General features: G+C 43.8%; 1 protein-coding gene across 1 annotated transcript; it reads right to left on the reverse strand.

Moving 5' to 3' along the window:
* Positions 1–41,555: 41,555 nt before the first annotated feature.
* Positions 41,556–118,686, reverse strand: MAL2 (mal, T cell differentiation protein 2). Its single transcript, XM_077271150.1, has 4 exons — positions 118,428–118,686; positions 66,478–66,648; positions 54,957–55,109; positions 41,556–41,901 (listed from the first exon to the last, which is right to left on the reverse strand). The coding sequence occupies exons 1-4, from the start codon at positions 118,554–118,556 to the stop codon at positions 41,830–41,832; spliced, it is 525 nt and encodes a 174-aa protein (XP_077127265.1). The 5' UTR covers positions 118,557–118,686; the 3' UTR covers positions 41,556–41,829.
* Between the last annotated feature and the right edge of the window lie 3,210 nt (positions 118,687–121,896).

The raw sequence follows: 121,896 nt of genomic DNA on the forward strand, positions 1-121,896 counted from the left end.
TGGACCCTTGTAGTTTGTCTTTTTGTAGAACACTAAGGTGATGAATAGTTTTCCAATTGTTGCATCAGCATGATAACATTATTGAATATAAGGGGTGACACTTGATATCCCTCTAGTATCTTGGACCTCGGATGTGCTCGGCACTCGGCGAGCAGTAGCCGGTGCTCGATTTAAACTTGAATCCCTGCCCCGCATGTTTGGTGCCTGTAAAACAGCGAATAAGCCTGCAGATATTGAAAGCTAATCACTGTAATTCCATATCCATCTTGGTAGTGGCATTACCGTACTGTGATTGGCTGGCCGTATGACATCATCGGGGTTATAAAAGGACAGGCGCCACCAGGCTCAGCACACTGACGCCATTGCACAACTCTGTTGCAGTTCTTAATGTTGGGCTAGAGAGTGCTTGTTCTGGAATTTGTGTGCACAGCTTAATGAATCCTGTAGTGTTGATACTGGTGCTGAAGCAGAACCTTCATACTAATAGTCTTTGTAAGGGCTAATTTTGTGCTTTGCAGGTTGTATCAGATAAATTCTGCATTTAGCCTAGGGGGGAGAGAGAGTTGTAGGAGCAGGGAGAGTGGCTGAATACAGTCTCTAGGCAGGGACTAGGGCTTTGCAGTCCGTTGATACATACTGTATATATCTGTGACAGTTGACCACATTTTTTTTTTTTTTTTTTTTGGGGGGGGGGGGGTGAAAAAAATGACTATATTATCATCCATGGAGTATTACATGCTTTTTGGCACATTTCTGTGTTATGTAACAGTCCAAAAAAGTGTTGAAAAACTTTTCTGTATTCAATTGCGCATCCATATACTATAACATGCCCTGTGGTACATTTCGGTGGCATATCACACTCCAAAAAAGCGTTGAAACATTTTTCTGGCTTCAATTACTCACCAATAGAGTATTATGTGCTTTGTGGTACATTTCGGTGTTATATAACACTCTCAAAAAGAGTTGAATTTTTGTCTTCTGGATTCAATTACTCACGCGTAGAGCATTACTTGCTCTGTGGTGCATTTTGTTGTTATATAACAGTCCATAAAAGCATTGAAAAATGTTCCTGTATTCAATTACTCATCCATATACTTTTACATGCTCTGCGGTCCATTTTGGTGTTATATAGCATTCCCAAAAAGCATTGAAACATTTTTCTGAATTAAATTACTCACCCATAGAGTATTACGTGCTTTCTGTTACTTTTTGGTGTTATATAACGCTCAAAAAAAGCATTCAAAAATCTTGCAGTATTCAATTACTCATTCATAGAGTATTGCGTGCTTTGGGGAACATTTTGGTGGTATACAACACTCCAAAAAAAGCGTGCAAACATTTTTCTGGATTCAATTACTAATCCATACAGTTTAACATGCTTAGTGGATGACAATGCAACAAAGATAGCAGAATCCTGCGAGACTCCTGAGGGAGCGACCAGAGTAATATTGGAGCCAGACCAAGCTGGCGCGACAGCGGAGGTGGCAGTTGAGCATTAGCAGTGCACCCACCCTTACATGTGGCCAAGTGATGGAAGGCATTGATTATCTTCCAACTGACAGGGTCACTTGCTGAGGGCATGTGAGCAGTTGGCACTTCATTCTTCTTTAGAACCTGCAAGAGGGAGACGGGAATACTTGCCAATTGGTGCTCTAAACCAGGGTTACAAAGAAGGCAGCCTTCATGGAAGAACTTGATCTTGCCGTGGAGAAAGAGTGGAAGCTAGGGAAAAGAGTCAGTGTGATGCAGAGTGAACAATGAGGTGAAGGAGCCGAATGAACTGCCCCAAAATGGCAGCAAAGCAGGACCTTGAGAAAGTAAATGGTAACCACAAAACGAAGTAAAGCCCCCAAGAGTGTGACAGATAACCACACACAAGAGGGACTAGAGCAGGGATCTCAAACTCAGCAGGGTAAATTGGTCAAAGAAAAAAAATGAAAATGATGGGCCATTTCAGTGATAGTATTATTTTTTTACTTGTTGATTACTTTTTTAATTTTTGGCTTGTTTATCATATGAGTTATGGTACCATTTTTTTCTTACTTCAGTTTAAACATAAAATATATATTTTTACATAATTTTTCTTACTTTAATTTGAATTAGCTTTTAATTTATTTTTTAGTTCCCTAATCGGCTCCACACCGAGATATTATTCAACAATCAGCCCCTTATAGTAATTCTGGCCCCCATCTTGTAATAATGTCCCCCATCGTGGTCCCCACCCTGCGGGGGAGTGACGCACACCGAGGTCAGCTGACGGCCTCTATTTGGCCGGTGGCTGGTATAGATGCTGCAATGCAGAGAGCCGGTCTCTATGACGCGATACTGCTCAACTGGATGTGTGGATGAAAAAAGTATTGGCGGCCCCCAGACTTCCTGGATGTGATCCTCTCGAGAGTTCAGGGGTCCAAGGGCTGCACAATGGAGCCTTGGGGGCTGTATGCAGCCTGTGGGCCAGGTGTTTGAGACCCCTGGCCTAGTGTAATGTGTCTGTGAATTGTGCGTAAGGGCATTGCCACTAATGTAATGAGGATGCCATTGTGATCTAAGCCTTCAGAGTGTAAGTGACAAGTATCCTGGAAAGTTGACTTCTTTGTTCATGAGTTTTCATACTTCTTCCACTTGGGGGCAGCACAGACAAACATTACAACTAAGCTACACCTTTGTCTCCTAATGATTGTGTATAGTAATTAACCAAAGTTACTCCTAATAATATAGTGTAAGGAATGTTCCCCAGGCTGAACACAGACAGCTGCTATAATGTTAATTATTATGAATCTTATTATACAATTATGTTAGTTAATGTTATTTATTATTTAGTTTTAACTAGTGATATCGTAAAGTATGGATAATGAAGAAACGGTGGTGTTCCTTTACATTATAATTTACATAGTTGACACTAGGGTTAAGTTTTAATCCTGTATTTGTGTATAAACGGGAGTAATTTGAAGCTCCTTGCTGTGCACAGTTTTGCACTGATTTTTTTTTATTGTTTCTTTGCTTCCTAAATGCAAAGTTAAACAAATTTCAAAATAGCATTCACTATTGTACCGTTTTGCTTGTGCAAGTCTCTGTATATCCTTTATCTGCTGAGCACTTTTGCATAAATGTTACAAATCCCTCAGAGCTCCTGCTCCTGCTCTGGCTCTATTCATGTTCCCCTTCTCTTCTTTCAGAGTTAGGATAGTAGGAGGAAGGGTGTTGTAGTGGATCTGCAGTGGAGAGGGGAGAAAGTGTCTCAGAGGGCACAGAAAATAGGCTATAGACAGAGAGAAAAGATCATTTTTAGAAAAAATTTTTGGATATGTGCTGCCGATACAGAAAAGCAAGTGAATAAATATACAGACTGTATTACTGTAAGAGACACAAAGCTCATATCCAGCCTATATTACTGGGAGAGCCACAGAGCTCACATCCAGCCTATATTACTGGGAGAGACACAGAGCTCACATCCAGCCTATATTACTGAGAGAGACACAGAGCTCACATCCAGCCTATATTACTGGGAAACACAGAGCTCACATCCAGCCTATATTACTGGGAGAGACACAGAGCTCACATCCAGCCTATATTACTGGGAGAGACACAGAGCTCACATCCAGCCTATATTACTGGGAAACACAGAGCTCACATCCAGCCTATATTACTGGGAGAGACACAGAGCTCACATCCGGCCTATATTACAGGGAGACACAGAGCTGACATCCAGCCTATATTACTGAGAGAGACACAGAGCTCACATCCAGCCTATATTACTGGGAGACACACAGAACTCACATCCAGCCTATATTACTGGGAGAGACACAGAGCTCACATCCAGCCTATATTACTAGGAGGGACAATGAAGATAGAAAAGTTCCATCAGCTCACCACAGCTTGTGTATGGCAAGTTTTCTCCCTCAGCTGCCTCAATATCGATCCAAAAGCCAGGACAACATTGCACAAAATCACATTGGTCTTTATTTTTTAATTTCACAACACATTCAAACTCAAGCAGTGCAGATGGAGAAAACACCTATCTGTATGATGCTTTTCTGACCCTATGGTTCTTAGTCATAGCCAGTGTCTCAGCAAGTGGACTCACAATTGTTTATACCATTATAGTGCACAATGACACAACCATCACTTGCCGTGGGTAACTTCTGTGTTGCACTTGTATTTAAAGGGAACCTGTCAGCAGGATTGTGCTCAGCAACTTAACAGTGTCAGGTCGGCGCTGTTATACTGATTAAAATTATGCCTGGATTGATGAAATCTGTCTTGTGGTTGTTGTTAAATCTTTATTTTCAGTTTTAACTTTTAACGGCGGCCGCTAAGGGTACTTAAACCACAGCGCCGTTAATTAACGGCGCTGTGGAAAAAGTGAATAGCGCCCCCCAGAGTCGGATTTTCTCTGGGGTCTCGGTTGCCGAGGGTAGCCGAGACCCCAGAGAACATGATTCGGGGGGTTTTTACCGACCCCCGAGTTGCGATCGCCGGTAATTAACCGTTTACCGGCGGTCGCAACTAAAAAAAAAACGCGATTTGTCATTTAATTTCTCTGTCCTCCGATGTGATCACACATCGGAGGACAGAGAAATAGGGTCCCCGATAGCCCCCGATAGCCCCCCAATACTCACCTATCTCCCCCGGTGCTCCTCGTGGCTCCCGATGGGCGCCGCCATCTTCTTCCGGGGAAAAAATGGCGGGTGCATGCGCAGTGCGCCTGCCGCCCGGCACCCGGAAGATCTTTGGGGTCTCGGCTGCCCGGGGGCAGCCGAGACCCCAAAGAACATGATCGGGGTCGGTTTTTACCGACCCGTTTTGCGATTGCCGGTAATTACCTGTTTACCGGCGACCGCAAAAAAAAAAAAAAAAAAAAGCGATCTGTAATTCCCTGTCCTCTGATTTGATCGCACATCAGGGGAGAGAGAAATAGGGGGATTCGGGGACCCTATCATACTTACCGGTGTCCCTGGGTCCTCCTGCGTCTCCTACTGCCGGCCGGCTTCTTCCTCGGGAAAGAAAATGGCGGGCGCATGCTTAGTGCGCCCGCCATCTGCTGCCATCTGCCGGCCAGCAGGAGAGACGAGTTGGGGCTAAAATTAGGGTTAGGGTTAGAGTTGGGGCTAAATTTAGGGTTAGGGTTGGGGCTAAATTTAGGGTTAGGGCTAGGGTTAGGGTTAGGCTACTTTCACACTAGCGTTTTTTGGCTTCCGTCGCAATGCGTCGTTTTGGAGAAAAAATGCATCCTGCAAAAGTGCTTGCAGGATGCGTTTTTTCTCCATTGACTTGCATTAGCGACGCATTGCGATGGATTGCCACACGTCGCATCCGTCGTGTGATGGATGCGTCGTGCTTTGGCGGACCGTCGGCACAAAAAAACGCTACATGTAACTTTTTTGTGCGACATGTCCGCCATTTCCGACTCCCGCCTCCCCGCACCTCACAATGGGGCAGCGGATGCGTTGAAAAACAGCATCCGCTGCACCCGTTGTGCGGCTCTTACAACGCTAGCATCGGTACGTCGGCCCGACACACTGCGATGGGCCGAGTACGACGCTAGTGTGAAAGTAGCCTTAGGCTTCTTTCACAATTGCGTCGGTACGGGGCGGTCACAATGCGTCGGCCCGACGTACCGACGCACGTTGTGAAAATTGTGCACAGCGTGGGCAGCGGATGCAGTTTTTCAACGCATCCGCTGCCCAGTCTATGTCCTGGGGAGGAGGGGGCAGAGTTACGGCCACGCATGCGCGGAAATGGCGGACGCGACGTACAAAAAAAAAGGTTACATTGAACTTTTTTTGTGACGACGGTCCGCCAAAACACAACGGATCCAGTGCACGATGGACACGACGTGTGGCCATCCGTCGGCAATACAAATCTATGGGCAAAAAAGGCATCCTGTGGGCACATTTGCAGGATCCGTTTTTTGTCCAAAACGACGGATTGCAACGGATGCCACACGACGCAAGTGTGAAAGTAGACTTAGGGCTAGGGTTAGGGTTGGGGCTAAATTTAGGGTTAGGGTTAGGGCTAAAGTTAGGGTTAGGGCTAGGGTTGGGGCTAAAATTAGGGTTAGGGTTAGCGTTGGGGCTAAAGTTAGGGTTAGGGTTGGGGCTAAAGTTAGGGTTGGGATTAGGGTTGGGATTAGGGTTAAGGTTAGGGTTGGGATTAGGGTTAGGGTTGTATTGGGATTAGGGTTATGTTTGAGGTTAGGGTTGAGATTAGGATTAGGGGTGTGTTGGATTTAGGGTTTTGATTAGGGTTATGGTTAGGGTTGAGATGAGGGCTGTTTTGGGGTTAGGGTTGTGATTATCGTTAGGGTTGTGATTAGGATTATGGATCGGGTTGAGATTAGGGTTAGGGGTGTGTTGGGGTTAGGGTTGGAGTTAGAATTGCGGGGTTTCCTGTTTAGGTACATCAGGGGGTCTCCAAACACGACAGCCAATTTTGCGCTAAAAAAGTCAAATGGTGCTCCCTCCCTTCTGAGCTCTGCCGTGCGCCCAAACAGTGGTTTACCCCCACATATGGGCTACCAGCATACTCAGGACAAATTGGAGAACAAATATTGGCATCCAATTTCTCTTGTTACCCTTGTGAAAATAAAAACTTGGGGGATAAAAAATCTTTTGTGGAAAAAAAAAATATTTTCTATTTTCACTACTCTGCATTATAAACTTCTGTGAAGCACGTGGGCATTCAAAGTTCTCACCACATATCTAGATAAGTTCCTTGGGGGGTCTAGTTTCCAAAATGGGGTCACTTGTGGGGGGTTTCTACTGTTTAGGTACATCAGTGGCTCTGCAAACGCAACATAACGCCCGCAGACCATTCTATCAAAGCCTGCATTCCAAAATGGCGCTCATTCCGAGCTCTGCTGTTATGACCCCAGTGGACAGGGTCTCAGAGGAACGTGTAAGTCTGCGAGATTCAAAAATCCAGCTCATAGGGCTGTGGCAACTGGGTTGACCAAATAGCTACTCCTAACGCCAACACTAGAAGTAGCCGGGGATCATGCCTACGGATCGCTAGATGACTCGCGCCAGCCGGAGAATCTAACTACCCCTAGGAGAAGAAAACAAAGACCTCTCTTGCCTCCAGAGAAAGGGACCCCAAAGCAAGATACAAGCCCCCCACAAATAATAACGGTGAGGTAAGAGGAAATGACAAACACAGAAATGAACCAGGTTCAGCAAAGAGAGGCCAGCTTACTAATAGCAGAATATAGCAAGATAACTTATCTGGTCAACAAAAACCCTATAAAAATCCACGCTGGAGATTCAAGAACCCCCGAACCGTCTAACGGTCCGGGGGGAGAACACCAGCCCCCTAGAGCTTCCAGCAAAGGTCAGGATACAGATTGGAACAAGCTGGACAAAAATACCAAACAAAACAAAAGCAAAAAGCAATGAAGCAGACTTAGCTTGAAATACAGGAACCAGGATCATAGGACAAGAGCACAACAGATTAGCTCTGATTTCAACGATGCCAGGCATTGAACTGAAGGTCCAGGGAGCTTATATAGCAACGCCCCTGAACTAACGGCCCAGGTGAGGATATAGGAAAAGACAGAAGCTCCAGAGTCAAATCACTAATGACCACTAGAGGGAGCAAAAAGCAAAATCACAACAGTACCCCCCCCCCCCTTAGTGAGGGGTCACCGAACCCTCACCACGACCACCAGGGCGATCAGGACGAGCGGCGTGAAAGGCACGAACTAAATCGGCCGCATGAACATCAGAGGCGACCACCCAGGAATTATCTTCCTGACCATAGCCCTTCCACTTGACCAGGTACTGAAGCCTCCGCCTGGAGAGACGAGAATCCAAGATCTTCTCCACCACGTACTCCAACTCGCCCTCGACCAACACCGGAGCAGGAGGCTCAGCAGAAGGAACCACAGGCACAACGTACCGCCGCAACAAGGACCTATGAAACACGTTGTGGATAGCAAACGACACAGGAAGATCCAGGCAAAAGGATACAGGATTAAGGATTTCCAATATCTTGTAAGGACCAATAAAACGAGGTTTAAATTTGGGAGAGGAAACCTTCATAGGAACAAAGCGGGAAGAAAGCCACACCAAATCCCCAACACGTAGTCGGGGACCCACACCGCGGCGGCGGTTAGCAAAGCGCTGAGCCCTCTCCTGTGACAACTTCAAGTTGTCCACCACAAGATTCCAGATCCGCTGCAACCTATCCACCACAGAATCCACCCCAGGGCAGTCAGAAGGTTCCACATGACCCGAAGAAAAACGAGGGTGGAAACCAGAGTTGCAGAAAAACGGCGAAACCAAGGTGGCGGAACTAGCCCGATTATTAAGGGCAAACTCAGCCAACGGCAAGAAGGTCACCCAATCGTCCTGATCAGCAGAGACAAAACACCTCAAATAAGCCTCCAAAGTCTGATTAGTTCGCTCCGTCTGTCCATTAGTCTGAGGATGGAAAGCAGACGAAAACGACAAGTCAATGCCCATCCTACTACAAAAGGATCGCCAGAATCTGGAAACGAACTGGGATCCTCTGTCTGACACAATATTCTCAGGGATGCCGTGCAAACGAACCACTTTCTGGAAAAACACAGGAACCAGATCGGAAGAGGAAGGCAGCTTAGGCAAAGGAACCAAATGGACCATCTTGGAGAAGCGATCACATATCACCCAGATAACAGACATGCCTTGAGACACCGGAAGATCAGAAATGAAATCCATGGAGATATGTGTCCAAGGTCTCTTAGGGACAGGCAAGGGCAAGAGCAACCCGCTGGCACGAGAACAGCAAGGCTTAGCTCGAGCACAAGTCCCACAGGACTGTACAAATGACCGCACATCCCTAGACAAGGAAGGCCACCAAAAGGATCTGGCCACCAGATCTCTGGTGCCAAAAATTCCTGGGTGACCTGCCAACACCGAGGAATGAACCTCGGAAATGACTCTGCTGGTCCACTTATCAGGCACAAACAGTCTGTCAGGTGGACAAGAATTAGGCCTATCAGCCTGAAATCTCTGCAACACACGTCGCAGATCTGGAGAAATAGCTGACAAGATAATACCATCCTTAAGAATACCAACAGGTTCAGCGACTCCAGGAGCATCAGGCACAAAGCTCCTGGAAAGAGCATCGGCCTTCACATTTTTTGAACCTGGTAAATACGAGACAACAAAGTCAAAACGGGAGAAAAACAATGACCAGCGGGCCTGTCTAGGATTCAGGCGTTTAGCAGACTCGAGATACATCAGATTTTTGTGATCAGTCAAGACCACCACACGATGCTTAGCACCCTCGAGCCAATGACGCCACTCCTCAAATGCCCATTTCATGGCCAACAACTCCCGATTGCCCACATCATAATTTCGCTCCGCAGGCGAAAACTTCCTAGAGAAAAAGGCGCAAGGTCTCATAACAGAGCAACCAGGGCCTCTCTGCGACAAAACGGCCCCTGCTCCAATCTCTGAAGCATCCACCTCAACCTGAAAGGGAAGCGAGACATCAGGCTGGCACAAAACAGGCGCCGAAGTAAACCGACGTTTCAACTCCTGGAAAGCCTCCACGGCAGCAGGAGCCCAATTAACCACATCGGAGCCCTTCTTGGTCATATCCGTCAAAGGTTTCACAATGCTAGAAAAGTTAGCGATAAAACGACGGTAGAAGTTAGCGAAACCCAAGAACTTCTGAAGACTCTTAACTGACGAGGGCTGAGTCCAATCAAGAATAGCTCGGACCTTGACTGGGTCCATCTCCACAGCAGAAGGGGAAAAAATGAACCCCAAAAAGGGAACCTTCTGTACACCAAAAAGACACTTTGAGCCCTTGACAAACAAAGAATTTTCACGCAAAATTTTAAAGACCATCCTGACCTGCTCCACATGCGAGTCCCAATTATCAGAAAAAACCAGAATATCATCCAGATAAACGATCAAAAATTTATCCAGATAGTTCCGGAAAATGTCATGCATAAAGGACTGAAAAACTGAAGGGGCATTAGAGAGCCCAAAAGGCATCACCAAGTACTCAAAATGACCTTCGGGCGTATTGAATGCGGTTTTCCATTCATCCCCTTGCTTAATGCGCACAAGGTTGTACGCACCACGAAGGTCTATCTTGGTAAACCACTTGGCACCTTTAATCCGGGCAAACAAGTCAGACAACAGCGGCAAAGGATACTGAAATTTGACAGTGATCTTATTTAAAAGCCGATAGTCAATACAAGGCCTCAAAGATCCGTCCTTTTTAGCCACAAAAAAGAATCCCGCACCAAGAGGGGAAGAAGACGGACGGATGTGTCCTTTCTCCAGAGACTCCTTGATATATGAACGCATCGCGGTATGTTCAGGTATCGACAGGTTAAACAGTCTTCCCTTAGGAAATTTACTGCCTGGAATCAAATCTATTGCACAGTCACATTCCCTATGAGGAGGCAATGCACTGGACCTGGACTCGCTAAAGACATCCTGATAGTCAGACAAATACTCCGGAACTTCCGAAGGCGTAGAAGAAGCAATAGACACAGGCAGGGAATCCTCATGAATACCACGACAGCCCCAACTAGACACTGACATAGCCTTCCAGTCAAGGACTGGATTATGGGTCTGTAACCATGGCAGCCCCAAAACAACCAAATCATGCATTTTATGTAGAACGAGAAAACGTATCACCTCGCGGTGTTCAGGAGTCATGCACATGGTAACCTGTGTCCAATACTGCGGTTTATTTTCTGCTAATGGCGTAGCATCAATACCCCTAAGAGGGATAGGATTTTCTAATGGTTCAAGAATAAAACCACAGCGCTTAGCAAATGAGAGATCCATAAGACTCAGGGCAGCACCTGAATCTACAAACGCCATGACAGGATAAGATGACAGTGAGCAAATCAAAGTTACAGACAGAATAAACTTAGGATGCAAATTACCAACGGTGACAGGACTAACAACCTTAGATATACGTTTAGAGCATGCTGAGATAACATGTGTAGAATCACCACAGTAGTAGCACAAGCCATTCCGGCGTCTATGAATTTTCCTCTCATTTCTAGTCAGGATTCTATCACATTGCATCAAATCAGGTGTCCGTTCAGACAACACCATGAGGGAATTTGCGGTTTTTCTATCACATTGCATCACATCAGGTGTCTGTTCAGACAACAACATGAGGGAATTTGCGGTTTTGCGCTCCCGCAACCGCCGGTCAATTTGAATAGCCAGGGACATGGTATCATTCAGACCTGTGGGAATGGGAAAACCCACCATAACATTCTTAATGGCCTCAGAAAGGCCATTTCTAAAATTAGCGGCCAGTGCACACTCGTTCCAATGTGTCAGCACGGACCATTTCCGAAATTTTTGGCAATACACCTCAGCCTCGTCCTAGCCCTGAGACAAAGCCAGCAAGGCTTTCTCTGCCTGAATCTCAAGATTGGGTTCCTCATAAAGTAAACCGAGCGCCAGAAAAAACGCATCAATATCAGCCAATGCCGGATCTCCTGGCGCCAACGAAAAAGCCCAGTCTTGAGGGTCACCCCGTAAGAATGAAATAACAATTTTTACTTGTTGAGCAGAGTCTCCAGACGAACAAGGTTTCAGGGACAAAAACAATTTACAATTATTCCTGAAATTCCTAAACTTAAATCGGTCTCCTGAAAACAGTTCAGGAATCGGAATCTTGGGTTCAGACCTAGGATTTCTGGTAACATAATCTTGTATACCCTGCACACGAGCGGCAAGCTGGTCCACACTTGTAATCAAGGTCTGGACATTCATGTCTGCAGCAAGCTTAAGCCACTCTGAGGTAAAGGGGAAAAAAGAAAAAAAAAAAAAAAAAAAAAAAAAAATGAGAGAGGGAAAAAAAAACCTCAAAATTTTCTTTCTTATAATCCCACTTCTGCAATGCATTAAACATTTAATACTGGCCTGGCATACTGTTATGACCCCAGTGGACAGGGTCTCAGAGGAACGTGTAAGTCTGCGAGATTCAAAAATCCAGCTCATAGGGCTGTGGCAACTGGGTTGACCAAATAGCTACTCCTAACGCCAACACTAGAAGTAGCCGGGGATCATGCCTACGGATCGCTAGATGACTCGTGCCAGCCGGAGAATCTAACTACCCCTAGGAGAAGAAAACAAAGACCTCTCTTGCCTCCAGAGAAAGGGACCCCAAAGCAAGATACAAGCCCCCCACAAATAATAACGGTGAGGTAAGAGGAAATGACAAACACAGAAATGAACCAGGTTCAGCAAAGAGAGGCCAGCTTACTAATAGCAGAATATAGCAAGATAACTTATCTGGTCAACAAAAACCCTATAAAAATCCACGCTGGAGATTCAAGAACCCCCGAACCGTCTAACGGTCCGGGGGGAGAACACCAGCCCCCTAGAGCTTCCAGCAAAGGTCAGGATACAGATTGGAACAAGCTGGACAAAAATACCAAACAAAACAAAAGCAAAAAGCAATGAAGCAGACTTAGCTTGAAATACAGGAACCAGGATCATAGGACAAGAGCACAACAGATTAGCTCTGATTTCAACGATGCCAGGCATTGAACTGAAGGTCCAGGGAGCTTATATAGCAACGCCCCTGAACTAACGGCCCAGGTGAGGATATAGGAAAAGACAGAAGCTCCAGAGTCAAATCACTAATGACCACTAGAGGGAGCAAAAAGCAAAATCACAACACTCTGCCATGCGCCGAAACAGTGGTTTACCCCCACATATGGGGTACCAGCATACTCTGGACAAATTGGACAACAACTTTTGGGGTCCAATTTCTTTTGTTACCCTTGTGAAAATAAAAATTTGGGGGCAAAAAAATCTTTTTTGTGGGAAAAAAACATTTTTTATTTTCACTACTCTGCATTATAAACTTCTGTGAAGCACTTGGGCATTCAAAGTTCTCACCACATTTCTAGATAAGTTCCTTGGGGGGTCTATTTTCCAAAATGGGGTCACTTCTGGGGGGTTTCTACTGTTTAGGTACATTAGGGGTCTGCAAACGCAACATAACGCCCGCATACAATTCTATCAAAGTCTGCATTCCAAAACGGCGCTCCTTCCCTTCCGAGCTCAGCCATGCGCCCAAACAGTGGTTTACCCCCACATATGGGGTACCAGCATACTCAGGACAAATTGGACAAAAACTTTTGGGGTCCAATTTCTCTTGTTACCCTTGTGAAAATAAAAACTTGGGGGCTAAAAAATCTTTTTTGTTAAAAAAAAATATTTTTTATTTTCACGACTCTGCATTATAAACTTCTGTGAAGCACTTGGGCATTCAAAGTTCTCACCACACATCTAGATAAGTTCCATGGGGGGTCTAGTTTCCAAAATGGGGTCACTTGTGGGGGGTTTCTACTGTTTAGGCACATCAGGGGCTCTCCAAACGCGACATGGCGTCCGATCTCAATTCCAGTCAATTTTGCATTGAAAAGTCAAATGGCGCTCCTTTGCTTCTGAGCTCAGCCATGCGCCCAAACAGTGGTTTACCCCCACATATGGGGTGTCGGCGTACTCAGGACAAATTGTACAACAACTTCTGGGGTCCATTTTCTCCTGTTACCCTTGGTAAAATAAAAATTTGGAGGCAAAAAATCATTTTTGTAGAAAAAATGCGATTTTTTATTTTCACAGCTGTACGTTATAAACTTCTGTGAAGCACCTGGGGGCTTAAAGTGCTCACCACACATCTAGATAAGTTCCTTAAGGGGTCTAGTTTCCAAAATGGTGTCACTTGTGGGGAGTTTCCACTGTTTAGGCACATCAGGGGCTCTCCAAACGCGACACGGCGTCCGATCTCAATTCCAGCCAATTCTGCATTAAAAAAGTCAAACGGTGCTCCTTCACTTCCAAGCTCTGCGGTGCGCCCAAACAGTGGTTTACCTCCACATATGGGGTATCGGCGTACTCAGGAGAAATTGCACAACAAAATTTGTGGTTAAATTTCTGTTTTTACACTTGTGAAAATTAAAAAAAATGGTTCTGAAGTAAAATGTTTGCAAAAAAAAAAGTTAAATGTTCATTTTTTTCTTCCACATTGTTTCAGTTCCTGTGAAGCACGTAAAGGGTTAATAAACTTCTTGAATGTGGTTTTGAGCAGCTTGAGGGGTGCAGTTTTTAGAATGGTGTCACACTTGGTTAGTTTCTATCATATAGACCCCTCAAAATGACTTCAAATGTGATGTGGTCCCTAAAAAAAAATGGTGTTGTAAAAATGAGAAATTGCTGGTCAACTTTTAACCCTTATAACTCCCTAACGAAAAAAAATTTTGTTTCCAAAGTTGTGCTGATGTAAAGTAGACATGTGGGAAATGTTATTTATTAACTATTTTTCTTGACATATGTCTCTGATTTAAGGGCATAAAAATACAAAGTTTGAAAATTGCTAAATTTTAAAAATTTTCGCCATATTTCCGTTTTTTTCATAAATAATCGCAAGTAATATCGAAGAAATGTTACCACTAACTTGAAGTACAATATGTCTCATATGGGAAGCAGACGGCGAGGGACCTGACGGACACTGGAATGTAAGTATGTAGTGTTTTGGGTTTTTTTACATTTACAATGGTAACCAGGGTAAACATCGGGTTACTAAGCGGGGCCCTGCGCTTAGTAACTCGATGTTTACCCTGGTTACAAGCGAACACATCGCTGGATCGGTGTCACACACACCGATCCAGCGATGACAGCGGGTGATCCAGCGACGAAAGAAAGTTTCAAACGATCTGCTACGACGTACGATTCTCAGCGGGGTCCCTGATCGCAGTAGCGTGTCAGACACAGCGATATCGTATGTATATCGCTGGAACATCACGGATCGTGCCGTCGTAGCGACCAAAGTGCCACTGTGAGACGGTACCCTAACAGTCATTGTAAGGCCATGTGCACACGTTCAGTATTTTTCGCGTTTTTTTCGCGTTTTTTCGCTATAAAAACGTGATAAAAACGCGAAAAAAACGCGAAAAAAACGCCTACATATGCCTCCCATTATTTTCAGTGTATTCTGCATTTTTTGTGCAAATGTAGCCTTTTTTTCTGCGAAAAAATCGCATCGTGGAAAAAAAAGCAACATGTTCATTAAAATGCGGAATTGCAGGGGATTCCGCACACCTGGGAGTCCATTGATCTGCTTACTTCCCGCACGGGGCTGTGCACACCATGCGGGAAGTAAGCAGATTATGTGCGGTTGGTACCCAAGGTGGAGGAGAGGAGACTCTCCTCCACGGACTGGGCATCATATAATTGGTCAAAAAAAAAGAATTAAAATAAAAAATAGTCCTATACTCACCTTCGATGTCTTCCCGCCTCTCCACTGCACGCTGTCGCTTCGGTTCCTGTAGCTGGTGTGCGGTGAAGGACCTGCCGATGACGTCGCCGTCTTGTGATTGGTCGAGACCGGTCATGTGACCGCTCACGTGACCGCGACGTCATGGAAGGTCCTGCGCGCACACACCATCTATACAGAACGGACGCCGGTGAGGAGATCAGCTGTCTGCGGGTGAGTATAAGCATTTTTTTTATTTTTTTTATTATTTTTAAACATTCTATCTTTTACTATAGATGCTGCAAAAGCAGCATCTATAGTAAAAAGTTGGTCACACTTGTCAAACGCTATGTTTGACAAGTGTGACCAACCTGTCAGTCAGTTTTCCAAGCGATGCTACAGATCGCTTGGAAAACTTTAGCATTCTGCAAGCTAATTACGCTTGCAGAATGCTAAAAAAAACATGAAAAAAACGGAAAAAAAACGCAAAAAAAAATGCGGATTTCTTGCAGAAAATTTCCGGTTTTCTTCAGGAAATTTCTGCAAGAAATCCGGACGTGTGCACATACCCTAAGGGCTAATTTTGTGCTTTACTGTTTGTATAAGATACAATCTGCAATTAGCTAAGGGAGGGAGATAGAGTTGCTGGAGCAGAGAGAGTGGCTGAATACAATATCTAGGAAGGTATTAGGGCTTTGCAGTTCATTGCTAAATATATAGCAGCGGCAGTTGAACACATTTTTATTTTTGAAAAATTGACTATATTGCCATCCACAGAGTATTAGGTTCTTTGTGGAACATTTCTGTGTTATATAACACTCCAAAAAAGTCTTGAAACATTTTTCTGTATGCAATTACTCATTCATATATATTATTACGTGGTCTGTGGTACATTTTGGTGTTACATAACAGTCCAAAAAAGGGTAGAAGCATTTTTAAGTATTCTATTACTCATCCATATACTATTATGTGGTCTGTGGTACTTTTCAATGGCATATAACACTCCACAAAAGCATTGAAACATTATTCTGTACGCAATTACTCATCCATTGAGTTGCGTGATTTGCAGTACATAACGGTGGTATTAAACTCCAAAAAATGCTTTGACTGTTGCAGGTGACCAATTTTTTTTTTTTTTTTATTAAAAATAAATTTAGTTTCAGTAGACCTAGCAATTAAAGAGTACATAAGGTGTGCTGTAAGGGACAAGGAAGTGGAAGTGATGATGATGGTGCACGCAGACGCAGAGGATGTGGGGCAGGTGCGACTACGCCTTTTGCTGGATCACAAGAAACACACCCATCCACGACACACAGGTTCCTGTCCCACTTTGTAGGAAGGCATGGTACATCACTTTTGAAGTCACAGCAGTGCGAACAGGTGGTTAGTTGGATAGCAGATCATGCTTACAGCATGCTTGGCAGCACCACTCAGTCTTCTTCACAGTCCAGTCTCACCAGCCAACAGTCTGGATCACTTAATCATCACCCTGATCCTCCATCCTCCCACCATGTTGAGTCTCAGGAGAATGGTGATCTCACACTAGCACACTCTGAGGAGCCCTTTACAACATCACTTCTTGATTGTTGCCTCACACTTAATTTTCCAAGAGGGACAGGAGGAGATGCTGTATGGGGATTCACCAAAGAGCAGCCACGGCCCCAAAAATTGACTGTGGGGAGCAGCAACACACTACCCGTACGACAGGTAGCTCTAGCCTTTTTACAGGGTCTCTATCATGACCCGGGCTCTATGTGCTACTGTGTCCTCCGGTTTCTATGGCAGACAGGTGACTTGTAATCCAGCTGTCCTGCCGGTTTCTGCTATGAGACATAGAGTCCGTCACAACCTCGGTGTTCCGGCTACCGGTATCTGAGCTCCGTAGGGAGGTAGCTCAGTCGCGGCTATCCCCCCTAGCTCTTTATTCTCCTGCAATTCACTTCCCCTTCATGCTCTCTACAGCTTGTTCTGCTTTCGCTTTTCTCTTTCCTTTCAGGAGCTGCAGCACCCTCGTGGCTGCACGGCCCCTCTCTCAAACCCTCTGCCTCAGACTGCTCCAGTCTGCTGTCTGGGACTCTCTGACTGATTTTCCCTCCAGACCAAAATATATATAGGGGAGCCACCCACAAGTTGGATCAGAGCTCCTCCTTCTGGCCTGGAGTGTGAACATGTTGCATGCTTGGGAATACCTGATGAGAGATCCTTCCTCGCTTCCAAGTGTGACATCACTCTCCCCGTGAGGAAAGCAATGCCACTGTAACAACCAGGAACCTGGGGTGTTACACATGCCAGTGTCAGCTCACCGACTGGTGTGCGACTTCACCACGCGCTGGTACTCCACACTGCACATGATGGCAAGACTTTGTGAGCAGCAGAGGCCAGTTGTTGAATACCATCTCCAACAAGCCCGTCGGTATTCTAGTTAGTCTCCACACATAACAACTGAAGAGCGGGCATGAATGTCTGCAATTTGTCTGGTTCTCCAAGACTTTGAGGACTCCACAAAGTTGGTGATCATTAGCGCAACAATCCTGCTTCTGTGCCTACTTAGAGTCACTGCTGGCAATTAAACATGAAGCTTTGCATTACTGACAATTAAACATGAAGCTATGCATGTGGACCAGGTGGAGACAGAGGAAGACATGCCACAGTGAGATACTACCCTGCCCAGCCTCATTTCATCGGCTGGGGAAGAGGATGAAGAGGAGGATGTGTCAGCTTGGGTGGAAGAGGAAAGGGAAGAGTAACACAAAACTGATTTTTTATATCTTTTTTCTTTATTCATCATTTTTTAGATTTAGTTTTTTTATGTAACTCATTTAAAACAACATACAATTTACAAAACTAAAACTAGCTATCTAGAACCACGAGGCTTACATCCAAGTTGAGGTAAAAATGGATATAGCGATATAGGTGGAAGAGACAAGGGAGGAGTAATCTAACACTGTCATTTTGTTGAACTGACTTCAAAGAACATAGAATGAACCCCAAATAAACTAACATGCTACAACCAAGGGGCGAAGGTCCAACTGTAGGAGGAGGTAAATGTTGCGGTGTAGGTGGAAGAGGCGGACGAGATGGTAGCCAACACAGTTTTTTATTTGGGGAGGAGGCACCCAAATGAAATGAATAGCATATAGAGTTGAAGACTGGCTGGGTGCAGCTATTATAGTTGTCTAGTCGTCTACCCTCTGGGTTCTCTGGACCCCCAGAAGCGACGCAACAGTGATGCCCATGAGGTGATCTGAGTGCAAACCTCTGTGAACATGGTTGTTCCTCCTCACCTGCTTCCCCTCCTCATCATCCGCCCAAACTGTCCCATGGCTGTGCGGTTGGGTACCTGGCCACGAAGACAGAAACCCATCCCCGAGCCATGTATGGAAGACAGGCCTGATAACAGTGTGAATTGGCTCTGCTCCTCCTCCTGCTCCTCTTTCTCCTGTGCCACCACCTCATCCACCATCACCACCTCATCCATCGTTGCCTGAATTGTTTTTTCCAGCAGACATGAGAGGTATATAATGCTGATCATGGTGTCATCTGCGCTGGCCATATTGGTGGAATATTTGAAGCAGTGCAAAACAGCAGACACGTCTCACATGGAGGCCCAGTAATTGGTGGTAAAGTGGTGTTGTTCTGCAGAGCAACTGAGCCGTGCGTGCTGCAGCCGAAACTCCACTATTACCTGCTGATGCTCATATAGTCTCTCCAGCACATGCAAGGTGGAGTTCCACCTTGTTGGTACATTGCATATCAGCTGGTGAGCAGTAAGGCAGTAGTATCGCTGCAGTGCAGACAGGGTGAAAGTGACAAAAGTGTGCACACACTGCCCTCAATTTCAGCAGTAGCTCTGACATGGGTGAGTAGTTTTTCATGAAGCTGTGCATTACCACGTTTATCACATGTGCCAGTGCAGCGCCCCAGAGTCCTGGTCGTTGCAGTACTGATGCTCCGCCGCTAAGGGGAGTGTTGGTACGTCTTATGGCACTGAAGAAGTTCACCTGACCAGGTATCACAGACACCAATACACTTCACAGTCTGGCCTCCAGGTGGAGCTAAGGGCGCTATGTATTAGGCCACTCCTCACAATCTGGTAAAACTGGGGGATAGATAGGAAGTTAGACAGAAGCTGACTGGGTTGGAACCAGGCAACATCCTGTGGCAGAGGGTGTTGCAGGGGAAGATTCAGGGGGGTCCCTGTCAGGGGTGGGATCCTGACAGAGGCCTAGCGAACAGAAAGAACGTTACGGGACCGCACCTGCACTTCATTGCGGCGGTACCCCAAGAATGGACAAGAAGCGAGGTTTATTGTGAAGAGTGAGGAACGAGATCAACGCAACAAGGAGAAAACACCAGTAGGAGTCGTGCTGTAAGATCGAGGCAACATCCTACTGAGACGTGTAGCCGGTGGCCGGAAACGCCGAGGAAGTACTGGCTCCAAGCCTTACTTCAAACCAACGGCAGGACAGTCAGTTATAGGCGGGCTGTCTCACCTAAATCACCTAAGCAGACATAGGGGGCAACAGTGGGAGAGGGGCGACTCTAGGGTCCTGGAAGAACGCCAGGCCTACCCGTCATACGGGTGCGTCCTAGCCATATCATCTGGGGGACGGAGAAGAACATCAGAATCAGTTGTGAGGGAACATCAGAAACAGACACAACAGTTGTGAGGACTATCCCGTGGTGCTCAGCAGGGAAGGACTACAACACACAAGCGCTAGAAGGAAGGCACAGATTTCCACCTGCAAAGGGAGCTCTGGAGGTGCCATCGGACCGGCCGGTCTCAGACAGCCCTGTTAACCGAACTCCGGATTGAGGATCCTGAAGCCTTCAGTAAAGAGGTAAAGAGACTGCAACCTTGTGTCCTCGTTAATTATTCATCGCACCCTGCACCACACATCATCACTCAACTTTCAGTGGACGCCCCTCAGGAGGGTCACGGACCGGGTCTAGCCACCGTGACAATCCCAGAACCGAGACAGAGAGGCCCGGTACAGAGTATCCCTCGGCCCTGCGACAGTGGGGGCGCTCCACCAGCAAGGGATGTGCCTCAATCCGGCTAGGCTAAGAGCTGCTATGAGTTTTCTCCATTTATCGCAGACCACCAGGCCGGGCTTGAGGATTACCGGCACCAACCACTCATCTATCTGCTGTTTGATTCCAGTACACAGCTCCTGCACGTTGTGGGATTTGTGCCCCAAACAGAAGAGTTTAAGAGCAGCCTGGTGTTGTTTCTCCCTGGCTGTACTCAAGTCGGTGGTGCAGGTATTCCTGTGATCAAATGTGGAGACAGTGGAGGAAGCAGAGTAGGAGGAGGCAACCTGGACAGATAAACGTCCAGCAATCATCAGTGATGGTAGAATATGGGCTAGAACATCTTCCACCTCCGTCCTAGTCGCCACTACATTTAGCCAATGGGCAGTTAGCAATATGTAAAATCCCTGACTGTTCTTACTAGTCCACATATCGGTGGTAATGTGGACCTTGCCACTGATGGCGTTGCGCAGTGCACACCTGATTTGGTCCGCAACATGTTTGTACAAGGCAGGGATGGCCAGCCTGGAAAAGTGGTGGCAGTTGGTAGCAACATACTGCAGGACAGCCATTGCCATGAGTTTTTTAAAACTGTCCATCTCCACCAGTCGCAATGGCAGCATTTGAAAGGCCAGTAATTTGGAAATGCTGTCATTCAGGACCATGGCTCGTCGGAGAGTATCTCCTCTTTCTCTTGAGGATTTGGGGAATGGAAAGCTGAATACTCCCATGGGATGTTGTGGGAGATGCACGGTGGACTGGTGGTGGCCTCTTTGCAGGGTGGCGGGTGGCCCTGTTTATCATAAGCAGGAAGAAGAGTCCTTAGAGTAGGAGGAGTCTTAGATCTGTCATGCTTTTTAAGGTGTGTACACCACTACACCTTGTGCTCAGGTTCAGAACATTTATGTCTCTCTTCAATGTCTGATGGCACGGAGCGCAAAATGTTTATCTCTTGTCAGAAGCACATTGCCTAAAGAAATGCCATTAATTTATTATTTTTCTTGTTTTTTGTTTGCTGTCGATTGTAATTTTGCGATTTTAAAATTTCTCGTTAGTTTTAGATCACATGACTTTCTGGTGGGTGCGGTTTATTTGCCAGTGTATAAATTGCCGGGCAATTTTATGTGTTGCAGCTTTGACAAAGAACACAGTTTGTGTTCGAAATGCGTTGCTGCGTTATCTGGGTGCCATGTAATTTTTTTTACAATTTTGGAATAACGTAAAGCCTTTTTTATCAGCTGGACTCATTTTCCCAATTTTTTAATGTATTACTCAAGTGGTCCGCTTGGAGTCCGGGCTGTTACACACAGGTGGTAAGCTGGCATTCTTATTTCTTTTTTTCATTTTAGAAAGTCTTCAGCTGATCTTCAGCTCATACATTTCAAAATCAGAAATGAGCATGTTCCTGTATAAGATACATAACCAGTAGAGAAGAATCTATTTCATGCAAATTGAATGTGTAAAAACCTAAGAAATTTTACACAAATTTGCAATTTGTGAAAATGACGCAACAAATGGCTTCTGATCATTTTACACATTGCAGAAGATTGCTTCAGCCAGAGAAGGACTTTGCATGCAGCTAGATGGGCTTTCCTATAATTGCTTGCAGCTATCACCTCACATGGGGTATCAAAACCAATCAGGAGAAACTAGCACAGCTTGTATAAAAGCCGAGACAAGGAATGCAGCTGCCATTTTTAGCTAAATCTAATAGTGAGACGTCACAGCACACAGTTCAGCGATAGGGAGAGAAAGCCTGAAAACACTGAATAAACATTACAGAGTGTGTGTGACAGCACAGTAGTGAAGAACACTCACCATTTGTTTGATCGTAGCCATATATGTTGAGGTCACTTGTACACTTGAAAGGGTTCAATATAGTCATTGGAGACCTCAGAATGTTGCACAAGTCTTTCAGGGCTGCAAATCAATTCTCCGAAAATATAATTTTGGGGAAAAGTTAGGTGAGCCTACTGAATTCGAATGTCAAACAATTTGTGGTTCTCTAATAAACAGTGAATACATGCTGCTTTATTAATTCTGCTGTTATTTACCAGTCCTGTGTGGGATCTACTCAAAACTGTTCAGTTACATAACCCTCCCTGTTACAGAATACCAAGCTCTTGTTACATCACCATTTCTGAGGAATTTTCCATTTAATGAGACATTTAGAAATAAGGGCTTCCCCATATAACCAGTTTAACCACTTCCACCAGTGCTGTTTGAGACTCATGGATTGATGCACTTATTATTTTGCCAAAATGTTATTTTACTGAAAGTGTAAGTGAATGTGTAAACATGACCTTAGAATAAAATTGCAGAGTTTGTCTTATGCTTTCAGACCCTGATACATTTATTTGTACAAATGTATTCACCTTTTGTGTTTTTTATTAAATAAGTGCTCTCTTTTATGACTTGTTCTATTTCTTGCTGCTTTTTTTTTGCTTTTTTTTAATTTTTCATTATGGCACACGTATGGTTAATCAATTTTATGCCAATAGTTAAAGTTGAAAGTTGTTCATTTTTTTACGCCTTTTTTGGCGCAAAAGTAAAAAAAAAGACAGATTATACTCCACTTGTGTTCTGGAGTACAATGGTGCAAAAATCGAGACTTTTTTAATTAAAAGGGAAAAGTTAAAAAAATGGGCTAAAATATCGGGATAACCAAAGCCAGGCCCTTGATGCTGACCAAAGTGAAAAACAGACAAAGTCATCAATAATTAGCTTAAAATGATGATAATTAAATAATAAGACACAAACATAAAACAATTATTTTTACCCCAGAAAAAAAAAAATCAAAAGCAATGATGAACATGCACCAAAAAGTAAAAATGGTTTCTGTAAAAAAAAACAAAACAAAACTATCAACAAGCAGATTTTGGCTGTAGTTCCTGGGCCTCATGCGGTTTACCACTAGCGGGGGTCATCGGGTTTTCCCGCTAGGATGTAAGTCTTTCTGAAGTAATCTATTAGAGCACATTGAGCCTCCCTCGCACCAATCGGCCCCATCCCAACGAGTTGTCCTAATTCCCACTTTTCCCGGAACCGTTTGTGAGAGCCGGAGGTGACGGCCCTGCTCTCACTCACTCTTCCTCTTAAACCGCAGGCTTGCCTCTCTAGTTATCGCCTCCTTGTGGATCTTTGCGACTTGGCCGTCAATGGCAGCCTCTTGTGCCTAGGGCGGAAAGGACTGGGCCTCGGCTCTCAACGAGTGACGTCTGGTCTGCGAGTCTTGATCAGCGCAGGGCGCAGATCATGGACTTGAGCAACATAGTTAGAACTTTGGGTTTTCTCAGCTGTAGTCTTGACCCAGCTGGTCCGCCGAGGCCATCATGACAGGCCTCGGTGGACCACCTCTGGGCTGTGTCCGCTTCACTTTCCTTCTTGGCACCAAATCTTCTTGCGGTTTGGCGTGCAAACCTTTTATTCTCAGGAACTCCGGGTTTCCAGTTACATGATCGGGTTCAGCACCCTAAATCACTCCCCCTGCAAATCTTCCAGGCTAAATTGGTTCCATTTAATTCTGCCTGGCTAGCAGATGGTAGTCTTTCTCCACTAATGTGACCTTCTGAAAGAACTCTTGAGGGATATCTCTGCGTCCCCTTACACATTAAACGCCGTGTACGCTCAAGAGAAATTGACATGTTACAGATTTCAAATAACAGCACCGCAGGTCAGTTTAAGCAGCGTAAAAAAAAAATAAGCACAGTGGGCAGGAGATTTTCATTCATCCCATCTACTTTGCTGGAACTGTAAGACATGGTGTTTGCAAACTGAAAATACAAAGCAATAAAAGCTTACCAAAAACCCATTGTGAGAACTTTTTCTAACAGGTCCAACCGCTAACCATGTGCCATTTATAATACTAATGTCTTCTTATGTGGCAGAAGGACCTTTGTGCCCCCTTAGACACCAGAGACTAGGTATAACTGTTACCTCTGCACCTTGACTTTGAGGACCCTCGCCAATTATGATAATGAACAGGACAAGGTCCTTATGGCCACTCACTTCAACCATGGAGACAATCCCAGTTCCCATCTCAGCTTTCCAGTATGATACCTAATAGACCCATATCTCAGGAAAAATATGGCGGATTTAAAAAAATAAATAAATAAATAAAAAAGACACATACACAAAAACAGACATTTCAGGAGAACAGTGGGAATAGCAAAAAACTAGATACTTCTGGCCTGGTGACTGGTACTCTTTATTGTTGCCATCAGTATATGATGGCGAGCAGGAGGTTTGTGGCTTTGCATCAGAAATCACGTTCCAACTTCCATAAAGAAATACAGCCAGGCATTTCAGATAAAGTAATAATGATATTCAAGGGTGAATATGGCCTTTTTTACCCTATGAGGGTTTTGAGTACAGAACTACAAACTATGGACAGTGTCTAACAATGCCTTGAAAAAGTATTCATACTCCATGCCCTTTTCCACATTTTTTCACATTTCACCCACAAACAAATGTATTTTATTGGGCTTTACTGTTGTGAATTCCGTTCTCGGGCTCCCTCCTGTGGTCGTGAATGGTACTTTGGTGAGTTCTGTCCTTGGACACCCTCTGGTGGCTTTGAGTGGAACTGCTGATCTTTGAGGTTGGCTTTCTCAGCTGCCCTCGTTTATTGCTTCTGCTGGCTTCCCTATTTAACTCTGCCCAGGTCGTTAGTCCATGCCAGCTGTCAATGTCTCAGTACTGGTTCAGATCTCTCTTGGATTTCTCAGATGACCTGACTACTCCAGCAGAAGCTAAGTCTTTGCTAGTATTTGCTGTTCATTGGTTTTTGAATATATTTTTCAGTACATGCTATGTTTCAGTCCAGCCTGCTATTATGATATTTCCTTGCTAGCTGGAAGCTCTGGGGGTGCAGAGCTGCACCTCCACACCGTGAGTCGGTGTGGAGGTCTTTTTGCACACTCTGCGTGGTTTTTGTAGTTTTTTATACTGACCGCATATTTCCCTTTCCTATCCTCTGTCTTTCTAGAGAAGATTCGGCCTCCTTTGCTAAAATCTGTTTCATTCCTGTGTTTGTCACTTCCCTCTTAACTCACAGTTAATATTTGTGGGGGGCTACCTTTACTTTGGGGAATTTCTCTGAGGCAAGGTAGGCTGCTATTTCTATCTTTAGGGGTAGTTAGCTCTTAGGCTGTGAAGAGGCGTCTAGGGAGAGTTAGGTATGCTCCACGGCTATTTCTAGTGTGTGTGATAGGATTAGGGATTGCGGTCAGTAGAGTTACCACTTCCTCAGAGCTTGTCCCAGGTTTTCTGTTTTAACCATCAGGTCACTTCGGGTGCTCCTAACCACCAGGTCATAATAGTACAGCTGGCCCACAAAGTGTTAATGCATCTCAAAAGAGGGATAAGAGAAGTTCTGAGTCAATTTTTTTTTCTTTGCAGCTTGTTTTGTCTTTCTTTTCCCCTTAACCTCTGGGTGGTTCAGGACTCAGGTGTAGATATGGATATTCAAGGTTTGTCCTCTTCTGTGGATCAACTCACTGCTAGGGTACAGAGTATTCAAGATTATGTAGTTCAGAATCCTATGTTAGAGCCTAGAATTCCAATTCCTGATTTGTTTTCTGGGGATAGATCTAAATTTTTGAATTTCAAAAATAATTGCAGACTGTTTCTTGCTCTGAAACCCTGCTCCTCTGGTGATCCCATTCAGCAAGTAAAGATTGTTATTTCTTTGTTGCGTGGTGACCCGCAAGACTGGGCATTCTCCCTTGAGCCAGGAAATCCTGCATTGCTTAATGTGGATGCATTTTTTCTAGCGCTTGGATTGCTTTATGAAGAACCTAATTCTGTGGATCAGGCAGAAAAGATCTTGCTGACTATGTCAGGGTCAGGATGAGGCAGAAGTACACTCACCGGCCACTTTATTAGGTACACCTGTCCAACTTCTTGTTAACACTTAATTTCTAATCAGCCAATCACATGGCGGCAACTCAGTGCATTTAGGCATGTAGACATGGTCAAGACAATCTCCTGCAGTTCAAACCGAGCATCAGTATGGGGAAGAAAGGTGATTTGAGTGCCTTTGAACGTGGCATGGTTGTTGGTGCCAGAAGGGCTGGTCTGAGTATTTCAGAAACTGCTGATCTACTGGGATTTTCACGCACAACCATCTCTAGGGTTTACAGAGAATGGTCCGAAAAAGAAAAAAAATCCAGTGAGCGGCAGTTCTGTGGGCGGAAATGCCTTGTTGATGCCAGAGGTCAGAGGAGAATGGGCAGACTGGTTCGAGCTGATAGAAAGGCAACAGTGACTCAAATCGCCACCCGTTACAACCAAGGTAGGCCTAAGAGCATCTCTGAACGCACAGTGCGTCGAACTTTGAGGCAGATGGGCTACAGCAGCAGAAGACCACACCGGGTACCACTCCTTTCAGCTAAGAACAGGAAACTGAGGCTACAATTTGTACAAGCTCATCGAAATTGGACAGTAGAAGATTGGAAAAACGTTGCTTGGTCTGATGAGTCTCGATTTCTGCTGCGACATTCGGATGGTAGGGTCAGAATTTGGCGTAAACAACATGAAAGCATGGATCCATCCTGCCTTGTATGGAGCATCTTTGGGATGTGCAGCCGACAAATCTGCGGCAACTGTGTGATGCCATCATGTCAATATGGACCAAAATCTCTGAGGAATGCTTCCAGCACCTTGTTGAATCTATGCCACGAAGAATTGAGGCAGTTCTGAAGGCAAAAGGGGGTCCAACCCGTTACTAGCATGGTGTACCTAATAAAGTGGCCGGTGAGTGTATATTGCCAGAAGTTTAGAAAGTGGTCTGTGCTTACTCAATGGAATGAGTGTGCCCTGGCAGCAATTTTTAGAAAGGGTCTTTCTGAAGCCCTTAAGGATGTTATGGTGGGGTTCCCCACGCCTGCTGGTCTGAATGAGTCAATGTCTTTGGCCATTCAGATTGATCGGTGTTTGCGCGAGCGCAAAGTTGTGCACCATTTGGCGGTGTCCTCTGAGCGGAGGCCTGAGCCTATGCAATGTGATAGGACTTTGACCAGAGCTGAACGGCAAGAACACAGACGTCAGAATGGGCTGTGTTTTTACTGTGGTGACTCCTCTCATGCTATCTCTGATTGTCCTAAGCGCACTAAGAGGTTCGCTAGGTCTGTCACCATTAGTACTTTGCAGCCTAAATTTCTCTTATCTGTTACTCTGATTTGCTCACTGTCGTCCTACTCTGTTATGGCATTTGTGGATTCGGGCGCTGCCCTGAACTTGATGGACTTGGAGTTTGCCAGGCGCTGTGGTTTTTTCTTGGAGCCTTTGCAGAGTCCTATTCCCTTAAGGGGGATTGATGCTACGCCATTGGCCAAGAATAAACCTCAGTACTGGACTCAGCTGACCATGTACATGGCTCCCGCACATCAGGAAAATATTCGCTTTTTGGTGTTGCATAATTTGCATGATGTTGTTGTGTTGGGTTTGCCATGGTTACAGGTTCATAATCCAGTACTGGATTGGAAATCAATGTCTGTGTCTAGTTGGGGTTGTCAAGGGATACATGATGTTCCTTTGATGTCAATTTCTTCTTCCACTCCTTCTGAAGTCCCTGAGTTTTTGTCGCATTACCAGGATGTATTTGATGAGCCCAAGTCCAGTGCCCTACCTCCTCATAGGGACTGTGATTGCGCTATTAATTTGATTCCTGGTAGTAAGTTCCCTAAGGGCCGACTGTTCAATTTATCTGTGCCAGAACATGCCGCTATGCGGAGTTATGTAAAGGAGTCCTTGGAGAAAGGGCATATTCGCTCGTCTTCGGCGCCGTTTGGGAGCAGGGTTCTTTTTTGTGGCCAAGAAGGATGGCTCTCTGAGACCCTGTATAGATTATCGCCTTCTCAATAAAATCACGGTCAAATTTCAGTACCCTTTGCCTCTGTTGTCTGATTTGTTTGCTCGGATTAAGGGGGCTAGTTTGTTTACCAAGATTGACCTTCGAGGGGCGTATAATCTTGTGTGTATTAAACAGGGCGATGAATGGAAAACAGCATTTAATACGCCCGAGGGCCATTTTGAGTACCTGGTGATGCCATTCGGGCTTTCTAATGCTCCATCTGTGTTTCAGTCCTTTATGCACGACATCTTCCGGAAGTATCTGGATAGGTTCATGATCGTATATTTGGATGATATTTTGGTCTTTTCAGATGATTGGGAGTCTCATGTAAGGCAGGTCAGGATGGTGTTCCAGGTCCTTCGTGCTAATGCGTTGTTTGTGAAGGGCTCTAAATGCCTCTTTGGAGTTCAGAAGGTTTCCTTTTTGGGCTTCATTTTTTCCCCTTCTACTATCGAGATGGACCCTGTTAAAGTTCAGGCCATTTATGATTGGACTCTACCTACATCTGTGAAGAGTCTTCAGAAGTTCCTGGGCTTTGCTAATTTTTACCGTCGCTTCATCGCTAATTTTTCTAGTGTGGTTAAGCCTTTGACTGATTTGACGAATAAAGGCGCTGATGTGGTGAATTGGTCCCCTGCGGCCGTTGAGGCTTTTCAGGAGCTTAAATGTCGTTTTACTTCGGCCCCTGTGTTGCGTCAGCCAGATGTTTTGCTCCCTTTTCAGGTCGAGGTTGATGCTTCTGAGATTGGGGCAGGGGCTGTTTTGTCTCAGAGAAGTTCTGATGGCTCCTTGATGAAGCTGTGTGCTTTCTTTTCTAGAAAGTTTTCGCCTGCCGAGCGTAATTATGATGTCGGCAATCGGGAGTTGTTGGCTATGAAGTGGGCATTTGAGGAGTGGCGACATTGGCTTGAGGGAGCCAAACATCGCGTGGTGGTCTGACTTACCTCGAGTCCGCCAAGCGGTTGAACCCTAGACAGGCTCGATGGTCACTGTTTTTCTCCCGTTTCGATTTTGTGGTCTCATACCTTCCGGGATCTAAGAATGTGAAGGCTGATGCCCTTTCTAGGAGTTTTTGGCCTGATTCTCCGGGAGTCCCTGAGCCGGCTGGTATTCTTAAAGAGGGGGTGATTCTGTCTGCCATCTCCCCCTGATTTGCAGCGGGTGCTGCAGGAGTTTCAGGCTGATAGACCTGACCGCTGCCCAGTGGAGAAACTGTTTGTCCCTGATAGATGGACTAGTAGGGTTATTTCTGAGGTTCATTGTTCAGTGTTGGCTGGTCATCCTGGGATTTTTGGTACCAGAGATTTGGTTGCCAGGTCCTTTTGGTGGCCTTCCTTGTCACGGGATGTGCGTTCTTTTGTGCAGTCCTGTGGGACTTGTGCTCGGGCCAAACCTTGCTGTTCTCGTGCCAGTGGGTTGCTTTTGCCTTTGCCTGTCCCGAAGAGGCCCTGGACACATATTTCCATGGATTTTATTTCTGATCTTCCTGTCTCTCAAAGGATGTCTGTCATCTGGGTGGTTTGTGATCGGTTTTCTAAGATGGTCCATTTGGTACCCTTGCCTAAATTGCCTTCCTCCTCTGATTTGGTTCCATTATTTTTTCAGCATGTGGTTCGTTTGCATGGCATTCCGGAGGACATTGTGTCGGACAGAGGTTCCCAATTTGTTTCTAGGTTTTGGCGGTCCTTTTGTGCTAAGATGGGCATTGATTTGTCTTTTTCTTCAGCGTTCCATCCTCAGACAAATGGCCAAACCGAACGAACCAATCAGACCTTGGAAACCTGATCAGCAGAAACAAAGCATCTCAGATAGGATGATTGGGTGACCACCTTGCCATTGGCCGAGTTCGCCCTTAATAATCGGGCTAGTTCTGCTACTTTGGTTTTGCCTTTTTTTTGTAATTCTGGTTTTCATCTTCGTTTTTCTTCAGGGCAGGTTGAGCCTTCTGACTGTCCTGGTGTGGATTCTGTGGTGGACAGGTTGCAACAAATTTGGACTCACGTGGTGGACAATTTGACGTTGTCTCAGGAGAAGGCGCAACGTTTTGCTAACCGCCGTCGCTGTGTTGGTCCCCGACTTCGTGTTGGGGATTTGGTTTGGTTGTCTTCTCGTTATGTTCCTATGAAGGTTTCTTCTAAGTTCAAGCCTCGTTTCATTGGTCCTTAGAAGATTTCTGAAATTATCAATCCTGTGTCGTTTCGTTTGGCCCTTCCAGCTTCTTTTGCCATCCATAATGTGTTCCATAGGTCGTTGTTGCGGAGATATGTGGCGCCTATGGTTCCTTCCGTTGATCCTCCTGCTCCGGTGTTGGTTGAGAGGGAGTTGGAGTATGTGGTGGAGAAGATTTTAGATTCTCGTATTTCGAGACGGAAGCTTCAGTACCTGGTTAAATGGAAGGGCTATGGTCAGGAGGATAATTCCTGGGTTGTTGCCTCCGATGTCCATGCTGCCGATTTGGTTCGTGCCTTTCATTTGGCTCGTCCTGATCGGCCTGGGGGCTCTGGTGAGGGTTCGGTGACCCCTCCTCAAGGGGGGGTACTGTTGTGAATTCCGTTCTCGGGCTCCCTCCTGTGGTCGTGAATGGTACTTTGGTGAGTTCTGTCCTTGGACACCCTCTGGTGGCTTTGAGTGGAACTGCTGATCTTTGAGGTTGGCTTTCTCAGCTGCCCTCGTTTATTGCTGCTGCTGGCTTCCCTATTTAACTCTGCCCAGGTCGTTAGTCCATGCCAGCTGTCAATGTCTCAGTACTGGTTCAGATCTCTCTTGGATTTCTCAGATGACCTGACTACTCCAGCAGAAGCTAAGTCTTTGCTAGTATTTGCTGTTCATTGGTTTTTGAATATATTTTTCAGTACATGCTATGTTTCAGTCCAGCCTGCTATTATGATATTTCCTTGCTAGCTGGAAGCTCTGGGGGTGCAGAGCTGCACCTCCACACCGTGAGTCGGTGTGGAGGTCTTTTTGCACACTCTGCGTGGTTTTTGTAGTTTTTTTATACTGACCGCATAGTTCCCTTTCCTATCCTCTGTCTTTCTAGAGAAGATTCGGCCTCCTTTGCTAAAATCTGTTTCATTCCTGTGTTTGTCACTTCCCTCTTAACTCACAGTTAATATTTGTGGGGGGCTACCTTTACTTTGGGGAATTTCTCTGAGGCAAGGTAGGCTGCTATTTCTATCTTTATCTTTATCTCCATGGCTATTTCTAGTGTGTGTGATAGGATTAGGGATTGCGGTCAGTAGAGTTACCACTTCCTCAGAGCTTGTCCCAGGTTTTCTGTTTTAACCATCAGGTCACTTCAGGAGCTCCTAACCTCCAGGTCATAACACTTTACTATGATATACCAACACTAAGTAGCATGTAATTGTGAAGTGTAAGGGAAATGATACCAGTTTTCTAATTATTTTAAAAATATAAATCTGAAAATTGTGACGTGCATTTGTATTCAGCCCCCTGAAGCCCGATACCCTTAAATAAAATCCTGAGTAACCAATTGCCTCCAGAAGTCACGTAATTAGTAAATTGAGTCCACCTATGTGTAATTTATTCTCAGTATAACTACAGCTGTTCTGTGAAGGCCTCAGAGGTTTGTTGAGGACATTAGGGATCAAACAGCATCATGAAAACCAAGCAAGCTATTTGTCCAAGGCAGATTTAGGAAAACCTGTCATGGGCTTTTATTTTTTAAACGGATTACAGGAAAGTATTGGGGCGGTCCGTTTCCTCCCCGGCCCGGGTTTTCCCTGTGGCCTATGGCCACAGATTCTTTCGTTAACACCCCTGCAGGAGAGGGTTGGGTGTGTTGGTGTGGAGTTTTCATGGTGCAGAACCAAGCAGAGAGAACTCGTGGCACCCAGCAGCGTAATATGGTATTGCATTATTCCCTATGAGGGGGGCAGCATTATACCCTATGGGGGAGCAGCATTATTCCCTATGGGGGAGATACATTATACCCCTATGGGGCAGCAATATTCCTTATGGGGGAGCTACATTATACCCTATGAGGGGGGCAGCTTTATTCCCAATGGGGGAGCTACATTATACCCTATGGGGGCAAGATTATACCCTATGGGGGTGCTGCATTGTACCCTATGAGGGCGGCAGCAATATTCCCTATGGGGGAGCTACATTGTACCCTATGGGGGGCAGCAGTATTCCCTATGGGGGCGCTACATTATAATCTATGAGGGGGTAGCATTATTCCCTATGGGGGAACTACATTATACCCCCTATGGGGGCAGCATTGTACCCTATGAGGCGGCAGCATTATTCCCTATGGGGGAGCAGCATTATTCCCTAAGAGAGAGCTGCATTATACCTTATGGGGAGCTGCATTGTACCCTATGGGGGCAGCATTATTTCCTATGGGGGAGCTACATTATACCCTATGGGGAGCAGCATTATTCCCTATGGGGGGAGCAGCATTATTCCTTATGGGGGAAGCTGCATTATACCCTGTGGGGGAGCTGCATTATACCCTATGGGAGAGCTGCATTATACCATTTGAGGGGGGCAGCATTATACCCTAAGAGGGGTGGCAGCATGATGCCCTATGAGGGGACTGTGTTAGACTCTGAGGGGCTGCATTATACTATATGAGGGGGCTGCATTATATTCTATGGGGGCTACATTATATTATATGAGGGGGCTGCATTATATTCTATGGGGGCTACATTATATTCTATGAGGGGCTGCATTATATTCTATGAGGGGGCTGCATTATACTATATGAGGGGGCTACTTTATATACTATGAGGGGGCTGCATTGCACCCCATGAGGGGGCTACTTTATAGTCTATGAGGGGGACTACTTTATATTCTATGAGGGGGGGCTACCCCAACACCTGCTACATAATGAAGACGTGTACTACCTTATATTATACCCGGATATTAGAGCATTTTACCACACAATTGGTGGTCTTGTATTTATTTCTATGTAGTTACATAGTGGGCCCCAAAAATTATTTTCTCTGGTGGGCCCAAGGTGCTCCAGTCCGACGCTGGCACCCACTGACCCCTGTGTCTCCAAAAGACTGGAGACTGGGCAATAGGTTCACCTTCCAACAGGACAACGACTGTAAACATCCTGCCAGACCTACAATGGATGGTTTAGATCAAAGCATATTCATGTGTGTGAATGGCCCAGTCACAGTCCAGACCTAAATTCCATTAAGAATCTGTGGCAAAACTTGAAAACTGCTGTACACAGACATCTCTATCCAATCTCACGGAGATAATTCACAGCACTGTATGATACTTCCTTTATCCGCTCCATAGTTCGGAAACCCTGAAGTGGTTAAAAGAAATGATATGCTCATTTTTGGAGCAGGTTCCGTTCAGAAGCCACCCGCTCCCTGCAGTATAATTCACAGCATAGCCAGCACAAATACAATGGCTGAGCCACCTTAAGAAAAGGACTGCCGGTGTTCTCCTGAAACATCTTTGCCTGGGAAAGCACAACAGCTGCACCAACATGTGAAAGACGCTGTGTACACATAGCCAAAGGGTACGTGAACAACAAGTTTTATTTATCTGAATCTGAACTCATTATCTTTCCTCACTCTCGCATATCTTGCCTACCTGATCTATCTATCAAAATAAATGAAATCACACTTTCCCCTGTCCCCAAAATCCGCTGCCTCGGAGTAACCCTTGACTCTGCCCTGTCCTTCAAACCGCACATCCAAGCTCTCGCCACCTCCTGTCGCCTCCAGCTCAAAAATATTTCCAGAATCCGTCCTTTCCTCAACCCACACTCTACCAAAATGCTCGTGCATGCCCTAATCATCTCCCGCCTCGACTACTGCAACATACTCCTCTGTGGCCTACCTTCTAACACTCTCGCACCCCTCCAGTCCATCCTTAACTCTGCTGCCCGTCTAATTAATCTCTCTCCTCGCTACACTCCTGCTTCCCCTCTTTGCAAATCCCTTCACTGGCTCCCAATTTCTCAGCGTATCCAGTTTAAATTACTAACACTGACCTACAAAGCCATCCATAATCTTTCTCCTCCGTATATTTCCACACTAATCTCTCAATATCTTCCCTCACGTAATCTCCGGTCCTCCCAAGACCTCCTCCTTTCCTCCACGCTTATTCGCTCCTCACCCAATCGCATCCAAGACTTCTCCCGAATATCACCCATCCTCTGGAATTCAGTGCCCCAACACATCCGGTTATCCACTACTTTTGGATCCTTCAAAAGAAACCTGAAAACCCATCTCTTCAAAGAAGCTTACAGCCTGTAAAGACTACACGGCCACCTCAACACCACTGGAGCTACTGCAACCCTTGACCTACTGTGTCCTTCCCCACAATCCTGTAGATTGTAAGCCCGCAAGGGCAGGGTCCTCTTCCCGCTGTACCAGTCTGTCATTGTTAGTTTTGTTTACTGTAAGTGATATTTGTATTTTGATGTAACCCCTTCTCATGTACAGCACCATGGAATTAATGGTGCTATATAAATAAACAATAATAATAATAAATAATAATAAATTTATTTAATTTTTTAGGAGTTTTGCGAGCAGAAATTTTGTCCCCGATTCCGCATTGCCTTTTCTCCAGTTTTCTGGAGTAATGTTCTTCTTTTTAGTGGCTTTAGTATTTGCTCCTTATTTTTCATACATTTTGCAGCACTTTTTTGTGTGTGTGGTTTTTTTTTTTAAGTCCGTTTTATTTTAAAATCAAGAACTTTGCTTTTCCAGATGTTTAGACAGATTCATGATGAGTGGCAGGTACCAAATGTGACTTTCTTTTTTTTGGGCCTCATCCCACTCCGGTCTTTGCCTGGAGTAGGGTTTTCTGGAAGAGTTTTCAATTTGCCTAATTTTTGCAACTTTTTAAAGTATTTGAGACTGTTGGTGCTGAATAGTCTCAAAAACAAGACACAAAAATAAAGATCATTTTTGATTTTCCGTTAAATTCATGAGCTGTTTGTGCCATTTTTAGAATTTAGAGCAAAATATGTTAGCGAATATCACGAAACAAAAAAAAGGAAAAATTACATCACTAAATTGCAAATGAGGAGTTGGGCCCTTTGATTCCTACTCAGATTCACTTTCTCCTCCAAAAACTCAGCTAAAAGACTCATTGTACACACAGACAATCTAAATAAACCTTCATCCCGGGAACCACTGAGAAGTTGGATTATAGGAGATTTTGCTCTTTCTTCCCAATTTCATATTATTGTAGAAAAGTACAACTTCTTCACATTATGACCAGTAGATGGCATTATACCGTGCACTGTGGGACTACTGCTGCCAACTGATATGGATCATGGTTTGGCTTCACAAAGGAACGACCCCTGGATTACATTTTTGTGCCAAACTATCAGAGAAGTTCTGTGTAAGCGCATTACAGGTTCACTAATCTCCGGCACTGTTGTGTGAGTATTCTCTAAGGTACAGAGCATTATCCTCAGTGAGCGGATTTAGTTCTTCCCAGGTGAAATTAAATACAGCTCAGCTTACTATACGCAAGGAAGCGATATTAATTGAAGAAGTGACAGTGCTGGCCTTCGTAGAGTGCAATCCGCGACCATCACAAATCCCAGTAATAATTGTATGTAAGTTTTAGCTGAACGTAGTAATGAGTTGTTATGAGATTAACATGTACGGGGCTTCACACAGTGCAGTAAAAAGGCAGTGACCCAGGTTAGTCCAACTTAAAAAAATGTATTTTGGTAACTCACAACAAAAAGGAAAATGTTACCCTCCGGTTCGCAGCCGGATCGTCCATAATATTCCTTAACACTCCATTACCATGGGCGACTGCACCGTCGTTTCTACACTGAAAGTTTAAATGGAAATCGTAGACATGAGCCACTCCCAAAACCTAGAGTGGAGGGAGAGATCCATCCCACTACTAATCCTATAGGTCTCTCCAAAAATAAAAGCCCATGTCAGGTTTTTCCTAAATCTGACCTGGTCAAGTTGCTTGACCAAGTCTAAGCTTACTTTTATTTTGCATTGTAACCACAGCAGCGACTGTGATTACAACGCACTCAGGCGGGTTCAACATGCCTCTATGTGCATCGTAGGGGACACACAGCGGCCCTCGCATAGGATTCCCCTCACTGGCTCACAAGACACACACTGGCAATGCTGCATTTTTCCTTGGATGACGTGTTGCATTCATGAGCTCTGCAACAGGTCATCCAAGGAAAAATGCAGCATTGCCAGTCTGAGCCCTGTGCCCCACTGATCACCCAGTTAGACTACTACACACTTTAGCCCTGTAGCCTACAGGATGCACATACATAATAGGCATGATCATTTACAGCAGCACGCTGTCTCTGCTATCCAGCAGACTGCTCAAAGTACAGGCACCAATGTGTGAAATGTGGGATAAAGGTTTGTGAGAATTATTGGGTCGTTTTTTTAATACTTTCTGGTACACAGGGTTAGGGGCATCTCACCTAGATTGCATCAATCCGGGGCGGCACATAAGGGGTAACATCCCCGATGACGTTGCGAGAGCCAAAATCTCCATGTGCGAATGATGAATTAGGGAAAAATTATTTCCCGACTCTACATACAGCAATCAGAATCATAGACCTATCACAAAATCTAGTACCCATAACATGTAATATATTTAACAAGAAAGACATCCAGGTCTACTTGTACTGAATCAACCAATACAACATCTGGCAGAGAGTTCCATAGTCTCACTGCTCTTACAGTAAAGAATAGTCTCACTGCTCATACAGTAAAGAATCCATAGTCTCACTGCTCATACAGTAAAGAATCCATAGTCTCACTGCTCATACAGTAAAGGATCCATAGTCTCACTGCTCTAACAGTATATAATACACAGTCTCACTGCTCTTACAGTAAATAATCCATAGTATCACTACTCGTACGGTAAAGAATCCATAGTCTCGCTGCTCATACAGTAAAGGATCCATAGTCTCACTGCTCTTACAGAAAAGAATCCATAGTCTCACTGCTCGTACAGTAAAGAATCCATAGTCTCGCTGCTCATACAGTAAAGGATCCATAGTCTCACTGCTCTTACAGAAAAGAATCCATAGTCTTACTGTTCATACAGTAAAGAATCCATAGTCTCACTGCTCATACAGTAAAGAATCCATAGTCTCACTGCTCATACAGTAAAGAATCCATAGTCTCACTGCTCTTACAGTAAAGAATCCATAGTCTCACTGCTCATACAGTAAAGAATCCATAGTCTCACTGCCCGTACAGTAAAGAATCCATAGTCTCACTGCTCATACAGTAAACAATCCATAGTCTCACTGCTCTTACAGTCAAGAATCCATAGTCTCACTGCCCGTACAGTAAAGAATCCATAGTCTCACTGCTCGTACAGTAAAGAATCCATAGTCTCACTGCTCATACAGTAAACAATCCATAGTCTCACTGCTCTTACAGTAAAGAATCTCCATCTGTGATGATTAAACCTTTCTTCTAGATGTAGAGGATGTCCCCTTGTCACTGTAGCAGACCTAGGTTCAAAATTATCATTAGAAAGGTCTCTGTACTGTCCCTTTATATATTTATACATGATAATTGCAAACACTGCAGTGAGTTGCATGTTGTGTAAGAGAAACTATATTTAAGGCATCTGATGTAGTGAGTGTGAAAGCGCTGGAGAGTAATTTGTCTTAAGTGTGATTTGGTTAAAGTATTTGGAAATCCTGCACCGAATACCAGTGTGCATTGCCGAGTGCATTTCTACCTCATTAATGTAATTGTTCTGTCTTTCATGTCTCAGATGTGAATAGTCTTTTTTATTGTGGTCCTATAGAGTGGGTCTGACAATTGTTGCCCTTTAGCCACTACCCAGTGTCACATTAGACCACGATGGATAATATTAACCAGTTATTCCAACTTAGCGACTGATCACCTATCCTGTTCTGGCTGTTTGCTGGAGGTCTAACTCATGTTCCCCCCAACAATCCCAATAACGATCCCATCCCAACAGCGGTCATGTACTCTGCTATCACCAACAATCTTATAGACAATAAAAGGGGCCATGCGAGGCCGTCTATAGTCTAACAGGATCTTTCAGATGCTACTCATCACAATAAAGTAAAGGGTCCCCAGCAATCAGCAAACGATAACCTATCCTGTGGATAACTTTTTAATGACTTGATTACCATGCACCACCAAAAATACTAAACATTACCTTACAAACCATTCTAGGCCAACAGGAATACTATTCACTAAATAAACCACTCCACGTAAACATGCATGATGTAAAACCTGAAAAAAGTAGGTAAAGTGATTAAAATTTAGGGGAATTATGACAAGTTCCTTGTGAAAAGCAAAGCACTTGGAAACCCCTATCAAAAAAATAATAATAATATATCTATATATACAGAATATACAGTACAGACCAAAAGTTTGGACACACCTTCTCATTTTAAGATTTTTCTGTATTTTCATGACTATGGCCTCAGAAATCGCAGGTTAACAGCAGCTCAGATTAGAGACCAGGTCAATGCCACCAGAGTTCTAGCAGCAGACACATCTCTACAACAACTGTTAAGAGGAGACTTTGTGCAGCAGGCCTTCATGGTAAAATAGCTGCTAGGAAACCACTGCTAAGGACAGGCAACAAGCAGAAGAGACTTGTTTGGGCTAAAGAACACAAGGGATGGACATTAGACCAGTGGAAATCTGTGCTTTGGTCTGATGAGTCCAAATTTGAGATCTTTGGTTCCAACCACCGTGTCTTTGTGCGACGCAGAAAAGGTGAACGGATGGACTCTACATGCCTGGTTCCCACTGTGAAGCATGGAGGAGGTGTGATGGTGTGGGGGTGCTTTGTTGGTGACACTGTTGGGGATTTATTCAAAATTGAAGGCATACTGAACCAGCATGGCTACCACAGCATCTTGCAGCAGCATGCTATTCCATCAGGTTTGCGCTTGGTTGGACCATCATTTATTTTTCAACAGGACAATGACCCCAAACACACCTCCAGGCTGTGTAAGGGCTATTTGACCAAGAAGGAGAGTGATGGGGTGCTACACCAGATGACCTGGCCTCCACAGTCACCAGACCTGAACCCAATCGAGATGGTTTGGGGTGAGCTGGACCGCAGAGTGAAGGCAAAAGGGCCAACAAGTGCTAAGCATCTCTGGGAACTCCTTCAAGATTGTTGGAAGACCATTCCCGGTGACTACCTCTTGAAGCTCATCAAGAGAATGCCAAGAGTGTGCAAAGCAGTCATCAAAGCAAAAGGTGGCTACTTTGAAGAACCCAGAATATAAGACATGATTTCAGTTGTTTCACACTTTTTGTTAAGTATATAATTCCAGATGTGTTAATTCATAGCTTTGATGCCTTCAGTGTGAATGTACAATTTTCATAGTCATAAAAATACAGAAAAATCTTTAAATGAGAAGGTGAGTCCAAACGTTTGGTCTGTACTGTATATATATATATATATATATATATATATATATATATATATATATATATATATATATATTTGAGAAAGGCTCATTCAGAGCCGAAACGTTGCACAGAGGTGTGGGTTCAATAAATCCTGCATATTATCTACAAGTTTGTGGAGTGCTGCCTGTTTCTTTGAAATATATACAGTTAGGTCCATATATATTTGGACAGAGACAACATTTTTCTAATTTTGGTTATAGACTTTACCACAATGATTTTTAAACAAAACAATTCAGATGCAGTTGAAGTTCAGACTTTCAGCTTTCATTTGAGGGTATCCACATTAAAATTGGATGAAGGGTTTAGGAGTTTCAGCTCCTTAACATGTGCCACCCTCTTTTTAAAGGGACCAAAAGTAATTGGACAGATTCAATAATTTTAAATAAAATGTTAATTTTTAGTACTTGGTTGAAAACCCTTTGTTGGCAATGACTGCCTGAAGTCTTGAACTCATGGACATCACCAGACGCTGTGTTTCCTCCTTTTTGATGCTCTGCCAGGCCTTCACTGCGGTGGTTTTCAGTTGCTGTTTGTTTGTGGGCCTTTCTGTCTGAAGTTTAGTCTTTAACAAGTGAGATGCTGCTCAATTGGGTTGAGATCAGGTGACTGACTTGGCCATTCAAGAATATTACACTTCTTTGCTTTAATAAACTCCTGGGTTGCTTTGGCTTTATGTTTTGGGTCATTGTCCATCTGTAGTATGAAACGACGACCAATCAGTTTGGCTGCATTTGGCTGGATCTGAGCACACAGTATGGCGGCTCTGAATACCTCAGAATTCATTTGGCTGCTTCTGTCCTGTGTCACATCATCAATAAACACTAGTGACCCAGTGCCACTGGCAGCCATGCATGCCCAAGCCATCACACTGCCTCCACCATGTTTTACAGATGATGTGGTATGCTTTGGATCATGAGCTGTACCACGCCTTCGCCATACTTTTCTCTTTCCATCATTCTGGTAGAGGTTGATCTTGGTTTCATCTGTCCAAAGAATGTTCTTCCAGAACTGTGCTGGCTTTTTTAGCTGTTTTTAGCAAAGTCCAGTTTAGCCTTTTTATTCTTGATGCTTATGAGTGGCTTGCACCGTGCAGTGAACCCTCTGTATTTACTCTCATGCAGTCTTCTCTTTATGGTAGATTTGGATATTGATACGCCGACCTCCGGGAGAGTGTCGGTCACTTGCTTGGCTGTTGTGAAGGGGTTTCTCTTCACCATGGAGATTATTCTACGATCATCCACCACTGTTGTCTTCCGTGGGCACCCAGGTCTTTTTGCATTGTTGAGTTCACCAGTGCTTTCTTTCTTTCTCAGGATGTACCAAAGTGTAGATTTTGCCACTCCTAATATTGTAGCAATTTCTTGCATGGTTTTTTTCTGTTTTCGCAGCTTAAGGATGGCTTGTTTCACCTGCATGGAGAGCTCCTTTGACCGCATGTTTACTTCACAGCAAAACCTTCCAAATGCAAACACCACATCTCAAATCAACTCCAGGCCTTTTATCTGCTTAATTGAGAACGACATAACGAAGGGATTGCCCACATCTGTCCATGAAATAGCCTTGGAGTCAATTGTCCAATTACTTTTGGTCCCTTTAAAAACAGGGTGGCACATGTTAAGGAGCTGAAACTCCTAAACCAATTCATCCAATTTTAATGTGGAAACCCTCAAATGAAAGCTGAAAGTCTGAACTTCAACTGCATCTGAATTGTTTTGTTTAAAATTCATTGTGGTAATGTCTATAACCAAAATTAGAAAAATGTTGTCTCTGTCCAAATATATATGGACCTAACTGTATATATGCATCATGTTTGCTACTGAATTCCCCCTATAAAGCGATTCATAAAATGAAATGACGTCCAGCATTCTAAGAGGAACTGTACACTCCCATATGTGGATTTACCTTAATTGCCTTTTTAATAGAATCCCTTTAAATGGCACCATTTGGAAACGCTCTAAAACTAGGTGCATCATTCATAGAAGTGATTTTGGATTTAATTTTTCACTACCAAGGACCTTTCAATTTTTCTTTTATTGTAAAACTCCCATACAAACAATCAATATTATAAATGTACAAAATCCGCGGCTCCCCCCCGCTCTCTGCAGGGCGGTCGTGTGTAAGTGATAACCTATAAGTGCCTACAGGGAAATGTACATCAGTCTTTTCGGGCGGCAATGTCTCTGATGCCAGGATCATCCCCGGGTGACATTTGTAAGAAGCCGATTACACATTCTTGCTCTTTTCATCCATTGGCGTCTATCAGATTCCGGCGGGTCCATCTGGCTGTTATTGCCTCCATCTACGGAATCCCAAAACCGTGCTACATCCATAGCAAAGAGTGGCAGCGAAGGCAAAAATCTGGGGAGAAAGGAGAAAAAGAAGGAAAAAAAGATTGACTTACATGTGTTAGCTTTAGCTTTTGACCAAATGTAAGATTACATAGCGAGGATAAAGGAGATGTCCAGAAGCTCTGTGGATGTGTACACATCATGGAGAAGAAGAGATTGGGACAATTGTAACGTCCGCTGAAGAGGTTTATCAAGATTGAAATTTATTCCCAACTATTTGGTGGGCCTTGATTTGTAGGACGCAGTCCATCAGCCACGACGGTAGACGCTGTCCGTCGGACGGGAGCCGGAAGAGCCATCACTTACCTAATGGCATCCATGGCTCTACTTTTAATTAGCCAGCTGTGATGCACAGCTAATCAGAAGGAGAACCTCAGACACAGGGACTCTCAGGACTCCCAATCAGTGGCCAGAGATTATGGTCATGGTCGATGGACTGAGTTGTGTGAATTGATTAGCACCAAGTCTACCCACTCACAGGGTAGGGAAAAACTTACTGATCGATTGGGGTCCGACTACCAAGTCCGTGAATGGGGCTCAGTGTAGCCTCTGGATGGATTGGAGGTCAAGCGTGCACATGTACAACCTCCTCTCCATTCAGACGAGGCTTTGTAGACCCCCAGTAAACAATATGTTTTGCCCATGTAGAGGGGTAACATTAAATGTTTGAAGCATCCAACTAAAGAATTTTACTAAAATTGAAAGTTATCCTTTGGGTATAACATTGTGGGACCATCAGCATTCTGGAGATCAGAGCTCTGCACAACCTCATCTGAAGGGGGTCCCAATGGTCAGACCGCCAGCAGTAAGTTATCGCCCATCGTATGGGTATGGAATAAAGCTTTGTTGTAAAACCTCCTTAGAGGGATATTCCGAAATCAGCAACTTCAAATTATTTCTTTGCAGAAAAACAAAAAAACATCTTTTACCTATTTGCCAAATTATTCCTGTTTTCACGATCTCTGCTTTCTTTCATTCTTTTAGAAAACTTTAATTGGTTGAAAAATGTGTCATGTGATGGAGAAATACGGAAGATAGGGAACGACCCTGCCTGATTATCAGACAACCAGAACTGACTTTTAGCCGCTGGATGTTAAACACAACCGGTTTCAATCCAATGAACGACAGCAGAGATCTTCAACATAGTGAAGAAATTAGTCAAAAAGAATATTGGAAAAATGTAAGAAAAAAAATCTATTATTGAAAGAATCATGTTTATTTGCGGGGAGCAGAATGTAGTTGTAAATAGATGCTGGGAAATGCAATATTGTAAATGCACCAACACTTTTTTGCAGCAACAATTAATGCACTATTTGCTTTCTACACATGCCTGGCAGCGCAATACATTTAAAGACACGCCTCTTTCCCAACTAAATGTCGAATAAGTCAGAAAGTGTCTAAAACATGTGGCATTATGCCCAAAAGTTCCAAAAGCTTTGTTAGATATGCAAAAGCTTTAGGATATGGTCACATTTACATTGGCAGGTTGTAATTCCCATCACAACCACTGGGTGGCCACATATAGACAAAATAGCATTAAACATCTCCTGACAGAGCATCTGAAAAATCTTCTTTTTTTGTATGCATTGATAATACTACACCAACTCATCTTGAAAAATCCTGTTAGATTTATTTGAGATGTAAAACCCAAATCGAAAAGGAGTCCTGACAGGGAGGAGTTTGACACAGGAATTAAAAATATATATATATATGTAGATAGATAGATAGATAGATAGATAGATGGAAAAGAGACTACATCTTTGTGCAGTGCAAAAAATGGGGTACACACCTGGCAACACGTGTTTTAGACACTCTCTTGCACCTCATTAGACAAGTAGGCGTGGCTTTGCTGGAAATGGGCAGGGCTTAAAGTGAAACAATGTATACAAAAATGTAGCCTAAAAATATAGGTAGTGTACAGTTAGACAAAAGATTAACCAAATTTATCATCCACCATGAGCTGCAGTGATAAATTTGATGCATTTTTGTTTACTCTATGGGAGGGGGGGAATTAATAATGCACAGGATAAAGATGCACCAAATTTATTCAGCGGCCCAAACCTCTTAATAAATCTGTTACATCTCTCAAGAGTGCAAGTAAATTAAATCTGTCAGTATTGAGTGGTCAAAGGTTTGCACCCATTTCCAGTGTCTTCTTTTCTCATGTGGCAAGATAAAGAGCAAATCAGCAAAAAGCTACAAATTATTGCACGAATATTTTCGTCATAATTTGCAACTTATCCAATTTGTAGCATGCTGCAAAAGTGGCAAAAATTGTACAGAAAAAAAGTTAAAAATCAAACAACACGGTTATAAACTAACCAACAAGTGAATGAAGAATGAGGACCCTGCTCACAGGAGCTTACAATCTAATGTGAAAATAGGGAGACATTAGAAAAGCTTGTATTGTATGGTTCAACCAGCTTTTTTGACAAAAGTGTAAATTGCCAGATTCTCACCTTTTCTTTACCTTTGACGCTACAACAACAACTACTGTTGCTCTTATTTGTTCTCATCCGGACTCTTGCATCTTTACTAAAATCGGTCTCCTTCTTACTAAACCCCTTTCCTCTCCAATCTACACTGAATGCAGCAGCCAGGGTCAAATTTCTGCCCAGCACCTACACTGATGCCTCCACCCTGTGCCAGTTGTTGCACTGGTTTCCCATCCATTAGAGAGTGCAATATAAACTTCTCCCATTCACCCATAAAGTTCTGCACTGCCTTACCTCATCTCACCTCACCTCTTTTATCCCTGTCTATCATTCTACCTACGCTCCGTTCTACTAATGGCCTAAACCTAACATCTATAATCTGAACCCCACATTCCTGTCTCCTAGACTTCTCTCGTGGTGTGCCTGTTCTGTGGAATGCACTATCCCAGACAATCTGATTTTTTTTTATCCCCCATTCCCTGCCCCCTTTTTTTCTATCTACCCTCTACATTCTTGCTCTTGAACATATATTATTGCCTCCCTTATCAATTCCTTCCTGATTTGAAGTAGTATATAAACATATATATATATATATATATATACATATACACACACACACCAATACATAGGATCTGCTCCAGTCCCTGTATGCTTTATTACAGGTTGTGGAATATTATAGCATTAGACTGCCGTGTCCTTTTTGTTCTTTTTTTGTTTTCTTTACTGATTGATATTGTTTTATTGTTTGTACTGGGTTTTTTTTTGTTTTTTTTTTAATTATTACTAATATTAGGGTGAATATAATTTTATTTTTTCACCGTATTTATCTTGGATATTATCACATGTATGTGAACAGCACAATGACCTATGTGTATTCTTTTATAGCGATGTTTGAAAAAGGACCCAGGCTGGGTTGAAACGTAACCTATCGCTATACCCATCATCACTTGTTTTGATATTCAACGGTGTGTTGAATGAGGATTTCATGTTAAAATAGAACAAACACTATTGCAATCTTGTGAGAGTGCGGCTGATTATCTTCTACATGTTTATATTGACTACTCTCATCAGTACTGTGGTTCCTGTATGGTCCACAGTCTGATAAAGACTGATAGCTATTCCCAGCATCTCCTGCCGTTGTTAAGGACATACTGGGAATTGTAGGTTCATGAGATACAAATGCACAGGTGCTTCTCACAAAATTAGAATATCATCAAAAAGTAAATTTATTTCAGTTCTTCAATACAAAAAGTGAAACTCATTCTATAGAGTCATTACACACAGAGTGATCTATTTCACGTGTTTCTTTTAATGTTGATGATTATGGCTTACAGCCAATGAAAATCCAAAAGTCATTATCTCAGTAAATTAGAATAATTAACAAAAACACCTGCAAAGGCTTCCTAAGCGTTTAAAAAGATCCCTTAGTCTGTTTGAGTAGGCTCCACAATCATGGGGAAGACTGCTGACTTGACAGATGTTCAGAAGGCAGTGATTGACACACACCACAGGGGGGTAAGCCAGAAAAGGTCATTGCTAAAGAAGCTGGCTGTTCAGAGAGTGTTGTAACCAAGCGTATTAATGGAAAGTTGAGTGGAAGGAAAAAGTGTGGTAGAAAAAGGTGAACAGGCAACCAGGATAACCGCAGCCTTGAAAGGATTGTTAAAAAAGGCCATTCAAAAGCACTAAGCACTAACAGGCACATTAGTAAACAGGGCAGGACTACAGACGTAATTACGATTGACAGCCGGATTCATGCTGCCCAAATGTTAACAGAGCGGAGTAGAAAAGAATCCACCGCTTGATGGACATGACGTCAGCAGAGGCAGCTGAATCTCTGGCAGGAGTGGTCTGTGACTGCTGTGTGACGGTGATGAATGGCGCCGTGCACAACAGGCAGGTAAGTAGCAACTACCTGCCTGTCAGTGCTTAGACACATTTTTGGTTTTCCAGAAAGTCCCTGATATACTCTTTAGGCTGCACATTTCAAATACTGATGTAAAATACTCAACATGTGAATGTGGCCTTAAGAGGATAAACATTTTGATGGGAGCGCTTCTTTAAAAACAATCATATGTATCCATATCCCTTTATCTATAATGGGGTCTGTTTAGTTTCCATTAGGGCGTCTGCCAAATGCTGGACACTTTAATTTAAACCAAATGGCCCCCATTATAGTTAGGTCATATTGACCGTCCTTGGGTCTAACATATAAAATATAGTAGGTCAGGGATGGATATCGCTAATTATCCCTCGTATTGTGTAAATGGTCTGCAAGCAATGAATGATTCTGCAGCGCCCCAGAGTCCTGGTCGTTGCAGTACTGACGCTCCGCCACTAAGGGGAGTGATGGTACGTCTGATGGCACTTAAGGAGTTCACCTGACCAGGTATCACAGTCACACTTTACACTTCACACTCCGGCCACCAGGGGGAGCAAAAGGTTCTATGTATTAGGCCACTCCTCACACTCTGGGTAAAACTGGGGGCTGGATAGGAAGTTAGTCAGAAGCTGACTGGGTTGGAACCAGGCAACATCCTGTGGCAGAGGGTGTTGCAGAGGAAGATTCAAGGGGGTCTCTGTCAGGGGTGGGATCCTGACAGAGGCCTAGCGAACAAAACAGAACGTTACGGAGCCGCGCCTGCACTCGAATGCGGCGGCATCCTAAGAAAGGAAAAGAAGCGAGGTTTATGGTGGAGAAGTGAGAAACGAGATCGCAGCAAAAAAGAGATAAAGCCAGTAGGAGTCGTGCCATAAGATCGAGGCAACATCCTACTGAGGCGCATACCCGGTGGCCGGAACACCGAGGAAGTATTAGGCTCCAAGCAGTACTTCAAACAGCGGCAGGACAGTTAATTTTAGGTTGGCTGTCTCACCTAAATCACCTAAGCAGACATAGGGGACAATTGTGGGAGAGGGGCGACGCTAGGGTCCCGGAAGAACTCCAGGCCTACCCGTCATACGGGTGCGTCCTAGCCATATCATCTGGGGGACGGAGAAGAACATCAGAATAGATACGAGTTGTGAGAGAAGAACATCAGAAACAGACACAACAGTTGTGAGGACTATCCCGTGGTGCTCAGCAGGGAGGTACTACAACACACAGGCGCTAGAAGGTAGGCACAGATTATTTCCACATGCAGAGGGAACTCCGGATGTGCCTTCGGACCAGCCGGTCTCAGCCAGCCCTGTTAACAGTACTCTGGATTGCGGATCCTGAAGCCTTCAGTAAAGAGGTAAAGAGACTGCAACCTGGTGTCCTCGTTATTCATCGCGACCTGCATCACGTACCATCATCTCACCTTTCATTGGACGCCCCTTAGCAGGGTCACGGACCGGGTCTAGCCACCGTGACAACCCCAAGACAGAGACAGAGAGGCCCGGTACCGAGTACCCCGCGGCCCTGCGTCTGGGGGAGCTCCAACTCCATATCTGACTCTCTGTTGATCCTCATCCCTAAAGTACATCACTTTTGCAGGTATTTTACGGTGAAAAAGGTTGGAGGGGTACTTTAGGGGTCCTTTTACCTTAGTCTCCGACTCATTCCTTTACTTGGGTGCTGAGAGGTCATCAGGGTGGGGGAGTTGAGGCGCCGTCCGTTTCATCTACATAGGGCACCAAAATACCTTGTCCTGGCCCTGGAGATGGTACTGAAAATCAAATCTGCTGATGGTTTCTCCAATGGGGGCAGTATATAGAGATAAGAGGAGGTGACCCAAGACTGAACCAGGAGGAACCCTGACAGTAAGGGTATGTGCACACGTCAGGATTTCTTCAGGAATTTTAGTGGTTTTTTTGCGGATTTCCCCGATAAAAATGCTATAATTCTGTACAAAAAACACTTACATTATGCATCCTATCATTTAGAATGCATTCCGCATTTTTTGTGCAGATGTTGCGTTTTTTTCCGCAAAAAAAACGCAATCCACAAAAAGAATGAACTTGTTGATTTTGGAGTGTCAGGAGAAAAACGCAAAAAATCCGCAAAATCCGCAAATTTTCAGCAAAAAAAGTGTCAAAAACGCGCAAAAAAACGCATGCGGATTTCTGGCAGAAATTTCCGGATTTTTGTCAGGAAAATTTCTGCAAGAAATCCTGACGTGTGTACATACCCTAAGGGGAGGAAGAGCTGTCAGATGATACAGTGAAGGATAGGTCAGAGAGATAAGAGGAGAGCCAAAAGAGAATGGTGTCCTTAAGGCCGATAGAGTGGGTCATAGTGAGGAGTCGGTGGTCCAGTCTCGAACCTCAATATTGCAAAGGATTAATAACTCGGCCTTATTGTGGTCCAGTCTCAAACCTCAATATTGCAAAGGAATAATAACTCGGCCTTATTGTGTCAGTGCTCCTTTAAGATATTAACATAAAACACTCAACCACATTTCCATTTCAACATTTCCATCCTCAAGGAAAGAAACCTTTGAAGGTTGTATGCTGATATAACCCAGGCATCAAGTGTCCCATAATTGTACTACAAATACTCAAATGCCATGAAACCTTATCTGCAGAATTCCATCTCCGCATTCCAGGGCGGAGTGTAACACACTTACACAACAGTGCAGGACCTTGTACTTGGAGAGGGGAACGCAAGACGAGAAAAATGTACCCAGCATAAATCACAGGACCAGAAAATCAATACATCAATCCTACAAGAAAGGGCAGAATTTCTAGACACAGCAGGCCTTTGTTCAGATCACAATGTAGAGATGACTATACTCTGTTAGTAGCAGGATTTAATGAATGAGATTACCCACAATTCCATTTCTTTCATGTTTTCTGCACGGCAAACATAGCGCCATGTACAACCAACCTTCCATTTCCTATAAGTTCCATTAAAACTAAATTTGGCATTAATGGGCCGATTTGGTCCACAAACCCATTGCGTCACTGGTTTTTATATACAGTAGTAAATGATGATTCACTATATAAATTTCAAATTTTATCACTTTCTAATATACTGTGCTTTTCAAATTGTTTACCACATTTCAAAAAATTAGTTTGTTCAGTGCTATTTCCACAATCAAAATTGCTGTAAATGTTTATGGAGCTGCTGACTGGGCCACCAAATGAACGATGAGCGGTAGTGTAGCTGCCAGGGGGCGGTCACCCTAGGCCCCCCACTCTGAGAAGCCCACCCGTATCTACGCTATTGTAGCTATATCAGCATGTGAAGAGTAGTGCCCATACAGTTACACTGCCACTCGGCCGCTATGGGGCCCTTGAGCAGGAGGGGGGCTCGGTGCCACCATCATCGCAATTTCAACTGTATCGGCTGTTTGTTGATATATATGAAAGCAATGATAAGACAGGCAGCGACACGTTCCCTCTCCCATCACTCCCTCTCTGCGTCTGATGTCAATGACAGACACTGACAGCGGGCATGATGACATCAGTACATAGCGCTCGCTGTGCTGAGATGAATGGGCGCTCAGTGCAGCGGGGGAATGAGGTGGAGAGGTGATTGTTGATTATTGTATTTTTTAATGGGTATTGCATTATACTGTATGGAGGCATACAGGTACTGCATTATACAGTATAGAGTCTTATGGGGAGTGCATTATACAGTATAGAATCTTATAGGGAGTGCATTATACTATATAGAGGCCTATGGGGAGTGTATAATACTATATGGAAGACTATGGGGAGTGCATTATACTATATGTAATCCTTGACACTGATCTCTCCTTCAAACCGCATGTCCAAACCCTTTCCACTTCCTGCCGCCTTCAACTCAAAAATATTTCACGGATCCGTACATTCCTAAACCAAGAATCTGCAAAAACCCTAGTCCATGCCCTCATCATCTCCCGCCTCGACTACTGTAACCTCCTGCTCTGTGGCCTCCCCTCTAACACTCTCGCACCCCTCCAATCTATTCTAAACTCAGCTGCCCGACTAATCCCCCGCTATTCCCTGGCCTCTCCCCTCTGTCAACCCCTTCACTGGCTCCCCATTACCTAGAGACTCCACTACAAAAGCCTAACCATGACATACAAAGCCATCCACAACCTGTCTCCTCCATACATCTGTGACCTCGTCTCCCGGTACTTTCCTACACGCAACCTCCGATCCTCACAAGATCTCCTTCTCTACTCCCCTCTTATCTCCTCTTCCCACAATCGCATACAAGATTTCTCTCACGTATCACCCCTACTCTGGAACTCTCTAATACAACATATCAGACTTTCACCTAACATCGAAACCTTCAAAAAGAACCTGATGACCCACCTTTTCCAACAAGCCTACAACCTGCAGTAACCACCGATTGACCAAACCACTGCACGACCAGCTCTATCCTCACCTATTGTATCCTCACCAATCCCTTGTAGATTGTGAGCCCTCGTGGGCAGAGTCCTCTCTCCTCCTGTACCAGTTGTGACTTGTATTGTTCAAGATTATTGTACCTGTTTTTATTATGTATACCCCTCCTCACATGTAAAACTCCATGGAATAAATGGCGCTATAAATAATAATAATAATAATAATAATAATAATAATAATATGGTGACCTATGGGGAGCGCATTATACTATATGGAGGCCTATGGTGAATGCCATACTATATGGAGGCCTATGGGGAGTGCATTAAATTATATAGAGGCCTAGGGGAATGCATTATACTATATGGAGGCCTATGGGGAGTGCATTACACTAAATGGAGACCTATGGGGAGAACATTATACTATATAGAGGCCTATGATGAATGCAGTATACTATATGGAGGACTATGGGGAGTGCATTAAATTATATAGAGGCCTAGGGGAATGCATTATACTATATGGAGGCCTATGGGGAGTGCATTACACTAAATGGAGGCCTATGGGGAGAACATTATACTATATAGAGGCCTATGATAAATGCAGTATACAATATGGAGGACTATGAGGTGCATTATGCTATATTGAGGCTATTTAGGGAGCTATCATACAGTGTGGGAGTTAATGTGGGGTCATTGTACAGTGTTGGGGCCATCAAACAGTATGGTAGCTAAGGGGTGTGAGGGCATTATACTGTGTGGAGGGGAGCTGTACAGGGGGGGATACTTGGAACATTATTAAATGTTAAGTGGAAACTTATTGTTATAGGGGAACTCAGGTTATTGAGAATGTCAAAGGGGCACACAGGGCATTCTTACTTTCTAGGGGGGAAATGTGGGCGTTGTTTTCTAGGGCACTTGCACTTGGCAATAATATATTCTAGAGATTTGTGTTACCATCTAGAGCAGTGGTGGGGGATCTTTTTTTCTACCAAGGGCCATTTGAATATTTATACCATCCTTCGGGGGCCGTACAAGCTCCACCCACAAAGTGCATCCTGACTCTGGCACTGGTGTCAGGACATAATCTTTCATTGCATGCCCTATAGTGTTCAGTAGTGAACACTGCATGTGTGCACTAACAGAGCAAGAAGAAATTAATGAGCTGGTGGCAATCAAAATACACCTCCCTGCCCAGGAATACGGTCGCTGAGAATCTGCCTGGGGGCCTAATAAAAAGGTCATCGAGGGCCGTAAATGGCCCTGGGACCTAAGGTTCCCAACCCCTGATCTAGAGGCACACAGTACCACACAGCAGGTGCAGTAATAGAGACACATATGCCCAGGGCCGCCATCAGAGCATTACAGCCGTGACTGGCGTATGGGGCCCGGTGGGCAGAGGGGGCCCGCATCGGGCCCCGTCTCCTCTGCCCATCGGGCCCCTACCGGCAGCCGCAGGCTGAACCGGGCCCTTAGCTGCGGCCGGCGCTGCAGCGCTATTGAAGTGCGGGCCCGAGCCCGCACGTCAATAGTTAACAGCCGCCAGCCAATCTGAGGCTGGCAGCTGACGTCAGCCGCAGCGTGCATGTCGCCGGCGTCTGACGTCATTGTCAGTCGCCGGCGAGTGCACGCTGCAGCTGCGTGCAGAGAGCAGGAGCGCTGGAGGTAAGTAGAACTTTTTTTTTTTTTTTTTTTAATTGAGAGCGGCGATCCGGGGGGGCCCCAGGGCAGAGCGCTGGACACAGGAGGGGGCAGAGCGCTGGACACAGGAGGGGGCAGAGCGCTGGACACAGGAGGGGGCAGAGCGCTGGACACAGGAGGGGGCAGAGCGCTGGACACGGGCAGAGCGCTGGACACGGGCAGAGCGCTGGACACGGGCAGAGCGCTGGACACGGGCAGAGCGCTGGACACGGGCAGAGCGCTGGACACGGGCAGAACGCTGGACACGGGCAGAACGCTGGACACTGGGGCAGAAAGATGCACACTGGGGCAGAAAGCTGCACACGGGCAGAAAGCTGGGCACAGGGGGGCAGAAAGCTCGACACGGGGGCAGAAAGCTCGACACGGGGGCAGAAAGCTCGACACGGGGGCAGAAAGCTCGACACGGGGGCAGAAAGCTCGACACGGGGGCAGAAAGCTCGACACGGGGGCAGAAAGCTCGACACGGGGGCAGAAAGCTCGACACGGGGGCAGAAAGCTGGACACGGGGGCAGAAAGCTGGACACGGGGGCAGAAAGCTGGACACGGGGGCAGAAAGCTGGACACGGGGGCAGAAAGCTGGACACGGGGGCAGAAAGCTGGACACGGGGGCAGAAAGCTGGACACGGGGCAGAAAGCTGGACACGGGGGCAGAAAGCTGGACACGGGGGCAGAAAGCTGGACACAGGGGCAGAAAGCTGGACACAGGGGGGCAGAAAGGAGAAACGGCATGATTGGAGACATGGGGCAGGATGACAGACATGGCGGCATGACTGGAGACACTGGGGCATGACTGGAGACACTGGGGCAGGAATGGAAACAGATGGGGCAGAATTGAGACACAGGGGGCATGATTGCAGAAATGGGGGCCTGATTGGAGACGGGGCAAAATGGTGATACGGGCATGATTGGAGACACTGGAGGCAGGATTGGAGACAGATGGGGCAGGATCATGGGGCAGGATGGATACGATGGAGACAGATGGGGCAGGATGGGGAGATCATATGGGGCAGGATGGATACTCATTAGGGCAGGATGGGAGAACATATGGCTGACCCCAGTAATGAGACACACGGGGCCAGGAAGGGGAATATTATTACCATAGGGGCTAATTAAGGGATATTATTACTGCAGTGATGTATTTATTTTATTTTTTGAGTACACTGTTTTAAATGGAGGGGCGGTCCTATTACTGTGTAGATTGACACTATGTCGCCTTCTTCATGTGGTGTAATGTAGAAGTTGGGAAAATTAAGTAATGTGTTCTGCAAGTGGAACTCGAGATAATTGTTATTTCCTGCAGAAACGAGTCCTGGCTGCATGAAGTGATGGCGGTCTGTGCTGGATGAAAGATGAAGGACTTCACCTAGAGACGTCACTGGTGAGTCAGTGTTACCTATACACTGAGACTATACACTGTATACTATATACAGAGGTCCTGTGTATAATATCACCAGTGATCACTGGATTACCTATACATTATATACAGAGCTCCTGTGTATAATGTCACTGGTGATCACTGTATTACCTGTACACAGACACTGCATACTAAGTACAGATCTCCTGTGTATAATGGCATTTATGGTGATAGTATTGTGGGGTTTTTTTATTATTGATCAGTATTGTAGTATTCAGTCACTATGTGTTGGTAATATGTGGTCTGGTCATGATGTTGTGGTATTTGTTCCTTGTATTTGATATTATTCGATCACTGTGGTGGTAATATGTCATCTGGTCATGGTGTGGCGGTATTTGTGCCTTGTAGATAGTATTATAGGTCACTGTGGTGATAATATGGTGTCTGGTCATGGTGCTGTGGTATTTGTTCCTTGTATGTGGTATTATAGGTCATTTTAAAAATTGAAAAATAAAAATATACCTAAATTGTACTGCATATTTTAACAAATATTTAATAGGTTACAGTAGAGTAGGGCCCGGCCAAAAGTGTCTACCTTGTCATTTTGGTGGCTTAAAAAAAAATCTATTGGCCAAAGCAAAAGCTGCCGGCTACATGTGTGATCTGGTGATGGGAACTGTCAATGTGTAATAGGTGAGAAGTGGAGATTTTCCAAGAGAGAGCGGTGGGACTGTGGACAGTTTGAGGGGTGGAGCGTGGAGGCGGGGCTGGGGTGGAGCCTGGGAGGAATCTCAAGGGGGCCCCAGAAATTTTGCCAGTATGGGGCCCCGAAATTTCTAGTGGCAGCCCTGCATATGCCAGCAGCGGCTCAGTATTGGGGTATCAGCAGAATAAAGAATTTGTTCAGGTTGGGAATAGATGAGGACGATGCAGGAAATGTGAGAAGTGAAATGTCTCTTTGTTGTCATCTCTGCAGCCAAATCCTGGCTGGAGAAGTCGTCATGTTGGTCTGGGCCAGATGGAAAAGAGGGGAAAAAGTGAACGATTCCATCAGAAATAAATAGTAACTTACCGCTGACGTTCTAACGGTTTTGTAATCTCCTATATGTTCTGCAGGACTGGTATCTAGACTATATGGCGGTAATATCAGTGTTGGTCTTTGTATAGAGATTTGCATTGGTAACAGCGCGGTCATCTGCTGAGGTTCTCCTCCACTATTAGGGTGTGTAACCATCAGGGTTACCAGGTTAGGGGCCCATTGAAAAGTTTCGCCTCTGGAGGCCTAAAAATTAGTTTATTATTTCATCATTCCATATCTTACCGTTGCTGCAACATTCAGTCCAATCCTGCGATTATCTAGATTGATAACAGTCGAGTTTTCATATCTCATTAGACTTGCTAGAGATGTCACAGCAGCTTCCAGAACAAAGGCCCCAAAATAAAATACAAAGGTTAAAAAGTGGTAGGCAAGGTCCTAAAAAAAAAAGAAAAATATAATTAGTCTTATATCAGAGAAACAAGGGTAGAAACGTCACAAATATTGCTCAAATTAAAACCTAAGGCATGGCTCATCAGCGGCACCTATATGCCGATGTGGTATAGGTCTGAAATCTCTATTGCTTGCTATTATTTATCTGGAAGTCCTACTCTTCAACCAATTATTACTAGTTATAGATAAATACTTATAGTAGATATAAAGTGTACACACCCTTGTTAAAAGAAGAGTAATTTCAGAACTTTTTCCACCATTAATGTCACCCATAATCTGTACAATTCAGTTGAAAAATAAATTGAAATCTCCAGGAACTAAAATAATGTGGTTACATAAATCTGCACACCCTTAAACTAATACTTTTTTGAGGTACTCTTTGAATTGATGACAGCATTCAATCTTTTTGGGTAGGAGTCTTTCAGCATGACAATGTCTAGAATAGGCAATCTTTGCCCACTCTTCACTGCAGTAGCTCCATATCTGTCATATTGCGGGGTATGTCCTGTGTACAATACCCTCTACAAGTCACCTATAGATTTTCAGTTTGGATTCAGGTCTGGGCTCTGACTGGACTATTCCATAACTTAGATCTTCTGGTGAAGCCATTCTATTGTTGATTTGGAGGTCGCTTAGGGTCATTGTCGACTGAAAAGTTAAATTCTTCTCCATGTACAGGTCTTTAGCAGAAGGTTTTGATGCAAATTGGACTGTTATTTTGAACTGTTCATAATTCTTCCCACCTTGTCTAAAGCCCAAGTTCCAGCTGCCAAAAAAAATGCCCCAAAGCACAATGCTGCCTCCACCTTGCTTCACTGTGGGTATTGTGTTCTTTTGATGATGATGCATAGTGTCGGCTTTGCACCTAATATACATTTTGGAATTATGCCCAAAGAGTTCCACCTTGGTCCCATTGCACCTTAATATATTCTCCCATATGCTTTTGAAAGATTTTAGCAAAACATAGCCAGGCTTGGTTGTTTTTCTCTGTAAAAAAAAAAGGTTTCCATCTTGCCATCTTTGTATAGTTGTAATTAGTATTTTGTAATTAGTATTAAACTTAAGGAATTGTCTGCTTTTGGGCACTCCCTTTTGTTGAAAGGGTAGCCTAATAATAAGCACATTTCAAGGTATTTTCATGCAGAAATCCCTGGTGATCAGCTGAAACATATAATCCAGAAGCAAATGACTCATTTTGCTACAGCATCACCGCAGGTGGAATGAAGCATTACACAGCTCTTATTGCTATTAATGTACTGTTCGCATAATGTATGGATGGGCCAGGTCCTCCAAGGCAAAAGATGCTTTTTGTGGTCAACTCTCCTTTTTAACATGAGATTTCTAAAGTGGAAATTGTTTTAAATAATAAAGGAGTATTTTAATAATAGGCAATAATGTCTCAGACTGGTCAGTAGAGTCGGAACGCATTTATAGGTTTCCAAATTTTGTTTCGACATGGACGTTCCAACGTATTCCAGTATTGATGTGACCCTTGTGACAGGAGTGGTTGACAGATCATAAAATAGATGCCTGCAAAAAGAATACGCCTTGTCTATTCTACACTTTATATACAGCAGATTGTATGTAGACACGAGTACAAATTACTATTTATTTCTCACACTGCCCAGTAATAGGGTGGTTCCATGATTGTGAATCCTCAGACACACCCAGCCCATGCAACATGACAACACCCAAGAGCTGGGTTAGCCTTACACCATCTTTCCAGGAAAGTGCATCATTTCATCCATATCCAGTTTGGGTGAGGTTTACTAAAATTACATATGGAATGAATACAACTCAGCTTGATGATACGAGCACTTAAATCTGAACCTCATCGCTTCATAGGGCAACTGGCAGCTTTATGCAAAGTAATGGAGGTTAAACATGGACAATGTATATTCCGAGCTACAACTAACAGAGGGCAACCAAGAGTTGGTACCCACCCAACTGTTGTCCAAAATTTCCAATGGCTACTGTAAAAGTAAGGCTTCATGAACATGACCGATACTGGTCTACAATGCATGGATCCGTAATATGGTGCTAATAAAAGTTAATGGTCCCATTTGTCTTCTATAATTATATGCTGACAGGTTCCATCTCAAACTATATTATTTCTAAAAAAAATATTGCTTCTAGAGACCAATACAGAAACCATTCAGTAGCACGAGTAACAACCTAGCTGTAATAAAGAGTAGCGTAGCTAGAGTTTGAATTTGGGCCTCCACAAGCAAGTTGGTCAGATATATGGGCCTTGCAGTGTTCTAAATCCTATAAAAAAAAGTGTTCACCCCCATATAATAATGCCCCTTTTTCTGGGCCCCTTCCTGTAATAATGTCCTACATCTTTAGCCCCATCTTTTAATAATGTTCCCAATGCTGGCCCTCTTTTTCATAAGGTCACCTCATCCTGGGCTTCTTCCTGTAATAATGCTCCCAATTTTGGACCCCATGCTGTAATAATATCCCTATCTGGGCCCACATCCTGTAATAATGTCCTTGATCCTGGGCTCTTTCCTTTAAAATCCCTCATGTGCCTCTTTAGTAACATCCTACATCTTGGGTCTTTTCCTGGTCAAGTGTCCCCCATCCTGGGCTCCTTCCAGTAATAATGTCTCCATTCTGCAGCTCTTCCTCCACACATTTAAAAATGAAATGAACGATTCTTCTTACCTTCCTCTACTCCCATGACATCCAGTGTAATCTTCCATTGCTAGCGCAGAGGCCTGCAGCTGACATTGGTGTGTTCGTCATGGGCATTGCATCATGTCGCTGCCATGCGCTACCGTTATGGGTTTGCCGATATGTCAGCTGCTTGCCTGTGATTGGCTGGTAGCGAATATTGCAATGCTGGGAGCCAGTGAGTCTCTGAGCCATAATACATTTCAGCTTAATGCCACATAGGCTGTTAGGTCCCTGGTAATAAGGGGTGTCACGTGCTGGGATTGTAAAGGTGCTAGTACACAGCAGGCAAAACTCAACAAACCAATCAGCTGAAGATGTGTATTTCCTTGATGGCAGAAGTCAAGGGAACAAAGAGGAGGAATTTTGGATTTCAGGTATCTGCCAGCATCCTCTTCTTGTCACGAGGGAACTGTAGACACCTACCCAATCCATCGAACTAGGGGCGCCCTAGTCTATTCCAGTCCCCCGGATTACTCTTGAAGGTGGATATGCCGGGTTCTTGTGCCTTGCTCTGCTCTTATATTAACCCTTATCTGTACCCTCCCCCACCTAGGGAGGTTTGAGGCTGAAGTGTATAGAATAACACTAACTAGACAAACCAGGGAAGATGGACAGGGATAAATGAAAACTACCATCATAAAAAATACACTCACAAACCAATGGAGTGGAACACAAGGGAGGTATAGGAAGGAGAAACCAAATAGAAGAGGATGAGGATGTGCACACAAACTCCAAGCAATTACCTTCTGAACAACTCTCCAAATGAATACTCTAAGAACTACACCTCCAACTCCTAACAAGGCAGCATGAACTATCACTGGAAATTTCCAAGTGCCAGTGGCTAATAATATATATATATATATATATATATATATATATATATATATATATATATATATATATATATATATATATATATATATAAATATATATATATAAATATATATATACACACAGAGAGAGAGAGAGAGAGAGAGAGAGACCAACAGCTGAGACAATCCAGGTTAGAGAGCTCCAGGAGTTCAAGTGAACTCATTAACCCTTGCACTGACAGCAAGGAAAAAAACTAATACGATGGTGAAAAGGTTCTAATCAGTGCAGGAGTTCATGAAATCAGATGCTGCGATCTTCTAGCCCCTGTCTGTTGCAGTATCCCTGTGACACTACTCTTTCCATTAAAATAAACTTCCAAGCTTGGCCCAAAAAAACAAAACAAACCATGAACGCTATTGGGGAGTTACAAAAAAGACCTTCATCCAGCAGTTTATGTAGGGTTATCTTTAAACACAATACTTCTTTGTAGATTCGCATTGGTTGGAAACCTGTGATCGACGTCCAAGATGCCATAAAACACTTTAACTGAGCATTGAAAAGATCCAATGCCCTCACCAATCCATTTTCTACATCCTTTCCAAGGAATATCAGACTATTAGATGTTGTGGGGTGATCTTTCCACATTACTAAGGTTTTATCATCATGTACATTTATGTAGTAATGTAGATTAACTTTTGCAATTTTGATCACATATCACTCGATTGTCACAAGTGCGTTATCTAATCTCTACATCTATACAAATGCTATAACTAAAAACCCCTCCCCTACTTGATGTATAAATAACCTTAAACCGAAGATGATCAAATCCAAGCAGGTGATCATCACCTGAGCATCATTCATACAAGTCATAAACTTGTTGGCCACAGATCATCTGTTGAAGTGTGACGTGCAGCAATGATATTGTATACAATTCATCTTTTATGATGCCGTCTGTAACTCCCTTTCATTTCAACATAGTATCTGCACATTCACACCCAAGCTCCATTAATCGACAAGTCCATTTCAGGGACTAGTGGATTTTAGAAAGGTTCATCTCAAGCTTTGTGCTTCTTTGAGTCTATACAATTGCGAATTTCTTACCATACAAATGCAATTCATTACTGCTAACAAAACCCTTCCCAGACTGCAACTCAACACAGTCATTGGGTGGTCATATAGATCGTAATCATCTGCCATCACAATATACTGTATATATCAGGTGCCCCCAACGCAGACAGTAAAAAGGCACAACGGTGTTGTGAAACTAGCATAACTCCTGAACATAGCTGGCTGTTCTGTTGCTTCTGTTCGAGGAAGGACAGCACACTGCACCTGATTGCTTTAGTTCTTTCTTCCCTTAGTTTCAAAGATGGTAGCAGAATAAGGTGCAGAGGGGAAGGTGGTTGTGGTTGTACATGGCAGACTGGAGGGTGAAGAGGGGAGAAAGCATCCAAGTCCTTAGAGGACCAATTTCACGGGAAGGTAGACGACAAAATGGGGAAAGATTCCGGCACAACCCTCCAGGGATAAAATGGATTCTTTATTCAAACATAGTTAAAATATTAAAAGGCGAGGCCTGTTACCTGATGAGTTTCAGGTGTATACACATCTTTAGTCATAGGCTAGGGGAAGGGGTTTTTCAATCTTTAAAAATGAGGAGATGCTTCTGTACAAGTGGCATTTAGTGAGGCAGCCATACTTTTGATGTCTATCTCTTGCTTGTACGAGTGTCCTATGCTCATCTTCTCTGATCCCATCCCGGGTGTATGGAGCATAATCCTATAAACCCGATGTTCCCCCGCTTTCTCCCTGGGGCAGGATTGTGAGTCTCATGCTGGGCAGCATAGCCCAACTGTGCTCCATGAAGACGGAGTCATTTCAGTACCACTTTTGGATATAGGTTAGGTACATGTAAGTACTTTTTGCTTTTCAGAAGCTTGAAAAAAAACCTTTAAACTCAAAATTTAATTTACATATTTCACTTCACAATAAAAAGCTCTGCATCCAAAACTACATGAAGAACATGTGAAAATCGGTGTAGGCACACGGTCAATTCCCGTGCACTCTTCCAAGGGTTAATCCCATAAACGAGATAAGTACAGCTGATTACTCATATTCCTGCAGCTCTGCCTTTGTTAATCATTATGGGGCAATCGTTTGTGCCAAATCAACGGGTGGAACACGTCAGGTTTTTCAGCTTAAAATACCGAGCTGCAGATTATGAAGACCCAACCAGAATTTCTGCATCATACTCAACATGCCCCTACCTGCATTGTGCTTACAACCTACAGAACTATAGGCTGCGGTCCTTGCAAAATTGGGGCATGACACGTCAGAATTAACGAGGATTTCTCTATTGTAGATGTATATGTCACAATCGATGGCACCGTCACTCGTGTCCTGTATTTAAAGTCAGATTTCCTCAAGGAAGTTTTGATTTGGCATATAAGAGGGCGTTCCACACAGGGGTACACCTATACCCTATAGGGAGCCCATACTATAAGGTCACCCCAAGTTCAGGTGCCCAATGAAACTCAAATACCCCAATCCTAAAAATGGGGCAATGTTACAAATTTTGCATAAAGGACCAAGATCTTTCAGATAAAATTCTGATTTTAACATGAAGGGTCAATTATAAGAACTGTAAATTTTTGTATTGATGAATTGCAGTGCACCTTTGCTGTGGCCAATAATGTAAGTGCACCTTCCCACCTACTTGTTTTCCCTATATCTGCACCCTTCTCTTCTTTGATTGACAGCTCTAGCTTTATAGAACCTGAGAAGGAGATAGATGGAAAAGAAGTAGGTGGGAAGGTGCACGGCCACGCCAAGGTGCATGGAGCGCCTGTACTTGGTTTGAACAGTCATTCTGTGCTGACAGACTCCTTTTAAGACCTAATAGGGCATTAAAGGGGTTGTCCACCTTTGGGAACATTTTTGTTTTACTTAATTATGTGTATTTGGATCGAAAAAAGAAAGATCATTTATGTCATTGGCTTCAATAAAAAAAATTTGCATTTTTTTTGCATACATTCAACTTTGATGTGGTCTGCGGTCACAAGTCAGTCAAAAGGAGCTCAGAAAAAGAAAATGGAAGAGTTACCACCTCCCTGTCAGACGGTAATAGTGTCCTAAGGGATTGGTCACGCTTGCCATTAAATCAGATGAATGCAGTTCAATTAAAAATCAGATTGCGTTCGTATCAATTTAATCCTATGTTCCTGCTCTCAATGGCAGATATTTTATTCTGTTCCGATCGGACAGAAAAAAAAAATAAATCACAGCATTCTGAATTCGGATCGCATGCACCCCTATAGGTCTATGTAAATAAGAACACCTATACTAACCTCCGGTGCCGGCGCCGTTCTACTGGTGTCAACATTGACTCTTCCGTGGATCACAAGATAGGAGCCAGCTGATTATCACGACTTTATCTGGATCTTTCCTGCATCTAATAATCCAGATACATTTAATGGAGTTTTGTAGATGATCGGCCTCATACTGTGATCCAAGAAAGTGTCCACAAAGAGCGATTATATCCCTGGAGGATATTGCACTTTTGACGATGGCCATAAATGTATATTTTGGGCTAAAAATATTTTGCCAGTGGGTTTCATTAAAAATTTTGCACCACTTGACTTTCTTAGGCTCCTTGCTTCCCTGCGCATTGCTGGTTGCAGAAAAATGTAACTGGGAATCTGTCAGTGAACTCATTCTGGAGGAGAGCTTGGAAGGTTTATCTTCCTTTTTTTTTTAATGAGCGCCTGTAAACTGATCCATGATCTTAGACCAGATCAACGTTCACCTCAACATTGATGTGGTCCAAGGTCATAAATTCTGCAAAGCAGCTTGGCACGTTACAAAATAATAAAAGATGATATAGTCTCCGTTCTAATGCCTCCTATTCCCTACACGTTCTGGTATCTCCTGCCCCAGTGCTGACAAAAAGTTTTTCCTTGTCCACAGTCTAGTGCGTCATGTCTGGCATCGTAGACCTGCCCGACTCAATCAACTGGGACTAGTTACTATCCCTGAAACTGCAAAGAAAGGACAAAAAAAAACAAAAAACACAAGCCATATACAGTACACGGGGATCGCCTAAAATAAACTAATATTTTATTTGGTACCATAAGAAACAAAAAAAAAGCCCACCAAAACATTTAAAAGTCATAAAATGACATGGATCAGCCGTTTCTATTTTGATTCAACTACTCGTGCATATATTATACTATATATATATATACACACACCGTATATAATATATATATTTACATGGGAGCTGAATCACTGGCCCCTGAAGAAGCCACTTAGGGTGGCGAAACGAGTCAGGCATCTTTTCAGCCCTCTTCATGTGACTCTCTATTTAGGCAGGACCTTCATGCCCATTCACGTTTCATGAGGTATCTCATATCTGGTGCACTTTAATTCTTACTCAGGCGGGACTATGTGGTCCATTCATGCCTTGTGGGACATCCTTCTTCTAATGCACTTTATCCCTTATTCCTGCTTTCCCTTCCATTTGTCTCTGCCACACTATTGGCTGTGTGTTCACAGTGCTTCACACAATATGTTTAGTTTCTCTAATATTCTTATTATTGTGACTATTTGCATCCGAATGCGCCATTTTTGTCATTTGAGGGTGTTTATATACATTGGTTACACAATCTGTGTGCAGGTTTATTTCATGTTGGTGCATTCTTGTCTCCTTCATTGCCTCTTAGCATTATTATATACTCACAGTAACAATTGTCTTTTCCATCATAGATTACCTTAACACATTTTTAAGTTGCTTTTTTTTTGGTGTGCTGACCATACACTCTTAACTGGATATCACAGCACGGTGGCTCAGTGGTTAGCAGTGTTCCTTTGCAGCGCTGGAGTCCTGGGTTCAAATCCCACCAAGGACAACATCTGCCAGGAGTTTGTATGTTCTCTTCGTGTTTGCGTGGGTTTCCTCTGGGTTCTCCGGTTTCCTCCCACATTCCAAAGACATACTGATAGGGATTCTAGATTGTGAGCCCCATCAGGGACAGTGATGATGATGTGTGTAAAGTGCTGTGGAATTAATGGCGCTATATAAATGAGTAAAATAAATAAAAATATCACTGTATGTTTGTGTATTTAAATTTGCACCAATTCTACGTGTTATGTCACTTTATTGAGAGCTCTTGCAAGGGATTTTGTATAACATCCATGTCGTTTTATGACTTAAATGTTTATGTGTTTATTTTAGTTTCTTATAGTACCAAATAAAGTATTTGTTTATTTTAGGTGATCCCTGTGTATATGGCCTGTGGCTTTTTGTCCTTTTTTTTTTTTTTCAGTTCTTGTTCTCAACAGGCCTCAGGTGTATCCCTGTTATCTTGTGGTGCCCTCCCTTTCTAAATCTAGACGATCCCTGAAATTGTCTAAGCAGAAGAGCGGCGCTGTTTTTTCCAATTTAATCAAAGAATGGATGTTTTTTTTCCAGGCCTAATGACAGGTAAAACATTGCTGTCATTTTCTGCTTCGTGATAATATGTAACCTGACAGCAATGAGGTTTGTGATTACCCGTCATAAAGTACAGGATCATTTCACACAGGTGAATCAGGAGAATTGAGTCACATGGAAAGAAGTCAGGGAAACCAACTCTCTCACCTTTGCTTCCCCACACATAGCATCAATGTCCTGATGAAGGACGCAGATAAGGCATTATATAGCATAAGGTCATCTTTCGTGGAACGAGGACTCCCATATACTGTAAAATCTGTGGTCTATGGCACCTCCCCTTTGACTGCCCAGATCCACCCCCGCCTTCTTGATTGACAGCATAGTCTTCACAAACGGTGACTCGGCTAAAATCGCAGCCGTTCTTCTGCTAGTTCTGATCATAAGAATAAAGGATTTGGTGAGCAAAGGTACGATGATTATTCCTCGGGCAAGGTGTCCTACATTGGGGATCAGCATAGTTTTGGTGGGATAGGAGGGGTTGAATTCTGGGACAACCACCAAAGCCACCAGCTGCATTGGAAAAACCACTAACCACCAGCAACCCGATGTAAACCGTGCACCACTGAGGCTGTATGGAGCGAAACACTGCAGCCCCATCACGCGGAGCTGATGCTTTGCTCCATACAGCTTCTCAGTGAAGGTAGTAGGTTTTGGACTCTAACCAAACAGATATTGGTGACCTATGTTAAGGAGAGATCATCTATTTCCTAATAGTTGAACATTTCCTTAAAAGGGTTGTCTGAGACTTTAACAATGACAGCCCATCTAATATCTAAGGATAGGCCATCATTGTTAAAGCTTCTCCTCTTCTCTCTCCATAGAATTTTAAAAGCACCAACCGTCATCTCTTATCTTATTAATGGGAAGATATGTTTTCATTGGGCACAGATTTTCCATATTTTATCATAGAAATGAAAGCAAAATATCAATCCAGGAGGAGAAAGAAGAAAGAAGATATATTACAAAGTTGCATGCCTTTATGAATTCTACTGATTTATGAAATAAAAAATAAAAAGATGCTTTCTCTAGAAAGAAACAGAAAATTCTGTAGAGTTAAAGGGGTGATCTGAAACACAAATACATTTTTACTCTAAATCCCTATTTATTTAATGCCATAATCTAATCTATTTTCTAATATACTTTAATTAAAAAATCCCTAAACTTCACGCACTACACTGTTTTTTTTTCTTTCTTTTTTTACTACTTCCTTTTAGATTACTCTTTTTTTGAGAATCCCATGCATTTTGTCCCCTCCCTGAAAAAAAGTGACATCAGTGATGTCCATTTCTGGGGCTGGACTAGTCCCTGCTCTGCGTAGCATGCAATGGTTGTCAATTCCGAAGGATGCTCTGTAGATTCTTGTCATTGTTCGATGTGCACAATGACAGTGCGCTTTCACGCCGTCTCTGATAAGAAGTAACGAGCCAGCAAAAGAGCGCACTGTCAGTGTTCATGGTAAGATGAATACCAGGCTTGCAGAGACCAACGCAGCCCCAGCAAGTGCTGTGACTTTAAACCCTAGCTACATAAATGTGTCCATCCTCAGTTTTTCTTGGCCAATTTCACCACTCCAGCATTTTATTTTATTTTATTTTACTGCTGGAGAGGTGCCACTAATCTAAGTTCCCAGCTTTCATTTGTAAGTATAACTGGTAAATATAAAACTAGGGTCAGGGAACCTAGATTAGTGGCACCACTCCAGGGCTAAAATAAAGAAATGCTGGAGTGGTGCTTTAAGGACACCAATATCTTACCACACAATTGAATGCATTATCGCTGAGTGCTAGCGAGAGCCTTAATATGCCGCAATTCACATCATAACCACTTGGTGGCCACATTGAGACACATGCAGTTTAAACATTTCATGGCATAGTATCGGGAAAAATCAAAGCTTTTAATCTCGCGCCACCGATCTCTGCAGATGACGAGCCAAGAGGAAAGGTCTAGTCTAGTCAGAACTAGTCTGTAGATGGCATTTAGGTGTATGTGTTGGAGATAATTCCGCTATGGATGATTTTACTGACATTTTCTTAGTTGCATTTTACAGCAAGAGCCATAGTTCGTAAACAGCTTACAACACAGCAAAAGGATCTTAGTGTTGAAAATTGTTAGTTACGAGTAGGGTACATAAAAAAATTTCCAAGGCATGAGATAGATCAGAACTAGTCTGTAGATGGCATTTAGGGGTATGTGTTGGCGATAATTCCGCTATAGTTTATCCTCTCGGTGAGTTAAGCCACTTTCTGACCATCGGACCATTAATAGCATAATTTTGGGCAAAAAAAAAAAAAAATGTCCCTATTCCAGGAGTGCAATGACAGAAATTGAATATTTGAATTATCTAGAAATAACAATCTTGATACATACCACAAAGTTCCAGTTAGTGGTTATCCTATGAGCCAGACCACACAAGAACACGCACAAAAATAAGATGGAGCAGAAGAAGGCTGTTACTGACACAAACATCACCCATCCTTGTACCACTGGCACCGGCACATTGGAAGCTGCCACCAAAATCCAGACAAGTCCACCAAAAATCTGTAAGAAATTAGATGTAAGAGTCAGAAGTAGTCAGGGAGAAACATATTGAGGCGTAAACCATATTTATTGTTTTACTCTATAGATTATTGTTCTCCAAACTGCGATTCTCACGCTGATGAAAAATTCCCAAATCCCACCACACTTGGACAACAGTGGGCTCTGGATTATATACTTATAAGACAGGATCAGATATGGAAAGAAGGAAGGAACACGCTCTCTCTAGTGCCACTTATTGGACATAGCTACTATGTAAAGCTAAAGGGGGCTCCACCTCCTGGGATTTTTTTTTATTATTACTTAAACGCATGTACCGTACTTGAGACTAAAACTAATTTTTGCTATTCATTTTCATTAAAAATTTTGCACAGTTTTGATTTTACAGGCTCTTTATACCTTCATATAAAATTAATATGGCCTGTGGTCATAAATCAGCTGAGTGGAACTGAAATAAAGAAAAAAAAAGTGTTACGAATGCAATTGGTACGTCAGAATTAATTCACTGACGGATTCTCAGTTAACTCATTCTGCAGCCAGCAATAGACAGTGCGACGCAGAGGCTTTAGAAAAAAAAAATAGGGGAAAAAAATTAATGAAACCAAAATTCTAAAAATTGCTCTTCGTCAAAAGTCGACGCATTTAAGCAAGAGTAAAAAAAAATGTTAGTTATTGAAGCCTTACAACATAACTGGAGATATTCAGCAGGCCAGACATCCACCTACAGACTACTGTTCCAGGGTACTTGCCTCTCATCAGTGCAGGCTGAATAAGAAAAAAAAAACTGTCTGTACTTAGGATTTCTTTCCAGGAGAAAGTAAAATTATTGCTTTCCCCCATAGAGTATTGATAATAAGACTCCATAATTAACTCACTGCCAAAGACAGGTGCGTAAAATTTAGACTTTTTATCCCCCAAAAAAGTTTCAGCATTTTTTTTATGTCTGTTGAATGCAGAATACAGGAAGACTTATATCAACGTAGATCATTCATTACATAGGTCTCATCTTTTGTACTTGATACCATTTGTATTTATGGCAATAAACTAGATCAATCATTTATGCAAAATGTTCTTTGTTTAACCTACCCCAAACCTACAAGTCGTAACAGTGAATATAAAAAGTCTCCACACCCCTGTTAAAATGCTTGATTTTTTTTGTTGTGTGAAAAAAAAAAATCATACCAAAAAGAATTATTTTACAACTTTTTCCAACTTTTTTGTCACCCATAATCTGTACTAATAAAATGATTTCAGTTTCTCAATGTAAGATGGAAAAAAAAATAAAAAAAAATAATGTAGTTGCATAAGTGTGAATACTGAACACCCTTTTGTAATTGGGGATGTGGTTGTGTTCAGAATTAGCTAATCGCATTTACACTCGTTTTACATAGGAGCCAGTACACAGCCACCATAATTTAAAGGGATGCTGATTAAACCCATATAAAGTTTAGTGGTTCTAGGATGATTTTACTGACATTTTCTTAGTTGCATTTTACAGCGAGAGCCAAAGTTCGTAAACAGCTTACAACACAGCAAAAGGATCTTAGTGTTGAAAATTGTTAGTTGCGAGTAGCGTACATAAGAAAAAATCCAAGGCATGAGACAGATCATGGTACCTTTTGAAGAGGTCATCGAGAAGTGGCTTAAATTTATCACAATAGTGACATTATCTAGAATTGGACATTCCTCAAAAAAAGAAGAGGCTGCCAAGAGGCCTGCAGCAACATTTAAGGAGCTGGTTGAATACTGCACTTTAAAACAAACTTTCATTTTCTTCATATGTCTGGCCTATGGGGTAGGGTGAGAATGCTCTACTCTTTTCTTACAAAAAAAACCAACCCTGCTATGTTTTGCTAAAACTTACATCAAGTCTGCCAAAAGCATGTGTGAAATTGTGTTATGTCCTGATGAGACCAAAAATTGACTTCTTAGATAAAATTCCAAAAAGGTATGTTTGGCGCAAAACTACCCTTGCGTATCACCCAAAGAACACCATACCCACAGTGAAGCATGGTGTGGGCAACATTATGCTTTGGGGATCATTGTTCGGCAGCTTGGACTGGGGCTTTACTATAGGCAGAGGAAATTATGGAACATTCTAAAAACTAGTCAATTTTGCAAACCAAATCTTCAGGCCTCTGATAAAAAGATGAAGGTGAAGAGGAATTTCACCTTTTAGCAGAACAATGATCCTAAGTATACCTCCAAGTCAACGCAAGAATGGCTTCACCAGAAGAAGAGCTAAATTTTCTAAGTTTTGGAATAGCCCAGGCAGAGTCCAGACCTGAATCCAAATAAAAGTCAACTGAAGAGGATGCTGTACACAGGAGATGCCCTTGTAGTCTGACAAATGTGTACCTACTACAAGGAAGAGTAGGCAAAGATTGCCAATTCTAGATGTGCCATGCTGATAGATCGAGTCATACCCAAAAAGACTGAATGTGAATGTCATAAATTCATAGTGGGCTTCTACAAAGTATTAGTTTAAGGGTGTACATACAGTGCTGAACTAAAACCGCCATATAGTATGATGATCGAATTACAGTGCCTTAAGCTGGCACTTCAATACAGTTGAAGAAATAGCAGTGCTGTACTGTGTTACCACCTCCACCCACTGTAAAATCTACAGCGTACAATCACTTGCATCAGCATAATTCTTATTAAATGACCAAATTCATGCTAAGGAGAAGTAGTGGACAGATGAACGAATGACCGTGAATCAGACTATACAGGATTTGTTTGTGGTCTGTTACCAAGGAGATATATAGACCTACACAGAAGCTGTATACACAAAACGGTAGTAGTTTTTTTTTCATTATAGGGGTTTTCCACATTTAAAAATAAGTTTTACTAAATGATATTAGTCAAGTAATATCTGAAAATCAGATAGTACTCACCCTCTCTAGGTCCAGAGCTGCTCATTTTAGCTGCAGAGGTGATGTCTTTCCAACAGTGCACATCACTGCTGAACCTAATCATTGAGTTTAGTTTTGTCTGCATTAGCAGAGTCACTGAGCTCAGTGGTTGACTGCAGCGGTGATGTGCGCTATTGATTTGACATGATGTAACTTCTGCAATTAAAATGCAGAGACTGGAGGAGCAGCGGACAGCTAGCCCTGGACCTTGAGACTGGAACAGCAGAGGAGAGCTGGCTTGGTCCCAGAGACTGGAACAGCAGAGGAACGCTGGCCTGGACCCAGAGACCGGAGTAGAAGTAGACAGCCAGCCCTGGACCCAGAGACTGGAGCAGCAGAGGAAATCTGGCCCTGAATCCCGGAGACCGCAGCAGCAGAGGTAAGCTGGCCCTGGACCCCGAGATCAGAGCAGCAGTGGACAGCCAGCTCCGGACCCAGAGATGAGAGCAGCAGTGGACACAGAGACCAGAGCATCGTCAGACAACTGGCTCTGGACCCAGAGAGTGGAGCAGCAACAGCCAGTCAGCCCTGGACCCAGAGCCTGGAACAGCAGAGGAAGCTGGCCCTGGATCCAGAGACCGGAGTAACAGTGGACAACCGGCCCTGGACCCAGAGACCAGAGCAGCAGAGGACAGTTGGCCTTGGACCCAGAGACTGGAGCAGCAGAGGACAGCAAGCCCTGGACCCAGAGACTGGAGCAGCAGAGGACAGCAAGCCCTGGACCCAGAGACCAGAGCAGCAGAGGACAGCCGGCCTTGGACCCAGGGACTGGAGCAGCAGAGGACAGCTGGCCCTAGACCCAAAGACTGGAACAGCAGAGGACAGCTGGCCCTAGACCCAGAGACCGGAGCAGCAGAGGACAGCCGGCCTTGGACCCAGAGACTGGAGCAGCAGAGGACAGCTGGCCCTAGACCCAAAGACTGGAACAGCAGAGGACAGCCAGCCCTGGACCCAGAGACCGGAGCAGCAGAGGACAGCCGGCCCTAGACCCAAAGACTGGAACAGCAGAGGACAGCCAGCCCTGGACCCAGGGACTGGAGCAGCAGAGGACAGCTGGCCCTAGACCCAAAGACTGGAACAGCAGAGGACAGCCAGCCCTGGACCCAGAGACTGGAGCAGCAGAGGACAGCCGGCCCTAGACTCAGGTAGTCTGGATACTATTTGATTTTGATATTTTTCATGAGAGCCGTAGTTTGGGAAACAATTTTTTAAAAGTGGAAAATCAGTCACAAGGGATTTTCCAGTTGGTTTAGAAAAGAAAACCATATTTCTTTCCTTATCCTCCCCAGGTCCAGCACTGATGCTCCACTGCTGCTCCCGATGTCTGCTATTGTCTGCAGGGCTGACGTCAACGTCATCTACGCCGCAGCCAATCAGTGAACTCAGTAACTTTGAGCATCTTGTGCCATCAACTTTCATGAAGCCAGCGAGTTCACTGATTGGCTGCAGCGCTATCAACATGACATCAGTGCTGCAGAAAACAGAACCCCCTATAGCAAAATCAGAGACTCCCTGCTGAACCCGAACAGGATGATGTGGATTTTTAAACACAGACTGGTTTTCCGGAACTGGAAAAGCCTTTTAGGCCATTTGCAGCGTTGCATCCTTTTTTATTTTAGATGGATTGGAAAAATAAAACTAGAAATGAAGATGCATGTGGGCTTTATGTAAGTGCAGCGCCCCAGAGTCCTGGTCGTTGCAGTAATGTCGCTCTTCCACCAGGGGGAGTGATATTACGTCTGATGGTACTAAAGGAGTTCACCTGACCAGGAATCACAAGTCACACACTACACTTCACACTCCAGTCCACCAGGGGGAGCCTTGCTTCTATCTACTATGCCACTCCTCACACACGGGTAAAACTGGTGGGTTGGATAGGAAGTTAGTTAGAAGCTACCAGGATTTGACCCAGAGAGGACCTGTCAGGCAGACAGGGGGAGAAGGAGGAACATCTGAGCTGCAGACAGAGGGTCCCTGTCAGGGGTGGGATCCTGACAGAGGCCAAGCACGAGACAGAGCGTTACGAAGCTGCGCCTGCACTTCATTGCGGCGGCATCCTAAGAAAGGACACGAAGCGATGAATATTGTGGAGAGTGAGAAGCGAAGTCACAGCACAAGGAGATAACACCGGGAGGAGTTCTGCCCCCAGGATCGGCAGCCTCCTTCTGAGGCGCGTAGCCGGTGGCCGGAACACCGAGGGAGTAATAGGCTCTACGCATTACTTCAGAGACTGGCAGGACAGTTGATTCCAAGTTGGCTGCCCGACCTTAATACCCATGAAGACACGGAGGCAAATTGTGGGAGAGGGGCGTCTCTAGGGTCCCTATAAATAAGCTCCAGGCCTACCCCGTCATACGGGTTGTCCTATCCATATCATCTGGGGGACAGAGAGAGAGAACATCAGAAACATCCACGAAAGTTGTGAGGACTATCCAGTGATGCTCAGCAGGGAGGTACTACAACACACAGGCGCTAGTAGGAAGGCTACTGATTGCCACCTGGATAAGAGAACTCTGGATGTGCCTTCGGACCGGCCGGACTCTGCCTGCCCTGTGGTTTGTACCCTGGACTGTGGATGCTGAAGTCTTCAGTAAAAGGTAAAGAGACTGCAACCTTTGTGTCCTCGTTATTCATTGCGCCTTAAAACGTCCACCATCACCACCTACACATCTGGGAAGCCCTGGGGACCTACTTCACCTGTGGGAAGGTACACCATCTAGCTGCCATTCCATCGCCCCAGCGGACCCCTAGCAGCGTCGGTTACCCTGACCGAATACCACAGGTGGCGTCACGAACACCGTACAAACTACTTCACTTTTAATTGGACGCCCCTCAGAAGGGCCACGGACCGGGTCGGGCCACCGTGACATCCCCAGAACCGAAGGAGATAGACCCGGTACCGAGTACCCCATTTCCCTACACGTGGGGGCACTCCATAATGCCATTGTATTATATCTAGAAGATATGGAATTAACCCCTTAGAGAACCTGCCCATTTTTGTTTTTGTGTTTTCTGTTTATCCCTCCCCTTCTTCCCAGAGCCATAACTTTTTTATTTTTCCATCAATATGGCCACGTGAGGGCTTGCTTTTTGCGGGACGAGTTGTAATTTTGAACGGAGCCATTGGTTTTACCATATTTTGCACACAAAAACGGGAAAAAAATTGAAAGTGCTGTGCAACTGCAAAAAAGTGCAATTCCACAACGTTATTTTGGATTTTTTTTTACCATGTTCACCAACTGCTAAAACTGACCTGTCATTATGATTCTCCAGGTCATTACATGTTCATAGACACCACACATGTCTAGGTTCTTTTTTATTTAAGGGGTTAAAAAAAATTCCAAAGTTTGTTAAAAAAAAATTAAAAAAAATTTACGCCATTTTCCGAGACCCGTAGTCAGTGGCGTATCCAGGGGGGCAGCCGGGGCATGTGCCCCGGGCGCAGCCGACAGGGGGGCGCCAGCGGGCCGCCTGATGATGCGGTGGTCCAAGGAAGCTTCTCGTCCTGTACTGAGCGGTCACATGGTACTGTGCAGCGCCCCAGAGTCCTGGTCGTTGCAGTACTGTGGCTCCGCCGCTAAGGGGGGCTATGGTACGTCTGATGGCACTGAAGGAGTTCATCTGACCAGGTATCACATACACCAATACATTTCACAGTCGGGCCTCCAGGGGGAGCTAAGGGTGCTATTTATTAGGCCACTCCTCACCGTGTGGGTAAACTGGGGGTCAGGCAGGAAGTTAGACAGAAAGCTGACTGGGTTGGAACCAGGCAACACCTTGGGGCAGAGGGTGTTGTGGGGGAAGATTCGGTAGGGTCCCTGTCAGGTTTGGGACCCTGACAGAGGCCTGGCTACAAGAAAGAACGTCACGGGACCGTGCCTGCTCAGCATAGCGGCGGTGCCCTAAGAAAGGAACAGAAGCGAGATATATTGTGCTGAGTGAGAAACGAGATCAAAGCAAGAAGGAGAATACCAGTAGGAGTCGTGCTGTAAGACCGAGGCAACATCCTACTGAGGCGCACAACCGACGGCCGGAACGCCGAGGAAGTATTGATATATCTAGCTCCAAGCAATACTTCAAACCAACGGCAGGACAGTCAGTCACAGGCGGGCTGTCTCACCTAAATCACCTATGCAGACATGGGGGGCAACCTGTGGAGAGGGGCGACTCTAGGGTCCCGGAAGAGCTCCGAGCCTACCCGTCATACGGGTGCGTCCCAACCATAACACCGGGAGGGACGGAGGATTAGCAGAACATCATCTAATCGAGTTGTTGTGAGGGAACACGAGAAACAGACACAACAGTTGTGGGGACTATCCCGTAAGCACAGCAGGGGAGGACCACAACACATAGCGCTAGCAGGAAGGCACAGATTTCCACCTGCAAAGAGAACTCTGGAGGTGCCATTGGACCGGCCGGACTTGCGCAGCCTGGTGAACTGTATTCCGGACTGAGGACCCAGAGACCTTCAGTAAAGAGGTAAAGAGACTGCAACCTGGTGTCCTCGTTATTTACTGCACCGCACCATCACCACCATCCACATCCATCATATCTATCACTGTACGCCCCTCAGCAGGGTCACGGACCGGGTCTAGCCACCGTGACAACCCCAGAGCAGAGACTCAGAGGCCCGGTACCGGGTACCCCTCGGCCCTGCGGCAGTGGGGGCGCTACAACTTGGCATCACGAACAGGATCTACTTAAGTCTGAGGAATCGGGTCATGTGTGCCTTGAAACTGTGATTTATTATACTTGGACTGTGACTTATTGCAAAGACTGTGGATTGCCATTTGCCGCCAGAAGTTCCCGCCAAAACCGCCGCCATTACAGCGCTAAGGAGAGCGCAGGAGAAGAAGAGGGGCATGGAGTGGGCGTAGACGAGCTGGAGAGCGCGAAAGACAATGGCCGCCCAGTCTAAATATTTCTGCACCGTGAGGACGTGTCCGTCAGCAGCAGAGATCCGCCTCCTGATTCTCAATGGTGGGCGGAAACAGAGAAAGCGAAACCGCCCACGAAGGAGAGAGCGGGAAAAGGACCAGGAAGAAGAAGTCAGCGAGATGGGGGACGCCATGGCCAGCCGCCCGGAGCCGGAGCGTGGGGTCGGAGCCGAGGACTCCCCCAGCTACCTGGAGAGGCACCGCAGCCAGACCTCCACAGTTGATGCTGACCTCCTGCAGACCGGAGCGGATGAGCTGATCCACCAACTCCTGCAGACGCAGCTGAGCACTGAGGCCGGGTGGAAGAAGACCATCATCGGGAGCCTCACCAGACATCTGTCGGCAGCCTCGCCTGGTCCGGAGCAAGAAAGAAGTCCCAGCGCTCCGAAGCCAGAAAGCAAGGCCCTGCCGGAAAGCGAGATGCTGCAAACGGAGATGACAACGCCGCAGCGCAAGGCCCTGCAACCAGCGTTCCAGATCCCAGCGGAGGCAGAGCAGACCGGCACCGGAGGGACCGCATCTGAAGCAGGTATGAAGGACGACCCTGCCCTGATGACCGACACCACTCCAGTGACTGCTAGTGCCACAACTGCTGACTCCATTCCAGTGACTGATCTTGCAGCAGCCGCTACCTCTGCTGCAGCAAATGCCCATACTCAAGCTGCGCAGACCTCCATCGCTGCGCATGATTTAACTGTACATGAAAGACGGATTAACGGCGTTTGTCCAGCACTGGGTGTAACCCTGGACCTCACTTTTCCCAGGCCAGGAAGGGTTAAGTGCCAGGTGCAGCCCTGGAAGCCGTCCAACTAAACCTCGGAAACCTGAACCTGTAAATAGTTGACTGTTTGTCTTTTGCTACGTTGCTGCTAAAACCGTCCAGGGTTAACTCTTAAAGGGATCCCTTTGTTGACCCGGGATCCCTATTGTTTCTGCTTTTTGGTTTGTTTTCTAATTTTTGCCCAACTTCCCAAAAACTGCTGGAATCATGAACAATGCATGATACAAACTCCTTGTATATAGTTTGCATCTTCTTAAAGGTGCTCTCTACTGGTTTTATATAAAAGACGGACTCTTTGCCAAGATACGGTTATTGGAACTTGTACTGGAGTCCTTGCTGCATACGGACTTGCAGCTTGAAAAGTTGCACTACCTCAAAGACTTGGTCCCCTCTTAAAGGGGATGCTCATCGATAGCACTTAAGGAATGATGATGCTTTGAAAGAAGTAATAATGTTGATATGTGAAAGTTAAATGTAACCAATTAGTTGATTGTAAGAAATGTTCAATAATGTTAATAGAAGGATGAGGACCGGAAGTGAACCCGTAGGGGCTAGTGGTGAGTCCTCTTAGGAGCCATATAGAGATGGCTCAGTGATCTCAAATTGAAAGAAAAATATGTTCTATACTGTGTATAGTAGTGGAAGGACAGTAGGCTCGGGCGGAAAGGAGCAGTCCTGTAACAGAAAGGAGAGGCAGTAGGTCTGGAGCGGTTAGGACAGGCGGTCCTGCAGATGTAAAGTAGGAGAATGTAGCACAGTTGCTTAAGCCTTATAATGTGTTATAAGAAGGTCTTTAGTGGATTCAGAGTGTACATCCTTAAAGGCAATGTTGAATTAATGTTTAAAAATTTTGCACTTAGTAGAATACCCGGTTGGGTAAGAAAAGTTATTTATAGTAAAGTTATTTAAAAGTATTTAACCATGTTTGTAACGTTTAAGTGTCCTCACCTCCCATAAAGGGAAGATCTGTTCAAATATGCTTATTGTTATTGCACTCACAAAAATTGTATGTCTTTTTGCTGACATGTATTGTTGTTTTCTTCCCATTCCCGGAGTACTGGATTTAACCGGGGGTGGGGGGGGTGTGCAGCGCCCCAGAGTCCTGGTCGTTGCAGTACTGTGGCTCCGCCGCTAAGGGGGACTATGGTACGTCTGATGGCACTGAAGGAGTTCATCTGACCAGGTATCACATACACCAATACATTTCACAGTCGGGCCTCCAGGGGGAGCTAAGGGTGCTATTTATTAGGCCACTCCTCACCGTGTGGGTAAACTGGGGGTCAGGCAGGAAGTTAGACAGAAAGCTGACTGGGTTGGAACCAGGCAACACCTTGTGGCAGAGGGTGTTGTGGGGGAAGATTCGGTGGGGTCCCTGTCAGGTTTGGGACGCTGACAGAGGCCTGGCTACAAGAAAGAACGTCACGGGACCGTGCCTGCTCAGCATAGCGGCGGTGCCCTAAGAAAGGAACAGAAGCGAGATATATTGTGCTGAGTGAGAAACGAGATCAAAGCAAGAAGGAGAATACCAGTAGGAGTCGTGCTGTAAGACCGAGGCAACATCCTACTGAGGCGCACAACCGGCGGCCGGAACGCCGAGGAAGTATTCATATATCTAGCTCCAAGCAATACTTCAAACCAACGGCAGGACAGTCAGTCACAGGCGGGCTGTCTCACCTAAATCACCTATGCAGACATGGGGGGCAACCTGTGGAGAGGGGCGACTCTAGGGTCCCGGAAGAGCTCCGAGCCTACCCGTCATACGGGTGCGTCCCAACCATAACACCGGGAGGGACGGAGGATTAGCAGAACATCATCTAATCGAGTTGTTGTGAGGGAACACGAGAAACAGACACAACAGTTGTGGGGACTATCCCGTAAGCACAGCAGGGGAGGCCCACAACACATAGCGCTAGCAGGAAGGCACAGATTTCCACCTGCAAAGAGAACTCTGGAGGTGCCATTGAACCGGCCGGACTTGCGCAACCTGGTGAACCGTATTCTGGACTGAGGACCCAGAGACCTTCAGTAAAGAGGTAAAGAGACTGCAACCTGGTGTCCTCGTTATTTACTGCACCGCACCATCACCACCATCCACATCCATCATATCTATCACTGTACGCCCCTCAGCAGGGTCACGGACCGGGTCTAGCCACCGTGACAACCCCAGAGCAGATACTCAGAGGCCCGGTACCGGGTACCCCTCGGCCCTGCGGCAGTGGGGGCGCTACAACTGCTCATTACAGTAATGAATATGCGGCTCCACCTCCCATAGGGGTGGAGCCGCATATTCATTACTGTAATGAGCGGTAATGGTGAACGCTCAGTACAGGAAGAAGCTGCGGCGCCGGGGAAGCAGCAGGTGAGTTTAACGGGGAGGGGAGCGCTGCACTGTGCGATATTCACCTGCTCCCCGTTCCGGCGCCGCTCCATCTTCAGCAGTGACGCTGAGGTCAGACGGCGCGGTGACGTAGTTAGTGCGCGCCCTCTGCCTGAACGTCAGTGCTGAAGATGGAGCGGCGGCTGGAACGAGGAGCAGGTGAATATAGCAAGTGCCGGGGGCCTGCGCGACGAAGAGGTGAGTATGTGATTTTCTTTTTTTTATTGCAGCAACAGCAAATGGGGCAAGTGTCTGTATGGGTCATCTTATAGGGCCATTAACATTTGTGCAGCACTATATGGGGCAAGTGTCTGTATAGAGCATCTAATGGGGCCATAACGTTTGTGCAGCACTATATGGGGCAAGTGTCTGTATAGAGCATCTTATGGGGCCATAGTTTGTGCAGCACTATAATAGGATTGCCCATTGGGGCAAGTGTCTGTATAGAGCATCTTATGGGGCCATAACATTTGTGCAGCACTATAATGGGGTTGCCTATTGGGACAAGTGTCTGTATAGAGCATCTTAAGGGGCCATAACGTTTGTGCAGCACTATATGGGGCAAGTGTCTGTATAGAGCATCTTATGGGGCCATAACGTTTGTGCAGCACTATATGGGGCAAATATCTTTATGGAGCATCTTATGGGGCCATAATCAACGTTTCTGCAGCATTATATGGGGCAAATATATTTATGGAGCATCTTATGGGGCCGTAATCAACGTTTCTGCAGCACTATATGGCGCAAATATCTTTATGGAGCATCTTATGGGGCCGTAATCAACGTTTCTGCAGCACTATATTGGGCAAATGTGTCTATGGAGCATCTTATGGGGCCATTATTAACCTTTATGCAGCATTATATGGGGCTCCTGATTCAATATGGATATTCAAAAACACTTAACCTACTGATGTCTCAATTAATTTTACTTTTACTGGTATCTATTTTAACATTATGGGGATTCAGGAATGTACCTTGGCTTGGTCATACAGTTTCAATAGAGTGAAGGTTCAAATGGGGGGAAGCCAAACTGATCCTTTGCCCCGGGTGCAGGAAAGGCTAGATACACCTCTGCCCGTAGTGTCTCCATTTTTCGTGATCTCGGGTCGGGTGAGGGCTTACTTTTTGCGTGCCGAGCTGACATTTTTATTATCATCATTTTGGTGCAGATATGATCTTTTCATTGCCCGTTATTGCATTTTAATGCAATGTAATGGCAACCCATAAAACGTAATTCTGGCGTTTTGACTATTTCTCGTTACGTCGTTTAGCGATTAGGTTAATCCTTTTTTTTATTGATAGATCGGGTGATTCTGAAAGCAGCGATACCAAATATGTGTATTTTTGTTTGTTTTTTCTATAGTGTTTAATTTTGAATGGGGCGAAAGGGGGGTGGATTTGAACTTTTAAATATATATATTTTTTTACTTTTGGCATGCTTCAATAGTTTCCATGGGAGACCAGAAGCTGCCATAACCCGATCACCTCTGCTACATACAGACGATGATCACATCACCTGTATGTAGTAGAATTGCTGACTTGCTATGAGCGCTGACCATCGGGTGACGCTCATAGCAATTTGGAGCTGACAACCATAGAGGTCTCTAGGAGACCTCTGGTTGTCATGCCAACCCACCGGTGACCCGCAATCACGTGACAGGGATCATCGGTGGGAGGATTTCTGTCCCGATGACCGAAAGCGCACGTTAAATGCTGCTGTCAGAGTTTGACAGCGGCACTTAACAAGTTAATGACAGCGTATGCGTCATGAAAGTCGGTGCCAATCCGACCTGTGACGCATATACTGTGTCACAGAATTATCGCGTCCCTGCAGGTCGGGTGAAAGGGTTAACTGTAATTTTACCCGACCTACAGGGACAGGGGGAGTGGTACTTCAGCCCAGGGGAGGTGGCTCCGCCCCCCGTGGCTACGATTGCTCTGATTGGCTGTTGAAAGTGAAACAGCCAATCAGAGCAATTTGTAATATTTCACCTATGAAATGTGGTGAAATCACTTTTCCACTAGCGTTAGGGTTAGAACTAGGGTTAGAATTAGGGATAGAACTAGGGTTAGAATTAGGGATAGAACTAGGGTTAGGGATAGAACTAGGGTTAGGGATAGAACTAGGGTTAGGGATAGAACTAGGGTTAGGGATAGAACTAGGGTTAGGGATAGAACTAGGGTTAGGGATAGAACTAGGGTTAGGGATAGAACTAGGGTTAGAACTAGGGTTAGGGTTAGAACTAGGGTTAGAACTAGGGTTAGGGTTAGAATTAGGCTATGTGCACATGGAGTGGATTTGGCTGCGGATCTGCAGCGGATTGGCCGCTGCGGATTCGTAGCGGTTTTCCATCACGTTTACAGTACCATGCAAACCTATGGAAAACCAAATCCGCTATGCCCATGGTGTGGAAAATACCGCCGGAAACGCTGCGTTGTATTTTCCGCAGCATGTCAATTCTTTGTGCTGATTCTGCAGCATTTTACACCTGTTCCTCAATAGGACTCCGCAGGTGAAATCCACACAAAAAAATACAGGAAATCTATGGTAAATCCGCAGGTAAAACGCAGTGCCTTTCACCTGCGGATTTTTCAAAAATGGGGCAGAAAAATCTCACACGAATCCGCAACGTGGGCACATAGCCTTAAGGTTAGGGTTGGAATTAGGGTTAGGGTTGTAAATAGGGTTAAGATTAGGCTTGTGGTTAGGGTTATGGTTAGGGTTGGGATTAGGGTTAGGGGTGTGTTGGGGTTAGGGTTGTGATTAGGGTTATGGATAGAGTTGGGATTAGGGTTGGCATTAGAATTGAGGGGTTTCCACTGTTTAGGCACATCGGGGGTCTCCAAACGCAACATGGCGCCACCATTGATTGCAGCCAATCTTGCGTTCAAAAAGTCAAATGGTGCTCCCTTCCTTCCGAGCCCCGACGTGCGCCCAAACAGTGGTCTACCCAAACATATGGGGTCTCAGCGTACTCAGGAAAAATTGCACAACAACTTTGGGGGTCTAATATCTCCTGTTACCCTTGGGAAAATAATATGGGGGCTAAAAAATTATTTTTGAGGGAAAAAAAATAATTTTATTTTCACGGCTCTGCGTTATAAAATTCTGTAAAGCACTTGGGGGTTAAAAGTGCTCACCACACATCTAGATAAGTTGCTTGGGGGGTCTAGTTTCCAAAATGGGGTCACTTGTGGGGGGTTTCCACTGTTTAGGAACATCAGGGGCTCTGCAAACGCAACGTGACGCCTGCAGACCATTCCATCAAAGTCTGCATTTCAAAACGTCACTACTTCCCTTCCGAGCCCCAACGTGTGCCCAAACAGACAAAATGGTGTCACTTGTGGGGGGTTTCAATGTTTAGGTACATCAGGGGCTCTCCAAACGCAACATGTCGTCCCATCTTAATTCCAGTCAATTTTGCATTGAAAAGTAAAATGGCGCTACTTCCCTTCCGAGCCCTGCCATGTGCCCAAACAGTGGTTTACCCCCACATGTGAAGTATCTGTGTACTCAGGAGAAATTGCCCAATAAATTTTAGGATCCATTTTATCCTGTTGCCCATGTGGAAATGAACAAATTGAGGCTAAAAGATTTTTTTTGTTAAAAAAAAGTACTTTTTCATTTTTACGGATCAATTTGTGAAGCTCCTGGGGGTTCAAAGTGCTCACTATGCATCTAGATAAGCTCGTTGGGGAGGGGGGTCTAGTTTCCAAAATGGGGTCACTTGTGGGGGAGCTAAAATGTTTAGGCACACAGGGACTCTCCAAACGCGACATGTTGTCCGCTAACGATTGGAGCTAATTTTTCATTCAAAAGTCAAATGGCGCTCCTTCCCTTCCAAGCCTTGCCATGTGCACAGACAGTGGTTTATAAGACCACATATGAGGTATCGGTGTACTCAGGAGAAATTGCCCAACACATTTTAGGATCCATTTTATCCTGTTGCCCATGTGAAAATGAGGCTAAAAGAAATTTGTGAAAAAAAAGTACTTTTTCATTATTACGGATCAATTTGTGAAGCACCTGGGGGTTCAAAGTGCTCACTATACATCTAGATAAGCTCCTTGGGGGGGGTCTAGTTTCCAAAATGGGGTCACTTGTGGGGGAGCTCCAATGTTTAGGCACACAGGGGCTCTCCAAACGCGACATGGTGTCCGCCAAATATTGGAGCCAATTTTTCATTGAAAAAGTCAAATGGCGCTCCTTCCCTTCCGAGCCCTGTCATGCGCCCAAACAGTAGTCCTTCCCCACATATGGGGTATTGGCGTGCTCAGGACAAATTGTACAATAACTTTTGGGGTCCAGTTTCTCCTTTTACCCTTGGGAAAATAAAAAAATTGTTGCTAAAATATCATTTTTGTGACTAAAAAGTTAAATGTTCATTTTTTCCTTACATGTGGCTTCTGCTGCTGTGAAACACCTGAAGGGTTAATAAACTTCTTGAATGTGGTTTTGAGCACCTTGAGGGGTGCAGTTTTTAGAATGGTGTCACTTTTGGGTATTTTCAGCCATATAGAACCCTCAAACTGACTTTAAATGTGAGGTGGTCCCTAAAAAAATGGTTTTGTAAATTTTGTTGTAAAAATGAGAAATCGCTGGTCAAATTTTAACCCTTATAACTTCCTAGCAAAATTGTGCTGATGTAAAGTAGACATGTGGGTAATGTTATTTATTAACTGTTTTGTGTCACATAACTCTCTCGTTTAACAGAATAAAAATTCAAAATTTGAAAATTGCAAAATTTTCTAAATTTTTGCCAAATTTAATTTTTTTTCACAAATAAATGCAAAAATTATCAACCTAAATATATCACTAACATGAAGCCCAATATGTCACGAAAAAACAATCTCAGAACTGCTAAGATCCGTTGAAGCGTTCCTGAGTTATTACCTCATAAAGGGACACTGGTCAGAATTGCAAAAAACGCCCAGGTCATTAAGGTCAAAATAGGCTGGGTCATGAAGGGGTTAATAGCCGCAGGTGGCTCGCGATTCCACCTGCGGCTGTATCCAGTACATGTCAGCTGTTCAAAACAGCTGACAGGCGCAGGGAAATATGTGGGCTCACCGCTGGAGCCTCATCAAAGGGAGGGAAGCGACCTCTGCTGTACTAGTAAGGCGGAGGTCGCAAAGGGGGTTAACGACCTTACAGCCAGTTGTCAGTTTCTCCTCACTCAGCAGCTGATTGTACCAGAAATGACATTCAAGTGATTACTTGACCTTTCATTTAAGGAAAATATTTACAAATGCAATTATTTTGGGGCGGCAAAAGAAAGAAAGTGTTTATACAAAAGCTCAAAAGTTACTAGACCAGAAAAGGTATTAACAAAGCAAACGATGTATATTTGTCCATATGTCATATTTATTTACAGGGTAACATCCAACGCCGGTCTCCTGTGTCCTCCCCACAGTCACACACATTCTGCATGGGGACAACGCCTGAACTCCTGAAGATTGTTATTTAGAGGATTCTTGAGTATTTACGATCAAATTGGTTTAAACAACATTTATCAAATGCTCATAAGATAGATGATAAATGTATAAACAATGGGGATACAGCTGCTGAGACCCTCGTCGATCCTAAGATTGGGGGGCAAAAGTCTCTTTTGTTAATGGAGCAGTAGTGAGCATGTGCGACCACTGCTCCATTCACGGTCCACAGGGATGGTGGTCGCACATGCTCACGGCTTCTTCATTTACACAGAGGACTTGGGACTGGTACGGGCATCAGTGGTCAGACCTCCCCACCATTATACCTATGGATATGCATAAAGTTAATAATGGGACAAACCTTTTAACTTTGTCCTAAATGCTATTGACAAAGTATTGAAACAGTAAATAGTATTCCAAGTGTATCACCATAATCACCCAAATTGCAAAAAGTACATAATATGTACAAGTATATATATATTTTTTAAGTTTACCAATTTGGCCACAACCATACATATAACATGAATATACTGTGTGTGTGTGTAATATAATATATACATATATCACACAAAAACTGTATTTTATATGTACAGTATGTGTATAACCAAATCGTAAAAAGTAGATACTCTGTGTAATATACAGGGTGGCCCATTTATATGGAAACACCTGGGTGGGCCATTCCAATCCAAAATGGCCGACTTCAAAATGGCCGCCATGGTCACCACTCATCTTGAAAAGTTTTCCCCCTCCCATATACTAACGTGCCACAAACAGGAAGTTGATATCACCAACCATTCCCATTTTATTTAGGTGTATCCCTATAAATGGCCCACCCTTTATATTACACATACATATATACACACACAAACATACACAATTACACACATACACACACCAACTTTAGGCCAGGTCCAGAAGAGCATATGAGAAATCTTCCATTTTTTTATCCCCAGAAAAAAAAGGGCGATTTTTCATAAATATTGACATCGGTGTGTCTATTTTTCCATTAACACTCTAAAGCATACTGCAGCTCAGTGCATCTTCCCACCTACTTGTTTTCCATCAATTTCCCACCTCATCTGGCTCCTGTAAAGTCAGAGTTGTCAAAAATGGAAAATCCATCAGTATGAGATTTATTGGGATGACCCTCACTGTGCACTTAATAGCGCCCGTCATGCTACATATTGTACAACATGCAGGTAGATAGAACCATGCGGTCCCAGGGCTCGGCCGAGTGCCAAAATCCTTCAAGACAGCTGATTGGCAAAGGTGGCAAAAGATGGGCCCCTATATAGGAATAGCTCATCAATATTGGAAAACCCACTTAATGGACATGTCCTCCTTTGCATGCATTTTTTACTGCTTGAGAGCATGTGGAAAAATAGCCAACAAACCCTGTGATCTGTAAGAGTCTGCCCTAGGGGTTGTGCTAGTTCAGCATGGTGTTTGTTATTTGCACACGAAGGCATATGATTGAGCATTTGTAAACCGAGTTCATTTTACAGGAGTGCAGAATTACGATAATATGTATATTACTAGAAATGCCTTTAAGCTATGTATTACAATATTGTGTTGTCTCTACAATGCACGCCGAGTGTATACCTGCAATGTTCCCTGCTGCCACTGTAGGGTTATAGTGACAAAAAGACCGACTGGCACTCCCAAGCTAATGTGAACAGGTGCCAACTAGGAGCAGTTACCTCCATAAACAATAAAAAAGAAAGTTTCACTCTGCAGTGCTGAAGCATGTCAATGTGAAATATATGAAATATGAATAGCAATACTGCTTCTGGATACTAGGAAAATAAGTATTTGATCCCTTGCTGATTTTCTAATTTTGCCCACTGACAAAGACATGAACAGTCTATAATTTTAAGGGTAGGTTAATTTTAACATTGAGAGATAGAATATCAAAAAATAAAAATCCAGAAAATCACATTGTATAAATTAAATAAATTTATTTGCATTTTGCAGTGAGAAATAAGTATTTGATCCCCTACCAACCACTAAGAGTTCTGGCTCCAACAGACCAGTTAGAGGCTCCTAATCAACTCATTACCTGCATTAAAGACAGCTGTCTTACATAGTCACCTTTATAAAAGACTCCTGTCTATACTCAATCAGTCAGACTCTAACCTCTACAACATGGGCAAGACCAAAGACCTTTATACGAAAGTCAGGGACAAGATCATAGACCTGCACAAAGCTGTAATGGCTACAAAAACCATAAGTAAGACGCTGGGTGAGAAGGAGACAACTGTTGGTGCAATAGTAAAAAAAATGGAAGAAATACAAAATGACTGTCGATCGACATCGATCTGGGGATCCATGCAAAATCTCACCTCGTGGGGTATCCTTGATCATGTGGAAGGTGAGATATCAGTCTAAAATTACACAGGGGAACTTGTTAATGATCTCAAGGCAGCTGGGACCACAGTCACCAAGAAACCATTGCTAACACATTACACCATAAAGGTTTAAAATACTGCAGTGCCCACATGGTCCCCCTGCTCAAGAAAACACATGTGCAGGCCCATCTGAAGTTTGCCAATGAACACCTGGTTGATTTCTGTGAGTGATTGGGAGAAGGTGCTGTGATCAGATGAGACAAAAGTGAGGTATTTGGCATTAACTCAACTCACCGTGAAGAGAAATGCTGCCTATGACCCAAAGAACACTATCCCCACTGTCAAGCATAAAGGTGGAAACATTATGTTTTGGGGGTGTTTCTCTGTTAAGGGCACAGGACTACTTCACCACATCAATGGGAGAATGGGTCATAGCTGGGTCTTCCAGCAAGACAATAACCCCCCCAAAATACATGCAGCCAATGCAACAAAGAAGTGGATCAAAAATAAGTACATTAAGGTCATGGAGTGGCCTAGCCAGTCTCCAGACCTTAATCCCATAGAAAACTTATGAATGGAGTTGAAGCTCCGAGTTGCCAAGCGGCAGCCTCAAAATCTTAATGATTTAGAGATGATCTGCAAAGAGGAGTGGACCAAAATTCCTCCTGACATGTGCACAAACCTCATCATCAACTATAAAAATCATCTGACTGCTGTGCTTGCCAACAAGGGTTTTGCCACCAAGTAGCAAGTCTGGTTTACCAGAGGGATGAAATACTTATTTCTCACTGCAAAATGTAAATTAATTTATATAATTTATACAATGTGATTTTCTGGATTTTATTTTTGATATTCTATCTCTCAATATTAAAATTAACTTACTCTTAAAATTATAGACTGTTCGTGTCTCTGTCAGTGGGCAAACTTGCAAAATCTGCAAGGGATCACATACTTATTTCCCCGACGCTTTCACATTGACATGTTTTAGCACTACAGTGTGCATCTTTTTCGTTTATTGTATATGGAGGTAGCTGCTCCTAGTTGGCACCTGTTCACATTAGCTTGGAAGTGCCAACCAGTCTTTTTTGTCATTGTATATTAGCTTTCTGACTGAGAACTTCAGCATGTGGTGGATTTTAATTGCAGCAGGGTCCTACCTACTACCCATAAAATCAGACTTGGAAGAGAGGTATTCACATCTACCCAGGAATGCAGACTTCAGTCTTAGAGAGGTATTCACATTAGACACAATAGGACCCATCGGTTTTGAGACCACCTTGTTGTTGGTTGATGGGCATGCATGAATAGGCCAAATTGTGAGCTAAGCGTCTCATTTTTTTTACTAAGAACCACAGGCAGTATTGCTATTCATATCTCATAATTCACATTGACATGCTTTAGCACTACAGAGTGCAACTTTTTTTGTTTACTATAGGGTTATAGACTATAAAATGGATTTTAGCTAGGAAGTTTGTGCATGTGTGGCTGAGGCCAAATGGAGTGCTTAGAGAATCTGTGTAGCCTGGATCACAACTATAGAAGCCAGGATACTGGGAAGTGTTAAGAGACAGGTCAGAGAGTGGTGCTCTATGCCAAGCTAGGAAAGACAACCAAGGAAAGAGAATTCCAGCTAAGTTAGGGCCACTTATAAAAAAGTGGGCTCAACGGACTGGAGTAGCGTTTCCCAGCTAGGCAATTGAAGTCAGTAGTGTGCAGCTAGGAGAAAGCAATCAAACAAAAATGGAGTTGTAGATTAAGAGAGGGTTCTCCAGTGCAGTGGTAGCAGAATGCCATAAGTCCCTGCTAGGGACACCTTGAGACAGAGGGATACCAATGTAGTGTCAACTCCCATAGTTCACATGCTCAAATTTTTCCTTGGCCACACAACAGCACGAAGACTTGTCCGATATTGATCCAAGTGTCAGATCAAACTCGCTAATGAAAGTCTATAGTTCTAAGGAAAAAAAAAATCAGACAGTTCTCGGGTGCCCTCAGTTTGCGGTCCATTTTTCCTGGACTGTTGGATAGGAGAAGCTTGAGAAACCTCCACCAGTGCCTTTTTTTCATACAAATAAAAAAAAAAAACTAAGGAAAGTCTGACCAAATTCTGATCAAAAACGCTGATGAAACTTGGACTTTAGGGATTTTTTCCATCTCGGAAAAAAAAATAAAAAATCACCTTCTACAGAAGTAGCTGTGCCACAGTTCACGTGTAGCCATCAAGTTTGTACCTTGAGAAAAGGTAAAAGGTCTTCAGAGACCCATTCTCAGAATTAGCAAAGGTCCCGATGGTCAAACTCACACTTTTCTGTAAGTTATAACCTAACCAAAGAATGGGTAATATCTTTTAGTTTTGAGAATAACTTTAAAATTTTCAGAATTCTTGAACATCAAATTTGATTATTTAAAAGGTAACCTTACATGAGGATGCTATACCTCAAACTAATGGTACTTATGTAAAGGCACCTTCATCCATACCTTTAATGTACAAATCCACTTTGTCGTCTACAAGAAATCCAGCATTGAAATCTTATGCAAATGATTATCAAGTGCTTTGAGATGGGACATGGCACTTGCAGCACTGCTGCCCTCCCTTCCTAGTGACCTACCTCCCCTGATCGAGATCTCGAGCAAGTGCCATTAGTCCCTGGGGCTGTGTCTGCGCAGTAAGGTCCTGATAATGATGCTAGACTTGGTATACTGATGTTGGAATAACTTTTATTATCATATATTGTATCAACTACTTTTTACTACTGTTCAATAGGCCATGAGTTTGTCTCCAGTAATAACTGTTTTATAAAAAACAACAACAAAAATCAGAGAGTATACAGTATATTCACTGTTGACCGTCTGGACAGTGCAGAGATTAATCCACTGCCAACAGGTTATGGGCTCAGAAGCAAAGAGACCCAGAAACCTCAAAGACCCAGACAACAGCTCAGAGAAGAGAGAACAACAGTGTACTAAGAATAAGAAAAAAAGATGGTCGCCAGCAGCAACTCTGCGAAGTTTACAGTGCCAAATCTGATTAACCAGAACTAATAATACTGGAAATTCAAGGTAAAGGTGCTGCTGATAAGAGAAGGTACGTGGAAAAAAAAAAAAAAAAAATCTCTCTGTATAGATGATCAGATTTACATACATGCACAAAGTGAAACTGCAAAAGAAATGTGGGAACAGCTGCAGAAAGCGCATGAAAGGATAAATCTCAGCAATCTGCTCTAATGAGAAAGTTGTATCAGTCTAATCTAAATAAGGGACAAAGATATGCAGGTTTACATAAGAAACACTCTAGAAATTGTGTAGCGCCTGCCGAGCATTGGGGAAGGTCTAAAGGATTTCCATGTTGCTGCACTATTACGAAGTGGTCTACCAAAAGGCTATGACCCACTTGTAACTGCAGTAGATGTCAGAGAAAAGCTTATAGAGGAGTATAAAGACAGAAAGTGTAAGCAGCAGTGGGGTATCCAAAGCAGAATCTGCTTTAAAAACCAGATCTACCCAAAAATAAAAGTCATTTGAAGGAGACACGCGTATTATCTGCAAGAAATCAAGGCCCAAAGGCTGACTGCAGGGTCTGGAAACCTATAATGAATCAGCTGAAAAAGAAAAATCATAACCAAAGTGTTAAAAATGTTGTCACTGAAGAATATGACACTTCAAGTACTGTTTATGCAAATACAGGGTGGGCCATGTATATGGATACACCTAAATAAAATGGGAATGGTTTGTGATATCAACTTCCTGTTTGTGGCACATTAGTATATGGGAGGGTAAAACTTTTCAAGATGGGTGGTGACCATGGCGGCCATTTTGAATCCAACTTTATTTTTTCCAATAGGAAGAGGGTCATGTGACATCAAACTTATTGAGAATTTCACAAGAAAAACAATGGTGTGCTTGGTTTTAATGCAACTTTATTCTTTCATGAGTTATTTACAAGTTTTTCTTTGTTGACAGCCATTGACATGTCACAGAGGTTAACACGTGAGGAGCGGATAGAAATTGTGTTGATGTCTGGTGAACTCAGTACCCGGGTCATTGCAGCAGATTTCAATGCAAGAAACCCTACACAAGAAAACTGTCACCATTCCCATGTTATTTAGGCGAATCGATATAAAATGGCCCACCCAAAAAAGTTTGCCTCATCACTGAACATAATGTTCAGTGTAAACTGAGGGTCCTGTTCCAATTTTTGTTTTGCCCATTCTGCAAATTCAGTGCGCCGATCTGGCATCAGTCAAACATCCCTTAGGCAGATATTAGCTACTCACAAATGGCACCCTTACAAAATCCAGCTGCTGCAGCATCTCAACGAGGATGACATAGATCGGCGCGCTGAATTTGCAGAATGGGCAAAACAAAAATTGGAACTATTCTAAGAATAGTACTGCAAAACCAAACAGCTGCTGGACTCAATACACACATTTGTGGTTCAATGAGTACTCAAACTTGCTTGCTATGTTCAAAACAAACTACCAGGTAAAGCTACTGAGAATACTCTGTTTAAGCAATGGAACACCAAGAAGCATGAACTACAACACATAAGAATATTAGTAAGTAAAGCATTTGTACATATTCCCAAAGAAAACCGTGCCAAGTTGGAATATCATGTAAACGATGTATACTGGTGGGCTACCCAGGAAACCCAGAAAGGATATAGAATCCTGCAACCAGAATCAAACAAGGTCACAATAAGCAAATATTAAATATTCGAGAACTTTGTGTCGCTCACGTTTAATAACATCATACCAGAAGCCCAGCTGAAGCAACAACAATCTCAATCACAATTTCAAAATAAGGAAAAAAGGATTTAGAAGTTTATTTAGGTTCTTCAACCACTAAAGAAGCAAAAGAAAATCATGTGAACTTCAAGTCAGGAGATCATCGATATCAAACAAGGGTATACCAGCTAAACGTCTATCTTACTTTGCCAAAACTACCTGAGTCAGAGCCACAGCCATGGGAGGAGATGCAACAACTACCTGTCCATGAAAAACTGAAGTGGATTAATGCTGATAATGAAGATATGAAGTCCATTCATCAACGTCAAACTTGGAAACTCACCAAACTACCACAAGGCAAGAAAACAATCAAATGTAAATTGTTTATTAAGACCAAGTATGACTCTGAAGAGAAGGTTCTTAGATATTAAGCAAGATTAGTCTCAAAATGAGATTTTCAGAAATATGGTGAAGATTATGATGATGGATGCCACATTTTCTCCAGTTGCGAAGCAGACCACATTCAGGACTCTAATGGTTATCTCTGCTGGGAAAAAGATGTTTGTCAGACATCTGGACACCAAAACTGCCTTTTTAAATGGTGACATTGAAGAGGACTTGTACATAACTAAACCTGAGGGTGAAGAGAATCTCGTTTCCAAACTACAAAAATCAAGCAATCAGCAAGAGCATGGAACATCAAAATGAACAAAGGCTTATTGGAAGAATGATTTAAAAGTCGTCAAACAAATCCGTGTCTATACACAAAATGTACAGATGGAAAGTGGATGTATATTCTATTATATTGTGGATGATGTGATTATGGTTCATCAAGAGGAAACAGAAATTGCAAAGATGACAAAAGCTGAATCAGCATTTTGAAACTTACGACCTTGTAAATGTGACATTATCTGGGAATCGAGGCCCAAAGAGAAGATGAATGCTTTCTTCTAAACCAAAGTGCAAAAATCAGCTCAATTCTGAATCAGTTTGGATGTCAGAAGCCAAAAGGTAAATCAACCCCAATGTAACCATCCTACTTAAAAGGTTGGGAGAAGATGATCTGTTACTTAATGAAAAATACAGACAGGCAGTAGGGGCTCTTCTATACATTGCAAATATGACTCGACCGGATATTGCAGAAACAATTGGAATTCTCTGCAAATATGTGGAAAAACTGCACAAAATACTGGAATGCTGTTAAGAGAGTTCTTCAATATTTGAAAGAGAGTCAAGACATAAATGTAAGGATATCTGCTGCAGGAGACTCACAGGCTCTGTGCATGTAGACTGGGCTGGTGACTTATGTGATTGTAAATTGACAAGCGGCTATTTGTTCAAGCTTGGAGAAAGTTCAATTTCTTGGTCTAGCAGAAAACAGGTGTCTGTAGCATTGTCATCTACAGAAGCAGAGTACGTGTCTGCAGCCCACGCAAGTCAGGAGGTTGGTTAAACCAATTAGGTGATCTTGATACATTTGCATGCAGTGAGATGATCATTAGGAGAACAAAAACACATTAACGTTAAACATCATCACTTTCATGTTTTGATGTAACGATATAATGAGGCATAATTCAGTTGTTTATTGCGAGAGTGAGTAGATGATAGCTGATGTTTTTACAAAGCAAATTCCAAGAGCAAAAATTTAAAGAATTCAGAACCACTATGGGGACTAACAGGATAAGTAGTTGTTGAGTGGGGGTGTTGGAATAATGCTTATTATTATATATTGTATTGTCTACTATTTACTACTGTTTAATAGTCCATGAGTTTCTGTCACCAGCAATAGTGTTATATTGATAGTAAAGCACTGTTAAAAAAAAAAAAAAAAGACAACATAGAGGTTCCTGTTCACTGTGTGTAGCTGGAACATATTTTACTTTCACTTTGAAAGCTGACAGACAAGATGCTGAGATCCTAAGCTATAAGAAGTACCAGTTGTAAGCTGTGCTATCTTTATTCCTGAATAAATATATAATCACTGTTGAATAGCTGGACAGTGCAGAGATTAATTCATTGCCAACAATTGATCTGCCCCAATCTGAAGAAACGGGTTTCAGTGAAGAATTGTTAGCATTATGTCAACAGAGGCAGGTCACAAACAAGAATGCCCCATCAGTCAGACACAGGAGGTAGGTGGTGGACAAGGAATAGGGAGGGAGGGCAGGAGAGCTGCAAGTGCAATGTCCCACCCTAAAGCACTTGCAGCTCATTTGTATAGGATTTAAATCCTAGATTTTTCAGAAATGGTAAAATAGAATTCTACAATCAAGATATGGGTTTCATCAGCTAAAAAACTCCAGTACAAATATGCCATTAGTTTGAAGTATAAAATCCTAATGGCAGGTTTCCTTTAAGCAATTATATTCATGGATTCCATATTGTTGTGTAATACACAAAAAAAAACCTTTCACAAGGGCAATCAAGAGGCGAGGTAGTGGGCAATGCAATGATTTTTAAAGAAACACTTGTCTTTAAGGCAAAAGACAAAGCCAAGGATTTTTGCCAATGATTGAACAATGGAGGTTTGTGTAAGGTTTAGTTATCCATCAAACTGACTGTATCTGCCAGTAGTTCCAAGTCAGCTAAGTAACCAGTGTTTGGCCATACGGCATTTAACAGTTTCCTAACCATTCATAATTCATACATAGGTGGCAATAATAGCGAATAGTTGCCAACATTCCCAGAAAATTTGCCAGTATACTCCTGGGAACCAGAAAACAAAAAAAGTGGCAGAAAAATGGCACAAAAGAAAAAAGGTCTAACGCACTACCATACACATTAGAAAATGGTAAAATGTCAATTGTCTCAGCTGCCATTTTGCTAGCACGTCATTGGGCAGAGAATAATGATAAAAGAGGGTTTTTGCATTTTCGTTTTACTTTACCAACAATCCTTGTTAACAGGAACGTGGATGCAACAGGGCAGACAATGAGGACACAGTGGAACTTAAGCCAACAACTATTTATTCGATTAACACAATAAGATTTTTACAGGATGAAAAGGTAGAAGAAGTGGTAAAATATGATGTTGAAAACGCTGATCTATTAAATTCCTATTTTGCATCTGTGTTCTCTAAGAAAGCAGTTGTACCATCAACTGATCTTCACGGTGCCATCGGAGGAGTAAAAGAATCCACACTATCGATAAACCAAGATATGGTAAGGTAATACTTACGGTAGCTAATTTACAGGAATTTAAATCTCCTTGTCCAGATGAATTACATCCTAGGCTACTGAGAGTCAACCGTGTGATGCAGCAGCAAGAGAGGCAAACATAGTTCTGTGATGTATTAAGAGAAGCATAGAGTCTAGGTCATGTGAAGTAATTATCCCCCTCTACTCCTCCTTGGTCAGGCCTCATCTTGAATACTGTGTCCAGTTTTGGGCACCACATTTTAATTAAAACATTGAAAAACTCCAGCAAGTTCCGAGAAGAGCTACCAGGATGGTGAGCGGACTGCAAAGTATGTTCTTCAAGGAACGGTTAAAAGGTTCTGGGAAGGTTTAGCTCACAAGAAAGTAAGCTAGCAGGAGACTTAATAGCAGTCTACAAATATCTGAAGTGCTGTCACAGTGCAGAGGGATCATTATTGTCAATTGCACATGGAAACATGAGAAGTAATGGCATGAAACACATTAGAAAAATATAAAACTTTGCCAGTGAGTGTGTACAATGAATGAACAGGCTAACATAAGAGGTGGTGAGTAGGGTTGAGCGAAACGGATCGGTCAATTTCATAAGTCGCCGACTTTCGGCAAAGTCGGGTTTCGTGAAACCCGAGCCGATCACAGTGTGGGATCGGCCACGCGGTCGGCGATCTTCGCGCCAAAGTCGCGATTCATATGACGCGTTCAGCGCCATTTCTCAGCCAATGAAGGTTGGACGCAGAGTGTGGGCAGCGCAATGACATAGGTCTCAGTCCCCACCATCTTAGAGAAGGGCATTACAGTGATTGGCTTGCTTTCATCGGCGTCACAGGGGCGTTCCCGCCGACCGCCATGTTACTGCTGCCGATCTGAGCATAGGGAGAGGTTGCTGCAGCTTCGTCAGAAGCAGGGATAGCGTTAGGGAGGAAATATTAACCCCAAAACCGCTTGTGCTGTAGCGATTTCCACTGTCCAACACCACCTTTTCTTTGCAGGGACAGTGGAGGCTAGATTTCAGTGCATCAGCTCTGTAGCTTATAAGGCTCCCTGATACCTGCATTGCTGTTTGCACGCCGCTGTGCAAACCAACTGCTTTTTTAAAAGCAAAAATCCTGCTGCTCTTTCCTTTCTGCACAGTTATCTTGTTTATTTGTCCACACTTGTGTGTGCAGCAGTCCTTTTTATTGCTGGCTGCCATACTTGTCCTGACTGAGATCATTGTAGGGAGATTGTTATTGTAGTACAGTCCCTTTTTTTTTTAAATATATCCGCCAGCCACTGTCTGCCAATGAAACTGTGTAGTGTAATACAGTGGGCCTGATTTTGTCTGCTGTCTCCCACAAATTAAAAGGGAGATTCATACTGCCACAAAGTACATCTGCGTCAGTCCTGTTTGTGGCATATCTGCAAGCCACTTTATGACACTGAAACTGTGTAGTGTAAAACAGTGGGCCTGATTTTTCAAACAGTCTCCCACACCTATAAAGGGAGATTTAAATTCACAACAAGTTTACGTACACCTTCTACCTGGTTTTACAGTACCATATAACGGTTGTTAGTTTGGTTACATTTTTCCAAGAATGAGGAAGTCTGGTGGAAGAGGTCGTGGCCGTGGGCGGTCATTGCCAGCTGGTAATGATGGTAGTGGTGGTGGAGCATCAGGTGGTTGTGGGAAAAGCAATATATCACCTAAGTCTCGAGTTGTTGAGCCAGCGTCATCGTCTGGCTACACAATGGCCTCAAACTCTCCCTTTTCTGGGAGTAGGAAAACCACTTTTAAAGCCAGAGCAGCAGGAAAAAGTTTTGGCTTTCCTTGCTGACTCTGCCTCTAGCTCTTTCGCCTCCTCTTCGGAAAGTGCAAAATTTAAGAGCAGCGCGTCGTCAGTGGATGCTCCCGGTCAGGAACAAGTCGCTTCCTTGTGTCCTTCACCAAAAGCAAAAGTGAAGGATGCGGCAGGTGACGCTACAGTTAACTCCATGGAGCTCTTTACACATACCGTGCCAGGGTTAGAAAGGGAAATAGTTCACAGCCCATTACAAGATGAATCGGACATGGGGTGCACAGATGCACAGCCACAGCTAGATTATTATGCTGTTCTATTGACTCAGATCACAACATTGCCCTCACAGTGTACTGAGCCAGAATCTGACCCTGATGAGACTATGGTGCCCCGTCCCGAACGCTATAGCACCGGCTTACACGGTGACACAGAGGAAGGTGCACAGGACATAGAAGAGGAGGTGATAGGTGACCCAGTTGTTGACCCCGATTGGCAGCCATTGGGGGAACAGGGTGCCGCTGGCAGTAGCTCTGAAGCAGAGGAGGAGCCGCAGCAGGCATCAACATCGCAACAGCTTTCATCTGCCACGCCTGTATCTGGCCAAAAACGTGTGTCCAAACCAAAAACAGTTGTAGGACAGCGTGGCCATCCAGTTAAAGTAGCACAGTGTGCAATGTCTGAAAAGGTATTCGATAGTAGGAAGAGTGCAGTCTGGCAATTTTTTAACCAAGATCCGAATGATCAGTGCAAAGTGATCTGTAAGAAATGCTCAAGGACATTTAGCAGAGGTCAGAATGTCAAAAATTTAAATACAAGTTGCATGCGTAGACATTTAACCACCATGCACTTGCAAGCCTGGACTAACTACCAAACGTCCCGTAACGTTGTTGCACCCGCTCACAATGAAGCTAGTCAGCAACGCTACATTCCTTCCCTCACTGTAAGCCCACCGGTTACGACACCACCTGCAGCAAATGTGGAGGTATCGTCGCAAGGCCAAAGCAGTCAGGGAATCACCAGGTTCTTGGTAGGAAACACTGTATGTAGGCCAACAGCAAGAATACCATCACCAACCCTCTCTCAGTCTGCCATGTCCACCACCACCCCCGCTAGTTCCACCATATGCAGCTCTCCAGTCCAGCTCACCCTACAAGAGACTCTCGTTAGCAAATGGAAGTACTCATCCTCTCATCCACGTACACAGGGTTTGAATGCCCACATTGCTAGACTAATCTCGTTAGAGATGATGCCCTACCGGTTGGTTGAAAGCGAAGCTTTCAAAGCCCTGATGGCCTACGCAGTACCACGCTATGACCTACCCAGTCAACACTTCTTCGCGAGGAAAGCCATCCCAGCCCTCCATCAGCATGTGAAAGACCGCATTGTCCATGCACTCAGTCAATCTGTCAGTAGAAAGGTGCACCTCACAACAGATGCATGGACCAGTAGGCATGGGCAGGGACGTTACGTGTCCATCACGGCACACTGGGTTAATGTGGTGGATGCAGGGTCCACAGGGGACAGCCATAGTTGGACAGTTCTGCCTAGCCCATGGTCTAGGAAACAGTTGGCTGTAGGCGTTCACCACCCCTCCTCCTCCTCCTCCTCGTCCTCCAGCAGAAGCGAGAGCTCGTCCACAGACCGCAGTCGCACGACCACTCCATCCGCAGCTGCTAGTGTTGCACACGAGATGTCCCATTATGGAACAGCTAGTGGTAAGCGTAAGCAGGCTGTGTTGGAAATGAAGTGTTTGGGCGACAACAGACACACCGCTGAAGTTCTGTCCGAGTACTTGCAGCAAGAAACTCAGTCATGGCTGGGCAGTGTACATCTTGAGGTAGGCAAGGTAGTCAGTGATAATGGGAGGAATTTTATGGCTGCCATAGCCCTTTCAGAACTGAAACACATACCTTGCCTGGCTCACACCTTGAACCTGGTGGTGCAGTGCTTCCTGAAAAGTTATTCAGGGTTACCCGCCCTGCTCCTGAAGGTGCGAAGACTTTGCTCGCACATCCGCCGTTCGCCCGTACACTCCAGCCGTATGCAGAACCATCAGCGATCTTTGAAGCTTCCCCAGCACCGCCTAATAATCGACGTTGCAACAAGGTGGAACTCCACACTGCAAATGCTTCAGAGACTGTGCGAACAGAGGCGTGCTGTTATGTATTTGTGGGAGGATACACATACACGGGCAGGCAGTTGGATGGCAGACATGGACTTGTCAGGTGTGCAGTGGTCGAAGCTACAAGACCTGTGTCAAGTCCTTCAGTGTTTTGAGGAATGCACACGCCTTGTTAGTGCAGACGACGCTATCATAAGCATGAGCATCCCCCTATTGCGTTTGCTGATGCAAAGTTTGACGCACATAAAGGAGCAGGCGTCTGCAGCCGAGCACGAGGGAAGCCTTTATGACAGTCAGCCTTTGGTCAGGGAAGTCTCCTGGACGAGGTGGCGGACGAAGAGGAGGAGGATGAGGAGGATGATGGGGATGAATATTTATGGGAGAGGAAGGTTCTCAGGGGGCAATAGAAACTGGTGACGTTGCAAGGTCAGGTACAGGGTTTTTGAGGGAGACAAGTGATGTTGATTTGCCAGAAAGTGCTCCTCAACCCAGCACAAGCAGTGAATTGACACCTGGAACATTGGCCCACATGGCGGATTATGCCTTGCGTATCCTAAAAAGGGACCCCCGCATTATCAAAATGATGACCGATGACGATTACTGGTTGGCCTGCCTCCTGGATCCACGCTATAAAGGGAAATTGCAAAATATCATGCCACATGAGAACCTTGAGCAAATATTGGCTACCAAACAAGCAACTCTTGTAGACCGTTTGGTTCAGGCATTCCCAGCACACAGCGGCGGTGGTGGTTCTCACACGAGCTGCAGGGGGCAACATGGCAGAGGTGTTAGAGGGGCACAAATCAGAAGTGATGTTGGACAGAGGGGTTTTATGACCAGGTTGTGGAGTTATTTCGCAATGACCGCAGACACGACAGGTACTGCAGCATCAATTCAAAGTGACAGGAGGCAACATTTGTCCAGTATGGCTACTAACTATTTTTCCTCCCTTATCGATGTTCTCCCTCACACGTCATTCCCATTTGAATACTGGGCATCCAAAAATAGACACCTGGCCTGAATTGGCAGAATATGCATTACAGGAGCTCGCTTGCCCAGCTGCTAGTGTGCTATCAGAAAGAGTATTCAGTGCTGCTGGTTCAATACTGACCGAAAAAAAGGACTCGTCTGGCTACCCAAAATGTTGATGATCTAACCTTCATTAAAATGAACCAATCATGGATTTCTAATTATTTTGCCCCACCTTTCCCTGCTGACACCTAGCTTTCCTGTAAAAAGGTCTTGCTTTTGGACTAGTCTTACTGACTGCTCCAATTTCTCCATTTGCAGCTGCTGTATGTCCACCATAGGCCATTTTTACACCTCTCTAAATGGGCTGACTCCCCCCACGGGGCTGTGGTCACCACTTGGCGCAAGCACACTAATGGTGTCTGCCGCTCCTAGGTGTTGTCCTCCACTGAACAAAGCTGAGCTTCAATCTTCAGGCTTTCGGCCTATATTTTTAATATGAAACTGCATTTGGCCTACTAGTTTGGTTGGGCACTACTAACGGTGTCTGCCGCTCCTTGGTGTTCTCCTGGTTTTTTTCCTGAGCTTCAATCTTCAGGCTTTCGGCCTATATTTTTAATATGAAACTGCATTTGGGATACTATTTTGGTTGGGCCTACTAACGGTGTCTGCCGCTCCTTGGTGTTGTCCTCCACTGAACAAAGCTGAGCTTCATTCTTCAGGCTTTCGGCCTATATTTTTAATATGAAACTGCATTTGGCCTACTAGTTTGGTTGGGCACTACTAACGGTGTCTGCCGCTCCTTGGTGTTCTCCTGGTTTTTTTTCCTGAGCTTCAATCTTCAGGCTTTCGGCCTATATTTTTAATATGAAACTGCATTTGGGATACTAATGCAGTTGGGCCTACTAACGGTGTCTGCTGCTCCTTGGTGTTGTCCTCCACTGAACAAAGCAGTGCCGCCTGTTTACTCCTGTTACCAATTTTGAACTTTATTTGGCCCACTTTATTATTTGGGCCTACTAACTGTGTCTGCCTCTCATTACAGTTGTCCTCCACTGAACAAAGCAATGCTGCCTGGTTAGTCCTGTTATCAATTTTGAACTGCATTTAGCCCACTTTATTATTTGGGCCTATATCTGTGTTTCCTCCTCATCCTGCCCATTGCCCAGCCAGTGCTACATGCTACAGTCTGCTGGTACATTGACCCAGACCACTACATTCCCCTTGCACTCTACACAGCCAGAATCTGACCCTGCTGAAAGTCAGGTTCCCCTTCCCGCATACTATACCACCTTACACAGGGACAAAGAGGAAGGCGCAGATGAAAGTGCAGGTTCCTTCATCAGGTAGGGAGGGCATACTCGTTGGCGATGTCCCTGTCACAGGGCCCCTCATAGTACGCAAAAGTGTCTCTGCCGGTGGGAGGCGCCCCTGCCGTCAAACACAACGCCGTACTTTCAGGGGCCCTGTGCCAGTGCCAATGCGAACGAGTGGGCCCCCCCTGCTTGCTCAGGATCACAGCACTTGCAAAGTTGAAATACTGACCTCTCCCTGCTCCACCACCGTGACTTATTCCGCGTTTCCTGGGCCCACGAAAAACTTGAGCCAGCCCTACCCCCCCACAACTTTAGCCAAATGACCCCCAATTTTCAATGCCTAACTATTGAATTGAACTACGAATTGATGTTTTTGACATTAAAATGGGCACTGTAGGTGTTTTCCTGTCCTCCACTCACTGCTGACTTTGCTTCCCCATTGACTTACATTGGGTTTCGTGTTTCGGTCGATCCCGACTTTGCGCGATAATCGGCCGATTTCACTCGACTTGACTTTTGACTAAGTCGGGTTTCATGAAACCCGACTCGATCCTAAAAAAGTAAAAGTCGCTCAACTCTAGTGGTGAGTTCTCCTTCAATGGAAGTCTTCAAACAAAGGCTGGACAGACATCTGTCTGAGATGGTTTAGTGAATCCTGCATTTAGCAGGGGGTTGTACAGGATGACTCTGGAGGTCCCTTCCAACATTCTATGATTCTAAAAGGAGTTCCTTCGGCACAATATCAGGAAATAACGCAAATGGTGAAAGATTAAACAAGTTACACACTGAGAATACAGTAATTCAGATGAACAGAGTATTGACACACTATAGTTCTATTATTACCATTAAACAACTGATATAATTGATGAGGTCTTAGTCTTAATACCATAGCCAAAAGGGCATCACTATCACTACCGGGCCAGTCACAATCGCTCCTCTTTAGGCAACGCAGAACGTCACACAGGCCCTAACGGGAGGTCGACTATACTACACGCTAGGCCGCAAGTCCCAGATTGGTGGGTTATTCTTCTGCACACTTGGCATGCTGGCTTTTTTTTGTCCCTGAAGCGCGGCCCGGTCCCCACTATGTACCGTACGTCTACACTGGAAGTGACGGCTCACACTAACGTCGCTCTGCTGCAGCCTAGTCATCTCTCTCTCGGCCCAGACTCTGTTCAATCGGCTCAGCCCTCCCACCACTGGTCTCTGTCAGGTCTTCTCTCAGGTCTGGTCTTTGTCAGGTCTTCATTTGGGTCTGGTCTCTCAATGGCGGCTATAAGACAGCTTGCTGTACCGCACCTCCTTCCTCCTACAGGTGCTGACTCCTCCCCTTCTCAGCTTTCCCGGACCTTTTATAATTGTTAACTGTGCCTCAGAGCTGTCATCTGACCTGGCGTCTCCTTTAATCTCTTTCCCAAGGGAAAATGCACTTCACTCTACAGTTCCTGCTGATGTAATTATCTCTGCTTTCTCTTTTCCTATAATCTTTTGACCAGCAGATGGCGGTGTTTGCTTGCAGAACTCTGTTAGTCATCAACTGTGTGCGTCTTCTCACTTGTCTATCTCCTTACATTCACTGCAATGGTTATGAAGTAAACTTTTGGTACATATGGGTGTCCAATTAGTAGTTCACCTCTCTGGCAATGTTTTACTAAGATGTATGATAAATATTACAGTTGCCTTTATACATTTGTCTCACCATTGAAGCAAAAAATAAAACTGTCATTAAGCATGAGAAATGCGATTACGAAACAATGGCAAATAGATCAAAATTTGGCAAGATCTGCTGACAATCTGATGTCTCTGGAGAGGTGACTAGGGAATCTCTCTCTCTCTGTGCAATTTGTGGCGTTTAGCGCCGGTCACCCACTGTCTGTATGAAGACACAGGGGGCAGGGGGGAGTCGGTAGGTGACCAGGTACGCTAGCCGGACCGCATGGACCAGGGATCGTCCGCCTAACACCCGCACCCCCGTTAACGTGGGCATAACACTACACAGACAACACAGGGTGAGGCTAAAACATTGTGACAATGCTTTTTTGAACCATAAAACAGGCAGATGACACATAGAACAGTCCCAACAAAATTCCCCATGATGGTGCACATTACAGGGTCTCACCCTTCTGCTGACCTGCCAGGATAATGGAAGATGTTACGTCAGAGCTTCCAGGGTCAGCTTCCCCACCTGTGGTACACACACAGAGAGGAGGTAACAACAAGCATAAGAAGATGACAGTCCACTCAGTCCATACAAGGTACAAGGGCAGTGGACACGAGGGTCACAACCTGGCTTATCCGAACATCTCTATGGAGTCAGGCGACAAGCGGGTCCCAATCCTGACTTTCTCCCAACATATCCATGGTTCAGCGATGATCACTGGAGCAGATCTGTATTCTTCCAACCAGAGCTGAAAACCCCTAGGATGTTTCCTGTAGAATGATAGATCCCTGTCCCTTGTGATGGTGCCATGATATCGGCTGCTGTCCTGTCTATGGCTGTCTGTCCCCATCTCTCTGTCTCTGAGTCACTTCATAGAGGCATGTAACCTATTTTTAGATTTACCCAGTGTCCTTCAGTCCACCCTCACAGATAAGGGGAAGAATGGTGATGGCCAAGTTGTCTTGTTTGAATATGTAATATATTTGTATACATTTTACTCTTCTGTTTTAAAAACCAACAAACTATCTGGGCTAGACAATGTATAATTAGAATACCAGTAGACCTCACTATTCATCAAGGATAAGAGTACACTATGTTATATCAAATACCAGCTTACAAGTCAATATTCCAGGCTTACACAAACAAAAGTCTGTTTTCTTGACCAGCCAGAAATCAACACTTAAATCCAGAAACCAACATACAGATAAGTCAATTCTTCTTGGTTTGCTAAACATAGTCATCTGGGTAATTAAGATATATTCTAGTATTCTAGTTTCTTCACAGTCTGGTATGAACACCGAACTTTTACATTCAGGTTAACTCATCTCTAGTGGTGACCAAACATAAGATTTACAGTAGAAGCTACCAAAATAAGCTGGAGCTACCAGGTGTCTGCATATAAACCCCATAAACATAAGGATGAATGACCTCGGGGAGATCAAAACATCCAACACCGCGGAGACATGATTACGTGTTTCTCAACGCAGTGATCCAGAACACTGCCACCATCCCTTATGGGAAATATGCAAATGCATGTAGAAAAGCCGCGGAGACACCATCACGTGTTTCTCAATGTAAGCAATGAATAGCCAGGTCTTTCACCGGGAAGGAACAACCACGGGAAGGGCAGCATCCAATGAAGGAAAACCACCTATGCCAAAACATGGTATCCATCCACAGACAGCTGTTTCGGGGTATTTGCCCCTCATCAGTGTGGAGTTTGAAACTGGCTATTAGGAGCAGTGCCTAGTGAAAAGGCTATAAACATAAGGATTAATGACCTTGGGGAGATCAAAACATCCAACACTGCGGAGACACCATCACGTGTGTTATGATCCTAGTGGCTGAGGATCACAAAACGGACTAGCTAAGTTTATGAACATAGACACGAGCTCTAGGGAGGTGGTAACTGGACTGACCGCAAACCTGATCCTAACCAACACACTAAAGGAAGCCGGTGAACGTGCCTAAAATCCTGGACGTCTCGACGCAGCCTGAGAAACTATCTACTCCTGGAGGGAAAGTAAGACCTCACTTGCCTCAAGAGAAATCACCCCAAAGATATAGGAAGCCCCCAACAAATAATAACGGTGAGGTAAGGGGAAAACACAAACGTAGAAATGAAAACAGATTAAGCAAATGAGGCCCGCTAATACTAGATAGCAGAAGACAGATAGTGAACTGTGCGGTCAGTAAAAAACCCTATGCAAAATATCCACGCTGAGAATACAAGAACCCCCACACCAACTAACGGTGTGAGGGGAGAAACTCAGCCCCCTAGAGCTACCAGCAAGCAAGGAAATCACATATTAGCAAGCTGGACAAGAAACAAAAATAAACCAATTAACATATGACCACTGATGGTCAAAAAATGAACCAAGCAAAACTTAGCTTCTCTTGAAGAGACTGATAACGAAGGACTGCAGGAGAGCTCCAAAATAGCACTGAAGACATTGACAGCAGGCAACAACTGAGAGTCCAGGTGAACTAAATAGGAAACCAGCTAAGAAATAACTGATCCTGCCTCAGACCTGCAGAATGACACAAAGAACCACCAGAGGGAGCCCAAAGACAGCACTCACACAGTACCAGTTGTGACCACAAGAGGGAGGCCAAAAACAGAGTTCACAACACACGTGTTTCTCAACGCAGTGATCCAGAACACTGCCCCCATCCCGTATGGGAAATATGCAAATGCATGTAGAAAAGCCGCGGAGACACCATCACGTGTTTCTCAACGCAAGCAATGAATAGCCATCCACAGGCAGCTGTTTTGGGGTATTTGATCTCCCCGAGGTCATTCATCCTTGTGTTTATAGCCTTTTCACTAGGCACTGCTCCTAATAACCAGTTTCCTACTCCACACTGATGAGGGGCAAATACCCCGAAACAGCTGTCTGTGGATGGATACCATGTTTTGGCATAGGTGGTTTTCCTTCATTGGATGCTGCCCTTCCCGTGGTTGTTCCTTCCCAGTGAAAGGCCTGGCTATTCATTGCTTGCGTTGAGAAACACGTGATGGTGTCTCCGCGGCTTTTCTACATGCATTTGCATATAAACCCCAATCAGTCGTCCAGCAGCAGTCTATTTCATCTCTCTCATACGCTGAAGTGCTCACTTTGCCGAGCGCTCCTGTGTTCTTTATGAAAGGGCTGCCATCAGACATCTCTGGCAGTGGTTTATCTCTTAAAGAACAAAAGTATCGGCAGTCTGAAATTGGGTATGCTGGATCTTTATCTCCCCTGGGAGTCCCTATACAGAGTTGACTGTTGGCAAAACATTTCAATATTTGTGGTTATAGTCTAAAGCGTATGGCCTTAAAGGGTTTGTCCACTATTCAGAATCAATAGGTTTCCCTTCAGTAAATTAATAGCACTTATACTCACATCCGATGCCAGAGTCGCTCAAGTAGTGTACACACTGGCTCTCCAGGGGCTTGAGAGACTTTATATCATGTGATCCCTGAGGTCAATCAGTGGCCACTTCACTTTCCCCTCCTTCAGACCTGGCTGACATCCTGAGAAAGTGTGAGATGCAGATACAGCGCTTACGTCCTCTAGATGTCTGACTTGTTTGAAGGAGAAAACAGTGAAGTGGTCACTGATTAGTGCCAAGAGAGTCAGTGCCAACATCACTGGAACAGCGCTGGCGCCAAATGTGGGTATAAGTGTCATTTTACTGCAGGGATACATATGGATTCAAATGGAGATGTCCCAGTAGTGGACAACACATTTAAAGCCAGCATTAAGCAACTGAGATAGGCGCTGGCCAAAAACTCATGTGGTTGTAAAACCTACTAACCTCCCACACCCATACACGTGTTACACTCCTTTAAGAATTCCAGCTTACTAGTCTAACCACTTGTCTGCTTTAGGCAAGAGATACATCACATCAGGTAATAAGCAGCTTTTCCTTAGGATTTTCTGGTTGAATTACCAAATAGGTGGCAGATCCCATAGTAAAACCAAGGCACAATTCATTATTGGGATCTATAGTGATTTCCACCAAATTATTGTCTCAACGCGCCAACTGTGGATGATGCTCAGAAAGCGTCTGTTTTGCATATGTAGCGTATTGCCAGCCTTAGATGTAGAATAACAGCATTTTATTGCGGCAATTACCCCCTTTGACCTTCCCATAACCAGAAATAATTGATAGAGACAGAACGGAGGTCATTGGTCCCACAAATACCTGAATGTTTTTGACACCATTTTCACATTTGCTGAAGCTGACTGCATAGGTAAAATATAACTTATAGTCTTATCATGAACGATCGCCAGCCAAACCCACCATTGTTCAACCATTATAGGCAGGAGGGCTTGGGAAAACAATGAGAACCCTCCCGGACTTCTGCAACAGATGGCAATTCTCCCGAGTGCTGCGAAAGCCATGCACCCAATACCGTCCTTTCATGGAATCAGCTGTATCCTCATCACCAAGACTTGGATGCAAATGAAAATGGCAGTGACACGACAGGACGCCCAGATCAGCTACTGACTCTGGTGCCGAATATCTACTAGAGGCCGAAGTTAGTACAACGATATAATTTTGCCGTCTGGATCACTCAGTAGTACGTAGTAAAGAAGTGCTTCAAAACTGAGGAGTCGAAATCTATTGGTATAAAATGGGATGGTGTGTAAAAATGGGGGGGTTGCAAAAATGTGTACAGCAGAGGTATCAAACTGCATTCCTCGAGGGCCGCCAACAGGTCATGTTTTCAGGATTTCCTTGTATTGCACAGGTGATAATTTAATCACCTGCACAGAATGATTCCAGCACCTTGTGGAATGCTAAGGAAATCCTGAAAACATGACCTGTTGGCGGCCCTCGAGGAATGCAGTTTGACACCTCTGGTGTACAGCTTATGCAAAAAAAATAAAAAACCTCCATAAAGCCTAATTCAAACGTGGGTTTTTCATGTATGTCACGTTCTATCACAGATAGAACACATACCCATCACAGTGTACACCGCTGTTCACATGTCTATGTGCGTTTGCAGACCGTGTCTCCACGCAAAAAGGTCAGGGAGACAGGTCTGGTTGGTTGTTTGTTTTTTTAACCAGCATCACTGATGGAAGTCACCCATTTAAGTCTATGGGTCTGTAAAAATCCCGTACAGCCCATTGATGGCACTGATAGGCAGTTTGTGATTAACATTACAAAGGTTAGCAGAGGCTTTGTCGTTTATTTAATTTTCCATAATGAACATCAGTGTCGAAATATGAAAAACCTGATGGGAAACTTTTATCCAAACCCTTTCAACACTAGGACCTTGTTCCCAGAGTCAGGTCCATGAAAGCTCTTGGTCCATGGAACTGTGTTTAAAACAAACTACAAACAAGCATGCTCATTTTTTTTTATTGTTTTAATCTCTCCTTTTTATGAGTTTGTAATCTGGCGTAATTAACAATGTGATATCTTGGAACACATATGTAAATTGGTATGCTATTTCCTGGTCATGTGCTTTCTTCATTATGAACATTGTTCAGTTTGTTGTATAAATACTTGCTGTTTCACTTGACCTGTAGCTATGACCAGGCTTCGACTAACCCGAAATGCGTAGGCTCCGTTTATGACCCTGGCACATAGCTACATGTAATTTTTTTTTTAAAGTGCATTTGTCAGTAGGATCAACCCTCCTAAGTCATCTATATAAAGCTGAATAAAACGATACTTTGATATTTGCGATCCGATGTTTTATTCCAGAGAAATCCACGATTTTCATAATATGTAAATGAGCTGTTAAGATCTATGGGTCGGGCATAGATCTCCCTGAGAATCTGCCTCCAGAACTTATTGTAAATGAAAGGCAGCACTATCAGTGTGAGACATGTAATGATTGACAGTCTGCTCTCCTGATCAACATGTCTCACACTTGTAACACCTCCTTTGATTTAAACTAAGCTCTGGAGGCAGATTCTCAGGAAAATATATGCCCCGCCCATAGATCTTAACAACTAATGTAGATTTCTCTGGAAAAAAATATTGGATCGCAGATATCAAGGTATCATTTTTTTCAGCTTTCTATGACCTACATGCCCGTACAGATGGCTTAGGAGGGTTGATCCTACTGACAGATTCTCTTTAAGCATAATTGAATAAAGGACTGAAAATTCTATCAGAAACAGGAATTAGATTTTTTTATTTTATTTATCCCTTCTAATAACGCCTGGTTTAAAAAATGGCATCACTAGACTACAAGAGAAAAAAAACTTGATTCACTGCACTAAAGCTGTGTGAGATACACTACCAACATATATAAACCAGTATCCTACAACATATACATGTTAACACAATTTCTTATTAATTAATGGTTCATAGATGGAAGTTCCTTATCTATTGGAATCACTATGGACAAGCAGCTACTTATTAGCTGAGAATAGTGATTAGCAAACTTACACCACAGGCTTAAGTGCTCCTAAGTGCATGATGGATGATAGCTTTTCTTGCTGTCAGCATCCTGCTCTGGTCACCATGCTTCCATGGTAGAGTTTTGTTCTTTTGTTCCATACACCTTCCGCCACGCTAAAGATCAGATATTTTGGCAGTGCTCCAGGTCACTATGTACACAAGTCATTTCACAAAGCCTTTACCTTCTGACCCGGACAACATCTTGTTACGTGGTTTACTGGGCGGACACAGCTGATGGTTTATCTATAAAATACACGGAGAGGTTTGCTTTGGCACACTGGGAAAGATCGAAACAGGAAAAAGGATTACAGTCTCCAAGCTCTGAAGTTGGGTGAAGAAGACTTTTGAGAATCCTGCGTATGAATGTTAAAGTTTGATTTTTCTTCCACCTGACTCAAATACCAGACAAAACCTTTACACCATTTTGGATATACTATACGAAAGCTTGATAAACTCAATAATGCTTAGGAAGCAACTAGAAAAAGAAAAAACACGTTGGACAGAAGCAACTATGGGATTCCCAATATTGATAAACCTAGAGGTCAAAATTGTAGACAGTCTTCTATAGACGCTATATGGTCATAGGATTTAAATGGGACCTCCCAAGACTCGAAGGGGTTGTTTCCACTGAATAAAAACTTTTTAGAATGAAGCAACCTTGGTGATGATTAGTCATGAATTTGGGTTTCCTAACCCTCCAAATCATCTGGCTAATACAGGGGTTTTCTGAGCAGTTTAACCCCTATACAGTGTCCATACTGTATGTCGCAATATGGCATTTGCAATACAATGTTCTACCAATTGATGATACTTTTTAGAAGGTTTACATTTTGGTTAAATAGCAGACCACAGAGAAGAAGACGGTTTAGCTTCTTAGCCAGGTGATCCCTGGTGAGTGTGTGGAGGAGTGGACAGTGAGCTCGGAGGTGGGCCGGCTGCATGTGGGCTGTTGGCTAAGCGATAATGACTATGGCCTATGGTGTATTACCAGCCTTAGTGGTTATCTGTGCAACATCTGCTAATGTTATGGGACTAGTCAGCCCGAATAGGAAGTAGTGGAGTTGAGGTTGGAAAGGAACAGACAAACAGAATAAATAATCCATAGCATTGAGGGGGCCCCATTGATTATTATGAAGCTCATCTGGGTTCAGATTCTTAGAACGAAATAAAAAAAAACATCATCAAGCACTCCCTCAGAAATACATCATAGAAGGGAGGATAATGTATGACTCTGAGGGGGCGCCGGGTACAGGCACAGGATTCCAGCCCCAGAACTGACGTACATGGGAGGGGGGGCAGGGATATCTTCCAGGTATCGCACGCCCCGGAGTTTGAAAGAAATTATTAACATAAAGATATTATAACATTATAAGATATTATAACATTTCTCAGCAACAAGACCATTAATATGAGGCATACAGGAAGGACTAGTGTAACATTTCTATTACCTGCATGCCCATATTAATAGGTCATACGCGTCTCGGGGGGGGGGGGGGGTGACAGATTCCCTTTAAATGGGATATATATACACAGTACAGACCAAAAGTTTGGACACACCTTCTCATTTAAGGATTTTTCTGCATTTTCATGACTACGAAAATTGTACATTCACACTGAAGGCATAAAAATTATGAATTAACACATGTGGAATTATGTACTTAACAAGAAAGTGTGAAACAACTGAAATTATGTCTTATATTCTAGGTTCTTCAAAGTAGCCACCTTTTGCTTTGATGACTGCTTTGCACACTCTTGGCATTCTCTTGATGAGCTTCAAGAGGTAGTCACCGGGAAAGGAGTCCAAATTTGAGATCTTTGGTTCCAACCACCGGGTCTTTGTACGACGCACAAAAGGTGAACGGATGGACTCTACATGCCTGGTTCCCACCGTGAAGCATGGAGGAGGAGGTGTGATGGTGTGGGGGTGCTTTGCTGGTGACACTGTTGGGGATTTATTCAAAATTGAAGGCATACTGAACCAGCATGGCTACTACAGCATCTTGCAGCGGCATGCTATTCCATCCGGTTTGCGTTTAGTTGGACCATCATTTATTTTTCAACAAGACAATGACCCCAAACACACCTCCAGGCTGTGTAAGGGCTATTTGACCAAGAAGGAGAGTGATTGGGTGCTACGCCAGATGACCTGGCCTCCACAGTCACCAGTCCTGAACCCAATCGAGATGGTTTGGGGTGAACTGGACCGCAGAATGAAGGCAAAAGGGCCAACAAGTGCTAAGCATCTCTGGGAACTCCTTCAAGATTGTTGGAAGACCATTCCCGATGACTACCTCTTGAAGCTCATCAAGAGAATGTCCAGAGTGTGCAAAGCAGTCATCAAAGCAAAAGGTGGCTACTTTGAACAACCCATAATATAAGACATAATTTCAGTTGTTTCACACTTTTTTGTTAGGTATATAATTCCACATGTGTTAACTCATAGTTTTGATGCCTTCAGTGTGAATGTACAATTTTCATAGTCATGAAAATACAGAAGAATCTTTAAATGAGAAGGTGTGTCCAAACTTTTGGTCTGTACTGTATGTATATATATATATATATATATATATATATATATATATATATATATATATATATATATATATATATATATATATATATATATATATATATATATATATATATATATATATATATATATAGTCTCAACCGGCTGGACACAGAGGTGTAAATGTACCACAGTCTCTAAGAATGTGCTTGGTTTATTGAGGCAGCATGAATCAAGCAGGGAAAAATAAACATGGCCTTCTGGGCAAAACAGCAAAACAAAAACAAAACAAAGCACAATCATATTCCTCACCAACCGTTACACCGATGCCTCTACCTTGTGCCAGTCATTACACTGGCTACCCATCCACTCCAGAATCCAGTACAAAACTACTACCCTCATCCATAAAGCACTCCATGCTTCACCCTACATCTCCTCTCTGGTCTCAGTCTACCACCCTACCCGTGCCCTCCGCTCCGCTAATGACCTCAGGTTAGCATCTTCAATAATCAGAACCTCCCACTCCCGTCTCCAAGACTTTACACGTGCTGCGCCGATTCTTTGGAATGCACTACCCAGGTTAATACGATTAATCCCTAATCCCCACAGTTTTAAGCGTGCCCTAAAAACTCATTTGTTCAGATTGGCCTACCGCCTCAACGCATTAACCTAACTATCCCTGTGTGGCCTATTAAAAAGAAGAAGAAAAAAAAACCCATAAAAACCATAATCAGGTTCCTCGCATCATGTCCTCATACACTTTATGCAGTTAATAGCCCTCTGTGTCTGTACTGCTACATACTTAGGCAGTTAACTGGTTCATGCAGCTTTACATGAACACCCGAGCCTTACACTATGGCTGGTCCAAATAACTAAAGCAATTGTTACCATCCACCTCTCGTGTCTCCCCTTTTCCTCATAGTTTGTAAGCTTGCGAGCAGGGCCCTCATTCCTCCTGGTATCTGTTTTGAACTGTGATTTCTGTTATGCTGTAATGTCTACTGTCTGTACAAGTCCCCTCTATAAGTTGTAAAGCGCTGCGGAATATGTTGGCGCTATATAAATAAAATTATTATTATTATTATTAATCTTTCTCCTAGCAGGGTTCAGATCGCTCTTGGGTACAATGTCCACGGTACAGATACTTAACATACCACATGGGCGCAAACACTTTCCTGGACTTTTTCCTCTCCAGGTACACTGCACACTGTTGTCTTGGAAAGCCCACCACTTAAACCCTAGACCATGTGACTCCTATCCATCATGTGACTGACCACATGATTGTGACAGCACAGGTCCTGTTAGCACACGGTAGTGCTCAGCTCTGTAGGGGGAGGTACGGTGGACATTCTCCCACCCACTATGAATGTCCACAAAAAAAACAGCCCATAATATAACTTTAATTTAACCCTCACAACACGTAGTGTGCTGGAGGAAACTGCTCTGGTTTCACATCCCTGACGCCATTATGCGCAGTGAAACATATCTCCCCTCTATTATTTCACCAGTGACTTTGTCACAATATATATCATAGAATCTTAGAGTTGGAAGGGTCATCATGTACAATCCCCTGCTCAATGCAGGATTCACTAAACCATCTCATACATATGTGTGTCCAGCCTCTGTTTGAAGACTTCCATTGAAGGAGAACTCACCACCTCTCGTGGCAGCCTGTTCCACTTATTGATCACCCTCAAAGTTTTTTCTAACATCTAATTTGAATCTTCTCCCTTTCAGTTTTGTTCCATTGCTTCTCATGTTTACATGTGCAAATTAGAATAATAATGATCCCTCTACACTGTGACAGCCCTTCAGATATTTGTAGATAGCTATTAAGTCTCCTCTTAGCCTTCTTTTTAGCAAACTAAACATTCCCAGATCCTTCACGTGAGCTAGACTATATATACATTGTATGTGACTTACCTATACTGTGGTTAGTGTATAAGCTGTCACTTGTCATAGGTATTTAATATTTTACATGGTGTAAATGCCGCTGTTCTCAAATTCGAGTGAGTTTTTCTTTTGTTTCTGTGCCTCTCTGTTCCAGAGATCTGGCCTCGTCTTACTTCTATGAAAATCTAAACTTATTAGGCCAGTTGGCCTAGTAATCAAGTCTTCACACCCCCTTAACTGACAAGGCTAGATCTACAGACAAGGAAGAGGCGGCCATATCTCTGGAACGGAGAGGTGCAAAACCAAAAGTAAAACATTGCCGGATTCAGTAGAACAGCGGCATTTACACCAGCTTTAAAAAAAACCCAACAAACCACAAATTAATGGCAAATGACATGTCCTCTTTATAAGAGAATGACTGGACCATTTACATCGGGATTGTAGACTGGGCACCACCACTTCCGATCAGTGTTCAGATCTGATTATTCAGAATTTTGTGTCATGTCATAGAAGCGTGTTATGTGTATCAGTAGCGGAGCCACAAAATGGAGAAACAAGCAAACAATGCATGAATAATAATAACATACAATGACTAAGTGACGCTAGGATGAGCCTTTACTATTCGTTGAGGGTCTGTCCTCAAAAATCTTGAGTATGGAGAAGATAGCAGGGCTGATTCAGAGCTGTATCCTCTGCACAGATCTTCCCTGCGCAGTGGCGCTCCTGACCTCCCGACACCATTCACTTCATTGGAGAGGCCGGAAATGAACTTAGCACTGCAGCCCCTTTATACTCAGGATCTGTGGGGTCATTAAGTGATGGCATACCCTAGCCGTGTGCCATCACCTGCAGTCCTTGGGTGTCAGGTTGTAAGTGGAACCCCCTTCTACAGCGATGAGTAATGCACTCTATGTTATAGCCCAGCCTGCAGACCCCTAGTGCCAGCCTTGCATAAAAGGCACATATATAGTAAGTGAGGGTACAGGTGACAGGTGGCCACCTAAATCTTCACAAGGTGGCTCCAGGCCATCTAGGCAATGCATGTGTCCGACCTACTGTGCTGCCATATACACGCCCTGCATGCCAGATATGCACACATAATAGCGTCTCAGCCCTATATGTGACAACATACAGGAATGGAGACCACTCCCTAATAGAAGCAGCCTCGTACGGTGAGACTCCCCACAACTGGTTAAACTTCTTTCGTTGGCCAGACTTGCCCATAACAACCAGAATTCAGCCGGCAAGCGAAGGATGTGTGTATGTGCCCTGCCCTAAAAAATGCTGGCTCAGGCCCAGAGTTCACAGTCGAAGATTGTTATGCGGATTGCAAGCCAAGGTTGTCATTTTTATCATAGTATTGAAAAAAAAAAAAATTCTAAGAAACATTCTGAAAATAAAGCAAAATTATTTTGATGACGCTTAGAAAATATTTTTGTCACGCCTGAAGTGTCCCTGGCAGAGAAACTGCACTCCAAGGAGGTTTCATATTTGACACTGGCTCAAGACTTGAAGAGAAGGAACAAGCACACAAAGGGGCCGATTCATTATTGCATTCACAATTTTAATGTGAAAAACTCTTCATTAATAACATTAAGATTTGCACCAAATTTATCGAAGGATTTGCACCCTTTCTTTTTCTAGTAGTCTTTCTAGTTTAGTTACTTTTCTGATTTTTACGTCAATGTGACTTTTCCAGAAGTTCTAGACAGAATCATCATTCATCAAATGAAATTTTTTTTAAATGGTAAAATTTGGCGTAACTGTACTCCAGGCCCCCCCCCCCCACATTGGAGTGATGTTCTATACAGCAGCCATTTTGGTGCAGTCTTTGAGACATTTTTCCCCAATGTGCAACTTTTCCCGCTAAAATCTCTTAAAAGCAAGCAAAGAAATAGGACACTTTTGGGCTTTGCACAAAATTTGTGAATTACGTGCACTATTTGGATGAATTTGGCACAAAAAAAAGCCAACAAAAAACACAAGTCAAAATAGAAAAGTGTCTTACAAAAAAAAACAAACTGCAAATGGTGAATCAGTCCCCAAATTCAAAAAGTCACATATGAAATGACACAACATTTAGAACATCCTGCAAGGAGAATCTGAGTAGTCACATAAGAATACATTCCCTGCTCTCACCACAACCACAGAGGCAGAGACTGCAGCTACATCTCCCTCCTCCTCCCACTAGAGACTGGCTCCTCCTAACATCGCCCGCTGTGTATGGCGTCCCAGTGGCAATGGTCATAGGAAACAGCATGCAAATTAACTCCATTTGAGACTAAAAGGCTAGCCAAGCCCTGCAGTTACAATGGGTGTCTGTATTGGCTAATATCCTGTAATTTTCTTTTTTAGACTTATTTCACATGGAGCAATGCCAATTAAAAACTCAATACATAGCGGTTTCCCTTAAAGAGGTTGTTCCCTTTCAAATTTCGCGCCTCCCTCGCTGCTCTTTATTTTTTAAAAAAACCAAGAAACTTGGTAATACTCACCTTCTTCAGGTCCACCGGCCTGTCTCTCCAGCTGCTCCCAGTGCCTGGTTTTGGCTGTGGTGTGGACATCATGTTGACAGCCAATCAGTATGCTCAGCGGCTCCATCTACACTGGAATGCTCAGCTCATTGATTGGCTGCCAAGGTGATGTCAGCGCAACAGTCAATGGCGGTGGACCTGGGGAGGATGAGTACAGCTTATTAAAAAAAAAATGTAAGGGACAAATTATATTTCAAATGGAACAACCACTTTGGGGAAAGCCAGATACCTCAATCTCTGAGAGCTGCATCATGGACAAGTACCATGATGGGTGTATGACATGGTGATATCTCTGTGTTTGAATAAAGGGTTGGACATTGACTGTTCCAATGGAGCATTGCCAATAAGACTTCATTTACAGCTTGACCCCTTAAGAGGATCCATCCCACCCAGAAAATGTTTCAAGGGGAAGTACCGTAAAACAGCTGCCTGTAGATGGGGGTCAGACATGACTAATATCCCTGGTTATGTTCATAGGTTGGACATTGACTTATAGAGTCACCATCTCCAATAAACTTCATCCACAAGGTGCCTTTCGATTACACAGGCATTTTTATGACTAGAGGTCTGTACGTGATTCATAATATGCTACCCATTGACTACTATTGTCCAAGACGGTGCATCCATGTCCCTTTCATTTTAGGTGGAGACATGCAGGATTTTCTTCATAGATTTATGCCCCACATAGTTACATATAGTTACATAGTTATTGAGGTTGAAGGAAGACTTTAAGTCCATCTAGTTCAACCCATAGCCTAACCTAACATGCCCTAACATGTTGATCCAGAGGAAGGCAAAAAAACCCATGTGGCAAAGAGTAACTCCACCATGGGGAAAAAAATTCCTTCCCGACTCCACATACGGCTATCGGACTAGTTCCCTGGATCAACGCCCTATCAAGGAATCTAGTGTATATACCCTGTAACATTATACTTTTCAAGAAAGGTATCCAGTCCCCTCTTAAATTTAATTAATGAATCACTCATTACAACATCATACGGCAGAGAGTTCCATAGTCTCACTGCTCTTACAGTAAAGAATCCGCGTCTGTTATTATGCTTAAACCTTTTTTCCTCCAGACGTAGAGGATGCCCCCTTGTCCCTGTCTCAGGTCTATGATTAAAAAGATCAGCAGAAAGGTCTTTGTACTGTCCCCTCATATATTTATACATTAACATAAGATCACCCCTTAGTCTTCGTTTTTCCAAACTAAACAGCCCCAAGTGTGATAACCTATCTTGGTATTGCAGACCCCCCAGTCCTCTAATAACCTTGGTTGCTCTTCTCTGCACCCGCTCTAGTTCAGCTATGTCTTTCTTATACACCGGAGACCAGAACTGTGCACAGTATTCTAAGTGTGGTCGAACTAGTGACTTGTATAGAGGTAAAATTATGTTCTCCTCATGAGCATCTATGCCTCTTTTAATGCATCCCATTATTTTATTTGCCTTTGTAGCAGCTGCCTGACACTGGCCACTGAATATGAGTTTGTCATCCACCCATACACCCAGGTCTTTTTCATTGATGGTTTTGCCCAGAGTTTTAGAATTAAGCACATAGTTATACATCTTATTACTTCTACCCAAGTGCATGACCTTACATTTATCCCCATTAAAGCTCATTTGTCATTTATCAGCCCAAGCTTCTAGTTTACATAAATCATCCTGTAATATAAAATTGTCCTCCCCTGTATTGGTTACCCTACAGAGTTTAGTGTCATCTGCAAATATTGAAATTCTACTCTGAATGCCCCCTACAAGGTCATTAATAAATATGGGCACAAGGGACCATATTAGGGACTGTAGGCCTATACAGAGAATAGTGCAGTACAGGTGAAGTGACTGCACCACCCTGGTCTGACACATCTCGGAGATATGTTTGGTAACAGCATTGAGCGGAGAAGACATTGGACTTTCTTCTAAGCTGTTGATAGTACGTGGATGCCATTCAGGAACTCCAGGAAGAGATGTGACTCCTGACACCATACAGCAAGAAACTGAAGGCAGAGATCAGTTTACACCACACACAGATTACTTCTGCCAAGATAAATACTGCCCTCCTCCTTCCTTTCACATAAGACTTCCTTTGTCACTTTTTGAAGACTCAAGACGAGAATTATGTTTTATATAACAGATCTGTGGGAAATCATTGCATTGCAAGTGTGGAAGGAGCTAGGAACTAGAGAAGACATGGACCTCAATAGGTTTAGCCCACATGTCTTGTTAGTCATAAAGGCCAAAGGTTTTTCCAAATTTATTATTCTAGTGGGGCAGTATATTATCCTCCATAACAAAATAGTGAAACCAAAGCCACCTGTGATTCTACTGAGCTGAACTTAGAAAGGTCTTTAATGTTGGAGGGTCAAGGGTATGCCATAAATATCTGTTAGGTGCATTTTTGTCTTGGTTATGGCTCATTACCTCCCGAACAGCGGTCCCACCATTTCAGCCAACCCCCAGTGAGTAGAAAAGGTCCCGATGTACTCTTCGACTCAATTTCTTGCTATATGAGTTGTAAATGCTGCCAAGAGTATTTGCTCCTCTGTATTCAGCACTCCTATAGCTATAAATGGAGCCGGAGTGCGCACAGGGTCCTCTACACTCACTCTAACCAGAACCGGGGATAAGTCCGGGTCCCTTATAGATGTGCCATTAGTATCTCTTGTGGGACAACCTCTTACATTTTTGTTCATCTGACAGCTATTCTTACTTCTGCTTTCCACATACACTTAGCTCGGTGAAGTGTGCATGTCTTTCCAATGTGTAGGGGAATAAATTATTATGGGACACATCTGATGATGATTTATGCCTGGTCCTTCCGGTGAGATCTTCGGAGAATCTGCCTCAAAAATCGCACATGTATGGGAAGAGTCAAAAGGCCGTATAACTTGGGTGATGATCACAACGCAATGCTCGGACTGCCCGGCGGCTCTCCACACCTGAGAAAGCTGCATAGAAATACGTGCCATCACTCTCTGGTCAGAAGAGCTGCCAGCCAGTCCGAGCATTGCGTTGCGATCCCTGCCGGAGTTTTACAGCAGCCCGACTCTTCCTTAAGTGTGTGATTTTGAGGCTGATTCTCAGCAGATCTCACATCTGCTACATTTACGTTGGGGCTACACAGTGACACCGAAATTGCAGTGTTGCATTGTCACATCCCATCTAATGATTTCCTATGGTGTGGCACAGAGTCGCAAACGCATTCAATTTTCTATCGCTGTTCTCAAGTTACACTCAACACACTTGCAATAGACTTTAATGCAAGTCAAATGCGACTCATCCACAATTTGGCCAATTTTTTTTCCCCAAGCACAAAATCACAACTCTAAAATAATCACGTGACAGCAAGTCGCACACAACACAGGTGTTTATGGTCGCGGGGCACAGTGTAAAATATTCACCTGCAGAAAGCTCATCATCATGTTGTAAATTAAATGGCGTACTGAGTGCTAATTATACCCAGGGGTTAACGAGCCATTAGAGCAAAGACTGAGGGCCTGTGACCAGAACGGCCCTACAGTCCTTCAACCAGATCCATTAAATAGTAACGCAAGAAGATGTGATATAATACACGCAGTCTGTGCCATAACTATGGTGGCTGGTAAGGGCCCACATGATCGTTATCACCCCGCACGGGCAGACATATCATTTGCCCAAGAAGCCCACTTTTACCTCAAAAGCAGGTAGAATTGTACATTTTGATGAGTTATTGGACTGCTAAGGACACAAATATTGTTCTTGCACAGGGCCCTTTTCTGCCTGTGTCCGACACTGTCACCCAGGATCACGCTCAGTCCTCACCCTGACACAGACACCAGCGTGAAATTACTAAACACCCCTGCAAATGATCATTCTCAACGCTTTCATGGCAGATCACAGCATTCAGACAGGATCAGAGCCTAACAATCTGCTGCGCTTACTTACTATTTCCAGACAGATAAATGCTCCAGAGTAAGTCCTCAGCACCTCAGGTCCAATGGGCAAGCCAACAGTGGCCGCAGGGTAGGACATAGCAGCGGGGCTGGGCACTGGGGGGACTCCTTGTTCAGCCATGCTTGCTTTGTTTGTGTGACAGTGTGTCAGGTAGCAGCATGCACAATGCACTGTCAGGCAGGTACACCTGAGGGCGTCATGTGACCTGCGACAGGTACAGCCCAAACCCCGGCCCTGCCCAGAAAGTCTGAATGCTGGCTTACATGTCAGCCATGGGAAAAGAGGGCAGGGAAGGAGAGGCGACGAAGCAGCTAGAGCAGAAAAAGAGTGAGGGGGGACGAAAAAATGTCAGGAATTGAGGCAGAAGCAGGTGCCAAAGGCTTCAGGGGCGACGGTAAAAATCTCTGAATTTTACACCAGTATTTAAGCCATGGTTTTTTTTTAGCAATGCACTACAGGTGAAAAAAAGGCAAGAAAAAAAAAACTGCAACGTGTGAATAAGATTTTAGAAATCTTATTAATTTTGCTCTTACCATAAAACAATGTATTTATTCTGCACAAAAAAAAACACGTAAAAATTGGTTTGTGTGAATAAATCTTAAAGATACTGTAAGTGCACATGGCGCTTTTTCCACCTGTAGCCGACCTGAAAAAGTGCTTAAAAAACACACACAAAAAAAATAAAAAATAACATGCACAGCGATGTCAAAATGACTGGCTGCGCACATGTTCTGTCTTTTGTAACTTATTTTAACAGCTGCGAAAGTTGCAGAAGTGACCTGAGCAGTTAGGCATTGTTTTCCTGAAGAGTCCTCTGCTTCAAAAACTAGGCAAAAACTAGCCATGCTCTATGGATTTAAAAAAAAACAGGGAAAACGCCATTAAAAAAAAAAAAAAGATGCTTAATACGTACAATCTAAGTTAAAGGGAAAGCTAAAAAAAAGGAAATTCTTGTGTATTTATTGTGTATTTTTATAGAAATCAAAACAACGTCTGGAGGACAGAGAAAACACAGGAAAAAAGGTGCCAAAAAAATCTTACTAAACAACCATAAGCTGCTATAAAAGACAGGTTTACAAAACTCCAGAAAAATAACGAGTGAAGCGTCTTCTGCTTGGAAAACAGATATTTTTTTAATGGCAGAAAAAGCAGCAATGTGAGAACGGCCATAGGCTTCATTCATAAACCCCTTCATGACCGGTTTTGCGTTTTCGTTTTTTGCTCCCCTCTTCCCAGATCATAACCTTTGTGCTTTTCCGTCAATATGGCCATGTGAGGGCTTGTTTTTTTGCGGGACGAGATGTATTTTTGAATGATATCATTGGTTTTACCATATTTTGTACTAGAAAACAGGAAAAAAATTCCAAGTGCGGTGAAATTGAAAAAAAAAGTGCAATTCCAGTTTTTTTTTGTTTGGCTTTTTTGCTAGGTTCACTAATTGCTAAAACTGACCTGCCATTATGATTATCCAGGTCATTACGAGTTTATAGACACCAAACATGTCTAGGTTCTTTTTTTATCTAAGTGGTGAAAAAAAATGTCAAAACTTTGTAAAAAATAAAATAAAAAATTGCGCCAATTTCCAATACCCGTAGTGTCTCCATTTTTGGGGATCTCGGGTTGGGTGAGGGCTTATTTTTTGCGTGCCGAGCTGATGTTTTTAATGATAACATTTTGGTGCAGATACGATCTTTCGATCGACCGTTATTGCATTTTAATGCACTGTCGTGGAGACCAGAAAAACGTAATTCTGGTGTTTTGACTTTTTTTCTCACTATGCCATTTAGCGATCAGGTTAATCTTTTTTCTTATTGATAGATCGGGCGATTCTGATGTGATTCCTTTTTTACCGTCAGTGAGTCATCAGTGTGTCATCCGTGTTTCCTTTTTTACCGTCAGTGTATCATCAGTTTTTTGGATCAGTGTTTCCTTTTTTATCATCCATGTGTCATCTGTGTTTCCTTTTTTACCGTCCTTGTGTCATCAGTGTTTTGGATCAGTATGTCATCCGTGATTCCTTTTTTACCGTCAGTGTGTCATCAGTGTGTCATCTGTGTTTCCTTTTTTATCATCCGTGTGTCATCCATGATTCCTTTTTTACCGTCATTGTGTCATCAGTGTTTTGGGTCAGTGTGTCATCCGTTTTTTCCCTTTTTTATCATCCATGTGTCATCCATGATTCCTTTTTTACCGTCCTTGTGTCATCAGTGTTTTGGGTCAGTGTGTCATCCGTGTTTCCCTTTTTTACCGTCATTGTGTCATCAGTGTTTTGGGTCAGTGTGTCATCCGTTTTTTCCCTTTTTTATCATCAGTGTGTCATCCGTGTTTCCTTTTTTATCATCCATGTGTCATCCATGATTCCTTTTTTACCGTCCTTGTGTCATCAGTGTTTTGGATCAGTGTGTCATCCGTGATTCCATTTTTACCGTCAGTGTGTCATCCGTGTTTCCCTTTTTTATCATCCGTGTGTCATCCATGATTCCTTTTTTACCGTCCTTGTGTCACCAGTGTTTTGGGTCAGTGTGTCATCTGTGTTTCTCTTTTTTACTGTCCTTGTGTCATCAGTGTTTTGGGTTAGTGTGTCATCCGTGATTCCTTTTTTACCGTCAGTGTGTCATCCGTGTTTCCTTTTTTATCATCCGTGTGTCATCTGTGTTTCTCTTTTTTATCGTCCTTGTGTCATCAGTGTTTTGGGTCAGTGTGTCATCTGTGTTTCTCTTTTTTACTGTCCTTGTGTCATCAGTGTTTTGGGTCAGTGTGTCATCCGTGATTCCTTTTTTACCGTCAGTGTGTCATCCGTGTTTCCCTTTTTATCATCCGTGTGTCATCTGTGTTTCTCTTTTTTACTGTCCTTGTGTCATCAGTGTTTTGGGTCAGTGTGTCATCTGTGTTTCTCTTTTTTACTGTCCTTGTGTCATCAGTGTTTTGGGTCAGTGTGTCATCTGTGTTTCCCTTTTTTACCGTCATTGTGTCATCAGTGTTTTGGGTCAGTGTGTCATCCGTTTTTTCCCTTTTTTATCATCCATGTGTCATCCATGATTCCTTTTTTACCGTCCTTGTGTCATCAGTGTTTTGGGTCAGTGTGTCATCCATGTTTCCCTTTTTTACCGTCCTTGTGTCATCAGTGTTTTGGATCAGTGTGTCATCCGTGATTCCTTTTTTACCGTCAGTGTGTCATCCGTGTTTCCTTTTTTATCATCCATGTGTCATCCATGATTCCTTTTTTACCGTCCTTGTGTCATCAGTGTTTTGGATCAGTGTGTCATCCGTGATTCCATTTTTACCGTCAGTGTGTCATCCGTGTTTCCCTTTTTTATCATCCGTGTGTCATCCATGATTCCTTTTTTACCGTCCTTGTGTCACCAGTGTTTTGGGTCAGTGTGTCATCTGTGTTTCTCTTTTTTACTGTCCTTGTGTCATCAGTGTTTTTTGGTTAGTGTGTCATCCGTGATTCCTTTTT

Source organism: Ranitomeya variabilis, chromosome 6 (genome assembly GCF_051348905.1).
Source record: "Ranitomeya variabilis isolate aRanVar5 chromosome 6, aRanVar5.hap1, whole genome shotgun sequence".
Classification (NCBI taxonomy): Eukaryota; Metazoa; Chordata; class Amphibia; order Anura; family Dendrobatidae; genus Ranitomeya; species Ranitomeya variabilis.

Bases quoted from the DNA above. Each gene is read 5' to 3' on its own strand.
- MAL2 (XM_077271150.1), bottom strand. From the start codon at position 118,556: ATGGCTGAACAAGGAGTCCCCCCAGTGCCCAGCCCCGCTGCTATGTCC. The intron at 66,649-118,427 runs GTAAGTAAGCGC...AATTTCTTACAG, and splicing joins CATTTATCTGTCTGGAAATA to ATTTTTGGTGGACTTGTCTG. The intron at 41,902-54,956 runs GTAAGATATGGA...CTTTCTCCCCAG, and splicing joins GACTGAATGTTGCAGCAACG to ATTTTTGCCTTCGCTGCCAC.